At 41.9% G+C, this 144,179-nt stretch overlaps 1 long non-coding RNA gene across 3 annotated transcripts; it reads right to left on the bottom strand.

Moving 5' to 3' along the window:
- Positions 1 to 67,537: 67,537 nt before the first annotated feature.
- Positions 67,538 to 130,407, bottom strand: LOC142827582 (uncharacterized). Of its 3 annotated transcripts, none has more exons than XR_012902259.1 (3): positions 130,140 to 130,407; positions 77,633 to 77,724; positions 67,538 to 67,785 (listed from the first exon to the last, which is right to left on the bottom strand). It is a non-coding gene; the product is annotated as an uncharacterized LOC142827582 (long non-coding RNA). The 3 variants fall into 3 exon arrangements; XR_012902257.1 differs by lacking the exon at positions 130,140 to 130,407 and adding an exon at positions 88,074 to 88,287; XR_012902258.1 differs by lacking the exons at positions 67,538 to 67,785; positions 130,140 to 130,407 and adding exons at positions 72,259 to 72,465; positions 88,074 to 88,287.
- Positions 130,408 to 144,179: the final 13,772 nt, after the last annotated feature.

Raw genomic sequence — 144,179 nt, 5'->3', positions numbered from 1 at the left:
TAACTGAGGTTCATTTTTCCTCAAAAGTTTTGAGCACCTAACATCTATTATTATACTTGTAGAATATGCAAAGTGCTGAACACAGGGATAATCTTGTCATTTCTTTTAGATGCTCACCTGGGAGCTGTTAGATGTGTTGGGAACATTTGAAAACCTGCTCCTCCACGTGTGGTTCAGTCTTAGATTGAAAATAGAGGGTCAGGTTCACCATTTTGCAAAGGCCATTTTGCTCAGCTAGGTAGACCCACCTCCTATGACAGTTGACCCTCATCATCCTCTACATATGGGAGAGAAAGGGATCTTTGTGGGAAAGCTGAGGGCATGTTGAAGGAAGGAGGATGTTTGGCAGAGCTGAACTCTGCTATGTCCAATCTTCTATGAGCAGAAATGGCAGAATTAGGTTTTAAAAAAATTAACAGATAATGTTTATACTTATTTTAAGCATTCTTTTAAAAAAATCTATCAATTTAAATTAACACAGTCGTGGAAAGTTATGGAGGCATCATATCATAGCAAGGATCAGACAATAATTATTTGATGTTATTAGATTCTGAGGTTCAAAAAGTTAATCTTACAACACAAACATCCAGAATCACATGTCAAAAATATAAAGTCAATATCCTTAAACAAAGTTGTGAAGTGGATTTATTGATTGATTGATTTTATTCTGCCTCTCCATAAATTTAGATTATTATTGCTAATATATTGGTGTCAATTTGTGTGTGTATGGTAAAGTTAACATTTACGGACATGTATCAATAAAACTCTAACTCTTCCAAATTAACTGAATGTGTGTGTCTACACAGCAGGTCTTAACTCAAAATAAGCTACACAAATTGAGCTACATCAATTGCATAGTTTATTTCAAAATTGGGAGCGTCTACACAGCACTATTTTGAATTAAAGCACTCTCCGTCTGACTTCCCTTACGCCTCATGCAACAAGGGTTACAGGAGTCGGAGTAAGAAGTCTTTCAGTTTAATATTATTTCAGAATAACTGCTTGTAGTGTAGACAAGTTATTTTGAAATATAGTTGCTGTGTAGATGTACCCTATGGTAGTAGCATAGATTAGACCAGACCCTCTCCTGCTTTAATTTATCCCAAGTCTGAGCTGCCTTGCTTCAGAATGCACAGCAAGCTCCTTGTGGCCACCACTCTCGGAAACATCCAAATGCATCTTAAATATATTAGAGAATTTGGTGAGGAATTCAGATTAACCAATCTGATCATGCTCCCATGCCTATCAATATGAACACTTTGCCATATTGCTAGCAGGAAAACAGGAAATCACTGGGACAACAACAGAAGTTAAAAACAGCTGTTCAGATGTTTACTTCAGCCACCAGTTTGGGGGGCGGGGGGAGAGTATGTTATAGAAGCAAATCTGAGTGTTTGTTTTAGTGTTTAGGGTTTGTTGTTAGTAAAGACTTCTTTGCTGAGTTGGTCCTATTTGTGGTCAAAACTGTATTTATTTTTGTTTTGATTTTTTAACTTAGTCCTTACTTGGTGAAACTCTCAGTGTGACAGCTGAATAATGGACCTCAGGATCAGCCTATTATTGTTAATGTTTGTATACTGCTATAAAGAGAAGTAACACTGGACAGATTGTTGGATTTTTAACAACGAGGAAAATTAACCATTGGGAAATCATTAGCAATTTTTAAATCAAGATTGGACGTTTTCCTATAAAATATGCTCTGGTTCAAACAGGAATTAATTCAGGGAAGCGATATGAGGTCACACTAGAGGTTAGACCTCCCTGATACAACACCCTTGGGATCTGGGTGATCCTGAAGGAATGAATTTGCTGGACCAGAGGAAGTGAGGCCCTGGGATCTTATGGAGCTACCCTCCTGGCTACTGACCCTGCCAGTGCACTGCTCCCAGCCACTTTGGCTGGCAGGGCTCCCTGCCCCTGGTGTGTGGGGGCTCCATGGCTCTGGAAGCAGGGGCTTCCCTGCCCCAGGCCAGCAGGAGCTCTGTGTCCCTGGCTGTAGGAGGTTTCCTGCCCCTGGGCAGTGGTGGCTCTGCACCTTCAGACAGTAGCATCTCCACTGCCCCCAGCAGACAGGGATTTCACGCCTGGCCCTGCTCAGGCTGTTTGCTGGACTCCCTGCCCCCAGGCCACTGGCTCTCCAGACTGCCTGCTGTCTGAGCTCTCAGCCACTGGCAACCTCTGTGACTGGGGTGCCCTGCCAATGGTTATAGTATGTTTGTGTGCCCACAGTTGGTCTTTTGCAGCATCAACAACACAGTTCAAATGATTCAGCCATGAAGTACAATTCAAAAAGTTGGCATGTCTTCAGAAGTGATGAATCAGCTTTCCACTAGTCCGATCTCTCAGTAATTTGACAGTAAACATATTAATTTCCCTCTGTTATGAAGGACAAGCATATGGTTTGAAGACAGTTTTGTCAGATAATAAGCACACTGTAATTCACATAATGAATGTATGTCTTTGTGTTACTCTTCTTTACTCAACTGCATGCTTCAAAATTCCTCTCTTCCACTTTCACCAGAACAAGAAAATGTTTTGAGTGAAATCCTAACCTCATTGCAATCAATGGGATTTTACTTCAGTAAGACCAAAATGTCACTGTTAATTTATTAAAGGTATTCTCTGCAATAACAATACAACACAATACATGTATAATATAATATGAGATTAGTTACATGGTCCAAGCATAACTTCAGATTGATAGCCATATAAGACACTGTTCCCTAAAAGCATTAACAGATGACAAGAGTTATAGGTCATTAGAAAAACAAATAAGTGAATGAAGGCTGTGAGTGACAGTGATCCAATCTAAGTAGACATTATCTTGGAGAGACTTGCTAAATGTTCCATGCAGATTGATCATCCATGAAAACTGGCAGGCCAGAGAGCTTTGCTTATAACTTGCATAAGTCACACACTTTTCACATGCTAATTTCTATTAAATCTTTTACATTAAACTAAGAAGTTGAGGCAAGTTATGGCTATTGGATAGCATTTTCAAATGCCACCATGTAGATTTATGAACCTCAGTCCCATTGTTTTCCCGTCAGATATGAGAGTTATATGTGACTAACTAAAGTCTGAAAATGGCATTTAGGTTCCTAAGTCATCTATATGATTTTGAAAATTTCACACAATAGTTTGAGAATTTAATAAAACATATATTTAGAATTTGCTGTGTTTGCAATAATAATCATAGTGTTAATTAATAATTTATAGGAAACATTACAACAAATAACAAGTGAAGAATCTATTTTTCAAAATTTCATGGGTCTTGTGCTGAATGCATTTCCAGTACTTGTAGTCTTTTAATTTTGTAATAAATTGTATAACTATGTCTGAAATATTATGTATTTTAATTGCTGTACAGGCCCAGAGTCTGGGATGGGTGACGTAAAACCTTTATCCATCAAAACACTTAATTGTGTGCTTAAGTATAATACATGAATAGTTTTAATGAAGTCAATGTGTCTACTCATGAGCTTCAAATTAAGTATAAAAACTTTTTCTGGATTGGACCTAAATTTTGAATAAATAGTATAAAACAGACATTCCTTATTACATATTGTACAATATTTTTACAAACAGAAAGTATATAGGAAAATGAAGAGTGCATCCATCACAAAAAAACCTGTATATTTAATTAGTCAGATTTCATTTTCTTTAAGGATAGACTGTACATTTGTACATACTAGATTCTGCTGTGTTGGACACTTCACATCCTTGGTTGTGAAAGAATAGGTGTCACAATTCCTCGTATAGCAGGCACAAAGGAATTGCAATTTCAGATCACCATTGTTCTAGATGGGTATCTAGGCTCCAATAGTGAATGGCCAGGGCTAGCTACTGAAGACAGGGTTCGACGGAGACAGGTGAGCAAAGCCCACAGGTAAGTGCTGAATGTGCAGGACTGGGAGATGGGTTGGAAATGGGGGGGACTACAGCCTATAATGGCAAGGAGAAAGAAGGGTCAGTTAAAAGAGAACAAGTTAAAAATCACTTAGGAAAGTTAGATGTCAGCAAGTCACCAGGTCCTGATGAAATGCATCCCAGGATACTCAAGGAGCTGATAGAGGAGGTATCTGAGCCTTTAGCTATGATTTTTGAAAAATCATGGCAGACAGGGGAGATTCCAGAAGACTGGAAAAGGGCAAATATTGTGCCCATCTCTAAAAAGGGGAATAAGAACAACCCAGGAAACTACAGACCGGTCAGTTTAACGTCTGTCCCAGGGAAGATAATGGAGCAGGTAATTAAGGAAATCATATGCAAACACTTGGAAGGTAATAAAGTGATAGGGAATAGCCAGCATGGGTTTGTGAAGAACAAGTCATGCCAAACTAATCTGATAGCTTTCTTTGATAGGATAACGAGCCTTGTGGATAAGGGAGAAGCGGTGGATGTCACATACCTAGACTTTAGTAAGGCATTTGATACGGTCTCGCATGATATTCTTATTGATAAACTAGGCAAATATAACTTCGATAGGGCCACGATAAGGTGGGTGCATAATTGGCTGGATAACCGTAGTCAGAGAGTTGTTGTTAACGGTGCTAAATCCTGCTGGAAAGGGATAACAAGTGCAGTCTACTCAGAGGCAGGGCTAGAGAGGGACTGGCAGTGGGCCACTGAGGCCTGGAGGGTGCTGAGGAACAGGGTGATCCAGGAGGGAGCTGGGTGTTCCCGGGAAGAACTAGGGGTCCCAGGGAGTAGAGAGGACCCTGGAGGAGGACCAAAACAAGAACAATGACTCCTCCCCCCCCTCCGGAAGGGGACACGGACCAAGAACGGAGTGATTGCCGCTGGGGGCAGTGACCTTAAGAGAACATCTCACCCAAAGGGGGCACGTTGACATCAGAGCAGCTGGTGACTTCCCCACAAGCCACCCTGAGGGAAGAGCTGTGCAAAAAGTGAGTCCAACCTGATACACATAATATGAGATTCTTATGTAGTAAAGTGCAGGGCATGGCTCTCATGTTAATGTGATCCAAAAATCTTTTGCCAAGGCCATATCTCTTTGCAGGTCTTCAATAGATTAGATCACTCTAGGAGCAGACAGCAATTGAACCCCCAACAACTAGATACAGGTGATAGCTTTCATTGACAACGTGCATTACCATTTTCTCACAAACATCCTGCCATCAGAGCAATGAAGCGAATTATCTTTTTCCACAGACAGAAACATTGAAAACAATTGCCTGAATAAAATTTTCAGCTTGGAAGAAAAAGATGAAGATCAATAAAGAGGAAGAAAACATTTATTAACAAACTGGAGAAATTCAAAGGAGAATCTAATTTATAAAATACACAAAGTTTTTCTTAAACAGAACTGTTTCTTTCTTCAAAGGAGACCGACAGGCAGCCAGCAGAAAATGCCAAAAGCTGACCTGACTTTCATATTGGAAGGAAAATTACTTCCAGCTCTTTGAAAAAAAAGCCAATATGATACATTAGTTATGTATTTATTTATGTTCAGATTGTTTCTATTTATGGTCACATAATATACACCACAGTGTTTTAAAATAACCAAATTGGGTTCACAAGATGGCTCTGTGGATTGGTAATGCATACAAAGACATTCACTCACCACGCCAAAGATCGACATTCTAGCGTTTGATTTAGTGGGTCTAATTTAGAACTGTAAATCAAACACCGAGGGCAGCTCCAGCCAGCACCTGTACTCTTCATAGTCGCAGGGAATATGGGAAGCCAATAGGAGTGTTTGATACCATCAACCTCCCGCTATGTGGACACTGCCAATCTCAGCCTAAGGTAAGCCAATTCCAGCTATGTATTCAATGTAGCTCGAGTCATTCCTTAAGCTGATCTTTCAGGTCTAGTGTAGACCTGTCCTTAGTGTCTGGGTCACTGAAATTAGTTGGTACTGGAAGAATCTTAATGGCTTCTGAATACTGTCTGTGGGCCTTGGAGAAATGACCTGGTGGCCTTATTCTAATTCTTAGTGGATAGGTTTCTGCATTACTTATTCAAAGTTGACACTTGGCAATTTCACTGGGCATCTTAACTTAGATCCCAAAGACTGCATGAACTATGGAAGTAAATCCTTCTTTCTGCTTTACTGATGATCCCTCCATGTCAGGTTAAGGCACGAAGGTGGTATATATTGGATAGATTTCCACTATAATTACCTATGCTACACTGGTGCAGTGAGTGAGCTGAGGACATCATTCTTCAAGGATATCAGCTAAGCACCTTTCAAAAACACTAAATATGTGTATTTATATTTAAAAATATTACACATTTCTTTTTAATGGAAAATATTCTCAGAAAGAAAGTGAAGATAAAAAGCAAAATTATTCCTTAGGCTGTGCAAGTATAGAAGGCCAGAGTGTTTAACTGAGAGCAGAAATTGCCAGAAGTGTTTCCAAAGTCTTGTGTATACTAGCAAAATTAACCTTTGCTGAAACTCCTGGTAGTGGAAACTGTGACGAACACATTTTACTGCAGATGAGGACAATTTGGTGAAGAAGTCATTCATCACTGATTCAGCTGCATCTTTTTGCTGACATTTGTTATCAGCAATGACTAATTTTGCTAGTGTACACAAGGATTATGGGAATATACAAAATCAATCCCCACTGTTAGGGTATGTCTACACTACAAAGTTAATTTGAACTAACAGACGTTAGTTCGAATTAACTTTGATAGGCGCTACACACGCGAACTGCTAGTTCGAACTTAATTCGAACTAGCGGAGCGCTTAATTCGAACTAGGTAAACCTCATTCCACGAGGACTAACGCCTAGTTCGAATTAACTAGTTCGAATTAAGGGCTGTGTAGCCACTTAATTCGAATTAGTGGGAGGCTAGCCCTCCCCAGCTTTCCCTGGTGGCCACACTGGGCACCACCAGGGAAACTCTCCTGCCCTCCTCCCGGCCTCGGAGCCCTTAAAGGGGCACGGGCTGGCTACGGTGTCCGTGCCAGGTGCAAGCCTGCCAGCACCCAGCCAGCAGACCCTGCACCTGGCACGGCTCGAGCCAGCCACCCGATGCCCCCCAGCCCACCCCCTCTTCCCGGGACCAGGCTGGCGGCTCCCGGGAGCTTGCCCAGGACCGCAAGAGGCGGGCACCCACTTGGTCTAGTGCAGACATCGTGGACCTTGTCCACGACCTCCGCACTAGGCACAGGAAAGTGGCCAGCTAGGGCAGGAGAGCTGCCAGCCTGGCCACCCAGGAGCAGGTGTGCATGAAAATCAAGGTGGTCCACTGAGACCCCCGACCCTGAGCCCTGAGCTTACAATGGCCGTACTGGGTCAGACCAAAGGTCCATCTAGCCCTGTAGCCTGTCTGCCGACAGCAGCCAACCCTAGGGACCCTGGAGGGGATGGACCGACGAAAGTGACCAAGCCATTTGTCTCGTGCCATCCCTCTCCAGCCTTCCACAAACTTTGAGCAGGGACACCACTTCTACCCCCTGGCTAATACCACTCCATGGACCCAACCTTCATCACTTTATCTCACTTCCCTTTAAACTCTGTTCTAGTTGTAGCCGTCACAGCCTCCTGCAGCAAGGAGTTCCACAGGTTGACTCTTTGCTTTGTGAAGAACAACTTTCTGTTACTAGTTTGAAGCTTGCTACCCATTCCTTTCCTTTGGTGTCCTCTAGTCCTTCTTTATGGGAACTAATGAAGAACTTTTCTGTATTCACCCTCTCCACCCAACTCCTGCTTTTAGAGACCTCTATCCTGTCCCCCCTCCGTCTCCTCTTTTCTAAGCTGAGAAGTCCCAGTCACTTTAGCCTCTCTTCATATGGCATCTGTTCCCAACCCCTGATCATTTTAGTTGCCCTCCCCTCTCCCAGCCTCTCTCTTCCCCTCTCCCACCTCCTTTTCCCAGTCTCCCCCAGTTTTGTTCAATAAAGACAGATTCCATTTTTGAACACAATTGTCCTTTATTTTGTACATCAAGAAAAGGGGCTAGGGAAGGGTAAGTGGAAGGAGGTGAGGGAGGAATGGGGCACGCGCTCCCGATGGGGAGGACTGGGCTGGCTCTGCGGGCTTTTGGGGTGGAACCTCTCCTGCAGCCCCCCGATTGCAGATGGCAGCCTGCGGCAAGTGCAGCCGTGGTGATGGCTGAGTGCTGTGATGTGCCCAGTGTGGGTACTCCGGGCACTCCAAGCCAGGACTGCTTTTCAAACGGGGAACCCCTGAGAACTGTCTGTCCAGGGTGGGGGTCGGGTCCCTTTAAGCACAGCCCTCAGCTAGCCTGGGACAGCAGCTCCATGCTCTAAGTCCTAATCTGATGCCCTGCTGGCACTGCTTCCGGCCAGCCTTAACCTCGGTTCAGGGTCCACTCAGTGTGGACATGCTAGTTCGAATTAGCAAAATGCTAATTCGAACTAGTTTTTAAGTCTAGATGCGCTAATTCGAATTATCTTAGTTCGAATTAACTAATTCGAACTAAGTTAGTTCGAATTAGTGCTGTAGTGTCGACATACCCTTAGGGATTTCTACTATTCTTCAGACTTTTTTTGCAGATCTTAGAAAAATCAGCTCCTGTAACTTTAATACAAATATCACAGTTTCCAATTAAAAATACATATGCGTTCCCATTCTGGATTATAAAAGAGGCTAAGATTGTTGATTAACCTGTTTTCTGAATAATGGAACAAGCTGAAAACCCTGGGTATGTCTACACTGCAAGGTTTTTTCAGAAAAATAGCTGCTTTTCTGAAAACTTCATTTTCATCCACACTGCAATTGCATTCTTTTGAAAAAAAATCAAAAGAAGAGGGTTTTTTTCCCGAAATTGGTAAGCCTCTTTCTATGACAAAGAAGCCTTTTTCTGAAAGAGCTCTTTCGGAAAAAGGTATGTGTGGATGGGGCAGAGGGAGTTGTTTCAAATGAAGAAGTAAGAGGAAAAAGCACAAGTGCCCTGGTGGCCACTCCATCCATAGAAATCACAGCATAAATGAAAGATAGTATCCACTATGAGTGGATGCTATCTTTCGAAAAAGTAGATCGCTTTTTTGATGTGCTTTTGCTGTGTAGACGCTCTCTTTTGGAAGAAGTTTTTTCAGAAGATCTCTTTCAGAAAAGCTGCTTCCAAAAGAAGCCTGCATTCTAGACATAGCCTCTAAGAAGAGTCTTCCTCTTCTATTTTTCCCCAGAACCCATGGTGAAACTTCTGTTCAGTAGACTGTGGATGAGAGCTTTAGAAAGAACATTGAATAATAAGGAAGAAGGAATAATCAGAAGGACAATCCAGGGAACTACAGGCCAGTCAGACTTACCTCAGTCCCCAGAAAAATCATAGAGGGGATCCTTAAAGAATTAATTTTGATGCACTTGGAAGAGGGGAAAGTGATCAGGAATCATTGAATCAACATTGATTCACCAAGGGCAAGTCATGCCTGACCAATCTGATTAGCTTCTATGATGAGGTAACTGGCTCTGTGGATATTGGAAAGTTGGTGGATGTGATATACCTTGACTTTAGCAAAGCTTTTGATATGACCTCCCACAATATTCTTGCCAGCAAGTTAAAGGAGTATGGATTGGATAAACGGAATGTAAGATGGATAGAAAGCTGGGTAAACTGTCGGGACCAATGGGTAGTGATCAATGGCTTGATGTCAGGTTGTTGGTTGGTTTCTAGCAGTGTGCCCTAAGGATCTGTTCTAGGACCGGTTTTGTTCAACATCTTTATTAATGACCTGAATGAGGGGATGGATTGCACCCTCAGCAAGTTCGTTGACACTAAGCTAGGGGGAGAGATAGATATGTTGGCGGGCAGGGATAGTATCCAGAGTGACCTAGACAGATTAGAGGATTGGGCCAAAAGAAATCTGATGAGGTTCAACAAGGACAAATGTAGAGTCCCAAGTATTGTTATAAGCTGGGCACTGAATGGCTAAGTAGCAGTTCGGCAGAAAGGGATCTGGAGATTACATTGGATGAGAAGCTGGATATGAATCAACAACGTGCCCTTGTAGTCAAGAAGGCTAATGGTATATTAGGTTGCATTAGGAGGAGCATTGCCAGCAGGTCTAGAGAAGTGATTATTTCTTTGTCTCTGGTGAGGCCACATCTGGATTATTGCATCTAGTTCTGGGCCCCTCGCTATAGAAAGAATGTGGACGCACTGGAGAGGGTCCAGCGGAGGGCAACCAAAATGATTAGGGGGCTGGAGCCTGTGACCTATGAGGAGAGGTTGAGGGAGTTGGGTCTGTTTAGTGTGCAGAAGAGAAGAGTGAGGGGGGAATTGATAGCAGCCTTCAACTTCCTGAAGGGAGGTTCCAAAGAGGATGAAGAAAGGCTGTTCACAGTAGTGACCGATGGCAGAACAAGAGCAATGGCCTCAAATTACAGTGGTCTAGGTTGGATATTAAGAAAAACTATTTCACTAGGAGAGTGCTGAAGTACTGGAATGGGTTACCTAAGGAGGTGGTGGAATCTCCACCCCTAGAGGTTTTTAATCTTAGCTTGACAAAGCCAGGGCTGGGTTGATTTAGTTGGGATTAGTCCTGCTTTGGGCAGGGGACTGAACTCGATGACCTCCTGAGGTCTCTTCCAGCCCTATGGTTCTATGAGTCTATTATTCTAATACCTCAGATATTTTCAAGTGAGTATTGGAAGTATTTGTTTAATTCATGAAGCAACAACCATTTCAAATCCCCCACTGGATGAACTTTACATAAATAAGTGAAAAGTTATTCAGACATCAATAGAATAAACTTCATGACAAATTCCTCCCTGGGGTATTTTCACTGATGAATTTGTCCATCTATATCTAAATAGCTCACTCTTCAGAATATCTCCTTCATGTATGTAGCTCAACTATGTTCTTACTCCAATTTAGACAAATATATTGCTCATGGGTTAATTAGATCTGCTACTAGGTGAGATCACCTAAGAAACAAAGACAATGATTTCAGTTTTATTTTAAAAAACAAACCTTACACTTAAACTGAAGAAGATGTAATTCTCTTTGTGTTGCATGAGTCTTTGCTTTGCTCTCCCTGAGGAAAGTATGTACTCAAAAGGACGTCATTGGTACAGATGCTGAGCAGCCGCTTCCGGATTTAGTACGAATAGCTTGTGAGGCATTTATTTTATTTTATTGCATTTACACAGTGGAGTTTGGAGATAGAGACTGTGTTTTTACACAAGATTTTATTTTGGCTTGAAAAACTGTTTCAAATTTATTCTATTTTTGTTTTGTTTTCCTCATTTTTTTCATAACTTTTGTAGTTTTGACATTCACTTTCTGATCTCACTGCTATTGTGAATTTACACTGCCTTGCTTTGTAAAATATGTTCCTGCTTCAGAAAAAGGGAATTTTTACCTTCCAGACTTAATACACCATTTCCCTTAATCTTTCTGTTGAGATACCTCTTTTCCTCAGTATTTATTTAATGTATTTTCCCCCTTTTCTTTCTCTCACTATATATTTTTCTATAATGAAAAAAGCCTCTTGATTAACTAGTTTTAAAGCTGGTATTAAATATTGATTAGTCTCAGCCTTTGTATATGTTTGAGAATTATATATTATGACAAAATCAGGCCAGGTGGCTGCAATCAAGTGGAAAAAGAATGTCCTAGAAAGGTAAATGCACCCCACCCCATTAGCTAGAGGTGGGTTACTGCAAATCAATCAGGATCAGCTCAAAAGGGATTGTCTTAGGAAGATCCTACCAACTAGGATCAGCTGATTCTATTTCAGGGCTGTCTGAGACACTTCCTCTCTCTCTTTCTGCCTACCACTACTTTATGAGGAAAGGCTGGGTTCTCTACTATAGGGAAAAACAAGGAGCCTAAACCTCTGCTAAGGGGAAGGCTGACTGCTCAGAAGCAACAGATAGAGGGTGCTTTATCTGAATTCCATCTGAACAGGGGGAGAAATGTGGAAGCTATCAAGGGAACGAAGACCCCTCACCACTATATATATATATATATATATATATTTAAAAATGCCCAGGTAAGCAGGGAACTAAAATAAATAAAGGAAGACTTTCTTAAGCAGCAACATTCCATTCCATTCAAAAAATAGTCTCAGAGAGGTAGCTATGTTAGTCTGTATCTGCAAAAACAACAAAGAGTTCTATGGCACCTTAGAGACTAACAGATTTATTAGGGCATAAGCTTTTGTGGTAAAGCCTTCATCTTTTCTTTTGTTATTCTTATACTGCTGTCTCTGTAAATTCCACTCAAATACATCTGATGAAGTAGGTTTTACCCATGAAAGCTTATACCCTAATAAATCTGTTAGTCTCTAAGATACCACAGGACTCCTTGTTGTTTTTTAAAAATAAATAGTTCACATCCTGCCGGTTAAAAAAATGAGGATTTAAGGACAAGCCATTTCATTAGCATCATGGGAGCCATTAATTGTGCTTATACTCTAGCCAACTGTTATTTAAAAATGTGAAAATATCTGATGGAGAATCATTATTCTTTGGACATCTATCTTGTTCATCAATGAATGGAAATCTGACACTATGGAATTTGATAATTGGAAGAATCTAATTAGCAGAAAGCTAGTTAATGTATATGAGTTCACAGTGGACCAATTCCTGACTCCTTCAAGGTCAATAGGAGTTTCACAATAATAAGGCCAATGCAATGCACCAAAATCTGATTGGCTGATTTCCTGTGGTGAAATAAAAAATATAACACTAAGACCTATATTCAGCATTATAGAACAGAGAAAAGAAAAATGTACCATATTATTTCTGAATCATTACAGTTACTTTGTAAATCAGTCTATCAAACACAGAGCAATCTATCAGCAGTTTGGTTTGATCAAATGTTTGATTTGATTTCACTGTAGCTGAATCTAGCAAGTCTCTTTAATCCATCCATTGCTTGGTGAAGGGTAACAATAATAACTCAACTGCATTTTGAGTGCAAATCCCAGTATCTAGTTTAATTAACTATTATCATAGTACAATCAATTCCTGAATAACAATGAATATCAAAATCTTCCAAAGTCTCAGCAAACACAAGGCAGCAATATATTTTGTAAACAAGTAGCTAAGAGACAGACCAGTATAATAAAACAAACATTAAACCAGATTTGAAACTATGGATTAAATAATTTTAAAGGAAATTAAATAGGAAGTAACAAAACATTATTGCTTTAATTCACTTGGTACACAGACTGTAGACAGTCAGGCCATACCCAAATAAGGGTGCCATATCTAAGTGTCTCAGAGAACAGAGTACACTTGCTATATGTTGAAAATATTTTTGTGGGTATTTTAGTTTGGGATCAAAGGTTATTCTATGAGTATGTTCAAAAGCGATATAGAGGCTCTTTACATCACTCTGGCAGTATAAAGGGACCTTAAAGTGAGAATAAATGTATCTTGTACCTACTTTAAGGCCCTTTACACTACCAGAAAAGGATAAAGTGCCCTTATGGTAAATGAAAATCAGGCCCTGAATATTTTGCGTGTAGGTGTTTCAATTCAGAATCAACGGTATCTATTCTTTAGTTAATTTTGTATGTGTTATAGGTAGTAACTGAACCAATCCAAAAATTGTCTCATCTGGTCTGTGATTTGTCCTATATCTCCTATGTATTGTATTTTGCTTAGCCATGTCTTGACAGTAGGGTTTTATTTTGTGAGGCTAACATGGGGTATTTCTCATCACCTCATATTAATACTTTGCCAAAGTGCTATTCTTTATTATTTTTGAAAGCTAATTGATTATTTATGTCTGTCAATATTCATATGGGTATTTCCTAGAATAAATTATAAAGATGTTTACCACAATATAAAAAAATGTGTTTGTTTTTTTTATATCATGCAAAGCTTTCCTCCCTTCCCCCTGACTTTTCTATATCTGTGGCCAGAATTTCTGAAGCTGAAAGCAGGTTACAAAAATGGGTGAAGTGAACTGTGTCCCATCTGCCAGTCAATCCACCAGCAAATCTTGAAAGTAGGCTGAATTAATGTTGTTGCTGATAACTAGTGTGTAGAAAAACATGTGATTATGTGCTCTTTTCATGGAGGTGAGGAGATGATGGCGTGAGCCAGAGAGTATAAAAATGTATTAATTAAAATAAATAAATGTTAAATATTAGGTTTTTATTTAAAAGTTTAAAAGTTAAGTGTGTGTATTTTTAAAAACAACCCTATTTAAAATTAAAATTGAAGTTATGGCCTAAACTTATTATAATTTTTTAAAATATTAAAATTAAATTTTAAAAATAAGTAAACTATAAATGTTGCCAAGTTTTAAAGAAAGCCATACCACTGAATTGGTGGAAATCATGCAGAATTTATAGAATTGCTGAAAAAGTGTTTGACAACAGCAACCTCTTCCACAGGTGCAAAGAGAATATTTTCTTCATTTCAGCTTATTCAGTTTGTCCAATGAGAACCAGTTGAACCTCTGTAGTTCTGCAATCTTGGGACCTGACAGGTGCTAGACTAGAGAATTTGCTAGACCATGGGAGGTCACTATTGTCTAGTAGCATTACCAACACTTCTACTGCTTACTGGGCTCTTAAAAGACATGCGGGGGGAAATTAGAACTATATAACAATACAGAACACTGAGAGCCAGGACTGGTGGCTGTAAGCAAACTTAATGGGACTGCGGAAAATTTGACCATACCCAAGATAAGGGACATCTGGCTAATTAAAATTATGTTGGACCACAGATGTTGCCAGACCAGAGAGTGCTGGATTACACAGATTCAACCTGTAGTTGATTCAAAGTTAAGAAACTAGTTAGCAGTTTCAAAATCAGGAAAGCTTGTTTTCCTGTTCCACTCTATAATAAAAACTAAGTCTGAGAAGATGAGATCCTCTTGTTCTAAAATCTTGAAGGATGTGGAAGACAGAAACAATCAGTTCAATTCACTACAGATACTATTTCCTTAGTTTAATGAATCAGTTACATTTAAAATGTAAAACATGTTTTCATTAACTTTCTGATAATTTGTATGTATCTAGCACATTTAAGAGTTTAATTTAACTAACCAAACTTAAATGATGCTTTGTGCATTATTGATTTAGTTTGAATTTCAATCCAAGATGACACCATTTTCTAATATAACTAAACATGTAAAAATTAAGAATCTGAATAATGCATGTTAAGGTATATAATTACTTAAATAAATTTGTATAAATATATCCTCTTGGTTAGAAAAATATTAATTATAAAAACTGCATTAATGTTATGTAATAGCGCTATTTAGTTGAAAATCAGTATGTTTTATGGGTCTTAACTAATGCAAATAAACTTTTCTTTAGGTAAGAAACAAAGTACAAACACACAAGATTAAAATGGATCACTTATATAAAATATTTCTGTTTGTTGATTTAAATTATAGTGATTTTAAAATTGGTTATTTTCCTTGAATGGTTAGAATATGTTCTCGCTACTTTATGCTAAACTATTTATTCAACCTTATATTTAGCTGTGACACTCTAATTACCATTCCCAGACTGGAGGAAGAGCTGTGTAGCTCAAAAGTTTGTTTCTTTCAAAAACAGAAACTAGTTCAATAAAAGATATTACCTCACCCATCTTGACTCTCTAACATCCCGGGATGGACATAACCATAAAGCCTCATAGTATTTTTATGGCAGGTGTCACCAGATGGTGCTGGTACATACATTCTTCCAGGTTATTTTGCTTAACAGGCAAGCAAACGTTGAGTCTTTATAGAAGGACTGTATTGTTCTTAGTTTAGTAATGCAAGGTTTTGTATAGAGACCTAAGACAGTAGAGGTTGGGAAAATGTTAGGTTATAATTTTGGGCTGTGTGATTGGATGAACTGTGGTCACATTTAGTGGAGGTAAGGGAGTGCAGTTGCTTTGGACAACTTTTGCTTAGTGTCAATTTTGATTTTTTTTTCGTAAGGATAGAGTCGAGAATGCCCTGACCTTTTGTTTGGTGTCTTTTTAAAGTGAGTTTTCTTTCAGTCCAAATAAGAGGGTCTGCACTGGTATTCCCTAAGGTTTCTTCTTGGATATTCCATATTAGGTACTTCCACATTTCTAGGAGTTATTAAATAGTTTCCATCTTATAAAATTTGTTATGCTAAAAATTTTTTAGCCAATAAATTACTTCTTGGTGACTCAATGGTGGTACAGTCAGATATTATTTTTATGGATACTGCAAATCAGAAACTTGCATGGTGTTAGGCTCTCACCCCTGTGTTTTTAGACTTTCTCCTCTCTTCACTGATATTGTATAGACCCTTAAACTTTGTTTAAAAATTGAGTTGTTCTTGATTAGTTGTTCCTCATTAACTCCATGTTTTGACACTTTGCTCCAGTATGAGAGTACCCATACATGGTGTTAATCACAAACAGTTAATTAGAAACAACTGCATTTGTAGACAAGCCCTTAGTAAAATCACATGGCAGTGAAGAGGCATTTTTGGTAGTACCCAATGCCACCTGCTTTCCAGGAGTCATCATCCTGTCTTCTTTAAAGGCAGACAGGATGGCAGATACCTTAGTGGAAATCATCAGCATCTAGATTTCCCCCCACAAAGTTTTAACTGGTCAGGGAATAAAGTCTGTGTCTGTCATGTAAGAAGGTTTGTGGATAAATAGAGAGTCAAGCACTTCCAGTCACCCCCCCTGCCATCCTCAAACTAAGTGGCTGGTTGGGTTCAGACTAGATGGTCATAGTCCTCCTTTCTGTCCTAGAATCTATGAATCTATGGAGTGCAGGAAGGGCAAATAAAGGAAACAAGACTTGGACATAGGAGATCATTGGGGGTGCCTGGAGAAACAGGGGCATTGGATGGTGGGACATGTGTAAAATGGAAGCCATGTACACTATTGTTTTAGTTCCTTTTTCACCTATTGATAGATAAACCACACTCAGTTTTAAGATGCCTGTTTTATTGCCATACACAATTGGGGTCCAGCTCCCAAAGGGATGAAGTGTAGTTTTCTGAACTCAGTTAGACCTGTGGGATGAATGTTGTTGTTTTACATGCTGCTGTAGCCCAGGACGTTGTCTGAGTAGAAGAATTTCAGAATTCCACTCCTGAAATTGCAGAATTTCACTCCTGGAGAGATAAGAATTGCTGAATTCCACTCAGGGCCTGGCAGCTGAGGAGTATGAATTCAGGAAGGGACAGAGGTGCATCTAATTCTGTAATTACATCAGAACCATTAAATTATTTTGTAGTGATTCTGTCATGGCCCAGTATGATTTTTTCCCCCAGACATTGCTGGTCAGACACTCATGCTTTTTACACATAATTTTGGCATTTTTGCTATTTTTGGAAATCTATTTTCCACTTTCCTGAGTCTGGCTTCCATGATAATCAACAAAACGACTAGCCAATCAGACTTTCAGGTCAGGTTTGAAATATTTCTATTTATTTTCTTCAGCAAGATGGAAACAGTTGTTTCTGCCTAGACAGCTAGATCAAGGAAACGTTCTGGCATTTGATCTTCTGTATTTGACCTTCTGGATGAGTTTCATGATGGAAACAACTTATTCAATGGTATTTTCACTGCTTTCATTTAACTTTTGACCTCTTCCTTCCCAATTTGTTCTCAACAGTCTGGGAGAAAGGAAAGCAAAAGAAATAAATATAAACTTTCCCTAATTTGGAACCAAAAGATAGACTTTCTCAGAATTCATCAAGGACTCTGGTTTTCAGTGATGCTTGATTGTTTCCTGTTGTGGCTATTTAAATGTAATTGGTTGAAGACTGTGTTGAATAAGAACTAAATACTTGAGACTTGTAAGGCAAAGTAGAACTTCTTCTCTGTCAAATTAAAATGTGTGCATCAAGCTTTTCTTTTATAAGTGTTATTTATGTGGAAGATTCTGTACTTCGCAGACGTTACCAACCGGTTTATTGTAGTCGTAGAGTGCCCTACTCTCAGTGGCAGAATATGATAGAAAATGCGACTTTTAATAACCCATCCCATGTTACAGAAAATTAAAAACTACAATCACATTTTGACACTTCAGTTTAGCTTCAGAAATTCAAATCAAATTGAACGTAGATGCAAAATTGAGCAGGAAATGAAAGCAATGTCTGCCAGCACATCGAAAAGCTCATACTGTGAACGAGAACTGTCTGAATCACATAAGGAAATTCCAGCAAATCACCTATTTAATTGCATAACTGGGAGCCATTTGGCAACTAGTCACAGCCACTACCCTATTTCTGCTGTCACCAAACTGCTCATAGGAGAGCTGGCTGGAGATTTCCTCTACCATAGATTCAGCAGGACATCCTGCTTTATTGTCCCCCCCCATTCCTATATCCACATCAATAAAAAAAAATCCTATGGTGTGAGAATGCTACTCAGCACAGCTCCAATGGGCAGGTGTGTTCCCTCTGATAAGCAAAGCAAGGGTATAATGAAAAGTATTTTCTGTGCTTTGTACAAATGATCTGCTGATTTTAGTTCTCCCTCTCACACTACACAGAATTTTTTTTTTTTGTAAACTATTAAGAAACTATCAAGGAAAGAGGACATACTACCTGCACTGCCCACCCCACACAGGGTCCACTCCGACACCTATAGAATACAATGGCAAAAAACCCACTTCCACTCATTGACTTCAGTGGAGTAGGAGCAAAGCACGGAAGGATCAGAAAGCCAGTTAAAAAGGAATCTGGCAGCATGGGAAATCAGCAGGAGGAAATGGGAAGGAAACAGAAATCAAAGAGGGTAAAAGGGACAGAAGACTATGTCATAGGCAAGAAAGTGAAGGAAAGAAAGGCAAAGTATGGGGGAGAGCACAGGTGTCCACAGGTAAGGTAGAGCCAAGAGAAAAAGAATCAGAGCGTGAGAAGAAGGGGCAAGTTGAATTATAAAAAAAGGGGGAAATAGGAGCCACATTTCAGCGTTGCATGGTATAGCAGTAGCTCTGGGAGGCTTAGAGAGAAGTGCAAATCAGGAATGAGTGAAAAAAAAACCTCTTTTAAAAAAAAAAATAAGAACCAATACATGTATGTTCCCTGAACCATATCTGGTAGAAGCAGAAAGTACTGGAAAGTGAAAACATATCTTTAAAATATTTCCAATCAATGTTTGCAGTTGGACAGCGGAATAAGTGACAAATAATCATCTTCACTTTGAAATATTTACCTGAATGAAGTGAACCCTTAGACTTAAAGCAGAGTTAGAATGTACCTTCTGATTGATATAATCTTCTTGGTGAACCATGTTCTTTTCTAGAGCTCTATCTCTTTTTCAGACGTCTTTGCTGAATACTTTCAAACACACAATTGTCCAGTTTTGCATTGACTGTTCAGTATCAGTTATTTGTGTTGTGTGGTTGGCAAGGGCCACCAATAGGAGAGGGGAGCAGTTGCCTCAATGTCCGGCAATTCAGAAAGGCTTGGGGCTCCCAACCACCACTACTGCTGGGAGCAGTAGCAACTGGAGCCCTGGGCCCTTAAATCACGTCTAGAGCACTGAGCTCTGAGAGGCTCTCTGGGCTCGCTGGGGGTTGGGAGGGCTAGCATGGCATGCTCTGGGTAGTGCTGAGGATTAGCTACTCCAGCCCCGCCCCTTCTGGAAACAGAATGCCTTCACCCACCTGTTTTACCCAGGGGCCTAGCAAGACCATCAGTCCCCCTAGTGGCTGGTCAGTAAGGACTTGTCTACATGGTACTAAGAATTTATACCTTTCTGGGGCAGACTAAAACCCAGTAGTGTTACCCCAACATTTGGACCCAAGGCTCTCCAGTACTGGCCTGCCTATAAATATAAGTTGATTGTTAAGTCATTCTCTCCAAATGGAGAGAACGTTGATGACCTGCCCTACAGGAATTGCCAGGGTTTTGTCTCCAACCTAGAGAGAACTCCCCACAGCAGCTAATTCTGCTAACTCAGAAAGACATGATTGCAGCCCTTTACACTAAAGGAGACTGATACAAGCAGTAGTTGTTCATAAAGAAAGTCTTATTTATTAAAAGACAATTAAGTGGTTATAATATTAAGTAGGACAGATGATAAAATAGATTGTAAGGATCATTACACCTAAAGATTATAGCTTTAAGCGATACAAAAGACACCACCAACTTTAAGACAAATACAGTGTTGCAGTTTTGGTACACATTGACCTTTTTCATAAACATACACAGTACAATACAGTCGATGCATGTGTATAGACCAGCTTGACATTAAAGAAACTTTGAATAATTAACAATTACCACTTTCTGAGCAGCAAAAAGGTGTGTTCAGACAGGCAAGAGGGTTTTTTTGTGCAAAAAGAGGCAATTGAAAAAAGCCCAGGTGTCATGATGGCCATTCTGAAAATAGCAATCAGAGTTTCCTTTTGAGATAGTGTCCATGCAGTCTGGATGCTCTCTTGTGCAAAAGTGCATCACTTTTCTGATGCACTTTTGCAGTGTGGACACGTTCTTGTGCAAGACGTTTTTGTGGAAGATCTCTTCTGCAAAAAGCTTCTTGTGCAAGAAGCCTGTAGTGTAGACACGTTATTGTCCTTCTATCCCTATTACTTAGCTGCATTCTACCCTGTGCTCACTCTTTCTTCTAAAGCAGTGGTTCTCAAACTTTTTGTTCCATGGACCACATGACTCAATGCAAATCTTTCTGCAGACCACCGGTTGCTAATGGAAATAGTTAATTACATAATTACGCCTGATCCATTTTGCTAGTGCTGCAGCTATGGAGAATGGTTTAATTTAAATTATTAAACAGATTAAGCATATTAACTTTCTCATGTTAGTTTATCAAACTTCATTTTAAATAAAGTAAAATACTAGTTTGTGTCCAACACAAAAGGTTACAATGTTTTCTTTATTTATGGCAGGTATGGTGAACCTTTTTAGGTAGAGGACCACTGACCCACAGAAAAATCAGTTGGAGACCACACAAGTGAGAAGCAAAAAACCCCCTCAAAACTCCTCCAAAACCCCCAACCATCACTGATGTGATCCCCAACTGACACACCTCACTTCACTAGCACTCCAGCCTCACGGGTGAGGGAAAAGAAGTGGGGGAAGGGAGAGAAGAGACAGGGAGAACTGAGGTTCAGGGCTTCCCATAAGCCACATTTACTTTCCTGGGGTTCCAGTGTTAGTGGATTTTGTGGACTCCCTTAGGCTCTGGGGTGGGAACAAAAATGATATGTAGGAAACTGCTGGGGTTGCAGGATCTGGATGGAAGGTGGAACACAGGAGGTGGTAAGGGTGCAAGGTCTGGGTGGGAGGTAGGGTGCAGAAACAGGAAGGGAATAGAGTATATGGCCAGCGGGGAGAGAGCAAGAGCAAGGGAGGGTGCAGGAGCAATGGTAGATACAGGAGCAGGGTGAGGGTAGGTGTCTGGCAAGGGAGTGGTACAGGGGCAAGGGAGAGTGCAGGAGGGGGCTTGGGGCAGGGTGTCTGGCCTGAAGAGAGGGTGTCTGTCTAGGAAGAAAGATGCAGGAGCAGGCTGTGGAGCGAGTGTCTGGTGAGGAGGGAGGGTACAGGAGCAAGGGAGGATGAAGGAGTAAGCTGGGGGTGTGGGATTTTGTCAGGGGAAGGGGAGGTGAGTGAGGGGAATTGGGGTGCAGGGGTCTGGGAATGAGGGGGATACTTACCTGGCTTCATGCCCCCACTGCTCCCATTGGCTGGCCAATGGCAGCAGCAGGGAAAGCCTGTGGTCAGCACATCACTGCACTGCTGTTTCCCCAGCAGGTTGGGGTGGGAAGCTCAGCCTCCCCCCATGCAACAGGGAGCCCACGCAGCCACAAGGCTGGAGCACTAGCTCTGGCTTCCCACTCAGAGGGCTGGGGGAGAAAATTGGTGAAGAAAGCACTGACCTTCCCTGTCAGACTAGTCCACGGAGAGAGGCAGAGCAAGCGGCTCTATGGGGGAGAAGGGAAGGAACAGTGCATGGAGCCACTTGCTTTGCCTCTCTCTGCAAGCTGGGTGTGGAGGGAGGGACCCACATGTGTCTTTGGTGTCATTTGCCCCCACCCCACCCCTGGACTGTGGGCTGAGTGCTGGGAGGCGGGGTTGAACCAGTGATGGCATGGGGGTGGCGTCCCACGCCCTGGGATGAGTGCAGCTCTCAACCCCACTGACTAGTCAGCTCCAGGGAGGCAAGCACCCTCCCTCCTCTTCTGTGCTGAAGTTCCAAACAGACTGCCCCACACCTCCTCCCTCCCCTCAGTGCACAGTGAGTGCTGATGCAAGGGGAGCAGCCTGTAGCATGTGCAAGTTACACACTGAGCCACCGTAAACAAGTGCTGGTGACTGACTCTCATTGGCGGGAGAGGAGGAGGGAGGTGCGTAGTGCAGCATGAGCCTTCTCGGTATCTGTGCCTCCAGCTCCTGTGACGGGCCAGACACATTCAAACATCCCGAGCAGCTGTATGTTGTAAGGGCCTAGTGCACAGGAGCCAGAACTGGTGCTGCAACCTTGCGGCTGCACGGTGACCGCCAGGCTGAAGCAGCAGCACAAGCTCACTGCTGTGTGAAAGGGGGAGGGAGCTGAGCTTGAGCCATGGACTACCTGGAAGGCAGCTACAGTCCACGGATGGTCCACAGACCTTACTTCAAGAACCACTGTTCTACAGCCACACCTAGCCTCCATCTGGCCAGCCTTATATTCAGTTTCTGGCTTCTTCTGATTGGTTACCTTTCAAGCTATGTGCCTCCTGCATGGGCCACAACTATTCAGTCAATCAGCTCTGCCCTGACATCATTTCCTGACCCTTCTCTTCATGTCTTAGAGGCTATGTCTACACTGGCAGGTTCTTGCGCAAGAATAGTTGTTCTTGCGCAACAACCCGCAGAGCATCCACACTGCCCGCCTGCTGTTGCACAAGAAGAGTTACAGTAGAGCATTGGAAGACAGGGCTTCTTGTGCAAGAGCTATGCTGTTTTCTAACAGGTGTAAGCCCTCTTGCGCAGGAGCTCTTGCGCAAGAAGGCAATGTGGATGCATGGCAGGGGTTTCTTGCACAAGAAAGCCCTATGGCTAAAATGGCCATGAGAGCTTCCTTGCACAAGAGAGCATCCACACTGTTGTGCAAAAGCACATGGCAGTGTGTACATGTTCTTGTGCAAGAGTTCTTGCACACGAACCCTTGCGCAAGAGGTTCTTGAACAGGAACCCGCCAGTATAGACATAGCCTTAGAGTGAGTTGAGTTACACTTCCTGAACTCTGTCTGATCTTTGTTTCTTACTTGTGTGACAGGGTCAGACTGGAGGACTACAACAGACAGAGAGAAAGGCAACTCTAAGGCAGCAACAGCCCTGGTCAATCAGAAGAAAAGGAGATAGGGCTGCTGTAAGTCAATCTGAGTCAGCTGATCTCACCTGAGTCTGCTGTGGAGCCTTTTAAAATGAAGCCCTCCATGCACGGAGGGGAGAGAGAGAGGAAAAAAAAAGAAGAAAAAGAAAGAAAGAAAGAAAGAAAGAAAGAAAGAACAAACAAATGACAGAAAGAAAGGAGCCCAGACCAGACCAAGAAAGGTAACAGCAATGTTACCAGAGATAGCAAAGTGGGGGTGAGGAGCTCCCAAGAGGGGTTTTAGGCCCTCCTCCTGGCAGCCTGAGAGCCCGGCTGGGAGCTGGAAAGGACTGTTTTTGCAGCCCAGGCTGACCCGTGGGTTCTGGGTCTAATGCCTTTGTGGCTGAGGGACCCAAGCTTGAACCCTGGCAAGTGCAGGACTGAAACTGCCCAAGGAAGGACTGAGTAGGGTACTGGGACCTAGAAGTGGGATTTGAAAGTAGGAATAAAAGATCCTCTGAAAAAGGGTTTATTTTCTGGAGAATCACGTCTAGACTGGTGCTTTTCTCTGGCTTATCCTCAAGCCAGAAAAAAGCGGCAGCCATGTAAATGCAAATGCCGCGGGGGATATTTAAATCCCCCGCGGATTTGCAATTGCGATGTGTCTCATTAGCATCCCTTTTCCGGAAAGGGATGCCAATGTAGACACAGTCAGGCTGTGTCTAGGCTACAGAGTTCTATCGGAAAAAGATATGCAAATTGTCTATACTGGGCCAAATGTTGGGGAAAAAAGCATCTTTTGGAACATCCCTTCTTCCTCATAGAATGAGGCTTACAGGGATGCCAAAAAAAGCATCTGCTTTTCCAACATTTTTTTTTTTGGAAAAGCAGATGTGTTCCTTGGACACAGCAGAGCTTTTCCAGGATACCTCTGATATCCTGGAAAAATTCTGCAGTCTATACATACCTTAGCTTACTGCACTCTAGCATCCATGGTAGATAAGCCATGACGATAACATTTTTGCAAGTGCTAAGGGTTGATTTTCAAAAGTTTTTAGTTGTGGAGAGGTGCCCAGTGGGAATTTCAAAGGGCCTAAGCAAGTTAGGTGCCTAAGGTCCATTTTTATCTTGTTCTTTTATACATGTAAATATCCATGAATATCTAGCCCATCACTAAAGCAGATGATAATTTTTCCTAGGAAAAGAACTTTTCTACAGAAACATTTATCATGCTGGGGTGTCAGTCTATCCCACACTACTCTGCTGCAGAACATGCACGTGGATCCATTGATATGAGTTGTTAATTCATTAATGCACTTTGATTTAGTACTCTTTGAATTAGGTTTAGATCAAAGTTCTCTGATGAATGGACATCAGCAGGGTCCATGTGAACAGCTAGTGAATGCCAGGTTTATACAGAGTATATCTACATCCCATCTTGTTAGAAACTAATTGTTTTTATAGACAAGCACTCAGACTTTAATTCCCAGGTGGTTTTTCTTGTTTACTTGTGAAAATTGCAATTGTTATTTTATATAAAATAGAATGGCTCTGCTTTTTATATTGATAATGTTTACGAAAGGATGTATTTAGTACATGGGGTTATGAAGAAAATGTTTATAAAAGCTATAAAAATCTGTACTTTGCATTGTTTTCCTGATAACACTGTGGGATATAATGGTATCTGAGCTTTTCTTGATTATTTTCACTCTCAGTATAAATCCCCTATGGAGCATATCTTCATTTTGTATTGTATTAGTCCCCACTATTGAGGAGGAGGTATCCTGGCAAAAGGGAAGAGGAGCAAACCAGAATTAAAAGATCTTATTTTAGAACAGAAAACAAATGTATATTTTATATCTCAGTATAATACTTCAAAAGAAGAAAAACAAAACTTTTAAAATAAAAGTAATATGCATACATGTTCCATATTTTTGCAAATTTGAATTACTGTAAAATGATACCTGTATAAAACGGATACTAACATTTATTTACATCCACAATCCTGACCAAGATCATGTGACTGGATTGAAGCAATCAAATTTCAGTTTCTCACCTTTATTCCTTTGTGCTAGACCAAGGGTAGCCGAACTTACGGATAGCTCCGAGCCACATACCTTCAGAAATTCAAGAGCCGGAGTGCTCCTGCCAGGGCTCAAGACTTCAACTCCAAAGCAAGTTGCTGAGGCTAGGGGCTTCTGTCCTGTGGGGGGCGGGGTCTCTGGGCTTCAGTCCCACAGGAGGCACTTGCTGGAGGTTGGGACTTCAGACCTGTGGTTGGTACTTGCTGGGACTCAGGGTTTCAGCTTCAGTCCCACTGAAGCCCTAAACCTCAACAGCTGTGCCCCATGGGGATGAATTCCTCACTAGGCAGAAGAAGCCAATAGTCCTGCCACTCCAAAGGGTAGAAGCTTCCCCCCAGGTCTGGTAGGCAAAGAATGGAGGATATGCGGGGAAAAGTGCAGTTCTACAAGCTGCACTCTAACTACAAAAGAGATGTGTGTGTTGTGAGCCATAGTTTAATCACCACTGACCTAGACCATTAATATTGGAATAAATTGCCAAGGGAGGTGGTGGAATCTCCCTCTCTGGAGATATTTAAGAACAGGTTAGATAGACATCTGTCAGGAATGGTGTAGACAGAGCTTGGTCCTGCCTTGAGGGCGGGGTGCTGGACTTGATGACCTCTTGAGGTCCCTTCCAGTCCTATTATTCTATGATTCTATGAATAGAATGACTTAATAGTTTAATCCAGCCACAGTTGTAAATTGGTAACATTACACCTTGCAGACTTACTGTGAAAAGGACTTCAATATATATGATTTGATATAATATGTTTGCAATTTTACCAGCTTAATCATATAGCACAATTGTGAACTGTAACTGAGGCCTGGGGTGGGTTCAGACTTTAGGAATAAGGCAGTAGAGCAAGGTTCCTAGACAATCAGGTGGGCAGCTGGAGAAAGTGTGCTCTAAAGATACTTCTAGAGGAACAAGATGTTCTCTGAAAAAGCTGTATAAATAGCCCTGAATTTTGACTATGCTAAATAACCTCAAGCTCACATGAATATCGCCTCTTCTGTATGGATTCTTCCACATTATCATTATTAGGTAGTGTGGGGTGAGATTTCTTCTGTGAAACATACCAAATCTTCCTGGCTGCATTGATTCTGCTCCTCATTCAGAATTTGATGCCTTGTAGCCACTGAATTTAGAAAACCAGAAAGTACAAACAAACCAGCCCAAGTGATCCAAAACCCACCGGTTCATATACAAAGGAATTGTAATGGGATAGATAGGTTAATGAGAGTATGTGGCCCCAATTAACCATCCCTGCTACACTTGGAGCAGAAGTCAGGATTAGAGAAGTAAATGTGGAGACCTAGCCCTGTTCAGAGTTGACAAGGCCGGAGAGTATAACTGAGAAAAACATGGTTGCAGCCCAGAGACTGATGTGGCTTGTAGGTTGGATGGACTTCCCAATGGAGCCACAAAACTTCTCATTGTTTATGCAGATTCAGACTAATACAGTTACCCCTCTGATACTTATTTCTCACCTGATATTCAAGAATATATTCCAGTGGGACCCTGAGACTTAAGCGTTTTAAGAATATTTACTTTTAGGGTTTGTGATTTTTTTTCCCCTCCATCCTTCTCCATTGTGACATGATACTTTGATTTTCATCAGCTTGACTCACTTGTATTGTTTTGTTTATGGGGGAAAAAACCCTCCATATTTCCAAGAGCAAAATGTCATTTATTTGGCTTATTAATGTAGCTCAAAATTATCTACAGTAGTGACATTAGAAAACTTCTCTATTGACACCATCTGGGACCCAATTCTGTGGAGGGCTGAGCAGCTTCAACTCAATTGGCTATGACAGGAGTTGAAGGTAGGTGACCCCTCACTGGATTGGGCCCACTGCATTCAATAAACCATGGTAGATCACAGATTCCCAAGTTTTCAGACACCAATTACTGCAACTCAAAATAAATGCAAGTGAAGCTGACAGCTCTGTGATGATTGTAATGACATATTCAGCCCACGTTAGTTCACTTAAACTGAAAAGTTGTCACGTGTCACAGCAGATATCAAATTGAAATAACACCAGACCATAACAACAATGAAACTTGGAACAATGTGATCTCTCACCTGCCTTCCTGTCTTTAACTGCATAGTAGGAAACAGTTGTTGGCACTAGTGGAGGCAGAGGTGGTAGTCTCCAGTTGTATGCAATTTTGGAATGGAAAAAACAGAGTCAGTCCCAAGTAAGAAAAAGTTTTATGCTAAATGACAGATATGAGTCACTGACAATGCTTTAAAGCTTGACATGCAGTGTTCCTCTTCAATCTCCTGCTTGAGATTTCAGTAACAAGAATCATCCATTTGTTTCAAGGAATGGATCCACCTACCCATGAACTGCCTATACACATCACAATGAGAGTAAACAATGAAAGGGGAAGGAAGGGTCAGAAAGAGAACAGAAAGGTGAGATGGGACACATTACTATAAAGGGAAAAAAGAGAGGAGTGGGAGGATGAGAGGAAGAACTGGATGAGAAAGAAGGACACCTGCTGCACTCCCTTGTCACTCTATGTCCTCCTCCAGTTCTGCCCACTCATCTTTCTTCTACCAATATAAAGGAATGTGTGAAGTCAAACTTCTTAATGTTTAGGTTACTCCGGAAGCATTTCCAAGCTGTGAGGCATGATTTTCTATGAAGTTCTAATCTTACACAGATTTATGCAGAAGTTATTGCTCAACCTTTCGATGTTAGATACATGTGTGATGAGAACTCTAAGGGTACGTCTACACTACGTCGGCAGAGGCATGTAGATTAGTTTGTTCAGCAAAGGCAAATAAAGCCGTGATTTAAATGATCGCGGCTTCATTTACATTTACATGGCTGCCGCGCTGAGCTGACAAACAGCTGATCAGCTGTTTGTCGGCTCGCCGCTAGTCTGGACGTTCCCCCTGTCGACATCAAAGCCCTTTGTCGGCAGCCCCGTTATTCCTCGTGGAATGAGGTTTACCGGGGCTGCCGACAAAGGGCTTTGATGTCGACAGGGGGAACGTCCAGACTAGCGGCGAGCCGACAAACAGCTGATCAGCTGTTTGTTGGCTCAGCGCGGCAGCCATGTAAATGTAAATGAAGCCGCGATCATTTAAATCGCGGCTTCATTTGCCTTTGCCTACAACCCTAATCTACATGCCTCTGATGACAGAGGCATGTAGTCTAGACACAGCCTAAGAGGGGAGACAGAGGATTGGTGGCAAACAAAACAGAACAATGAAGAGTCCTGTGGTGAAATCTATGCAATAGCTTAAATAAACTCTTACTACTATCCATAAAATGTTAGCTGTTTTAATGCCTTGCATATGAATTGATTCCTCTTTCGCAAATACTTTTTCCTTGTTGTCTATTGTATTTGTTCTTACACTGTACTCATCACTGTAATATTAGAGTACAATCAAACACTGGGACTCAGCATAACACTTTGGATGTGAACTGTAATTTAAAAGGGCCTGATTTTCATTCCAGCTTGGCCTCATTTACAATTATTGATGAATGCAATTGATCCTATTTATATGCATAACTACCTGCTTTAACCTAAATAAGTGGTGTTGGTTATTGACATGGGATTAAAACACATATTTATTTAAATAACACAAATGTTAGTGTGTGGGAAAGGAAACAATATTAGCTGCAGTTAATATTCTTTAATCCTACTTCACAAAGATCTCACAGAACTAAGTGATTGGGCACCAAAATGGTAAATGAAATTTAATGTGGATAAATGTAAAGTAATGCAAATTAGGAAAAAAATAACCCAAACTATACATACAATATGATGGGGGCTAATTTAGCTACAACTAAATCAGGAAAGAGATCTTGGAGTCATCATGAATAGTTCTCTGAAGATGTCCACACAGTGGCAGTCAAAAAAGCAAACAGGATGTTAGGAATCATTAAAAAAGGGACAGAGAATAAGACAGAGAATATCTTATTGCCCTTACATAAATCCATGGTACACCCACATCTTGAATAGTGTGTACAGATGTGGTCTCCTCATCTTAAAGATATTCTGGCATTAGAAAAAGTTCAGAAAAGGGCATCTAAAATGATTAGGGGTTTGGAACCGGTCCCATATGAAGAGAGATTAAAGAGATTAGGACTTTTCATTTTAGAAAAGAGGAGATTAAGGGGGGTGGGAATATGATAGAGGTATATAAAATTAGGATGGGGGTGGAGAAAGTGAATAAGGAAAAGTTATTTACTTGGTCCTATCATATAAGAACCAGGGGCCACAAAATGAAATTAATGGGCAGCAGGTTTAAAACAAATAAAAGGAAGTTCTTCTTCACACAGTACCCAGTCAACCTGTAGAACTCCTTGCCTGAGGAGGTTGTGAAAGCTAGGACTATAACAGGGTTTTTAAAAGAACCTCCATAAATGTATCTAGCTAAGTCCATTAATGGCTATTAGCCAGGAAGGGTAAGGAATGCTATCCCCAGCCTCTGTTTGTCAGAGGCTGGAGATGGATGCCAGAGATCTCTTGATCATTACCTGGTCGGTTTGCTCCCTCTGAGGTACCTGGTATTGGCCACTGTCAGCAGACAGGATATTGGGCTGGATGGACTTTTTGTCTGACCCAGTATGGCCATTCTTATGTTCTTATCCTCACTTTAAGAATCGAGGAAAGATGAATGTGAAATCCCAGATCAGTTGCATACAGCCTCCAACAAAGGTGAAAATATCTTGCAACTAAGGCAACATTGACTGTTGACTAATTTCCAATGTATTTTCAAATAAAATCTCTCCGTTGCTATGTTGGGTGACGCTAAATAATTAAGTGTTTAACTAAGGAAATTACAATGCAGAAGAAACAATAAGCTCTTTTCCTCTTGACTTTTTTTTCCCATTTCTTTCTGTTCTACAATCTCATCACATAAACGTGTATGTCATGAGTCATCCCTGAGCTGCCTCTCAGGCTGTGTTGCCTCTGAGCGTGAGCCTACTTAAGTCTGATGAGTCACACTGTGCCAAAAAGTATGATCAATCATCAGAGGCAATTACCTGTAATTCTTGTGACAGCTCCCATGCTATTCAACCAGGGTTCAGCCACCTATAGTAAAGACCCACTCAGGTGACTCCAAGGCAGGCATATAGACTTCTAAGGGAAACAGTTTTTGTAGCATTATTACCTGACTGGGAATGTTTCTATTGCCTAGTAGTCTAGCAGACTGCCTCTGCTCCTGCTCTAGCAAGGCAATGCATGGGGTGGCATGCAGAGCCAAGTGCTCCCCGGTTGGTCTTCTGGGGATGGGAAAGTGGAGGAGCTCTTTCTTTCTCTCCTTATGCCTCTCCCCCAGCACACTTGGTCACTCTCCCTGGCAGGTGGGTGGGACTGGGATAAAGCCACTTCTGTCTGAGAGACTCTGGCTGGGAGGTAGGAGCAGCCTGCCTGTGTTCAGGGGTGCTGGAACAATTTGTGTAGTGCAGGTGCTGAAAGCCATGATCCAAACTGTAAATTCTGTATTTAATGGAAACCACTGCAATTCAGGGAGTGTGGCGCAGCCCTAGTTCCAGCACCTATGGGCTCAGCGGCCAGTGATGGGGGCCAAAGCAAGCCAGAAACATGTGGGTGGATGCGGGTTGGGAGGGATAGGCCACTGCTGCCTCTCAATCAGGCTCCCTCAGGAAGAAGCAGCTCCATCCCACTCCCCATCTGGCTGGCAGGGAGAGTGGCCGAAGGTGCAGGAGGAAGAGGAAGGCACAAGGGGACAGATCTTCCCATTTAACAGGTGACATGGGCTAGGGAGAGTGTGGCAGTCTTGGTCTGGGTGTAGGTGGGGTCACTGGACAGTGTAAACACATGGGGTGGTGAACAACGGTCATGTGTCTTCCCTTTTAAATTGTGCTCCCAAGTATAGGGAGGCACCAGTCATCTGTGGCCCTAACTCATATGTTTCCACATTAGCCAGTCTGCATCTGCTCCTACCTCAGATGGCCACCTAGTGAGTCTGATAGTGAATTAACTACAGACACACAGTGTCTGTTAACTATTTTGCTAGTGTTCAATATTCCAGGCATGTCATGCAAAACTTATTGCCGCAACACTCCATGAGGTAGGTATTAGTACATTATGTATTTCAAAATAATATTTGTTCAAATGTTGCAGCCCACAATATCTGATGGCGGAATCAAAAAGAAATATAAAATATAGTTTTCTATAAATATCAGGCATCCCCCATGTGTATACAACACTATTGCAGAAATTTTCAAAAGAACAAAATTAGGTAATTTTAAGGTAAATTTTCAATCTTGAGTAATCTCCTAGTTTAGCTATAGTATTTTCATATATATGTATATTATGCTGTTACCTTGCATACTTAACTATAAGCTTGATTTTCTGTAGCTTTGCAACTTATGTAGTCACATCAGTAGAAAGTAGGATGTAATATGCTACCAAAACATGATGGTAGCATCTGAAACTCACTTTCCACAAGTTTTAAATGAGTATACAAGGTTCTTGCCAATGGAGAAGAAGGGCTATATAATCATAGTACCTAGCTTTTATGTAGAGAAGAACCTCATTGTTGTGAACACCTCAGGAATGGAGGTAGTTTGTAACTATGAAATGCTCATAACTGCAAACAAAATATTATGGTGGTTGTTTTCTTTAAAGTTTAAAGCTGAATATTGGCATAATGCAACTTTGAAACTTCACTGTGCAGCAGAAAAATGCTGCTTGTAACCATCTTAATTTAAATGAAACAAGCACTCTTTCCTTATCTTGTAACATAATCTTTTAAAAAGCTTTCCCTTTATTTTTAGTAGTTTATGTTTAACATTGTATAGTTCTGTATTTGCTTTTTGGGTGTCTCTTTTGTCTCTTGCTGCCTCATTGGGTAATTCCTGTTCCAAATGCGGTGGGTAGTTAGCCAGTCAGTTCATAACTCTGGCATTCATAACTCTGAGGTTTTACTGTAAATAAGAGGACTGAGTTTTACATTTGCACTTTAATTTCCTTACATTTGATCATTAACATACTCAACCATAATATCACACTGACTCTCTTTTTTGCATTGATTTCCCATTTGTTGATGGTATTTTGGTTTAATATTGGGTTTAGGATTAATATTTTTTATATAAAGTATTATACATTGGTAAGTGGCTTGTGTGATGGCTTAGGTCACTGAGGCTCCATTGCACCAATCACCTGATGTGCTGAAAAACCACTGAGACCACCTTCCTGCCCTCTTGTGTGACCCTTAACTCTGTCCTGCTTAGCCAGGCTCTCAGGCCTCCTCCAGTAGTGACACAGAGTTGGGGTCACAGTCCTCTGCATCTGTATTTATACAGACAATGAGATCAGCTCAGCTCTAGAAAGGCTCTGCTAATGGGACTTGCCTCAGCTCCCAAATGCACAGCCCCAATGGAACCTGAACACCAGATAAATCCATCTTACTCTGTATAAAGTTTTATACACAGCAAGCTCATTCTGTTCACTTTCTTTCTCAGGTCTCAGAGGGGATGCTGTGTTAGCTTTTAACTTTAAAAACAACGAGCAGGCCTGTGGCACTTTAGAGACTAACAAAAAATATATATAGTATCATGAGCTTTCGTGGGCAAAACCCACTTCCTCAGATTAAAAAAAAAATGCACGGCTGCTTGCCTCACTCCCACAGAGTAACAATTATATACACTGGGTTTATTGATAATCATTTTGTTTAAGTATAAATTCAATGATTTAAGTGGTTATAGTAGATAGCAGACAGAATAAAGTGGGTTACTAAACAAAATTTTAGGTATCTAAAAGGTTTTCAGGTATCTAAAAGGGTGTCACAAGGAAGAGGGAGAAAACTTGTTCAGGGCAGAACAAGAAGCAATGGGCTTAAACTGCAGCAAGGGAGGTTTAGGTTGGACATTAGGAAAAGCTTCCTAACTGTCAGGGTGGTTAAACACTGGAATAAATTATGTAGGGAGGTTGTGGCATCTCTATCTCTGGAGATATTTAAGAGCAGGTTAGATAGACATCTATCAGGGATGGTCTATATGGTACTGAGTCCTGCCATGAGGGCAGGGGACTGGATTCGATGACCTCTTGAGGTCCCTTCCAGTTCTAGTGTTCTATGGTAGGCAGACATTTACATAGAATGTGGTTGAAGAATTTTATTGACTATTGCATTTATCTAGTTTTACTATTAAATAGATGAGCAAATGCACAATGTATGGTCCTGATTCAATGGCTCATTACTTTTGCGCTTGCCTTATTTTGCACAGAGGGTAATTAAATCTTTGTATCTAAATCACTGAAGGTTCTATTTGACCTTAATAATGGGAAAGAGCTGCTGTTTGCCTGTGCTAAGCAGATGCAGTATGAACCATTAACTATTTTTTATATATATTTCTTATGCCCTGAAGGTGCAGGTGAAATGTGGGAAACATAATGTATTTTTTTTAATGCAACCCATTGGGGTACTTGTAGACTGCGTTGCTATTTCAAGATACTGAAGTATCCTGAAATAGCAACATATGTCTCATAGACTCATAGGCTACGTCTACACTGGCCCCTTTTTCGAAAGGGGCATGCTAATTTTCAACTTCAGAATAGGGAAATCCGCGGGGGATTTAAATATCCCCCGCAGGATTTAAATAAAGATGGCCGCCGCTTTTTTTCCAGCTTGGGGAAAAGCCGGAAAAAAGCGTCTAGACTGGCCCGATCCTCCGGAATAAAGCCCTATTCCGGAGGATCTCTTATTCCTACTTCAAAGTACTTCAAAGTAGGAATAAGAGATCCTCCGGAATAGGGCTTTATTACGGAGGATCGGGCCAGTTTGGACGCTTTTTTCCGGCTTTTCCCCAAGCTGGAAAAAAAGCGGCGGCCATCTTTATTTAAATCCTGCGGGGGATATTTAAATCCCCCGCGGATTTCCCTATTCTGAAGTTGAAAATTAGCATGCCCCTTTCGAAAAAGGGGCCAGTGTAGACGTAGCCATAGACTTTAAGGTCAGAAGGGACCATTATGATCATCTAGTCTGACCCCCTGCACAATGCAGGCCACAGAATCTCACCCACCCACTCATGGAATAATCCTCTCACCTATATCTCAGATATTGAAGGCCCCAAATGGTTTAAAGACCCAAAGATGCAGAGAATCCTCCAGCAGTGATCCTTGCCCCATGTTACAGAGGAAGGCAAAAAACCTCCAGGGCCTCTGCCAATCTACCCTGGAGGAAAATTCCTTCCTGACCCCAAATATGGCGATCAGCTAAACCCTGAGCATGTGGGCAAGACTCACCAGCCAGATACCCAGGAAAAGTTCTCTATAGTAACTCTTATCATCCCTCCATTGACCTATTTACCACTGATAGTGAAAGGTCAATTAGTTATGAAGATCATGTTATCTCATCAAACCATCCCCTTCATAAACCCCTTCTAGCTTAATCTTGAAGCCAGATAAGTCTTTTGCCCCCACTACTTCCCTTGGAAGGCCGTTCCAGAACTTCACTCCTCTAATGGTTAGAAATCTTTGTCTAATTTCGAGACTAAACTTCCTGGTAGCCATCTTATATCCATTTGTTCTTGTGTCCACATTGGTATTGAGCTTAAATAATTCCTCTCCCTCCCTGGTATTTATCTATGTAATATATTTAAAGAAAGCAATCATGTCTCCCCTCAGCCTTCTTTTGGTTAAGGTAAACAAGCCAAGCTCCATAAGACAGGTTTTCCATTCTTTGGATCATCTTAGTGGCCCTTCTTTGTACCTGTTCTTTAAATGTCTTTAAAAGTGCCCACTATTTCCTGAAATAGCAGACGCACTATTCCGGCATCCCTGTAGCCCTCATTCCATGAGGCTTAAGGGATTTGTCAGAATAGTGCCTTATTTTGAAATTTGGCGCTGTGTGCAGAGAGTGCCAAATTTAAAAATAAGCTCTTTTTATTTTACTCGGAATTAGCTATTCAATTTGTGTAAAGCAGATTGAGTAGCTTATTCCAACAGAAGGGTGCTGTCTAGACGCACCCTTAGTGTGGGTCCGAAGTTCATGCTGAACCTGTTTTGTAACATTTAGTACATGGCACAAGACTCATCTGTTTCAGAATACTTACTTCTAAGTAAACTGTGAAATAATCGTGGCTATGTGACCTGAGAAACAGATGGTTTGGATTATTTTCTCTCAAGTAAACAGCTTTGTTATTCTGGACGAGTAGCTGAGAGTAGTTTCTATTTCATGAAAGACTGGATACACTTTTAAACAGAGTCAATAATATCTAGAAATGTGCTTAATGATCCTCATTAATATTTTATTTTTGGGTTTATTGCAAGTAGAACTGAACTGAACAAAATCAATTATTGTCTCAGCTTTAATTGTAAGTTCCTTTGTATCATTAATTTAATTAGTAGGACCTGAAGTGACACTGACTGTTCATTTGGAAATATGGCAGGAATGTCTGTCTCAACTTCTCTTCTGATTTTATAAACTCACTTCTTCACAACAAGAAAGTCTGGAATTTCTATGGAAGGTGGCACGGTGTGGTCTTCCTATTTAAATCACTTGTGGAGGCATGAAAGAACCAGAGATTGAATTTTCTGCTCCAGGAGAAAACCAGGCTTCAAGGCAATTGTCTTTACTGAATTATATTGTAACAAGATCTAAACATTTTCTGGAAAAAACAGTTTGGTTTCAATTATGGCTATGTCTAATGCTTCCATGATATAAGTAAGGTGGAATGAACTCTGCTCTCCCAGTCCACCACCGTCACATTAGCTCTTCTCTGAATGTGGATTCAGGATAGGAAGGACAGAAAAGTCTGTTAGCTCCATGAAAAAAAATATGGCTCTCCCTTACATCTTCTAACAATTGTAGCTGTCTGGCACATTGCTGGAAGTATGCTGTGCCTTAAAAATGGCTGTAGTAAAGTATTCTTCTCCTGGAGCAAGGAAGAAACAGTATACCTCTCAGAGAATTGTTCCTTCTGATGACATCTCTAGACTACATTCTGCTGTGTACCCAGCGTCAAGCCACAGGACTCCACCTATTCTTATTCCTTCATTTGTATTATTTTAGCACCTAGGAACCTCAGCTGTGGGACAGAATCCCATTGCATTAGAAGCTGTACAAACAATGAAAAAAAAACAATGCCCAAAAGCATTTACTGTCCATTGTAAGATAAGAGACAACTGGTGAATGCATGCAGGGAGTACAAGCAACAATGAAGACAGCACTGATAGGCAGTGGTCTCTGCAAACCAGCAGCCTAGCCATTTTCAGTTTTTTCATCAGCATCATGGCACAGGAGAGTTTTGATGTTGAATAATGAGAGAACTTTGCAGATGTTTATGGGAAGCTCCTCAAAGTTGGGGAAAGGAGGGCAGGTTTGGGGAAAGCATGAAGATGCTTGCTTGAAAAATTGACACAACCAACGGAGACTGGCATCATGCATCAATCAGAAGTGTGAGCTGAAATCTTGATAGTGAATGAAAGATGATAGGTAGGGTGGTGACAGATTGCAACGGGCCATGAAAGTGAAGCCAAACAGCTTATTAATGATGTGATAGAAAAGAGGAAGTCATTGGATGAATGCAAAGAGAGGGGGACATGACCAAAGTGATGGGCTAGGAACATGATCTTTGCAGCAGCATTCTGAATGGAATTAACAAAGTGAGATTGTGTTTGACAAGACCAGAGATACTGAGCTACAGGAGGATGAATGTTTTGGCTATGCAGGGCTAGAGATCTTTTCTTAGAGATGTTATGGAGGAATAATTGTAGAGATTTAGTGATAGTCTGGATCTGAAGACCTAGAGAAAGGACCTAGTGGAAAATTATACTCAGGGTATAGGACTGAGTGGCAGGCAGGATGATGGTGTTGCCCACAGTGATCAAGAACAGAAGTAGTGGGAAGAGTTTAGGGGTGGGAGAAGATTACAAGCTCTGTTTTAGCTATGTTGAATATGAGCTGATGCCTAGATAGCTAGGAAAAGGCATAAGACATGAAGCCTTCTGTGAATTTATATAGTGGGACAGAACTTCACTGGAGTAATTTGATTTCAGTGAGTTTCACTGATTTTAGTGGAACTGCATCTGTTTATATCAACGCAGGATCTGGCCTATTCTGAATAATGGACGGAATCAAAGCAATATCACCCCCCAGACTGCAGTAGCTATCGCCGAGCAGGGGGCTGAGGGGCGGCGCTGCGGGACCAACCCGGCAGCATCCCAGCTGCACTGCTCCGCCGCTTCTCCAAGTCCGCCGCTGCCACTACTGAAACTGACGAGCAGCAGACTTGGGAAAGCGGCGGAGCAGAGCAGCTGGGGTGCTGCCAGGTTGATCCCACAGCGCCACCCCTCACTCACCTGCTCGGCGATAAATTACTGTAGTCTGGGGGTGGGAAGCCCGCTCCCTTCCCGGAAACTCTTGGTGGCAGCGCGGGGCTGAGCGCAGCCGGAATGGGGCAAGTTTGGGGACTTAGCTCTTGTCCCCTCTCATCTGTTGCTGGTGGTTGCGCGGGGCTTGCCCCGCCTTCCTGCAAAATGGCGGAGGGTTCACCCCTCGCCGTGCCGTTCCCCGCTCACCCCCCGACTGGACACAGTGCGGGTCCCGGCAGACCCGTCACAAGGATATAATCTCCATCCCCTCTTCTCTCCTTCCCTTTCCCAGCTGCGAGTGCCCATGGGGCTCACAGCAGCTCCAATTGTCCGGCTGGCCGGAGTACTTCTGGGTTCTAGTTGGTGGCAGACTATCGGGACTGCCAGACCACTGGATGCTGGACAATTGGAGTTTTACTGTACTTCAGGTCGCCTTGCAAATCACACAGCAATACGTGCTTAAAATCTAACATTACACTTCATAGCTTTTTGACACTAGCCGTGCCCCTATTCCAGTCCAATGAAAAGGCTGCTGCCAAATAATCTCTTTTCTCTCATTTTGTCCATGTCACTAAATTCTCACATCCAAATCAGTTTTCTTCTTCTTGCTTTAACCATACCATCTCCTCCTCCTGTCTTTCAGTTTCTCTCCTGACCTACCATTGATGCAAGTCGCAAACAACTTTAATCTCTGCTTACCACAATAGCTTTATGCATTCTTAAAAGTTTCGAATATCCTATGTAGAATTACATTACAAAATATGATAGGATTATGGATACTGGAGGATTAAAATAACCCCCTCTTTTTACTTGCAGAAAGGATTTGCCCCTTTATTACACCTCTTAATATTTTTTTTAAACTTGCAAAAACATGCAATATGGTCTAATAAAGGACTTAGCCTATTGAAACTTTTTCTTTCTTAGCAGACATTCAGCTAAAGAACAAAGCATATTTTATCTGAATATTTCATGTTGCTATCTATAACGTAGAGTCCAAAACATTTCTGTACATCCATTTTATTAAATCTCTGAACATTAGACTATGCAATGTCTTGTAAGGTTAACAATAATTGAATTCTCAGAACAATTACTTTTGCATTCAAGTTTCAAATAAAATATAATCATCTTGTCCTCTCATTTTAATGACTTTTAATGATGATATTTCCTTATTCTGCAGTGTCCCAACATAATAAAATGGTGTATCATTGTGACTTAAGGCATTTCTTGTCATATCAAGTGACTTATTTCATGTTCAGAACAATTTTAGAATGGATATCAGTTTTATAAAAGATGATACTTCTCCAGAAAAAGGCAAGGAGATATTTTATTTATCACAGCAGGAACTTCTATTTCATGTCCATGAGTGGCTATGAAACAGAATTTTCAAATGTTCTGAATCCTCACAACTGTTTTGAATGACATAGATGCTGACTCTGTAGGTGTTCTGGGGCTGGAGGTGGAGGAGTGGAAAAGGAGCATGCTTAGAGAAAAAGGTAGAAAAGATATACAGGGGGTGGAAAGAGGGGATCAGGGGCTTTAGGAAAGGGATGGGGTGGGGCCTGGAGTGAAGGGAGGTTGAACACCTGACTAAGGCATAAATTGCCTTTGACTAAAGTATATCTTTCAAAACAGTATTCAGTCTTCATGAGATGACATCAAGTTGAGAAGATGGAGCTCTTACCTTCTAGGAGGAGTTCTAGAATGAACAAACTCACTCACACAAGTGAGTGGACACACAAAACAGATGCACAAATTCTCTCAAATATATAACATTTCCTCCTTGCTGCTGCACCAGGATGGGATATTAGCCAAAGCTGTCCTTTTCCTGATTGTGGAATTGTGGCTTTTTGATCATCTAATAAAACCTGCTTAAAGATCCCCCAATTTATCCTTCACATTTTTTAGTCTAATATTTTCCTTTGAATCAATTTCATTCATAATTTTATTCAGCTTTGGGAAATGGGCCTTTTTGAAGCACAAAGGCATAGATAGTACCACTTAGATCTGCCTTCTATTTGCCCATAATGATCATTGATCCTTAGTCAACCACCTACTTCTAAATCATTGATTAATTCACCTTAACCCATTATAGTGAGAACCACATAGAGATTGAACACACCATTAAATGTCCACTGACATTACCAGGCAAAGGGTTTCCTAGGATGTATCTATGGCTAGACTCCAATCTCAAGGGAGGTTTAGGTTGGACATTAGGAAAAACTTCCTAACTGCCAGGGTGGTTAAACACTGGAATAAATTGCCTACGGGAGTTGTGGAATCTTCATCACTGGAGATATTTGAGAGCAAGTTAGAAAGACACCTGTCAGGGATAATCTAGAGGGTGCTCGGTCATGCTATGAGGGCAGGGAACTGGACTCGATGATTTCTTGATTCTATGATTCTCATCTCAGCAACAGCAACCAAACTCAAATACTCTTTTTTCCTGTACAGCATTAACCCGATTCTCCCTTTAAGGCACCCTATTATGATGTAGCAGAAAGTTGATCCTCCAGTAAGCGGAGACGTGGCTTCACTTTGCTACATTATAATAGGGTGCCTTAAAGGGAGAATTGGCTTAATGCTGTACAGGAAAAAGAGTATTTGAGTTTAGTTGTTGTTGCTGAGAGAGACTGGAGTCCAGTCATCCATACAAAATATTATGATATTGAATTATCTATTTCTAATGGGATATTTGGCCATCTGAGAGCATGGCACCAGATTTTTAGAGAAAACTAATATTAGTTAGTTTGGGTACAGATAAATCAGAGTTGTGAGCCTACTAGAAGGAAGAAGCTTTTACCTTAGGCTACGTCTAGCCTGCAAACCTCTTTTAAAAGAGGCTTTTTTGAAAGATACTTTTGAAAAAGCCTCTTTCGAAACAGAGCATTTAGACTACAACCAGTACTTTTGAAAAACAAAGCCGCTTTTTTGAAAGAGAGCACCCAGTCAGTCTGGATGCTTTCTTTTGAAAAAGCACAGTTTGCATTATATAGCGCCTTTTTTCGAAAGAGCACTTTCGAAAAAAGGCATTATTCCTCGTAAAATGAGGTTTTCCGTGGTTGAAAAAACTGCCGCGTTCTTTCAATTTACTTTCAAAAGAATGCAGCAGCAGTCTAGATGCACGGGATGTTTTTTTAAAAAAAGGCCACTTTTTTCTAAAAAAAACAAACAACCCTGTAGTCTAGACACACCCTTAGGGTATGTCTACACTAGCCCCTAGTTTGAACTAGGGAGGCTAATGTAGGCATTCGAACTTGCAAATGAAGCCCGGGATTTAACTATCCTGGGCTTTATTTGCATGTTCCTGTCCGGTCGCCTTTTTAAATGCCACTAGTCTGGACTAACTGCCCGCAGCTACACATGGAAGTTAAACGGTAATTTGAACTAAGGACTTAGTTCGAACTAGGGGGCTAGTGTAGACATACCCTTAGAGTCTTTCTTCCTTCACAGTCAGTTCTTTAGGTGCATATTTTGTTAAGAAAATGAAACTAAAATATAGCTTTTTGTTCTTGGCTGAAATGCTAATAAAAAGTTTTAAAGCAGTAAAATGCTGTACTCAGCATAGGACTTAAGTGGCAGGCAAATGTAGCTTTACGTTGCTTTTGTATTGCCACAATTCAGGGGATGATTCAGGCCCTGCTAGAGTTCAGAATAGCCTTAATGTGCTGTGTCCACTTCCCCAACTTTTTGGAAGAACTGCAAGACTCAGGATGTGTCTACACAGCACCCTAAACTCAAAATAAGATGGGCAATTTGCACTACACAAATTATGTATCTTATTTCAAAACTCTTTTGAAATTTGGCACATCTACACAGTGCCAAATTTTAAAATACCGCGATAGTTCGAGCCATCCCTTATCCCTTGTGCAATGAGGTTTACTGGGATGGTGAAATAGCACACCCATTATTTTGAAAAATATTTCAAAATAATGAGTGGCATGTGTAGACACCAGTATACTATTTATTCCTACCCTTTGTTTCCTGTCTTTTAACCAGTTCTCAGTACGTGAAAGGATCTTCCCTCTTATCCTATGTCAACTTAATTTATATAAGAGCCTTTGGTGAGGGACCTTGTCAAAGGCTTTCTGGAAATCTAAGTATATTATGTCTACTGGATCCCCCTTGTCCACATGTTTGTTGACCCCTTCAAAGAACTCTAAAGCTGTGTCTACACTGGCATGAATTTCCGGAACTGCTTAAAACGGAATACTATTCCGTTTTCAGTTTTTCCGGAAAAGGAGTGTCTACATTAGCAGGCTGCTTTTCCGGAAAAGCCCTTTTTCCGGAAAAGCGTCTGTGGCCAATGTAGACGCGCTTTTCCGGAAAAGACTACTGGGCTGTCTACACTGGCCCTTTTCCAAAACAGTGTTCCGAAATAAGGACTTATGCCCGAGTGGGAGCAGAATAGTTTTTCCGGAATAGCGGCTGATTTTGTACAGTAGAGCGTCGTTGCTTTTCCGGAAATTCAAGGGCCAGTGTAGACAGCTCGCAGCTTATTCCGGAAAAGCGGCTGATTTTCCGGAATAAGTGGCCCAGTGTAGACACAGCCTAATAGATTAGTAAGACATGATTTCCCTTCACAGAAACCATGTTGACTTTTGCCCAACAAATTATGTTCTTCTATGTGTCTGACAATTTTATTCTTTACTATTGTTTCAACTAATTTGCCCGGTACTGACGTTAGACTTACCGGTCTGTAATTGCTGGGATTGCCTAGAGCCTTTTTTAAATATTGGCGTTACATTAGCTATCTTCCAGTCATTGGGTACAGAAGCTGATTTAAAGAATGGGTTACAAACCATAGTTAATAATTCCGTAATTTCCCATTTGAGTTCTTCTAGAACTCTTGGGAGAATGCTGTCTGGTCCCAGTGACTTGTTACTGTTAAGTTTATCAATTAATTCCAAAATCTCCTCTAATAACACTTCAGTCTGTGACAATTCCTCAGATTTGTCACCTACAAAGGATGGGTCAAGTTTGGGAATCTCCCTAACATCCTCAGCCGTGAAACAAAGAATTTATTTAGTTTCTCTGCAATGACTTTATTGTCTTTAAGAGCTCCTTTTGTGTATCGATTTTCCAGGGGCCTCACTGGTTGTTTAGCAGGCTTCCTGCTTCTGATGTACTTAAACATTTTATTATTATCTTTTGAGTTTTTGGGTAGCTGTTCTTCAAATTCCTTTTTGGCTTTTCTTATTACATTTTTACACTTAATTTGGCAGTGTTTATGATCCTTTCTATTTACCTCACTAGGATTGGACTTCCACTTTTTAAAAGATGCCTTTTTATCTCTCACTGCTTCTTTCACATGGTTGTTAAGCCACGGTGGCTCTTTTTTAGTTCTTCTATGTTTTTTAATTTGTGGTATACATTTAAGTTGGGCCTCTGTTATGGTGTCTTTGAAAAGTTTCCATGCAGCTTGCAGGGATTTACTTTAGTCACTGTACCTTTTAATTTCTGTTTAACTAACCTCCTCATTTTTGCATAGTTCCCCTTTTTTAAATTAAATGCCACAGGGTATGTCTAGACTACATGCCTCTGCTGATAGAGGCATGTATAATAGGCTATCCGACATAGTCAATGAAGCGGGGATTTAAATATCCCTGGCTTCATTAAAATAAAAATGGCAGCCTCGCTGTGTCGGCTCAGCTGATCGTCGGCACAGCGCACGAGTCAAGATGAGGATCTGTCAACAGGGGAAGCCTTTGTTGTCCGCTCTGTTATGCCTCATAGAACGAGGTTTACAGGAGCGGTTGACAAAGGCTTCCCCTGTTGACCGATCTGTGCCTTAACTCGTGTGCTGTGCCGATGATCAGCTGAATCGGCACAGCACGGTGGCCATTTTTATTTTAACGAAGCCGGGGATATTTAAATCCCCGCTTCATTGACTATGTCGGGTATACTATTTTACATGCCTCTGTCGGCAGAGGCATGTAGTCTAGACATACCCACAGTGTTGGGCTGCCCAGGTATTCTTCCCACCACAGGAATGTTAAATGTTATTATATTACGGTTGCTATTTCCAAGCAGTCCTATTACAGTTACCTCTTGGACCTGATTCTGTGCACCACTCAGGCCTAAATTGAGAATTGCTTCTTCCATCGTGGGGTGTCTGTACCAACTGTTCCAAGAAACCGTCATTTTAGGTATCAAGAAATTTTGTCTCTGCATCTTGTCCTGAGGTGACATGTATCCAGTCAATATGGGGATAATTGAAATCCCCCACTATTATTGAGTTTTTTTATTTTGATAGCCTCTCTATTCTCCCTTAGCATTTCATAGTCACTATTACTATCCTGGTCAGGTGGTCGATAATAGATTCCCTACTGTTATATTATTAGAGCAGGGAATTACTATCCATAGCGATTCTATGGAACATGTTGATTCATTTAAGATTTTTACTTCATTTGATTATACATTTTCTTTCACATATAGTGCCACTCCTCAACCTGCAGGACCTGTTCTGTCCTTCTGATATATTTTGTACCCAGGAATGATTGTGTCCCACTGATTGTCCTCACTCCACCAGGTTTCTGAGATGCCGATTATATCAGTATCCTCCTTTAACACCAGGCACTCTAGTTCATCCATCTTATTTTTCAGACTTCTAACATTTGTGTACAAGCACTTAAAAAACTTGTCACTGTTTATTTGTCTGCACTTTTCTAATGTCAGATTCTTTTTTATGTTAATGTTTTTCATCTGATCTGACTCATACTTTATCCTCTTCCATCTTCTCCTCCTGACTAAAACCTAGAGAATCTCTATCAATAGACTCTCCTCTAAGAGATGTCTCTGTCCGATCCATGTGCTTCTCTGTACCAATCGGCTTTCCCCTATCTCTTAACATTAGAAAGGTTGCAGAGCAGTTTTTAAACTAAGTGCCAGAAGTTTGGATCCACTTTGGTTTAGGTGGAGCCCATCCTTCTTGTATAGGCTTCCCCTATCCCAAAAGTTTCCCCAGTTCCTTATAAATCTAAACCCCTCCTCCCTACACCACTGTCTCATCCACGCATTGAGACGCTGAAGCTCTGCCTGCCTGCCTGGCCCTGCATGTGGAACTGGAAGCATTTCTGAGAATGCCACCATAGAGGTCCTGGATTTCAGTCTATTTCCTAGCAGCGTAAATTTGGCCTCCAGGATATCTATCATTTACTTGCTTACAGAAAAAATGAAAAGTCAAGATAATCTCATTATTCTGCTTTTTGTTCATTGCAAAGGTAAAAACAGAGTTCTAACTTTTTAATTTCCTATTTTCAAGGTGCATACACATCCTCTGCACAGAATTTGCTGTGTAACACATGCCCCAAAAATGCCTGGCAATAGGGAAAACATCAGACAGAAGAAATTGAAATGTTCTTTATCAATCACTATACTTAGAAATGCAATTATGTGTGCATTCATGCAGTGACATTTGAAGGAAGAAAGCATCATTAAAGACTTAAAGGGTATAATATCAGAGCTTGGAGGGGTTCTCCTAGTTTTATTCTTAAGAATCTCAACTAAAAGTAATTAACATTTGTGATTGGACAGTCGCAGAGGGTATATCTACACTACAGCATTAATTCGAGTTATCTTAATTTGAAATAGTTAATTCGAATTAAGCTAATTCGAATTAACTCATCTATACACAAAATGCAGTTTGAATTAGCGTTTTGCTATTTAAAAATAACGTGTCCACACTGAGTGGACTCTGAATTGGAGTTAAGGCTGGCCAGAACCAGTTCCAGCAGAGCACCAGGTCAGGACGTAATGTGTGCGGCTGCTGCCTGAGGCTATCTGAGGTCTGTGCTTAAAGGGACCCTACCCCCACCCTGGACAGACAGTTCTCAGGTTTCCCTGCTTGCTTGTCTACTTCAATAAGGGACAGCAAAGCGTTTGTGTCTCTGAGTGCTCTGCTTGCCCTTACTCAGGACACCACAGCACTCTGCCACAGGGAGCCAGAGCTGTCCCTGGGCACTCTGGTGTGTCTTGTGGACACATTGCCACCAGCCTGGCTGCACTTGCTGCAGGCTACCATCCGGAAGGTCCATCGAGAGGCTGTCAGTATCCAGGGGACCCTGTGGGAGAGCTTCTACCCCGAGGAGAATTAACAGTCTCCCTGGTCTGCTCCACTGGGGGCTTGTGCCCCATTCCTCCCTCACGTCCTTCCACTTACCCCTCCCTAGCCCCCCGTTCCTGATGTCAAATAAAATACACTTTTTTCCAAAATAGAAACTCTGTTTATTTAACAAAACAGCAGGGGAGAGGGAATGAACCACTGGGGAAAGGAGGTGGGAGACAGGAGCAGAGAGGGTGGGAGAGGGGAGAGGGAAAACTTGGAGGAGGGAGCTGGAAGGGGGAAACAAGGGGAAGAAGGCAGAGGGGAAGCTCAGCGCTCAGGGGTGGGGGCCTCGGTGGGACACGTCTCCCAGCACGGTGGGTGCGGGGGCCTCGGCATACCCGGGGAGATGAGGAGGGTGTGGAGGTTGAGGTGGGGTATGTGTAGGAGGTGTATAGGAGATTGAGGTGGAGATTGAGGAGGAGTGTGAGGAGGTTGAGGAGGGAGAGGTAGGAGGGGGAGAACAAGTGGGAGGAGGAACGGTAGCTGGGGGGGCAGGAGGTGCTGGAGTGGCACGAGGCAGCACGCTCTGCACCAGGGTCTTCAGATGGGTACAGATGGCATGACCCTGGGCAAGCAGCTCCCTCCTGAACTCCTGTTCTTCCTGTGCCTGCTGCTCCATGATGCGGATCAGGGCTCTCAGGGCCCCCAAGTGCTGCTCTCGGTACTCCTTCCGTGTTGCAGTTGTCCTGCGGAGCCCTCGGGTGCGGGAGCATGTCCCGGGAGGGGTGGTGCACCCTGCACATGCAACTGGTGCAGCTGTGGTGAAAAAAGAGAAGTGGTCAGTTCTCCCTGGGGACACAGTGGGTGAAGCCCAGCCCCCCTCTGTGAGGTGAGGATGATCATGCCCTGCACCATCAGAGCCACTGTGCTTGCACAAAGGCCATGGTTGGAATGTCCGGCTATCCCGGGGAGTGGGAACTGCCTCAAGACCGCACCCATGCCCCTGTGCTGTGTATAATGTGGCTGAGGTGGGGGGGGGGAGATGTTAGAGGGCGCTTGTGAAGGGAGGGCATCCTGCTGTGTCCCACCCCGGTCAGGAGCATGTCAGATCTTTTCACACACGCGTGTGGCTATCAGGCCACAGCCCCTGTGTGGCACGCAGCTGGAGCCACCTGCCCAGGGGTGGCATGGCACGTGCTTTCACGTGCACAGGTTGCTGCATGATCCATGATAAGCAAGGCCCACGCATGCGGTCCCTGGTTTCCCTCCCTTCCCCCCTGGGAAGGGGACGGTGATGGCACTTACATGGTGTGGCCTCCCCGGATGACTCTGCTGACTCTGCAGGTGGGACTGCTCAGGGGTCCTGGTAGTGTAGCATCTCCTGCTCCGTGGCCTGGTCAGGGCCCTCTGGTCCTGGCTTGCTGTCCCCCCGGGTAGCACGGACCATCCCACCCCCCAGGTTGTGTTTCAGTGCATCAAGGTAGGAGCAGACGTCTGCCCCTGCTGAGGGGCTGCCCCAGGTGGCCCTGGGGTACCCCTGCCACAGCTCTTTAATTTTCAGGCGCACCTGCTCCTGGGTGTGCCTGTGGCCTTTCTGGGCTATGATGGCAGCTATGCGGCAGTAGACAGCCGCGTTCCTCCATCTAGTGCAGAGATCATGGACATTGGGGGCCTGCCCCCAAACCTTGATAAGATCCTTGATCTCCTCACTAGTCCAGGAGAGAGTGCAGCGTCTATGACCCCTGGCTGGCTCCTGGGTGCTAGAGGACTGGGGGAGTATGGCTGCCCGGCACTGGCTGCCCGGCTCATCATGGGGCTACTAGGTCAGGTGCAGAGACTGCTGGCAGGCCTGGATCTGGCACGTTCAGTCTGTCCAGAGTCTACCCCTTTAAGGGCTCTGAGGCTGGGGGAGAAGAGAGGAGAGGAGTTTTCCTGGTTTGACCCAGAGTGGCCACCAGGGAAAACTGGGAAGGGTTGAAGGCCACCTAATTCGAAAGAAGTGTCTACACAGCGCTTATTTCGAATTAGCTATTTCAAATTTGGTGTTACTCCTTGTAGAATGAGGTTTACCAAATTCAAATTAAGTGCCCCGCTATTTCGATATTATTTCAAAATAGCGGTTTGCCTGTATAGAAGCTATTAAAGTTAATTTGAAATAATGGCTGCTATTTTGAATTAACTTTGCAGTGTAGACAGATGCAAGTGAAGAAAATCTTAAAGTTGAACTCCTTTTGCAAGTACAGTAAACTTCCGATAATCCGGCACCTTTAGGACCCAGGGGGTGCTGGATTATCAGATATACCAGCTATCGGAAGGGGGGACTATGAGGGGTCTGGGGTGAGGTGGAGGGGGATGTCACCCCAGACCCTCATAGGCCCCCCTTCCGTTAGTCTGGCTCTGTCCCTGGCGTCCCCAAATAAAAATAAGATTAAAAGAAAATGTTATATGCGTTTGGACAGCATCTATTATACTTTGTATTAAAAGCAGGGCAGAGTTCACATGCAACATTTATTTAAATATAGTTGGCAATAAAAACAAAGCCTTAAGGCCCTTTTATTTTGTGGCCAAATCCTGCTCACCTTATTCACATAAACTGTTCCAAGGAGGTCAGCTGGAGCTGAGTGGCTGCAATCCAATCCTTAGATCCTCTTAAACCATGATTAAAATGTGAAAGCTTTTTTTTTTTCTTTTTAAAGAAACACTTTGAAATATGTTTGGTTAGGATGCTCTGCCTACACAGAGGCTAGGTCATCCTCATTACAGATAATTTCTATTCTAATGCAGAAAATAAAACCAGAAGTCTTCTTTCTCAAATGAGCACATTTTAAAAATACCACTACGAAGTCACCTTTCTTGTACTTGCAGTGATTTTTTTTCCAGTTCAAGTGATGTAGGATCATAGCAGCTTTGGAACCTTCCCTTTACTTCCCCAAGTTAGCTCTAATACTATAAACCCTCCTATGTCAACTCAATGATTTCTTAAATGATAAGTTTAATTTAGCCCTCTTCTAGAGCTGTAATTGCCATTAAAAGCAGAGGTCCAGGCTATGTGCACTACAGAGCTGTACCATCCCTAGGAGCAATTTGTGTAGGAACTGGCACCTCGCTCTCAGGTTGGATCTATGTGTAACCCCAGGAATACATGGAGGAACCATCCTTCATCAGGAGAGATGAATTCAAACTGGAATAGTAGAGAGAAAGGCTCCTGGGATAATCAGCGTCCTGGAGATCTCCAGGGGACGTTTACACAGCAGCAGGCAGGGCGCTTCCAAGAATGGGCAACAGGCTAACTCTGCTTTAGCTGGAGTGCTAAAAATAGCAGTATTGTGGTGGCAGCTTGGGGAAACCTCCCAAGAACACCTGCCTGAGCTCACTGCTCTTTTGAGCACACTCCATACACAGAGTTAGTTCAATTATGTCTACTCACACTGGGAACACCCTCCCAGCTCCCACACAGACATACCTTAAATGAGCTTGGGTTATACAGCCAGGCAAAATGAAGGCAGAGAGGAGCTATCAAAGTCTATAACTATATTGTGGGAGAGAAAGGAGAAGCACCAAAAGGAAAATAGCTTTTTAAGCTAAAGGACAACGTTGGCTTAAGAGCAATCAGGTATTAACCTGCCAGGAAAAAAAAAGTTTGGAAAAGACTTCCAGTGGGAATGCTGGAAGCAAACAACCCAACCAGTTTTAAGATGGAGCTTGATAGTAAGAGGATTATACAATGCTGTGTCTGTGATAGCAGAGGATCTGAACTCAAGGTTTCTTCCAATTCTATGTCCCTCCTTGCACCTAGTTGTACTGATTCTGATTTTGACAGGTCCTTGTGTGAGATGCTCAGGATGAAAGAGCATTCTTCACCTCCCCTTGAAAATAAGTTCACCAATGAAGGGGGGCAAATTGGGCAGTTGCTCTAGGCCCAGCGATTCAAAAAGGGCCTGGGGCTCCCAGCTGCTACTATAGGAGTGGTGGCAGCAGGAGCTCCCGGCCCTTTAAATCCCCTCCAGAGCACCATGCAGTGAGCTCCAGGTGGCTCTGAGGACAGACTAGAGGTAGCGAGGAAGTGCTCTCTGGGCAATGCTGAGCTCAGATTCCCGCCAGCCATGCAAACCTTTTTATTTAGCTCAAGTGGCTTTCGTTAGATGTGAACAACAAGGAAATAAAGCAACAATATAATTGCTAGCAAATTACATGCAGCCCCATTTTATTGTTGGGTTCAGTCTCTAGCCAACTCCAAAGAACACTATTTCTGCAGCTGAATCAAGCTGAACTCTGTATCAGTTGTTCTAGATCTAATAAAGATATCACAGTCACCAGAGCTCTTAAAGCTCCACCACCACAGTATAAATCTGGAGTAAATCCAAGGAGGCCAAAATGGGTTAATTGAGATTTATACTGGTGTGAAACTGGAATCAGATCTAGTAAGTTTATGTATTTTTCAATTATATATTTTGTTTCTTATAAAATTAAGGTGATAATGATGGCTTTAAAACTCCAGCATATCTGAATAGTTAACACCTCATGTAAGGACACCTAAGTTTTGTATGTGAGTGTGTGTGTGTGAGTGAGAGAGAGATGTAAGTAGAATAAAATGAAGGAAAATATTGTCTGAGAAGTTTTGCTTTGACCATTGAAATATTGGCAGAGGAAGTGGGCAGGGCAGAGCAGAATGAGGACTTTTTGTTTTTCTTGTTTTTGTTTCATGCATTAATTTTAATTTTCTTGTGCAGAATGTGCTGTTTTGGATAATTTTTCATGTTCTGTAAAAGAAAAACTGTTTTGCAAGCTTGCAAGAAGAAAATTACTAGAAAAATCAATTAATACATAAAAATCCATAGTAAAATAGACATAAAAGGGCAAAATAAAACTGTTCTATGGTCATCTCTTTGTTTTTTCAAGTGCTTTATTTGTGGAAAATGTAAAATATTCCAAGTCTATGCTCTTCCCTATGAGTTCTTCTGATTGGTCATGACATTTTCCTGCTTTTTAACCATTGAGCCCCAAGTAATCTAGATATTGGAATTCCTGGTATCTACATCAGGGAAGAAATACAAAAACAAAATAATGTTTTGAAGTGGTCAAAAATCTGGCTGGAAGCTAAGCCACAGTCTCTCAAAAGAAAGGAAGCCACCATGAGAAATCCCCCAAATTCTCACAGGACTGTAAGGCACATCTACACAGCAGGGCTTAAGCCAAAATTAGCTGTGCAACTTAAGCTACGTCAATTTTTTGACACTGTCCACACAGCAGGGAGTCAAAGAAGAACACTCTTCCTCTGACTTTCCTTACTCCTTGGAAAATGGGGGGTGTAGGAGTCTGAGTAAGAAGTTCTCCAGCTTGACATTATTTTATTTTGAAATTAGGTTGAAATAACTGCTTGCTGTGCAGATGCAGACAATGTGATTTTGGAATAAAATTCATTATTCTAAAATAACGTTGCTGTGTAGACATAGCCTAAGCATACTTAAAACATCTTTTCACTCCTCCTTTAGGACCAAATCCAAAAGTACTTACTAAGGGAAAGTCTACACTGCAACATAATTTCAAAATAACTAGTGCTATTCCAAAATAACTTAGTCCACATCTACCCAGGAGGCAGTTATTTCAAAAGAGTGTCAAAATACTATCAAGCTGGAGGACTTCTTACACAGACTTTTGTAAGCCTCATTGTATGAGGAATAAGGGAAGTCGAAGGAAGAGTGTTCTTTCTTCGACTTCCTGCTGTGTAGATAGTGCCAAAATCTGAAATAAGCTATTTCAAAATAAGATATGAAGTTGACGTAGCTCAATTTGCAAAGGTTATTTTGAGTTATGCCCTGAAGTGTAGACTCACTCTAAATTCCTACTGAAGTCCAAGGAATTGAACTTTACATGAGTAACACCTAAATAGAGGGCTTATATAGACTACATGGAATAGTCGAAACAGGATATGCAAATTCCCGTGCAAATTCCCGTGGAATCTTCTTCCGATTGCACTTTCGAAAGTGAAAGTAGTTTAGACGTGGCTTTTTTGGCGAGCCCCCTCCCCTTTGTCAAAATGCTGCTCTTCCTCAAAAAATGAGGTTTACGTGGCCTTTCGACAAAGGGGAAGGGTTCACTGAAAAAAGCCGCGTCTAAACTACTTTCACTTTCGAAAGCTTTCAAAAGTGCAATTGGAAGAAGATATGCAAATTCCCGTGGAATTTGCACATCCTCTTTTGACTGTTCCGCATAGTCTAGATAAGCCGAGACAGGAGGGGAACCCTTGCGAAGCCCAGATAATTATGCCAGAATTATTTTACTTACAGCATGACTAGGTCAATAAAATAATACTTATGAGTGTTCTGAAAAGCATTAGCAATAGGAAGGCAAACTAAACCAACCCTGTACGATATTCTATGTGGTGGCAGATGACAGACGCAGTAATGGTCTCAAGTAGCACTGAGGAAGATCTAGATTGGATATTAGTAAAAAACTATTTCATGAGGAGGGGGCTATCTAGGGAGGTGGTGGAGTCTCCATCCATAGAGGTTTTTAGGGCCTGGCTTGAAAAAGTCCTGGCTGGAATGATTAGTTGGGGGTTGGTCCTATATGGCGGTTGGACTAGATGACATCTTGAGGTCTCTTCTAACTTTAAATTTCTATAATGAGAATTGTCATTCTTATGGAGATTAGCCATAATTTCTAGGAAGGCAAACAAGGCTGATCTAATATTGCTGTATATAATTCTATTGATCTGATATAGAACCTGTTGAAGACAATGAAAGATTCCCATTGATCTGAAAGGTACTAGATTAGGACCATTATTTCTATGAAATGGAAAATATAAATTGATGTGGGAAGGGCATAAAAGTCCATAACAACTGATGGAACATTTTAAATCATGGCTCTTCTGAGTGAGAGCTACATTCCTGTATCCCCTCATGTAGTGATGGTGATCACAAAGACAAATTAGGCCACTGAAGCCAAAATTAAAAGGCACCGAGGGTGGGAAATATGGGTCCTTATCAGACTCTTGTATCTAACTTTAATATAGTTTGATATTCAGATGTCAGTTATACTGTATTCACAAGCTAAACCCTATTTTATTTATGTTTTAAACAGCAGCATTTGAAAGTCATTCTATAACTTTAGTCACAGAAACAATAGTTGAGAAAACTGAAGGGCTATTGGCAATTCCCATTATTTATGCCCCCCTGCAGAGACATGTTAAATCATTTGCATGTGTTCCCTATAGAAATGAGTCATTGTCTTTGTTTGCTACTGTTGACAGATAGTATCAGTGTCCATTTCAGTATCATATATCAATGTCATTAAGTAAATTCTATTATTATGTTAGCTACAGCATTGTTAAATTTGCCTCCACATGCTCATGCCTCATCATTTGACAAGTTACAAGCTGCTAATAACAGTCTTGCACCATGTTCCATAAAGCTTACCCTTCAGCTGCCAAAACCCCAGGACTGGCCCCAGCACCTTATACATTGTCAAGCAAAATCCTGAAACGAGGCACAATCCTACCATCCTGGGGGAAATATTTCTTGCGGTGAACAAGATGATCAGAATGGTCTCCTTTGGTCCAAAAATCTATGAAATCTGCCATTTTTGTAGCTGAAGCTTCTGGCCTCATCAATTACTCTTATTTCTGATAAATCTGGTTTAGTTTTCAAGGTCTGGTGTCACCTCTGTGCAAGTCTAATTATGGTGCAATAAGGAGTGCACAGTTCTTCTGTTTCAGTAGAGTCAGAAATAAATAATGTTGCTGCATTTTTAATGATTTTTTATTTTTGTAGTTTGCTTGAACTGTTCCTTCCTTTCCCTTGTCCTCCATGTTTTTCTTTTATGTGAACAACCATTTTGGGTTTTTTAACATTTTTTTTTCAGATTCAGAGCTCTTTGTCTCCTCTATTACTCAACAAAATTAAAACTTTTAATAGGAATTACATACTACAGCACTGCTGCTCTTTAATCTCAGTCTTCAGTGATTCCCATAGCTCTGTCCTCCTGAGTGAAACCAGCCAAATCTTGAAGTAGCTTTTTATTTTGAGATTCAGTTTTCGTGTACACTTTTTTTAATGCTTAGGAGTGATTCTTCCCTCCTATTGCTTTTGCTTTGGTAACACAAGAGGCTATGCTCTGCACTATGAAAACTAAATCCATTTAAACAAGGGGAAAAAAACAGATTAAAAATATAAAATACTGAGATTAATGAAATAACTCAAACATTCCATCTGTGTGATCTGAGCTGATCTAATTGGCGAGACACTAAATAAATTATAACAGCACCTACTGGAAAGGACTTTAACATTTTGTCATTGATTTATTACCTGCAGCTCATATATACTTCCCAGTAAGTATTGTAAATCTTCAGCATCACCTATAATTATACAGATAGCTAGGTAACTCAGCTACAACACATACTCACTCTTCAGTTATTATCTATCCCTCCTTACCTAATAGTTTTCATTTCAACAGAAAATTATAAAATGAATGGGGGAGGAGCAGAAGCATATTATTTAAAACATATGGCCCAGGTCATCTCCTCCCTGTGGAAAATAGGATAAGAAGCAGGGAATTCTGTCAGGTTCCAGTCATGATGTTTCTATCAAATTTGTTCCCTTGAGATTGGGACATGAGCTGGTGGTTCAACAGGACTTCCGAGGCCTCAGTAAATTGGACTCAGACAGACCTGAGGAGCCTTTGAGTCTAGTCTCTTGCTATCGCAGGCAACCCTGTTATATGATCCCACTCATAAATAGGGAGGTTAAACAGTTAACTAGCTCTGGGTATGTCTACACTACAAAGTTAGTTCAAACTAACGTCCGTTAGTTCCAACTAACTTTCATAGGCGCTACACTAGTGCTCCGTTAGTTCGAATTTAAATCGAAGTAACGGAGCGCTTTCTTCGAACTAGGTAAACCTCATTCCACGAGGATTAAGCCTAGTTCGAACTTACTAGTTCGAATTAAGGGGTGTGTAGACCCTTAATGCGAACTAGTGGGAGGCTAGCCCTTCCCAGCTTGCCCTGGTGGCCACTCTGGCCAACACCAGGGAAACTCTACTGCTCCCCTCCCAGCCCCGGAGCCCTTAAAGGGCCACGGGCTGGCTACACAGTTTGTGCCAGTTGCAAGGCTGCCAGCACCCGTGCCAGCACACCTAGCAGCTGACATCCATGAGCCAGCCACCCGATGACACCCAGCCGTCCCCCTCTTCCCGGGACCAGCCCACGTGGTCTAGTGCGGAGATTGTGGACCTCATCGAGGTTTGGGGGGAAGCCTCCAATGTCCACGATCTCCGCACTAGCCACAGGAACGTGGCAGTCTATGGCCGCATGGCTGCCAGCCTGGCTGCTAGGGGCCACCAGCGCAGCCGGGAGCAGGTGCGCTGCAAAATCAAGGACCTGCGGCAGTCCTACTCCCGGGCCTGCCTGCCAGGGGCTGACCCGGAGGCCTGCCCCCACTTCCAGGCTCTGGACCACCTCCTGGGGGCTAATGCCGTCCCTGCCCCCTGGGACATGATAGACCCCGGGGCAGAGGGACCGCTGCAAGAGACCGAGGAGGAGGAGGAGGAGGAGGAGGAGGAGGAAGAGGAGGGCTCCGAGAGCCAGGAGCCTGCCGGCAGCCTGCCCAAGACCTGGGACCCGCGAGGCACGCCACAGAGCCGCTCGCCTGTGTCATCCGAGGCCAGGGAGGCATCCGCCTGTGAGTACCATCGTGCTCCCCTTATGTGTACAGGGGGCTGGGGTGAGAGGGAGCCCCAGGACCATGTGCCTGGGCCTTGCCCACCACGGAGCAGCAGCTGGGGATCCTGCAGGGGCCCTGGCCTTGCAGAGGGGAGCTGGGTTTCACACACCTGGGCCCCTGGGGTAATTGACCGCTGTTCTGGTTTCACCACAGCTGCAGCACCTGGGCCTGCAGGGCGTACCACCCCGCCTGCAGCAGCCGCGCCTGGGCAAGCAGGAGATCCAGGAACCAGGAGGACTACCAGAGGCGGCACCTCCAGTTCCTGGAGCAACAGCTCCGTCTCCAGGACCACTGGGTCCAGGAGGACCTGAGGCTGCGCCGGAGGAGCTTGGAGACACTGGAGGAGCAGGGCCGTGCCCTGCGAGGCCACCTCCAGAGCCTGCTCGACCGCTTCCCAATTCCTACTGCTCCCCCTCCTGCTCCCCCTGCTCCTCCTCCTCCCCCTGCTCCCCCTGCTCCCCTTCCTGCTCCCCCTGCTCCTCCTCCTCCCCCTGCTCCCCCTGCTCCCCCTCCTGCTCCTGCTTCCTCCACACCCCCGTCCTTCCTGCCCCACCCTCCACAACCATTCCCCACCAACGCCCCCGGACCCGCAGCGTTGCGAGACAGGAGAGGCAGCCGGACCCCCACCCCTGAGCTTTCCTTTCCCTTCCTCCCTTTCCTCCCCTTCCAGCTCCCTCGTCCCAGGTTTCTCCCTCCCCTCTCCCACCCTTCTTCCTCCCTCCCTCCCCCCACCCCAGTTATGTAAAATAAAAAGACGTTTTTGTTTGAAAAACAGGTGTCTTTATTTGACAGTAGGTAGGGAGGGGAAAGGGGAAGGGAGTAGGGTGGAAGAAGGCCCCAGTGGGGCATGCAGGGAGAGGTCAGTCCTCCTCCTCCACCAGGAAGTTCTCCCGCAGGGCTTTCTGGATCCAGACGGCCCCCCGCTGGACTTCCCGGACGGCGGCGGTGTGGGGCTGACCATAGTGGCCAGCCATGCGGTCAGCCTCAGCCATCCAGGCTGGCAGGAAAGCCTCCCCCTTTCGCTCACATAAATTGTGGAGCACACAACATGCTGCCACCACGAGAGGGATGTTGTGGTCGGCCAGGTCCAGACGGGTGAGGAGGCATCGAAAGCGGGCTTTCAGTCGCCCGAAGGCCCCCTCCACCATGATGCGGGCCCTGGTCAGCCTGGCATTGAAGGCCTGGTGGGAGGGATTGAGGTGCCCCGTGTAGGGCTTCATCAGCCACGGCTTCAGTGGGTAGGCGGCATCCCCCACCAGGCACATGGGCATATCCACATCCCCGACCCTGATGTGGCGGTCGGGGAAAAAGGTCCCGTCCTGCAGCCACTGGCACACGGAGGAGTTGCGGTATACCCGGGCATCGTGTGCTTTGCCGGACCAGCCCACATTAATGTCCGTGAACTGTCCCCGGTGGTCACACATGGCCTGCAGGAGGATGGAGAAGTACCCCTTGCGGTTGACGTACCGGGACGCCTGGTGTTCCGGGGCACGGATGGGGATGTGCATCCCGTCGATGGCCCCCCCGCAGTTGGGGAAGCCGAGGGCGCCGAATCCCCGGATGACGGCGTCCGGGTCGGCGAGGCGGACCACCCTGCGGAGCAGCACCCGGTTGATGGCCCTGACCACCTGTGGAGAGAGACACAGTAAAGTGCCGATCAGTGGGGCGCCCAGGTGGCTGGGAGCATTCGTGCCCTAGCAGTGCCCCGCGCCCCACTCCCATTAGCAACCCCCCTGGTGGCGTGTAGTACGGCCGGGACAGACCGACCCCTCCGGTGCGGGGCGCTTTCGCCTCCTCCCACCCCCGCTTTGTCCTTGGAGCGGCCCATCCCCTCCTTGCAACCCCCCTCCCCCCCCCGGCGCAGTGGCCGACGAGTGCCATACCTGCATGAGCACCGTTCCGACGGTGGATCTCCCCATGCTGAACTGGTTCCCGATGGATCGGTAGCTGTCTGGTGTGGAGAGCTTCCAGAGGGCGATGGCCACCCGCTTCTGGAGGGGGATGGCGGGCCTCATGCAAGTGTCCCTTCTGCGCAGGGCAGGGGCGAGCCACTCACAGAGCTCCAGGAAGGTGTCCCTCCTCATCCGGAAGTTCTGGGTCCACTGTCGGTCTTCCCAGCGCTCCAGGACGATGCGGTCCCACCAGTCGGTGCTGGTGTCCAGACGCCAGATGCGGCGGGGCACGCCGGTGCCGGGGCGCCGCCGCGGCTCCTCCATGGCCCCCAGGGCGGCCAGACGGAGAGGCAGGGGGCTGACGTGCACCAGGTGGTGCCAGGCAGCCTCGAGCCATTGCTGGCAGGCTTGCAGCAGCAAGTCCAGAAAGTGCACCAGAAGGTGCAGGGTGAGCTCTGGCTCCATGTTGCCACCTGCGGCGGCGTTTCCGAAGGGAAGCATCGACACAGACGGGCACAGAGACCAACGCTTTGCTGTCCCTCAGCGAGGTTGGCAAGCAAGCAGGAAAAGCAGAGAACCGGCTGTCCAGGGGGGTCCCTTTAAGCATGAGCCTCAGATAGCCTCAGACAGCAGCCACACAAAGCAACTACTGACCTGATGCCCTGCCAGAACCGGTTTCAGCTGCCCTTAAATGTGGCCCTGCGTCCAATCAGTGTGGACACGCTAGTTCGAATTAGCAAAACGCTAATTCGAACTAGTTTTTAGTTCTAGATGCGTTAGTTCGAATTAGCTTAGTTCAAATTAACTAATTCGAACTAAGTTAGTTCGAATTAGCGCTGTAGTGTAGACGTACCCTCTTACTGCTGAACTTCAGCAGCAACCAGTCACACCAGGCCAAAGCAGCCCTGGTTGTGGAGGAGCTGGTGGGGCAGGCTGTGGGACCCAATGGCCATAGAAAGGCTGGCACACCAGGTGATGGGATCCCATGGCCATAGAGGAGCCTGTATAGCTGCAACAGGACACCACAGCTATGGCCATGGCAGGGCCAGGTGGCGGGCCAAGTGACATTCCCTATGTTAAAACAGTTAATCAGTTATGTGCTAGTGTTTACTATGTTTTAAATGCTAGTGTTCACTACTATGGGGTCTTGGGAAGCAGAAATGGCAATACTTCCTGCTAATGCACTACCTAGTCACGCGCCTTTCGTGATTACAGAAGGAAGAGTTTGGTCCTTTTTCATTCATGAAATAAGTCTCTTACTCCAGTCTACACTAGGGGATAAGTTCAAATTAAGATATGCAACTTCAGCTACATTAATTGCGAAGCTTAAGTCGAAGTGTCTTAACTCTAATTTTGGCACCATCCACACTGTGGGAAGTCAATGGGAGCACACTCTCCCTTTGACTTCCCTTATTCCTCAGAGAAGCAGGACTACCAGCATTGGCAGGAGCACTCCTCTCAGTGCCCTAGAAGATTGACTGTGGCTGCTTCAATCTGATCTGTAGTGTAGACATGGCTTTAGTATTGTCAGGTATTTGTCTAACAGGACTCTGGATATATTGTAAAGCCCAAGAAATCATAGACTCATAGAAATCATAGAGCTGGAAGGGACCTCAAGAGTGACTATCCTCCTGTGCTGAGGCAGGAACAACCTGGATCATCCAGGACAGGTTTTTGTCTAAACTGCTCTTAAACCCTCCAGTAAGGGGAATTCCACAACCTCTCTAGGTAACTTATTCTAGTGCTTAAGACAGTTTTTCTAATATCTAAACTAAATCTCCCTTGTTGCAAACCAAGCCAATTACTTATTACCTATATATCCCTATGCAAGTGACTAATGAAAGACAGGGGCATCAGCATAACATTAGTCTATTTTAAAATCCTTGCTCGTGGTGAGTATTGCTTTCTTGCATGGATAAAGTCCCCTTGACAGCCAGCTTTGGCTCATACAAGCTATTTTAAACTAATGAAACTTGCTGTGAAAATCAGCTTACAAATGTTTCAAGTTACTGGGTTTTTTGTTTGTTTTTAAAATGTGTTACATCAAGAGAGGGAAATGAGTTACTTTTTAAAAATAGCAATTGTATGTTCTGCTCTGGTTCCTATCTTTAAGGTCCTTATTATGCAAAAATTGTCTCCATAACTACATGTCTATAATTTAGGAGATAAAGTTTAAAAAATAGACCCACTTTGGCAGCCAGATAATTTATTAAAAGTTGTGTGATCTACCTCCTTGACAGCATGGAGTCCACGTTCTGCTTTTCCTGATTACCACATGCTGCAGTATGATTATTTTTTATTCTGTTTATTAGTGTCTTCTGAGCATGCTCACAAAATAGCACTGAGTGTCTACATAAGTAGCTGAATTTCTTGGGTTGATCAACATAAGTAATTTTTGCACTTAAAGAAAAAGAATTAACTTATGTCACCAACTCCTATTGTCTTGTTTTCCCTCTCTGTTACCAATCTTTCCATTTCATTTTCTGCTCTAACCTACCTTAGAGTTTCATGCTCTCAAAATAATCTTCAGACATTCTGCATTCCAGAATGCATCTGCTTCTCAAAAAAAAATCCTTTTAAAAATAGATGTTTTTTTCACTGAATTGGTTTGGTGTGGTTCTGAGTTCAAATTTGAACTAATCTGTGAACCTACAGTGGTTCATGCCAGTTTGATTTGTGTCCATGGATAACTACAACATTTAGAAGGCTTGTGTTCATAGTATATTTTTGTTTGGTTTGTTGAAATATGATACTGGCTGGAGTCATATGGTATCTCTCCCATGGCCTTTATTGGTTCAATCTATCAGGAGAATGAACCTGGTTTATTAGAAGCCATTTTCACTTGGTATCTCAGAGAGGGAGACTGCCTTCCTCCTGATCCATCTGGAAAAATAAGTTTCTTCCAAATCCTGAGTTTACCTGTCTGACTTAGAACAGGCTAAGTAGCTTAGGGTATGTCTACACTACAAAGTTAATTCGAACTAACAGCCGTTAGTTCAAATTAACTTTGATAGGCGCTACACATACAAACCGCTAGTTCGAACTTAATTCGAACTAGCGGAGTGCTTAATTCGAACTAGGTAAACCTCTTTCTACGAGGACTAACGCCTAGTTCGAATTAAGCAGTTCGAATTAAGGGCTGTGTAGCCACTTAATTCGAACTAGTGGGACGCTAGCCCTCCCCAGCTTGCCCTGGTGGCCACTCTGGGCACCACCAGGGAAACTCGTCTGCCCCCCTCCCGGCCCCGGAACTCTTAAAGGGGCACGGTCTGGCTACGGTGTCCGTGCCAGGTGCAAGCCTGCCAGCACCCAGCCAGCAGACCCTGCACCTGGCATGGCACAAACCAGCTACCTGCTGCCACCCAGCCCTCCGCCTTTTCCCGGGACCAGGCTGGCGGCACCCGGGAGCTTGCCTGGGACCTCAAGAGGCAGGCACCCGCCTGGTCTAGTGTGGACATCGTGGACCTCATCCACGACCTCCGCACTAGGCACAGGAAAGTGGCCGTCTAGGGCAGGAGAGCTGCCAGCCTGGCCACCCGGGAGCAGGTGTGCATGAAAATCAAGGGGGTCCACTGAGACCCCCGACCCTGAGCCCTGAGCTTAGAATGGCCGTACTGGGTCAGACCAAAGGTCCATCTAGCCCAGTAGCCTGTCTGCCGACAGTGGCCAACACTAGGGACCCTGGAGGGGATGGATCGAAACAATGACCAAGCCATTTGTTTCGTGCCATCCATCTCCAGCCTTCCACAAACAGACGCCAGGGACACCATTTCTACCCCCTGGCTAATACCACTCCATGGACCCAACCTCCATGACTTTACCTAACTTCTCTTTAAACTCTGTTCTATTTCTAGCCTTCACAGCCTCCTGCAGCAAGGAGTTCCACAGGTTGACTCTTTGCTTTGTGAAGAAGAACTTTCTGTTATTAGTTTGAAGCCTGCTACCCATTCATTTCCTTTGGTGTCCTCTAGTCCTTCTATTATGGGAACTAATTAAGAACTTTTCTTTATGCACCCTCTCCACACCACTCATGCTTTTATAGACCTCTATCATATCCCCCCTCAGTCTCCTCTTTTCTAAGCTGAGAAGTCCCAGTCTCTTTAGCCTCTCTTCATATGGGACCTGTTCCAAACCCCTGATCATTTTAGTTGCCCTCCCCTCTCCCACCCTCTCTCTTCTCCTCTCCCACCTCCTTTTCCCAGTTTCCCCGAGTTTTGTTCAATAAAGAGAGTTTCTATTTTTGAACACAGGTGTCCTTTATTTTGTACATCAGGAAGGGGAGCTAGGGAGGGGTAAATGGAAGGAGGTGAGGGAGGAATAGGGTATGAGCCCCCGATGGGGAGGACTGGGGTGGCACTGTGGGCTTCTGGGGGTGGAAGCTCTCCTGAAGCCCCTTGATTGACCCCCCCCTCCGGATGGCAGCCTGTGGCAAGTGCAGCCGGGCTGATGGCCGAGTGCTGTGATGTGCCCAGTGTGGGCACTCAGGGCACTCCAAGCCAGGACTGCTTTGCAAGCGGGGCACCCCTGAGAACTGTCTGTCCGGGGTGGGGGTCAGGTTCCTTTAAGCGCAGCCATCAGCTAGCCTGAGACAGCACCTCCATGCTCTAAGTCCTAACCTGATGCCCTGCCGGCACTGCTTCCGGCCATCCTTAACCTCGGTTCAGGGTCCACTCAATGTGGACATGCTAGTTAGAATTAGCAAAATGCGAATTCGAACTAGTTTTTAGGTCTAGATGCACTAATTCGAATTAGCTTAGTTCAAATTAGTGCTGTAGTGTAGACATACCCTTAGTCTTTGTGTCACATTTTGTTACTTTTTATGCATCCCATACTTACTAGGAATTGTCTCTGAATATAACCGGTATTGAACCATACATGCCTGTAGTTCTCCAACATTATTTGTGTCCATCTTGTTATTTTACATTTGCACTCTCATAACAATAATTAGATAAATATTATTTATCTCATTCTCCCATCTCTCTCTAATCATTTGTACTTTACCATACTCATCTCTGTGTTATCACAATACCAAACAAAATAGTATACATTCCATCTAATAAAAGCCATTGTAGTCCAGATGCTTTCTTATTTTCCCTAATGCAAGTTCTTTCCTCCTCCTTTTCAACTCCTTGGTGTCATTACTGTGGGAAGCTAGATTAAAGAAAGCTTTGTTATTCAGAAAGTGTTGAGATTTGTGGTCCTTTACAGATCTATTTTGGATTTGAGTAGCTGCTAAGAAAGCTCTCCGTGAAGAGTATCCAAGCTTAGAAGTGGACAACAATTTGGAGCTGCAATGTCTTTTCAGTGTAACATGCAGATGGGATGATTTCAGTATGTTTCTAAATTCAGAATGGTTTCAATGATTTGTTCATGGGAGCGGGGGGACATTTCATGTTTTTAGTTTTGAAGTTACTTTTTCTTTCATTATTTCATTTCATTATATTTTAAACGTGCAAAAAAGTTGACAAATAACATGATTCATTTAATCCAAAATAATTATATTTATTATTATTTTATTTTAACTTTTCAATTTTCAGAAACTTTTGATATTTGTTCAGATCCAGAATGATTCCTCTCCCCCCAACTTTTCAAATTTGTCAACAAAATCTGTTGTTCACACAACTCCAGCTAAGTGAACAAGTGTCGCTGGAAGCAATAGTTGGCAAGCACTTGTCTTATCTTATATAAGAAATGGGGAGCTAGAGACTCGGCTATAGTTGTCCTGGTCCATTGGATAAAGTAATGGTTTCTTGCAGTATCGGTAAGATAACACTGTGCTTTATGAGGAGTGCCAGATTGCCTTCCTCAAGATATTATTAGCAATCTCTGAGGGTACGTCTACACTACAACATTAATTCGAACTAAGCTAATTCGAACTAACGGATCTAGACTAAAAAACTAGTTCGAATTAGTGTTTTGCTAATTCGAACTAGCATGTCCACATTAAGTGGACCCTGAACCAGGCTTAAGGATGGCCGGAAGCAGTGCCGGCCGGGCATCAGAGGAGGACTTAGAGCGTGGAGATGCTGTCTCAGGCTAGCCGAGGGCTGCGCTTAAAGGGTCCCGACCCCCACCCCGGACAGACAGTTCTCAGGGGTGCCCCGCATGCAAAGCAGTCCTGGCTTGGAGTGCCCGGAGTACCCACACTGGGCACATCACAGCACTCGGCCATCAGCCCGGCTGCACTTGCCGCAGGCTGCCATCTGCAATCGGGGGGCTGAAGGAGAGGTTCCACCCCAAAAGCCCGCAGAGCCAGCCCAGTCCTCCCCATCGGGGGTGCGTGCCCCATTCCTCCCTCACCTCCTTCCACTTACCCTTCCCTAGCCCCTTTTCTTGATGTACAAAATAAAGGACAATTGTGTTCAAAAATGGAATCTGTCTTTATTGAACAAAACTGGGGGAGACTGGGAAAAGGAGGTGGGACAGGGGAAGAGAGAGGCTGGGAGAGGAGAGGGCAACTAAAATGAACAGGGGTTGGGAACAGGTGCCATATGAAGAGAGGCTAAAGAGACTGGGACGTCTCAGCTTAGAAAAGAGGAGACGGAGGGGGGACAGGATAGAGGTCTCTAAAAGCAGGAGTTGGGTGGAGAGGGTGCATACAGAAAAGTTCTTCATTAGTTCCCATAAAGAAGGACTAGAGGACACCAAAGGAAAGGAATGGGTAGCAGGCTTCAAACTAGTAACAGAAAGTTGTTCTTCACAAAGCAAAGAGTCAACCTGTGGAACTCCTTGCTGCAGGAGGCTGTGAAGGCTAGAACTAGAACAGAGTTGAAAGGGAAGTGAGATCAAGTCATGGAGGTTGGGTCCATGGAGTGCTATTAGCCAGGGGGTAGGAGTGGTGTCCCTGCCCAAGGTTTGTGAAAGGCTGGAGAGGGATGGCACGAGACAAATGGCTTGGTCACTGTCTTCGGTCCATCCCCTCCAGGGTCCCTAGGGTTGGCCGCTGTCGGCAGACAGGCTACTGGGCTAGATGGACCTTTGGTCTGACCCAGGACGGCCATTGTAAGCTCAGGGCTCAGGGTCGGGGGTCTCAGTGGACCCCCTTGATTTTCATGCACACCTGCTCCTGGGTGGCCAGGCTGGCAGCTCTCCTGCCCTAGACAGCCACTTTCCTGTGCCTAGTGCGGAGATCGTGGACGAGGTCCACGATGTCCGCACTAGCCCAGGCGGGTGCCCGCCTCTTGCGGTCCCAGGCAAGCTCCCGGGAGCCGCCAGCCTGGTCCTGGGAAGAGGGGGAGGGCTGGGGGGCATCGGGTGGGTGGCTCGATCCGTGCCAGGTGCAGGGTCTGCTGGCTGGGTGCTGGCAGGCTTGCACCTGGCACGGGCACCGTAGCCAGCCCATGCCCCTTTAAGGGGTCCGGGGCCGGAAGGGGGGCAGACGAGTTTCCCTGGTGTTGGCCAGAGTGGCCACCAGGGAAACCTGGGGAGGGCTAGCCTCCCACTAGTTCGAATTAAGGGTCTACACAGCCCTTAATTCGAACTAGTAAGTTCGAACTAGGCTTAATCCTCGTGAAATGAGGATTACCTAGTTCGAACTAAGCGCTCCGTTAGTTCGAATTAAATTCGAACTAACGGAGCGCTAGTGTAGCGCCTATGAAAGTTAGTTCGAACTAACGTCCGTTAGTTCGAACTAACTTTGTAGTGTAGACATACCCTGAGGTATACTGCTACTTTAGGTTCAGCCCTGAGTTTGGGGGTGGTGCAGCAAGTTGTAGTTCCACACACACTCTTGTCCTCCGGAAGAATTAAATTGCAATGCCTCTTTGCAGCTTATGCCTTGAGGAATGTGTAAGTTGAGCCAAAACTCGATCCTCTTCTCCTCCTACTTATTCACTCAGGGTGTGTCTAGACTACATGCCTCCTTCGATGGAGGCATGTAGATTAGCCAGATCGGAAGAGGGAAATGAAGCCGCGATTAAAATAATCGCGGCTTCATTTAAATTTAAATGGCTGCCCCGATCTGCCGATCAGCTGTTTGTCGGCAGATCGGGGCAGTCTGGACGCGATGCGCCGACAAAGAAGCCTTTCTTCATCGGCACAGGTAAGCCTCGTGAAACCAGGTTTACCTGTGCCGATGAAGAAAGGCTTCTTTGTCGGCGCATCGCGTCCAGACTGCCCCGATCTGCCGACAAACAGCTGATCGGCAGATCGGGGCAGCCATTTAAATTTAAATGAAGCCGCGATTATTTTAATCGCGGCTTCATTTCCCTCTTCCGATCTGGCTAATCTACATGCCTCCGTCGAAGGAGGCATGTAGTCTAGACACACCCTCAGAGGGTGTTTTAGGACAGGATCCAGACCAAAACTCTGGACACGTTTGATATAACTGTGCAAGGAGTTAGGGGAGTGGAGCTCACTTCTCCTTGCTCTTCTCAATAGTGGTATAAGACAAGGATACAAGTGCTCATTATTTTCACCAGACAGAAAAGGCACATGTCTGAGTAATTTGAGGGGGCTTGGATTTACTTCAGTGCATGGAAGGACCAAATTCCCATGAAAAGCATTGCTCTTGGGGCAGGCATGTAACAGGGCAGAATGGGGTATTTTATTGCTCCAATCTGCTAGAAAATGTTAGAATTTGGTAGAAACATTTCTATGTCTACAATAGGGCTACGTCTACATTGGCCCCTTCTCCGGAAGAGGCATGTTAATTTCCAACTTCAGAATAGGGAAATCCGCGGGGGATTTAAATATCCTACTTGAAAGTAGGAATAAGAGATCCTCCGGAAAAGGTCTTTATTCTGGAGGATCACGCCAGTCTAGACGCTTTTTTCCGGCTTTTCCCCAAGCCGGAAAAAAAGCGGCGGCCATGATTATTTAAATCCCGCGGGGGATATTTAAATCCCCCGTGGATTTCCCTATTCTGAAGTTGGAAATTAACATGCCTCTTCCGGAGAAGGGGCCAATGTAGACGTAGCCCAGGTGTTTATAGATTCCCTGGGTGGCAACTGCCTCCATGCTGCTACCTAACGGCTTTGATAGAAGATACAGGAAGTCATGAGCTCTGTGGCCTGCACACCAGATAAGATGTGGCTGTCTTGAAGGGCCCAACTGGCAGTACATTTCCCATCCCTGATTGATCAAGACATCCTTCTTAAACCTGTAGAGGGTACTGGAAGTCTATCTGTGCAACTAAGCAGAATCCGAGCTATATGCTGCTACAGACCTTGCTTCCTTGTGCTATTCATGGTTTCTGGACCCAGGTTTTCTTCTTGCTCCAATATTTGGTTTCTGATTTGGGCTTGTTTTCTACTTTTGGTTGCTGACCCAAGATTGACAAATGACTCCAATGCCTGATGCCTAGCCCTGGCTCTAACCACCAGGTTGGCCACCCATGTCCTAGCCCTGAGAAAATGCAAAATCACTTCTGTCATCTCACTGCTTTAGATGGCGTACTAACTCCTTGCCTAATGTAATGGAAAGAGGGAGGGGTTCTTTGGTCAGACAGAACCGCCAACCTTGGAAGAAAAGCTTTTATACTTTTATTGCTGTTTCCATTAGCATTAAATCCAAACCCAAGGAAGGAGATACATTTTGGACTAAAGACAGCAGGTAAAGTCTGTTGGAGCAGGGCAAGAGCGCCACCTGCTTACATTAATTTATCCTCTATTCATAATAGTATTGTGTGCAAATTACACAAAGTGATGAATCATAAGAATGACTCATTCAGTCTTGGCTTTGTCTACTTTCAGCTTTGTCTGAAAATGTAGGTAGCATGCATTTTTGCATCAATAACAGTTTGGATAAAACTTGATAAAAAATTAGTATAAAACTTTTGGGAAGAAAATACTGCTTCAATGGCAACACAATACAAAACTTTTTATAAAAAATACCATAATAGTGCTAGTCAATGGCTGATGAGACTTGCTTACTTTTATAATAGTATTGGGTTGATTGCTTTATGTATAGAAGCGGCATCTCTCTGGGTATGTCTACACTACCCTCCTAGTTCGAACTAGGAGGGTAATGTAGGCATACCGCACTTGCAAATGAAGCCCAGGATTTGAATTTCCCGGGCTTCATTTGCATAAGCGGGGAGCCGCCATTTTTAAAACCCCGCTGGTTCGAACCCCGTGCAGCGCGGCTACACGGGGCAGGAACTAGGTAGTTCGAACTAGGCTTCCTAGTTCGAACTACCGTTACTCCTCGTGGAATGAGGAGTAACGGTAGTTCGAACTAGGAAGCCTAGTTCGAACTACCTAGTTCGTGCCCCGTGTAGCCGCGCTGCACAGGGTTCGAACCAGCGGGGTTTTAAAAATGGCGGCTCCCCGCTTATGCAAATGAAGCCCGGGAAATTCAAATCCCGGGCTTCATTTGCAAGTGCGGTATGCCTACATTCCCCCGCTAGTTCGAACTAGCGGGGTAGTGTAGACATACCCTCTCTTTACAGAAAGTATTCTTATAAGTTTTCAATATATAATAAAGATAAATAATTTTACTTCGCCAGTAAAGAGGCGATAATATAGTCCTTTCCCTTAATGAAACAATCTGTGTGTGAAGATTTTGAAGGCCAGGACTAGGTAGCAGTTTAAGTTGTTTGGAATACACTGATCAGTTCTCAGTCCTCCAACAGCTCACCAACAACTGTAAGCCTGCAAGAGAAAAAACACACTGAATGGTTCTATTTGGAACACAAGATGCAATATGCAAACAGTGTGCTCCTTGTCATCGCATTGCTTCCTCATGTGATCCCCAAATAGGACAAAATGGTGTGGATTCTGTAATCCAGATTAATTAGTATATACAGTTGTGAATTTTGTAGTTGCCATGGCAGAAGAAAAGAAGTGTTTTCTGCAGTGTTGTAATCCTGGATTTTTTTTTTTGTCCTGCTGGAATCTGAGTTGACTTTTTAGTTTTGGCAACCTAGCCACCTAGCCTACACGTTACATCTGCCGTCATTTGAACAATGATCTTCTTGGTCAGTTCAGAGAGGTGGTAGCTGTGTCAACACATGTTGACTTGGCATGGACAAATGAGGTCCATGTCAAAGATGAGGATGACAAGGTAGGTGAGTTAATATTTTTTACTGATCCATCTTCTGTTGATGCAAAACACAAATTTTTGAGGACAGGCCCTCCAACAGGGGACCGGGGGGAAGGGGAAGGGGGAGAGGAGGGAGGCAAAGGAAGCAATTGCTCTGGGGCCCAGCAATTCTAAAGTGTCCAGGGCTCCCAGCCTCCATCACTGCTACTGTGGCAGTGGTGGCAGCTGGAGACCTGGGTCCTTTAGAATTGCTACACGAGCACCATGTGCCATACTGCAGAACCCCGTGCTACACGCTCCAGCTGGTTCTGAGGACCAGTGGCAGGGAGGGGCACTGGAGGCTGGCTGCCTCAGCCCGACCCCTTCTGCCCAAGGCTCTGCCCCTTCCAGGAGTGCGGAGACACCCTCCCCATTGCCTAAGGGCCTGGCAATCCTGTCGACTCCCTTGTTTGAGGTACAAAGAACTCTCCTTCAGGACTGGGGAAGGAAGCAAAGTACAGTATCTGAGCTAAATTGGGACAGATTATTAAGCAGTAGAGGTATCAGAATGAACAGAAAACAGTGGCAGCAACTGGAAGGTAGTGATCAGCATCAGCAAGGTATACAGTAGCAGTTACGAGACACTTGCTGAGGCAGCAGCAAAGCAGTGGTGGTGTTTGGTGTTATCCATCAGAGGTGGAAATGAACCCTTATAAATTCACCTTGGAATTCTGGGTCTTTGCAAACCTAGATCAGCCAACGATGAGTAGGGTGCAGGAGCGGAGTACTAAAGGAGCACTCATTCACTGGACTTTTCCCTGCAAAATGGGAAATCAAGACAAAGTCTGCTGTCCAACATACTGTGGGGTTGGTGTTTGCTTACGGTGCGCTTTTGAATTGCGGTTGTGGTGTTTTCCCAATTAATATTGGATTCTTTTTTCCCTTTGATTTAAAGTTTTATTTTGCTATAAAAATATTCAGTGCTTGAAAGAATGGAAATATTGCCTCTTAGAAGCACCCAGGTGTAGTGTTCTGTTTTCCCAGATTACTGGGTGGTGACCTTTTCTATATTCAACCCAGACTTTGTTGCTGCTGACTTCACCTAGCAGAAAGGCTACGCTTGCATCATCAGTAGGAGTTTGATGCTTGTGTCTGTTTTAGGGGAGGAGCATGTTGATGGCAATAGTTCTTGTTCTAGTTATATGGCTATGCTATGGCATTAGATCAGTTAATCATCCCTGTTATAACTGGGAATTTGGAGCATAAGGAAGGTTCGGGTGCTACGTTCTCCAAATTCCAAAGGACTTGCCATGTTGCCTCATCCTTTTGTTAAGGGAGTGTGATTAGCTGCCATTGTAGGTCAACAAAGGATTAAATATACATACAAATATTCATATGTATTAATATGAATATAAATATTTGGCTTCAATCAGCTGAGAGTTATGAAAATCTTTTTATTTTGCCTGGGGTGTTTTGCAGTTCTGGGTAAGCCAAATATCTTAAATTAACATACTAACATTCATGCTTTATACACTTAGATCTTCAATGTTACATAATTTAGTTGTTGCAGACCTCCTGATGTTAAAGATGAATAATTTTTCTTGCAGCAGTTATAGGGGAAAATCATGTCACTTTACTAGTGACCTGTCTAGATAGATAATTCTTTGTCTTCTCACGCTAAATCAATGGAGGATTTGAACTGTAGTTCTTAAGTTATTATTTAGTGCAAACTTTGGGATTATCTACTAAACATAGGGTTACTGCTCTATAGGCTGGTAGCAAAGTGAGAAACCAAGCACACTGAATTTTTGTGTGCCAGAATACATTTCCCCACCAGCAGGGATGGATTACCCAATAGGCAGACTAAGCACGTGCTTAGGGCACCAGCAAAGCAGGGGCAACAAAAAGAGAGAGATTTTACGGCATAGTATCGTTTTTATTTTGAATTAATATGAAGGGACACCATAATCTTTTCAGTGCTTAGGGCCTCTATAGGTCTTAATCCAGCCCTGCCCACCAGCCAGGTAGTAGCATTTGGGACAGGATAATGACAGGTCAATTTGGTGAGCAGCGAGGAAGTGGAATGTCAAGGGGACAAAGAGGTATTATGATGTTACTCTGTGAAGCTAAGAAGGCTAGTGAACATTTGTGCTAGAAACATTTATTAGTAGATCTCACCTGTAAGCTCATTATCTTGAGCTAAATGGTTGTAGATGTGAGGGAGGAGGCAGGAACAAGATATTGATGTTAATACAAATTAATCAGCCTCAGGTCAATCCATTTCCTTTTCAGTTGCAAAACCTTTATATATTCAGGGTCTCCTCCACTTCTTTTGAGTGGGAGAAGAAAGTTCTACTTTTATCTGTAACTTTCCCTTTTGGCCTTTTACCATACAAGCCATTTAATCCTAACTTTTTCTGCATAGTAATTAATGTTACACAGATATATTATCTTTGATTTTTTCCATTGTATTGGCTCACTTGTCAGGACAACAGCAGGACCTGAGAAAATATATAAAAGTTATCTGCTCTAGGCTGCAACCCACATGAAGGCTTAGGTATATGTGCTAGAAAGAGCTAATGTGAATTTGGTCAATATATAAAAATCTGAACATGGAAATACAACCACAGAGTAGGCTACTGCCAAGCATTTTTATTGGTCTCTAACATTTCTTCCGACATTATAGTAAGAATATTGCATTTAGCTAGGTACTTCAGTACTTGATATATCATGTTTTGGAGCAGGGAAGTGATAGCACCCCAACAATAAAATTCTCCGCTTGGTTTAATGAGCTTTTCAACTTCTCAACGCTTCATCTCCCAGTTTTTAAACTTTCTCCTTTTCTGGGATATATAGGTATAGATGAATGGTGTTCTTTAGTAATTGGCCTTTAAGTTGTACGTTCCCTCTATTTTTTAACTTAGATATGGAGACAGAAGCAGGCAGCCTACTGTTCTCTTTGCATTAGACACATAAAAGAGAGAACACATGAACACTGGCTGCCTCAGCCTATTCCTAAGTTCAGGCAAGGAAAAACATAACATCTAACCCCGCACTGGGCTATAACTCATAGAAAGGTCAGAAATTATAGTCATTTTTAGTACTCTGGCATTGATATAGTCATAAATATATACAGTACTGAGATTCCTAACTCTATAAAGGAATTGCACAAGGAGCTCACAGCAAAACATTCTGAATTCCTGTCCTACACATGAATATTAGAACTTTCATGGAACTGTAAATCAACAAGAGTTACTTAGAAGGATATTGGAGTATACCAGAGTTTTTCTTTGAAGCATGAAGTTCGAATTCTCTGCAGAACTAGATGACTACTGGGCCAAATATAATTGTGTTAATGGAAATAACCTCTCCACTATTAAAATAAGTACAAATTTCTTGATTGTATTCTGCAATATTAAGCCAGTCGAGTCAAAGAAGAAATTCCTGTTCAGTTTGTCATGGACATTAGAGTCTGAGATGCTGTATCCCAGATCTGCTTGTGATTCAGACTGTGAGAACACAGCAAACTATCCGTGTGATGGGTATCGCATACTGAGAATCAAGTCTGTCAGAGAGACAGTCTCCAGAAAGAAGAAATCCCATATCAACAAACCTCGGGAGAATAAAAACTAAAAGAAAAAAAGTTAATTTGTAAGTCTGAAGGATTTGAGTTCTTCTTGCCTTGTATATTACATCTCACATGACAGAAATTTTGGATACATTCTTCAAACATGGAGATAAATCAGGTCTCCTCTCACTGCACCAGATTGGTCAAACTAACTGAGGTGCAAACTCAAACCTTCTAATATACTTGGAAGATAATTCTGTTATTGTTTTGTTGGCTATATTTGCAACTAATGAAATAGCTGGATAGCACGGCAAAACTGCATTGAGATATTGGTGCCAAAGAAAGCAACTAACTTTGCAAATATAAAGAGAGGAAGATGGTGTCTACATCATGTTAACTGAAGCCATGTGTGCATGAATGTGATATGTGCATTGTCTTATGATAGATATTGCATGAGTTGGTCTCATTGGACAATGATTCTGAGAACTGCAACAACTGTTTCAGGTGTTATTTATTTTTATTAATGCTTCTTACAGTTGTTACAATGTCAGACATGGACCTTCATGAAATTCCTTCATGGGCAATTTGTATACATTTTATGATTAAGGTACAGGATTGGAACTCAGATGCAGGATCTGCTCTGATCTCCGCCACATTTGGTGTCTGGTTGGTTTGTCACATTGGTTATTTCTCTTCATCTTTGGGTTGGCCTCCTCTTCTGTAGAATATAGATAATTCATACCTTACAGGGATGATGTGAGACCAAATTAGTTAATATTTGCAAAGTATGTTGATTTTTTTGGATGGATGGCAATATTCAAGTGCAAAATATTACTATTTGTTCTCACGTCCTATATCTATGTCTTGTGAAATAACTTCTCACATTTCATCATAAGTTGCAACAATGTCTTCAGGGATTTGATGATGTGTTCATTGTCAAGAAGGCATCTGCTTTCCCCAATAAGTAGTGAAAACTTAATAAAGACTATGGAATAAGCCTTCAGTCACTCACCACATTCATAAACTGTGGAAAGTTATTCCTCCAGGTAGGCAGATTATAAATAGTATGCAACAAATTGAATGCTGGTCCTGCCCAAAATATTAGTAGTAGTAGTCTGTGCCTAAAATGTGCAAGAGATTTTCCAAATACAGACGAAGACACTATCTTTGCCCTAAAAAGAACATGGTACAGTCTGAGCCTTATCCTGTTATCTAATTTTATCTCTCTGGTTAAGAAAGTGGCTGCTCAAAAACAAGTTGGATTGAGTAAGCCTGAAATCCCAGCCCAAAGATATTAAGAATGACTGTACAGGAGCCTGGATAACCCCAGTCTTGACCAGAATAATAATGTCTACATTATCCGGCCTGCCTTAACCGTACTAGCGATGGCTGCCTTGACCAAAGGGTGGCTTCTAACAAAGCAAACCTAGGCATGTACACAGGTAGGCCAGGCTGAGGGGGAGGGAGAAGGGTGAGCTTTGAGCGTCAGGAGTGCCTTAAACAATAGTGCATAGGGAGTAATGGAATAGTAAATCCATGCCAAGAACATTGGGAGAAACCTAGTACTTGTACATAACATTTCTAATAAATGAAAATCACCGATGCAGCCACAGAACTATTCACAGTTTGAATAGCAGGATGTATCCCAAATATGGGCACATACAATACGTAATCAATTGGTAGATTTTACTAGAACGACCAAGTCTCGCTTTACTATAAAAGATAATTGGTGGGAAGGATTGGGGAAGGGGTCCCTATTACTTTACTCGCTGCAACTAGAAGCTGTTCCTGTTCCTACCAACCAACATGCCTCTGCGTGTGGGTAAACAATGAGACCATGACCTCCTCCAGTCTGACAATCATCTGACAATGGTAAGGTCTTAGCGGTGGAACTGTGTGTCACTTATAGAAATAAGTATATGCATACTTAAATATATAAAGTACTTGTATATACTTAAATATAAAGTATACGTATACTTTAATATTCTTAAAATTAAGTATCTTGTATATTGTCCTAGGTGTAGGTGTTATTATATTGTCTGTGCTACATATCCCATTCATTGAAATAGATCTATGTAACTTTGCATTGCTTTCCTTTACTATTCTGTGCATAATAAATTTAACAAGAGTCTAGCTGAGGTGTTTTTACTAGCTCCTCTTGTATTCAAAAGCCGAACCACACGACAATGACAGACTGATTCAAGACAGAAGGTGGGTGAGATAATATCTTTTATTGGATCAACTTCTGTTGGTGAAAGAGACAAGCTTCTGGGTTACACATAGCTCTTCATTGGAACAAGAGTTCTGTGTACCTCAAAAGATCATATTTTTCATCAATAGAAGTTGATTCATTAAAAGATTGTATCTCACCCACACAGTCTCTCTAATATCTGGGACCAACACAGCTACAATACCGCAAAGAATGATTCAACTAAGATTAATGTCTGTGTGATAGAAATTATGCATAGGTGCTGTAAAACCACAAACCAACAGTAAACTAGAATAAACAGGGGACAGTTCTTCTGATGGGAATAAGAATAACATATCTATGCAACCCTTATCAGAGGCCAGAACCCGACCTCTTCATCAATCTTGCCAACTCTCTTTAAATGGTCTGCACAGAATAGTATAGAGTCTAGTTCCAGCACACACAAATGAAATGGAGTGTCACTCTACTTTCTTCATGAACACCCATCCCTCACACACAGCAGAATTGCAGTCTCTCTGTTGTATTATTACCATCTGCAGCTATTACCTTGGGTTAATTTGCCCATTATGAAACTATAAGCTATTTGACCACCAGGTGGCATAAAAACAATGTAAAATAGTACAAATAGGTTGCAAATATTATGATGCCAATACCCCCTTTTTAAAGAATATGGGTATTAAGATGTTTAGTGGTCATAAATATGAATTTGGATGATGATGATTACATTTTAAAACAGGCACTAGACTTGTAAAACTCTAGTAATTTGCAGTATTATCCCCAGGAGGGATGCTCAAAGTAATTCATATATTGTATGAAATTAATCTGGTGATTCATATAAACGTGTTATATTTAATGCTTCTAACAAAAAAGTGAATAACTCCCCAAGTAGAAAAAAAATAAGATACTGTAAACATTTGCATATATTAGTTGCAACCACTGTAGAGCATTTTTAAAGGACATTCAAGCCTAAATAAAGTATTTTCATTATTAATCAAATAATGAAACATTTTATTCAAAGATCTAAATTTTGACCATATACTGCTAGAGCATGACCCTTGAATAGTAGAAAGGACCAGTCCAGACACTTCTATCCCAAAACTTAATCAAATCACATACAGCATAGTAGCATCTAGTCTAACACTGTGAAATTCACTCTTGATTTATATTACAGACAAGATCACAGAATTACTTTAGTACATAGAGGTAACTAGGATAAAAGATGACTGCTGGAATTAAAAGGTCAAAGGGGTGTTAGAAATGGCAGAGAGAAATTCTAAACTAATATGTAGAATGAAAGCTATCTAGAAGAAATCTTATGTAGGTTTTCCTCACTTCATTCTCCTTATCTCTCCCTCAAACTGCCGATGCACATACTAGTATTCCATGACCTTATCTATCCCTCCAGCTACTCCTCTTTTTATTCTTGTCCTTGGCTGCACATTCCTTAAATTTGTCATTTCTGTTACCTGCTTTTCCTTTCCTTAACTCTGGTCCTCTGCTTTCTGACTGCCTCATTCTCCACCCCACAGACAGAAATAGATCACTTGAGCCCTCACAGGTAAATCTTTCTATATTTTTAAATGATGCACATCAAAAATAAAAAGGTTATTTTCTTTGTAATGATCTTCAGCCATTCTGCTTCTTTTGAGCTCATTGATCTATTCCTCCTTCACTCACTATAACTTCTGCATTTCCAGGACCCTCTTTATTGGTTCTTGTCCTCCCATACTGAGCCCACCTTCAGCATCTCATTTGATATTTGTTTTTCTTCTTTTCCTCCTCTTTGTTGTCATCTTCAATTCCTATCCTATATTTTATCCTCTTCTTCATCAATATTCATTCTTACATATTTCTGTTCCCACAATTTCTGTTCCCACTTCTATGATGATAATTGTTAAATCTACCACCTACCTCTTGTCTTAGTTTCACAACTCTGTTCACCGACAATGGAACTTCCCACCTTCCCTCCAAAATTCTTTCCTCTGCCACCCTTCTCTATCACAGTTAAGAATTTGTCAGATTAATCTAATCCATCCATGATTCATATCTGATTGAATCAAATTAATGTTAACAATATATTATCAGAATTCCATAATACCTGCAACTTTAAAAACAGAGTGAACTGGTCTGAGGTTGACACATTTAGCTAAGACCAATAGCTAAAGAAAAGCAAGATATCTAAAGATAACCAAGGGAAGACATCACTTGAAGAGTGAAGTTAATCTGGGTGATTAGATGGGAAGAAGGATCGAGACACACAAAATGTGTCCACCTTCAAATGCACACTTGTGCTAGAAGAAAAAGGAACCAAAATAATTATTCAAAGTAATGAAAGAATTTGGAACATAGACATATAGTATGAGAGGAGAGGGTTGGGCATGCTAAGACAGGAACTTTCAAAGATCCTGAAAAGCATAATGAGGAATGCTGGCAATTGGGGAAAGGAAAAAGATACCTGAAACCAAAGCGGGTTGTCTATCAGGCCCCCTGCCAATAGGATATGGGGGCAGGGGCAGGGAGAGAGGACAAGCTGGGGGAAGAGACTGGATTCTCTAGAAATGTAAGACTGCATTTCTTTAGTGTAACAGAATTCAGATGTACCTCTGTTCAGAATTTAGATGTACCTTTGGCTTTGGCCGAATAGAAGATTAGACTTGTTATGCAGACTGTTTAATTCATTTACATCTTATTTTATTTCTCTTAATAAAATTTCTGAGAAAAGGCATTGAAGTAGAGGTGGCTGGAGCTTACTTCCACTGGGATTCTTGGTCAAACAGACAAGGGATTCCTATTCTATAAATTCTGTTACCTATAGAACTATGATCCAGTGGACACCAGGGAAACAGCTAGTAACTATTGGCGAGAAAGTTTCAGAGAGGTAGCTGTGTTAGTCTGTAAGGCTACATCTACACTACAAGGTTTTTGCACAAAACCAACTGTTTTTGCACAAAACCCTGTGGAGCATCCATACCTCAAGTGAGCTCTTGCGCAATTAAATGGGCAGTTAAACGGCAGAACAGAGGGCTTTTTCCGCCATAGGTAAACTTCCTTTTCTGAGGCATAATAATAATAATGAATAGTCTTGCAGCACCTTAGAGACTAACAATAATGGTGAGAAAAAAGTTTAAGAAACTTAAGGTAACACAACTTTATCATTCTCTGAGTCTCTGAAGAGCACACATTTGAGGTTGTCTTGAATTCCTCTCTGTCATTCTCACCTCAAATTGAGGGTCTCATTAAATCCTGTTGCTTCTTCCTCTATATTATAACTTCACTTGCTCCATGAAACATGTTCCTTCACTGCCTTTATTCCAAGTCATTCCAGTATTATTCTTAAGGAGGGCGAATATTTCAGTAAAATGCTTATATTTAATTATTACATTATCAACATAATGGGTGGTGGAGGAAGGAATGAATAGATTCAACATCTGGAATCAGAGAACCACTGGAAACACTCTATTTCTGTGTGTCTTTCTAGCCTATGTCCTATGAGATCTCTGTATGGTTCATAGGATGGCACTGCACCAGAACCTTTACGCATGGATTATCCTCTCAATCTTTGTTTGCCAAGCCAATGCATTCTTCTTTTTCAAATCTCTCCTAAAGCTCCACTTCCATTATCATTCCAAAAAGTAACTTTATTTACCAGCCCAACAAATAAACACAAAACTTATTTGGACACATTATGATGTTTTCTTACCATGGTTGAATAGCCATTAGCTTATTTCTGCAACCCTTTCTTTTTCCTCCTCTCCTCCAATTGCTTTGTTTGTTGCTACCTCTCCTGGAATCCTGTATAAAATCAGATTATATGTTTTTAGTAGCAGAAAACTAGTTATTTTCTGAAGTTTAGCAGATCTGATTTCCTCACTAATAATGGTGGTAATCATGGGCGGTTGGTATAAGAGATAAGGGGAGGCAATGCTTTCCCTGGGTCTTAGAACTCAACATCTCCCCTCTTTCTATCCCTATTCCTGAAAGCTCCCACAGCAGACTGTTTCAGCTTGCAGGCTGGTGACTCTTCCCTCAAAGTGATCTATTAATTTAGGAGTGAAAACCCCTCCAGATTGCCAGACCTATTAGCATAAAATTGAACCTATGAGAGAGCCATTAAATGGTAATTAAACCATTTAACAGGCATGCCAACTCCGAATTTGCTAACAAAAACGGTTGTGCATTACTATGTCTAGAGGACCTTAGTTTAAAATTTGCTTGAAATATTTCATTAGTTTGTTGCTGAATATTATAAAATCACATCTTTAAAAAATCCTTGCATAGATTTTTAGATGCACAATATGAGTATTTAGCTTTAGTCTGGAATGCTTGGATCTTTAGATACATTGTTTTAAAATATATTCTTCAAAAGACCATCCTTATCTAAAATACTCATTTTAATTACTATAGTACAAAAACTTGCTTCCAAAGTCTCCCTTACTTTCGAGCTTTCCCTCTCCTTTCACACCCTTGTTGGAGAGTCTTTAGAGGGACAACATTCCTTTCCTTCCAGATAGCTGGACAAATGAGTTTCCCTTTTACTTCTCACTTGATTAACTAGGTTTAAGAGAATCCTCCACCAAAATCAGAACCTTACGAAGATATACAATCCTTTGTTATGTCTAAAATCTTTGGAAACAAATTTTAACATAAATATATAGTGAAATTTCAGATAGTGTCTTCTTATGAAGATCACACAAAATAAATTAATGTTTCCTTTTTCTAATAGCAACAAACTTTGTTATGAACACACTAACCTCTCTGACTGATTAATTGAAATAATGTCATTGTTTCAGTGAGTTTAGATATTTAGTAATCTGGAATTATTACTTCATAAATGTTTAAAAGTATTTTTAATATATAAAATCACTTAGAAATACTGATTAAGAAAATGTAAGAGAAGGGCTGCATCATGTATTCCATAATATATAACGGTATATTCAGGAGGATAACTAACTTGTCCTTGCTACACATTTGTTGCAAATAAATCTGACAAACTTTAGGGTTTATCAAAAAAAAAAACTTTGACATTTTGTATTCCCAAATTTAGTGTTTTTTAAAGGTACCTTCCACATGTCCAGTCTTCACAATCTGGCATGCAAACATGCTCCATTTTCTTTAGAAAGAAAGTTTAGAAGAATGGGTTTTTTCCCCCTAAATGTCATTTGCTACATTTGGATTCAGGGATTTGGCTGGAAGGCATGAGCAGAGAAAAGAGGGGGAGGGGAAAGGGCCAAGGGCTGGGTGGAGCAAGGCTGGAGTTTGGGCAGAGCCACAGTCTGGGGAATTTGCCTCCCCAGCAGCTTCAGCCACTGCCCATGTGTACACTCACCAGTGGTCATATTGTTTCCTGGTGTTGTTAGATTGTAACGTCTCATATGAAGGTGGGTTGCATAGGTTTTAAGTAAGGCAAGATTTTGGCATGTTTTCTTTTATGTATGTGTACATTTTGGCATTCTACAAATAATAATGTTAATTTATCTAATGCCCGGAAATACACTTCCAGATTATCCTTCTTTTTATTTTTGAGGAAATTTCCTTCTGTTTGTGTATGCTTAGTGCTGAGTAGGCTCAGTATAAGAAAATATTCAGAGCTAAGCATACACAAAAATGGCATTCATTTGTTTTATGTTATAGATTATTAGAATTCAGCAATAAGTAATTAGGTTTCACCAAAGGAATTGTCACATGAGTAAACTAGAACATGGAAATAATCAATGAGACACAGGACCACTTTCCATTCCTAATAATTCACAATTCTATTGGAATAACAATGTATACAAATATTGCCAAAGCATCAGAGTCCACAAATGATAGTGAACTTGTTTTTTTGCATTCACAACAATTAAAAACATAAACTATACAGAAATAGAAAGTAACATACATAATTCTAATGTCTGCTTAAGATATGCAATATTCCCTGTGTTCAAGTTATATTTCCTGGACTTATATATTCTGTAAACTAGTATAAAGAATGTGAAAACTGCCTGCAATATTTTATGAATGTTATGTTTTATTTTCTATATGTTCCGCAAGGGTTAATTCAGCAGGAGCTGAGAGGCAGGTAAGCAGACAACCAGACAAATATTTCTAATAGCCAGCCATTGTACTTAACAGGATAATACAATCAGCATTCTCTTCAAAGTTTACCTCTAGCTGTTTGAAAGTTAACTGTCTGACTAGTCCCACCAGTGAAAAATCTCAGCTTCTAACCTTAGGGTATGTCTACACTACCACCCTAGTTCGAACTAAGGTGGTTAATGTAGGCAATCGAAGTTGCAAATGAAGCCCGGGATTTAAATATCCCGGGCTTCATTTGCATCTTGCTGGGCGCCGCCATTTTATGTGATCAGCACTCTTTCCAGTGCTTCTTATCAGAGCTCATCTGGTTTGAGGATCCCACCAGGAGTTAACTGAGTATTTACCTGAGGGAGCAGGACACAGGCTCAGCAGCCAAAAATTAGGGTAATAGAGAACTTTCACAGCAAAAAAAAAAAAAAGGGGGGGGGGAGTACTTAGGGAATCTTGGCATGTCCAAAGTTAGGTGGCAGTTGAATGGAGGGTTTGTAAGTGCCAATGACAACTAACTGCTGGACTTAGGTGCCTAAAGTGGGCATTAGGTATCTAAGTCCCTTTGTAAATCTGGCCTCTTATATCTTTGTTCTCAGTGTTTCCTGATCTATTTTACCTCTTTAGCTATCTTTTTCTCTAAATACAACAGAGACATGGTTACCAGACTGTCAGTGATGGAGAATCCACCACATCTCTGGGAGAATTGTTCCAATGGTTAGGTAATCACATTGTTAACAATTATGCCTGATTTCTTGTCTGAAATTGTCTGGCTTCAGCTTCCAACCATTACATATCATTTTGCTTGTTTCTGTTAATGGAGCTATTGAAAATTTTTTAACCATGTAGGTATTTGTAGATGAAGATTAAATCATTTCTTAACCTTCTCTTTGATTAATAAAATGGATTGATTTTTTTGTGTCTTAGTAAAAGCTAAGTTTTGCAGACCTCAGATCAACTAACTAATTTTCCATTTGTTTTATACTGTTTTTATGATTACGGCATTATTTTAATTGTCCAATTTAAACCAGATTTTGTTTTTTATTTGCTGACATTTCTTTGGGTATTTCCCAAATAGATTTTATTTTATTTAATTATCTGAAGTATTCCTTGCATTTTATCATTTTCAATCTAATCTTCATGCCTAAAGCACCTTTAGTTTTCACTTTCACTTGCATTTTGAAATTCATTGGGGAAAAAACAGTACAGGGGGAAAAAAAGTAATGTACCTCACTAACACAACAATGCCCTCCACAAAGAAGACAGGCTACAGAATTTTCTCTGATCGGTTCTCTGATCAGCACATATGCAGAACAAAACTGCCATTTGCTTTTCTAGAAAATGTATATTCAAAGTGTCAGGGCTGCCTCACAGATTAAAAACCCATTTTACTTAGAGTTGTTTTCACTTTTACATAGAAAGCGTTGATTGAAAGAAGACAATTTTCAGGTCTTCTGGAGTTTCTCAGCTATAACTCAGTTATACTTGAAGATCTCCCAACTGCTTACTTAATAGTAGACTAACAGGTCTAGCATCAGGCAATTGCCTCATTCTTGGCATTTTCCAAAGGCTATACATATATTATAAAGTGCAATAAAAGTGGGATTTTTAACAGTTATAAAAGCAGGCATCTTACACAAACTCTTTTACCAGCCCAATCATCACATAAATAAAAAATGTTAAGTACTTAGCAGTACAATAAGGAGGAGTGAAATATCCTGACTTCTGACTCCAGTAACTGATGAGGTGGGTCAGTGATATTTCACAGAGATGTGATCAGATTGGCCCCTTGAGTATAAGAAACATATAAACCTTTCCTGTCAGTTCTTTGGGAGGATAATATTGGCAATTCTAATTTAATATTTATAAATGAATGTGTTGCAGGCTGTGTAAAAATACAGCCCTTGCTATCTTCTTTGTTTGGTGTTCTTTCCTGCAACCATTATTCAATCAATGAAAATCAGAGACCACATATGTCAAAATAATACATTTAAAGGGGAGATAGGTTCTGGGGGGCAGGAAGAGCAGTCTGAAGGACCTTTGTCTTTACATTGCTTTTTTGTATATGACATGCCAGTAAAAGTACTGACTTTTAACAAAAAGGCCTGTGCTAAGCACACCAGGGAAATACTTACGTTTTAAAACTCAAGATTATAAGAACAACAATACTGAGTCAGACCAAAAATCCATCTAGCCCAGTATTCTTTTCTCTGATAAGGCACATCTACACAGCAGGGCTTAACTCGAAATAAGCTACGCAAATTGAGCTACACTAATTGCATAGCTTAACTTGAAACAGCCTATTTCGACTTTTGGCGCTGTCTACTCAGCAGTTATTTTGAAATAGAGCACTCTTCCCCCGATTTCCCTTATTCCTCATCCAATGAGAGTTACAGGAGTCAGAGTAAGAAGCCTGTTATTTTGAACTTATTTCAAAATAATGGGCTTTCTGTGTAAACGCTCACTATGTTATTTCGGAATAATGCTGCTGTGTAGACATAGCCATAATAGCCAATGCCAGGTGCCCCAGAGGGAAAGAATGAAACAGACAGTCATCAAGTGATCCATCCCCTGTCACCCATTCCCAGCTTCTGATAGAGACTAGGCAAACCATTCCTGCTCATCTTGGTTTATAGCCTTTGATGGACTTAGCCTCCATGAATTTCTCTTGCTGTTTTTTGAACCCTGTTTGAAGACTTCACAACATCCTCTAGCAAGGAGTTCCACAGATTAATTGTGCATTGTGTGATGAGGTACTTCCTTTTGTTTGATTTACACCTGCTATCTATTAATTTTATTTGGTGACCCCCTAAGTCTTGTGCTATGGGAACTAGACTAGACTAGATCATTCGGCGGGTGCACATAAATGGGCAGATCATTCGGCCATGGTGCCCGCGGTCACCACGTTGGGGATCACTGCCCTATTGCTTTGCCTGAACACAATCTACAGCATTTAATTGATTGCTGCCCCACCCTGACTGGCGGGCCCCTAATGGATATACAAGTTGCCTGTTGCTCTGCCTGCCTGCCAGGCCGAACCATTTATTGATTACACTCCCCTTTCCCCCGATTGAGGGTACCATGTCTTTAGACTTATTGCTTCCCCCACCCAACTGTGGGCCAGAAACATTAATTGTGTGCTGCCCTCCTTTGGTTGAGAGCCAGGCCTCAGAAATCCAATGACTCCTGTCCTAGAACTATTAATTTTTTAACTGTAAGCTAAATCCCTCCCTGAATGGAGTTAATCTAAGAGCATTGAAGTGAGAGTGCATAGTCTCCCTCCTACCTGAATGGACCGGGAGAGAACTGCAGCCACCTTATAACCACATGTAATTATCTTTTAACTTGTACTGAAAGATAAAGGAGGTTACATTGAAATGATCATAAATGTGTACAAATAAAATGAGATCTACATAAACAGTTTCATCAGTGTGTTAAACAACATTAGGACTTCATTAACATATGTATAGACATGCTATTTTAAGAGTTAAAGCTCGGCTATTTAAATGTCCTATTCTAGAAACATAATGCCCAGGAGTTAGAAGTTTAAATATCTTTAAGGATCTGCATGTAAGGCTGTCACGTTATTGGATTTTAATGTGAACAGGCAGATCTTTGTTGTAACCACCGCTGTATGTTTGCCCCAAATTCTGTGCAAAGTGGGCCATGTGAGGTGTCTAACAAAAGCTTATGCTATGCTGATTCCGTTTGTGCTGCTCCTATGCATGTAGGTTTCTGTGTGTAAAGTTATGAGTATGGGCTCTGTGCTTGTATTTTCAATGTTTTCTGTCTAGGAGACAGCAGCAGGCTGGACTATCTATTGTGGGGGGCCGCAGGCCAGCGAATGCTGCATGGACAATGGTCTCTTACCTAAGAAGGACATACCTGAGTGCTCCATGGCTCCTTGCCTAAAAAGGGCATGGTGATCATGTGATCAGCTTCATTTTGGGAAGTACCATCAATCAAGAGAAAAATGGATTTCCCTCTGCATGGACAATATTATAAAAGTATCCTGGGAATGCCTCCATCTTTGTCTTCACTCTTGCTCTCCACTCCGGAAGCACCTTTGTTAAGGACAGAGAGCCAGGAAGGAGTGTTGACCCATCCCAACATAGGATGTACTCCAGAGACTTTTAAGCCAGCAGTTTGTTACACCTCTACTAAGAGCTTGATCAAGAACTTGGTGATTGATGTATGTAATGTGCTTTCTTTAACAGTCCTACTCTCAACCTTTTCTTTCTTTTTATTAATAAACCTTTAGATTTTAGCTTTTAAAAGATTGGCACAACGTGCTCTTTTGGGTAAGATCTGAGGTATAAATTTAGCTGGGACTGTGGCCGATCCTTTGGGGCTGGGAGAATCTGTTTGGAGTTGGTGAGATTGGTTTTATAACCTCTCATCTGTGTAAGTAATGGTGCTGGATTTGGCACAGGTAAAGCTGGGGTGTCTAATGGGATTGGTTATGAGATTTTTTTGCTGGCCAGCATGGTGGCTGAACTGCTCTGTGTGACTGGTTTGGTGCCCTATAGAGGAAGACCCCAACCTTAGGCTGTAAGTAGCCCTGGTTCTGAGCAATTTGTCCTGATTTGACCGTCTCAGCAGTGCTCCAGACCACCTTTTATATTACAAAGGCTCTGATCCTATATCCAAAAAGTGACCCTTGTGCTGGTGAGTGGTGCTATTTAAGCCAATAGGACTTTGCAGGGAACAGGGATCTGTGGAAGCCAATGGTTCAGGGCCCGTGGTTGGATTTAAAAAAATATCATGAAGTTTAATGTGAAGCAGTAGCCTCCTACGGACAAGTCCCACAACTCTAATTCAGACAAAACATTCTGAATTCAATTAAAGTTGTTAGGGTACCAAGAATGCTTGCTCTTCCTCTTCCTGTCTCTGTCAGGGAGTGAGAGCAAAGTGCACAGCTTGTTTGACCCCTGTGCTTACCTGCCAGCATGAGAAATGCACCAAAGTGTGCATTTCACCCTCACTCTCTGATGAAGGGAGACAGCAACCCTATATGAATTTGGGGAGTGGCAGCTTCATCCCACCTTTCCCCTCTCTAAAGGTCGTCTATGGAGTGGGAGGCTCGAGACTGGGACACTCCAGCCATCCCTTTGAACATGCCTGGTGATTTTGTCTTTTCTGTATGATTTTATCTGACACAATCCTACTCCAGGCAAATCCTATTTTCCTGACACAGCCAAACCCTTGTTTAAGTTATGAAGCTGTATATCGAATTTGGCAGTCCTAGTTCTTACCATTTAGGAGGAATTCTTGAACAGCCCAACTCTCCCAAACATATAGTAGAATTCTCAGACAGAATTATTGCCACTTTTAGTTTCTCAACGTATATTTATGCCAGAGAATAAACAGAGAATAAAAAGATGGAACAAGGAGGAGGGTCAAGTTACCACATCCAAGAGTAATGGGAGGTTCTACTGAGCATAAGAACAGCCATACTGGGTCAGATCAAAGGTCCATCTAACCCAGTATCCTGTCTTCCGACAGTGGCCACTGCTAGATGCCCCAGAGGGAAGGGTCTGATGATTACAACTAACGGACGTTAGTTCGAATTAACTTTGATAGGCGCTACACTAGCGCTCCGCTAGTTCGAACTTAATTCGAACTAGCGGAGCGCTTAGTTCGAACTAGGAAAACCTCATTCTACGAGGACTAAGCCTAGTTCGAACTTACTAGTTCGAATTAAGGGGTGTGTAGCCCCCTAATTCGAACTAGTGGGAGGCTAGCCCTCCCCAGCTTTCAATGGTGGCCACTCTGGCCAACACCAGGGAAACTCTATTGCCCCCCTCCCGGCCCTGAACCCCTTAAAGGGGCACGGGCTGGCTACGGTGCCCGTGCCAGGTGCAAGCCTGCCGGCACCCAGCTAGCAGACCCTGCACCTGGCACGGCTTGAGCCAGCCACCCGATGCCCCCCAGCCCTCCCCCTCTTCCCGGGACCAGGCTGGTGGCTCCCGGGAGCAGGAGAGCTGCCAGCCTGGCCACCCAGGAGCAGGTGTGCATGAAAATCAAGATAGTCCACTGAGACCCCCGACCCTGAGCCCTGAGCTTACAATGGCCGTACTGGGTCACACCAAAGGTCCATCTAGCGCAGTAGCATGTCTGCTGACAGCGGCCAACCCTAGGGACCCTGGAGGGGATGGACCGAAGACAGTGACCAAGCCATTTGTCTTGTGCCATCCCTCTCCAGCCTTCCACAAACTTTGGGCAGGGACACCACTCCGACCCCCTGGCTAATACCATTCCATGGACCCAACCTCCATCAATTTATCTCACTTCTCTTTAAGCTCTGTTCTAGTTGTAGCCTTCACAGCCTCCTGCAGCAAGGAGTTCCACAGGTTGACTCTTTGCTTTGTGAAGAACAACTTTCTGTTACTAGTTTGAAGCCTGCTACCCATTCCTTTCCTTTGGTGTCCTCTAGTCCTTCTATTATGGCAACTAATGAAGAACTTTTCTTGATGCACCCTCTCTACCCCACTCATGCTTTTATAGACCTCTATCCTATCCCCCCTCAGTCTCCTCTTTTCTAAACTGAAAAGTCCCAGTGTCTTTAGCCTCTCTTCATATGGGACCTCTTCCAAACCTCTGATTATTTTAGTTGCCCTCCCCTCTCCCACCCTCTCTCGTCCCCTCTCCCACCTCCTTTTCCCAGTCTCCCTCAGTTTTGTTCAATAAAGAGAGATTCTATTTTTGACCACACGTTTTCTTTATTTTGTACATCAGGAAGGAGGGCTAGGGAAGGGTAAGTGGAAGGAGGTGAGGGAGGAATGAGGTACAAGCCCCCGATGGGGAGGACTGGGCTGGCTCTGCGGGCTTCTGGGGGTGGAAGCTCTCCTGCAGCCCCCCAATTGCTCCCTCACCCCAGATGGCAGCCTGTGGCAAGTGTAGCCGGGCTGATGGCCAAGTGCTGCGATGTGCCCAGTGTGGGCACTTAGGGCACTCCAAGCCAGGACTGCTTTGCAAGCAGGGCACCCCTGAGAACTGTCTGTCCGGGGTGGGGGTTGGGTCCCTTTAAGCACAGCCCTCGGCTAGCCTGAGGCAGCAGCTCCACGCTCTATGTCCTCATCTGATGCCCTGCCGGCACTGCTTCCGGCCATCCTTAACCCCGGTTCAGGGTCCACTCAATGTGGACATGCTAGTTTGAATTAGCAAAATGCTAATTCGAACTAGTTTTTTAGTCTGGATGCGTTAGTTCGAATTAGCTTAGTTCGAATTAACTAATTCGAACTAAGTTAGTTCGAATTAGCGCTGTAGTGTAGACATACCCCAAGTGATCCCTCTCCTATCATCCATTTCCAGAGAGCATTATGATGGTAGTCTCAGTCACTGGTATCTGATCTGTTCTTCAGTCCCATTGCTTCAGCTTTAGATCCAGTGGTTCTCTGAAATGGGCCCTCACTCACTTGGTTTCTTACATCTTTTAGTATTACATATTCATTAGCTTTCCTAAGTGTCCCATCTTACAATATGCAGTCACAGCCTTCAACTTTCATAATTTTGTCTCTATTTAAACATCAATGGGGCCTTTAGAAGTTAATTTATCCGATGCTAAAGCAAAATATCATTTTTATTCTATCAGCAGAATTATTTCAAAAAAATCTGTGTAGAGAAAAGGATTGGCAAGATAACACTCATATCAGGCAAAATCTAGTTAGTCTAAGATCTTGGCACAAGTATTATCCTAGTCAAATTCCTTTACTAGCCATAACTATAAACTGTTAAAGTTAAGTAACAAAACCCTTTCTTTTGCCATTCAACAATTCTTCATCTTTATATTTAAGTATAATGATTCAGCATATATTACAGACTGTCTAACCAGTATTGTAATGGGAAATGTTGCTTGCCAGACAGATTGAGGAAAGGAGCAAACTGTGTACTTTCCCCTCACTCCCTGAGGAAGGGGAACAGCCAACAATGTTCCCATACAAATCGGAAGTGGGGGGGGGGAGGGACTGCAGCTTCCTCCCCTACCCTCCCTCAAGGGAGCCTGGAGGATGGGAGGCTTGGGCCTGGGGCAAGCTTGGATGGGGGAGGCACACCCACAGCCAGCCTCTTTCACTTACCTGGTGATTCTATCCCTTTTCTGCATGGTTTTATGCATCTCTGTATGAATTGGGAGGAGAGAGGCAGGGATGAGCTTCAGGTTCCCCCATGTGCACAGCCAAACCTTGCTTGAAGGTATAAGAGGAAGCTGCATATCAAATTTGGTGATCCTAGCTCTTACCGTTTAGGAGGAGTTCTTGAACAACAGACTCACAGACAGACACAGACATAAACTCGTTCTCTCAAATATATAATAGATTGACTGTCATGTCAGGGTGGGATGCAGAGATAAAATTTGCAATACCATTAAGGACTGCTTCTTGGAGCAGCTGAAACTTGCAAGGGAAAAGGCAATTTTTAATTTGAATGCTAATTAAGAGCAGACACAATCTGCTCCAAGAGGTGAATATAGCTGAACCACTCAGTAATAGCAATCATAATTAAATGTAACATGCTTGCAGGGGTGAGGGAGGAGGGGCACTAAAGAAAATTGCTCACAGTAGCAGTTAATTTCCAAAAGAAGGAGGAGGGTAGTTAAAAGGAACCACTGGAAAAATAAAATGCCTGCAAGCTGCATAGAAATTTTTAAAAAATACCATAGTAGAGACTTAAACTAGATATAAATATAAAACAACAATCATTAAAAGCCTACATAAAAAATCCAGCATGTGTAAACAAAACAGTAAATGATGAAGTTAGAAGAAAAAAACCCCCACCACAACAACAAACTTTAAAACTCAGAAGTGAGAATGTGCAGAAAAAGTAGAAAGTTGGGTGCACTAAAGGAAGACAAGGCAATTGCAGAGAAGCTAAATGAATTTCTTGATATTGGTCTTCACTGCAGTGAGTGCAAATGCACAGTAATCCACTTAGGAAGATGACTAACTAGGAAGAAGGACTTCAGAAAGGACAAAGATGTTGAAGGGACCACTAATGAAATCTGAAAAACAATGTGACACTGTTGCAAGAAAAGCAAATATCTTTCTGGTATTTATAAACTGGGATGTTGTAAGCATGACATAAGAAGTCATTCTTCCACTCTACTACATACTGATTAGGCCTCAACTAGAGTATTGTGTCCAGTTTGGGGTGCCACATTTCAGGAAAGATGTGGACAAACTGAAAAAAGTTCAAAGAAGAGTAATAAAAATTATTAAAGATCTAGAAAACATGACCTACAAGGGAAGATTAAAAGAACTGAGAGTGGGCATACCAGCTTTCAAGTATGTAAAAAGTTGTTACAAGGAAGAGAAATAAAATATTCTCCTTAACTCCTGTTGATATGATAAGAAGCAGTGGGCTTAAATTGCAGCAAGGGAAGTTTAGCTGGACATTAGGAAAACTTCCTAATTGTCAGGGTGGTTAAACAGATTGTTTTTTTTGATGCGCTTTTGCTGTGAGGAAACTCTCTTTCAGATTTTTTTTTCAGAAGATCTCTTCTGGAAAAGCTTCTTCTAAAAGAAGCCTACAGTCTAGACATAGCCCCAGTTTGGCTTCAGGAGCCTTGGGAGATCAAATATGATTCTGAGAGAGTCCTGGCAAAACCAGGATGGTTGGCACTCCTACTGTTAATACTGGAGGTTCATGTGTCCTGTGCTTAATGCTTCCCTCAGTAGCATAGAGCTGTGTGCCTGTAAGAGATGTAAGTGAGCGACGGCTGCAGGGATCTGCAGGATTTTATTATTAAAAAGTATGAATATTATGGGCTATAGATGACTTTTTGGAATAGAAATTGTTCCATATTGGGAACCCCATGCTAAGAACCCCTTGCTCCCACTCATCCCTGTGTGACTCATTTCTGCCTCGCCATGCTTTGCCCAAACTTCATGCGCAGTCATGCGCTGGATGACGTGGGGTTGCACAGTAGGATGCCAGCCAAGGGTGCACTGCACTGTGTATCAACATAAGCACTTCTGAGGAATATGCACAGTACTGATGCAAGGTGCCAAATATGCACATGCACAAGCAATATACCAACTGTGGCATCATTATGCCAACATAACTTTGTGATAGCAAAAGTTTGTAGTGAAAAAATAGTTCTAGAAAAAGGACATAGAGCAAAATCCTACCTATATTATATACTAGTGCAACCCCACTGAAGTTAAGGTTGTAAGTCAGTGTGTTATTGGCCTCTGATTCTCAGGACCTATTTTTCTGAGACCAAAATACAGATTTTCATTATTTACTGATTTTATCTGACTTCCAGTATGGTAGATTACCTTTCAAGTAACTTAATGCATTTTGTAGGCTTGCCAATTCCAAGCAGCTTCGATTGTCTCTTGCAAGAGCATTATAAAAACAGCAAAGCAGGTGCATTGAGCTGTTTGGAAAACTGAGAGAGATTTTTTTGCTTGTTTTTTGGTTTGTTTTTTCCCTTATGGAAAATTGCAATAAAACTGAAGAGCCTTTCAGGAAAAAAAAATCTTTATGCTGAAAATCCAAAAAATGTGTGTGGAGCGAGGGAAGAGTGAGAGATTTTAGTAATAACCATGTCAAATGTTTCTACTGAAAAATGATAGAAAAAATTAACATTCTTTACCGAAACCATTTGTTTTAGTTTAAAAAATGTAATGATGGAAAAAATGATGGTTTTTAAATAGCCCTGGAACAGTTGTCAAATGCATATACAATTATCCCTGACTTGCTCAATATTCACTAAAAACCTCGTATTTATATATACATGTATACTTGGGAAGAGGAATACAAAATATGAATTTTATACCAGGGAATAAAGATGACACTAGATTAAATTAACAAATACATTTCTTGGATATAACCGACATGCATAATATATAAAACATATGTAAAAACACAGAGGCAAAAATATAACAGGTTGCAGTGTAGAGGCAAACATGCTGGTCCCAGGCTATGAGAGACAAAATGGATGTGGTAACAAGAATATCAGAATGGCCATACGGTGTCTTCCATAGAGCCTAGTATGCTCTCTTCAAACAGTTGGCAATGCGAGGTGCCCCAGAGAAAATGAACAGAACAGGTAATCATCAAATAATCCACTCCCTGTTGCCCATTTCCAGCCCTGACAAACAGAGGCTAGGGACACCATCACTGACCCTCTTGGCTACTAGCCAATGAGGGTATGTCTACTCTACAGCACTAATTCGAACTAATTTAATTTGAATTAGTTAATTCGAACTAAGCTAATTCAAACTAGTGCATCTAGACCTAAAAACTAATTCGAATTAGCGTTTTGCTAATTCGAACTAGCATGTCCACATTGAGTGGACCCTGAAGCGAAGTTAAGGCTGGCCGGAAGCAGTGCCGGCAGGGCATCAGGTTAGGACTTAGAGCGTGGAGCTGCTGTCTCAGGCTAGCCAAGGGCTGTGCTTAAAGGGACCCAATCCCCCCTGGACAGACAGTTCTCAGGGTTCCCCGCTTGCTTGTCTACCTCAGTGAGGGACAACAAAGCAGTCCTGTCTTGGGAGTGCCATGAGTGCTTGCACTCGGCACATCACAACACTCGGCCATCAGCCCGGCTGCACTTGCCACAGGCTGCCATCCGGGGGGGAGTCAATCGGGGGGCTGTCAGGATCCAGGAGACCCTGCAGGAGAGCTTCTACCCCGAGGAGCCCACAGAGCCACCCCAGTCCTCCCCATCGGGGGCTCGTACCCCATTCCTCCCTCACCTCCTTCCACTTACCCCTCCCTAACCTCCTTCCTGATGTAAAAAATAAAGGACACGTGTGTTCAAAATAGAAACTCCCTTTATTTAACAAAACTGGGGGGGGGGGGATTAACCTCTGGGGAGACTGGAAAAAGGAGGTGGGAGAGAGGAAGAGAGAGGTTGGGAGAGGGGAGGGGAAAACCTGGGAGGAGGAGCTGGAAGGGGGAAGCCAGGGGAAGAAGGAGGAGGGGAAGTATAAAACTATGATACGCCATACCTTCAGTATTGTGTACAGATGTGGTCTCCTCACCTCAAAAAAGATATTTCGGCCTTGGAAAGGGTTCAAAAAAGGGCAACTAAAATGATTAGGGGTTTGGAACAGGTTGCATATGAAGAGAGGCTAAAGAGACTGGGACTTTTCAGCTTAGAAAAGAGGAGACTGAGGGGGGATATGATAGAGGTATATAAAATCATGAGTGATGTGGAGAAGGTGAATAAAGAAAAGTTCTTCATTAGTTCCCATAATAGAAGGACTAGAGGACACCAAATGAAATGAATGGGTAGCAGGCTTAAAACTAGTAAAAGAAAGTTGTTCTTCACACAGCGCATAGTCAACCTGTGGAACTCCTTGCCACAGGAGGCTGTGAAGGCTAGACCTATAACATAGTTTAAAGAGATGTTAGATAAATTCATGGAGGTTGGGTCCATGGAGTGCTATTAGTCAGAGTGTAGGAATGGTGTCCCTGGCCTCTGTTTGTGGAAGGCTGGAGATGGATGGCACAAGACAAATTGCTTGGTCATTGTCTTTGGTCCATCCCCTCCGGGGTACCTGGAGCTGGCTGCTGTTGACAGACATGCTTCTGGGCTAAATGGACCTTTGGTCTGACCCAGTACGGCCGTTCTTATGTTCTAAGCTCAGGGCTCAGGATCTGGGGTCTCACTGGACCAACTTGATTTTCATGCAAACCTGCTCCTGGGTTCGCATGTGGCCTTTGGTGACCAGGCTGGCAGCTATCCTGCCCTAGAGGGCCACTTTCCTGTGTCTAGTGCGGAGATTGTGGACATTGGAGGCCTTCCTCCAAACCTAGATGAGGTCCATGATCTCTGCACTAGACCAGGGAGGCGCCCGCCTCTTGCAGCCCTGGGCAGGCTCCTGGGAGCTGCCAGTCTGGTCTTGGGAAGAGGCGAAGGGCTGTGTGGCAGCGGGTGGTTGGCTCATGCTGTGCTAGGTGCAGGGTCTGCTGGCTGGGTGCTGGCAGGCTTGCAACTGGCACAAGCACTTTAGCCAGACCGTGGCCTTTTAAGGGCTCTGGGGCCAGGAGCGGGGCAGAAGAGTTTCCCTGGTTTGTCCCAGAGTGGCCACCAGGGCAACCTGGGAAGGGCTAGCCTACAACAAGTTTGAATTAAGTGGCTACACAGCCCTTAATTTGAACTAGGCGTTACTCCTCGTAGAATGAGGTTTACCTAGTTCGAATTAAGCGCTCCGCTAGTTCGATTTAAATTCGAACTAGCGATTTTTGTGTGTAGCCCCTATTAAAGTTAATTCGAACTAACAGCTGTTAGTTCGAATTAACTTTGTATTGTAGACATACCCTGATGGACTTATCGTCCATCAATATATCTATGTCTATTTTGAACCCTGTTAAAGGCTTGGCCTTCACAATACCCTTTTTGCAAGGAGTTCTACAGAGTGACTGTACATTATGTGAAGAAATGCTTCCTTTTTGCTTTGTTTTGTTTTGTTTTAAACCTGAGGCCTATTAATTTCATTTGGTAACCCCTCGTTCTTGTGTTATGGGAAGAAGTAAATAACTTTTCCTTACTTTTTCCATGTCAATTATGATTTTATAGATTTCTGTCATATTCCGCTTAGTTATCTCTTTTCCAAACTGAAGAGTCCCAGTCTTATTAATCTCTCCTCATATGGCAGCCGTTCTATATCTCCTAATGATGATTTTTGTTGTTCTTTTCTGAAACCTTTCCAATTCTAATATATCTCTTTCGAGATGAGGTGATCATATCTGCACACTGTATTCAAGTTGTGGGCGTATTATGGATTTATAAAGAGGCAATAAGTTGTTTTCTGTCTTATTATGAATCCTTTTCTTAATGATTCCCAACATTTTATTTGCTTGAGTGCTGCTGCACATGGAATGGTGTTTTCAGAGAACTATACAGAATGACTCCAAGATCCCTTTGATGGTAACAGCTACTTTAGTCTGCATCACTTTGTATGTTTAGTTGGGATTATGTTTTCTAATATGCATTACTTTGCTTTTATCAATACTGAATTTCATCTGCTATTTTGTTGCACTGTCATCCTGCTTTGTGAGATCCTTTTGAAGCTTGTCACAGCCTGTTTTGGACTTCACTATCTTAAGCAACTTTGTATCATCTGCACATTTTGCCACCTCATTGATCACTCCTTTATCCAGATCATTTATTGACAATAGGATTGGTACCAGTGCTGATGTTTGGGGGACACCACTAGTTACCTCTGAAAATAGTCTGAAAATGTGATTTATTCCTGCCCATTTTTTCCTATCTTTTAACCAGTTACCAACCTATGAGAGGACCTTCACTCTCATCTCATAACAGCTTACTTTACATAAAAGCCATTGCTAAGTGACCAAAAACTTTCTGGAAAGCTAAGTACACTATATCTACTAGATCCCCATTGTTCATATGCTTGTTTATACCCTCAAAAAATTCTAGAAGATTGGTGATGCATGATTTCCCTTTACAAAAACCATGTTGGCTCCCCCCTCCCTCCCAAATTATGTTTACCTATGTGTTTGACAATTCTGTTCTTTATTATAGTTGCAACCAGTTGCTCAATATTGAAGTTAGACTTACTGGCTGGTAATTGCCAGGATCATGTCTGGGGCTCTTTTTAAAAAATTGCCATCACATTAGCTATCCTCCAATCATTTGTCACAGAAGCTGATTTAAAGACGGGTTACAAATCACAGTTAGTAGTTCTGCAATTTCACATGTGAGTTATATTAGTTAAATGCCATCTGGTCCTGATGACTTGTTACTGATTAGTTTATTGATTTATTCCAAAGCCTTCTCTAATGACACCTCAAATTGGGGCAGTTCTTCAGATTTGTCATCTAAGAAGAATGGTTCAGGTTTAAAAACCTACTTCAAATCCTCAGCGATGAAGACCAATGTAAAAAGCTTCATTCATTTTCTCTGCAATAACTTTATCGTTCTTGAGTACTCCTTTAACATCTCAATCATCCAGTGGCCCCACCATTGTTTAATAGGATTCCTGCTTGTGATTTACTTTAAAAATTGCTTTTGCTATTTGAATTTTTGGCTACCTGTTCTTCAATTTCTTTTTTGCCCTTTCTAATCATATTTTTACAGTTCATTTGCCAGAGTTTATGTATCTATTTTCCACACTAGGATTTAATTTTCACTTTTTAAACAATGGCACTTTGCGGGGAGGGTTTATGTTTGAGGTATGAACCTCTATTACAGTGACTTTACAAAGTTTCCATACAATATCTTTTATTGGACCAACTTCTATTAGTGAAAGGGGCAAGCTCTTTTTCAACTTTGTGAGGCTTGAAAGAGTTATCGGATACATTTACTCTTTAAGAGTTTTGTGCTATTGCATCAGTAAACTCTATTAGAGGTATGAATGACTGGTATTAGTATTTATATAGCATTTGTCATCCAATAAGGAGCTTGACTCAATTTATAAACACTTCAGAGGAAAATCAATCCTCAATTACTTAAGTACAGCAACCACCTCTTGGGTGAATTGTGGCAGCTATTTTGTGTAGAGCACACTATGCAGCAGTTTCTGTAGGTTGTAGGGCTGTCAAGCAATTAAAATATTAATCATGCTATTAAACAATAATAGAAAACCATTTGTTTAAATATTTGTGGATGTTTCCCACATTTTCAAACATTGATTTCAATTATAATGAAGAGAAGGCAATGAAGAAACATAATACAGGTTGGACCTCCCTGGTCTGGTACCCTTGGGACCTGACTGATCCTGAACAAGGGAGTTTGCTGGACTAGGGGAGGTCAATGCTAGCCCCCTGTCTCTAGCCTGGCTGGACTCCCAGTTCAGCAGGGCCCATGGACACTGCTCCCCCTACTGCTGGCCCAGTTAAGCACCTGGCCATTGGCCCTCCTGATGCCAACACAGCAGGGATCCCAGCCCTAGGAGGGCTGCCAGCCCCACTGCTGACAGCCCAGCAGGGCTCCCAGAACCTGATTCCCCTACCATCTTGGCTTTGCTGGGCTTCCAGCCCTTCTGTCACTGCCTCTGCTGTTGCCACTCCAGAAAAGCTCCTGGCCTAGCTGCCCCTGGCCTGGTAAGGCTCCCAGCTCCGGCAGGGTTCCTGGCCCTGCTGCTTCTGGCCCAACAGGTCTCCCAACCTCAGCAAGGCTGCCAGTCCTGCTGCCATCAGCCTGACTGGTCCCCCAAACCCCAGCCCTCCTGCCTCCAGACTCCCCGCCATGAGGGTGCTCTGATCCAGGAACATCTGTAGTCCTGCCAGATTACAGATGTTGCTGGACAAGAGAATCCAGGTTTAGAGAGGTTCAAACTATAAGAAAATGTGGAAATGGCCGAGGTGCCTAATGACTTCTTGTTTCATTTTTCACCAAGAAGTTTGGTGGCAATTGAATGTGTAACATAGTGAATGCTCATGAAAATTGGGTAGGTTCAGGAGCTATAAAAGGGAAAGAACCAGTCTCTCCACTTCTCTGGTAAGGACACAACTATCCTAAGCTCTGCTGAGCAGCTCCTTATGTTATTCCTGGTGTGACCAGCAAGCCGCCCTTTGATTGGCTCCCTATGAGCGTCTCTCTCTTTGGAAGTGTTTGAGCAGGTTTCCTCTGGCCTGCTTTTAAGCCCTCCCTTGCTGGACTGGTGCAGCCACCCCACTACTAAAAAGTACAAAGTAAACAAGGAATAAATGGTCACACTCCTTCTCACACTTCTTCCAATGGCAGTGGATCCCTGTACCATTCCTTACAAAGGGGTATACCTAAAGTCATGGTCTAGCTCTTTCAGAAGTTCCAGTCAATCATGACAGAGAGAACTAGCATGGAGAAGCTTTGTGAAAGTGATACCAGTGCAACAAATGCCTACAGAGAATTGCTTGCAGACTTATTCTTGCAGACACTCTGACTCCAAAATGATACCAGTTGTGATGACTGCCCTGATTTGAGATGGAAAGCAACTTTAAAGTAGGTTCCATTTGCTTAAAGGCTGAGGACAGGTTTTCAAAATGAGAAGCCCAAACTTAGGCTCCTAAAACCATATTTTGGCAGCTAAAATTATAGCCTGATATTCAAAAGAGGTGAGCACTGAGAAGCTCTGAATGCTCATGAGAGGAATATATACAGCTTGTATTTTGTAAACGGAATGTCCTTCAGAAACTTTGCTGTGAGATCCTAGAGAGTGAAATTAACCAAAATTCCATTAGCAGATATTTTAATTTTCTCTTCTCCAGACAGTTTTCCCCTAGGGAAAGAGCCAAGCATGCCCAGATACGGCTGGTTTTAATCTGCAAATGAGGCAAAAAAGGTCCTAACAGCATGAGAAATCAGGCAGAAACAATCTGGAGTCATCAACTGAGTTTCACCATTTAGGAGAATGAAACAGAATTCTATGCATGGATTTACAGCTTATGTAACAACAAAAAAATTCTGGCTGTCAGCAGGACGTGTTGAACCTAGGAACATCTAGACCTAAAGGTATGACCCACTACTGCATGAGCTAAACACCCCGCAGCTCTTAGCTAAGGCTGTATCTGATTTGTTAATTTCTAAGTGGTCTTAATGTCACTACGGGGGTCAGAACACCATCGCCAGGAGGTGTTTGGGTTATACTTATATATCTAAAAAAATACAGACTAACCCGGGGAAATAAAAAACAATAAAAGTCATACTATACCTATTGTATATAAGGTTATCAAATAGTTCAGAATATTGTATTCAATATCCATGGCTCATAGTTAGTAGTAGTTAGTCGTAGATCCTTCAGATCATCAATATGAATACAGATAACATTGATAATGGCTGAAAAATATGGCTCTTTGATGATCTGTATAAAATTAGTTAGTAGCCTCTGTCATCTTCCTAATAGACACATGCTCATGTCTTAAAAAAACAGCCATCAAATTTGGTAGTAATGATTATGTTTCTCATTGTGTATTTCAGGAAAGAATAGTAATTGAAACTGAACTATCCTCTCACTTTTTAAGGTCTTTTCTCTAAAACAGGGTTGAGGCAAATAGAGTTGAAGACAAAGGAATGCTAGTCTAGTTAAACTGAGGACTTTATTCTGGAAGAATGTCAAATTTCACCGCTTCTAAAATGAGTTTTTAAAAGAAAAAAATAAGCATCAAAGAAAATATATATGCAGACTGTCTGTATAAATGATACAGTGGATGCAAAGACATTCAATGGTATCAAGTAATATATTTAATATATTTAAAGATTATTCCAACACACAGAAAGCAGAAACTGCTATGTCTAAATGATCCATACATTTTAGTCAATATACAAGAGTAAAAACAAGATTTTTTTTTAATTTCCAAAACTCAAAGGTTGCCATTTAGGAGTCCATATATTTTTGAAGTTTATCATAGAATTTGCAACATCTACCATATGCTACAGAGGCCATCATGAGCCCTTCGAACAATGAAAGTAGGTTTCTTTCACTAGGTGATGAGCATAGTGATTTATTTGCTCTGTGCCTCTCAGCTGTATTAGAAAGTTTAATTTATTAAAAGAAAACAAAAGGCAGTCAAACAACAAAGTACTATAAATGTTTAAGTGCCTGAAGCCAGATTTACTAAGAAAATAATCTGGCAGAGAAAATGTTGAAAGGTATTATTATTCATTAAAACAAAAAGTTTGCAAACAGAAATCACTTTTCTTTGGCTAAACATGTAGCCACGAGAATTAATCATATACCACGATAACATTTGTTACGTATTAATGCAGTCACCTAATTGCTACTATAAAAAACAGAAATTGTTCTGATTTATCAGAAATGTTGTCTCTAATCTTAATTAATTTTGACTAATGTTTCGTAATCTGTTTATCTTCAGTATATCTGAACTGAAAATTGGTTTTGTTTTCATGGAAGTTTCCACAGCATGTCATCTGAGTCTAATATATTGGACTTTAGCTGGAGGAAGTGAAAATAGCGGAGTTGTATCTCATCAGTTCCCAGGGCAAGAGCAGCAAAGTTTGATTTATTAACAACCAATCCTGTGAATCACTCACGCACCCAGAGCAGCACAGATTAGATGTTTGCTACTCCAAGACCTAGTTCTGAATGCAATGAAACAAGATTTTGGAAGATGTGACCTCTTTAAAAATATTTGTTTCTTTTAAAATTAAAACTGATGGTTGAATTTATAAAAACAAGGGGGTTTCCTTCCAATTCTGACCCTTGCTATTTTTCTTTCTAATGTTTTAGATGTTAAAACACTGGAAGAGATTGAAAGTAAAGAGATAAAACAATATGGCAATGCTGATATGTGAAAAATAAATATATAAAGAGTGTTTTGAAACAGATGTGACCAAGTTCTACAGAAATGAATCATAAACTGGGTCTGTTTCCATTTGTTCAGTTTTCATGGAAACTATATTGCTATACACTGAAAACAGAAGTCTAATATATTTTTACCTTGTTATGAGTTTAGTTGTTTTTCCTAATATGTTTTTTTTCACATTCAACAACATGCCACATATCATAATGATATGATAACATTTGCCACATTGTTTGTGGCATTTCAGTATTTCTATATTTGTAACATAATCACTCCTTGAAAACTGCAGTGTTGGACCTTTATCCAAAGCCCTTTGAAGTCAATGGAAAGACTGCATTACTGCATACACTTCCTAAGCTTTCATTTGACCAGCAGTCTTCAGTTCCAGTGTTCTCTATGTTAAAAGTAAAGAAAGAGAAAGACATTCAACATACCTCTGTTATTTATGAGCTAGCTGTATATTTCCACTCTATGGCTCCTAAACTTTGAAAATATGCAGGTGGATTTCAGGTAGTTTGCTTCAAATTTAGTATTAGATGCTTTACTATGAGCTGGGTGAAACCTTGTTATGGATTGAGTTAAAGTTTAGTTCAAACTGATGTGTTAACAACTCTTAGTTGTAAAAGACAGGTAAAGAGGTCTCACCTCCAGCAATGGCAAATAAAATCTGCACAGAAACTAGCACCATTTAGGCAATGGTATGACTGCATATTGTGACCAGATGTCTCTGTGTGTGGTAACAGAGAGAACACACAGAAACAGAGGACAGACCAAAACATAAAGGGAGATGCACATGGAAAACGCAAAAAGGGCTATCAGGAATGTGTGAGCAGAATGTGACCTTGAAAAATTAAAGAGAGGGTGTGTTTTTTTTTCTTTTGGCTAAAGAAGCCAGAGATGTACACTAAGAAATGGTTCATTTTGTTCTTGGTTCCTTTTGCATTCAGAGACACAGGACTTAGTACACTTTTTGTAAATCAACAAAGTTTCATTAAAGACATATCTGAGGATCATTAACAATTTCTACTTCCAACTAGAACAACCTTCTAGGTTCTAAATTTATAGCTAGTCCAAAATAGGTAACACTAGTGTCAGGGTGGGTTACAGTCTACAAGAAGAGAGGCTATAATCTGGTATTTGTGCTGAACCAAGATGACACAGATCATGGAAGTGCTTCCAGAAATAAAAAATGGCCACCAGGATGTAAAACAAAACCTTGCAGATAAGTGAAAGGAGGACAAAAGAACACTGCAAGAAGCTATAGAATTTGATTTTTTTATTGCAGCTGTGAACCAGATAGTGAGAAACATGGAAGCTGATAACCATGGGTCCAGTAAGTACAGCTCTGTGTCTAAGGTGTATGAAGATAGGAAGATTCTTATCTGGTTAACCATCATATTGCTCTATTGGGACAAATGATCAATTTGGTTATAAAATAAGGGAAAATGGCAATAATGAAAAAAAAGAGAGACAAAAACAATTCAATTGAATGCTGATACTGAGACAAAATTGGCCACATAAAGGATTGCTACAAATTTAAGGTGGGACAAGACAGACTGTCACAAGTGTCTAGTATAAGCCTCTCCCTGAGCCTCTTAAGGGGAGGGGGAACACAAAGTTGAAAGCATAAAGGATAAGACCTACAGTTTTTATTTTTGTCTGGGCAGTAAAACAACTCTATTGAGTGTTTGGTACTTGCATGTGTAATGGTTTTGGTGATGAGTATAGGGATAGATGACAAAGGGTCCGAAATACGCTATTAGAGCAGACACGATAAAAAAGACTGGGGAAGAGAGGATTCAAAACCAAGCCACTTAATTGGACTCAAATGGAGACAGTGACTGTCGCAACAGCACGTATCCAAATATTGCGTTTGAAGATAATACCTCTGGAATTCAAGCAAGTAGTCCAGGTGGTGGACATAGTGGATGCTACATAATGTGGTTGCTTTCCAGGAAGAGAAAGATGGGAAGTGGTGGAAGTAGAATGGTTTTGCTCTTGTGGATGTGAACCAAGAACTGATCCTTGTTCATTTGCTGAATGTTCCTGTGCCAACACTGAGCCTTGATCCACCCTGGCTTTCTCTAATGTTTCAGAAGACAGAGACCAAATAAAATTCCACAAAAACCCACAACAACCAGAATACATGGAGGTTGGAGGAAGAAAGAGGAAAGAAATCCCTTCCTGACCCCAGCATGTGACCAGTTGAAACCCTGAAGGATGAACTTTAGGAATGTAAGAGGTGAACGAGAAAGGACCCTCAAGGCTGCTAAGCTGTGTCTCCCACTAGGAGCAACCCAGCCATACAATCCCATTCATAAATGTGTCTCGACTAGATCTTTCTTAAAACTAATTAAATTGCTTGCATCCACAAGTCTTATTGGGAGCAAGAGCACCAGAACCTTTGTAGAAGTGGAGCGGCCACCACAGGCAAACATGGAGGGGCACCAAAGGGCCAGGCCCACCACTTTTTAACAGGAGCATAGTTTGGGAAGCAGGGGTGATGCTGCCCCTCCAACCTGCAAGCCTTAGGCACTGATAGAAGGTGTGACTCATGGCAGGGGAGCTTATAATGGTGAGCAGCTCCCCCACTAGAATGTGCAGCTCCTGCCTAGTCCTGCTCCAATCCTGCCTGAAGCTTCTTGTTTGGGGGAAGGAATGCAGTTTGGGGGTAGTTTGGCCTCCCAGACTACATCCATGTTAAAAGTGGAGGTGGCTTCTAGAACCTCCAGTGCCAGTGCTGTTGATTGGCAGGCTTCTCCAGATCCTCACTCTATAGTTAGAAACCTTCTTTTAATTCCCAGACTGGATTTGTTCAGAGTTGATATATTTCCGTTTGTTCTTGTGCCAGCAATGGCTTTCAGTTTACATAGCTCTTCAACCTCTGGTGTTTACCCTCTTGATGTATTTATAGAGAGCAACCATATCCCCTCCCAACCTTCTTTTTTGATAAACTAAACAAGCCAAGCTTTTCCAGTCTGCCCTCATAAAATTGGTCCTCCATTTTCCTGATCATCTTGGTAGCTCTTTTCTGCATCTGTTCCAGTTCAAATGTATCTTGTTTGAACACAAGTGACTAGAATTGTACACAGTATTCCAAAAGAGGTATTACTAGTGCTGCATTAACACTTCTCTATTTCTACTGGAAATGACTCAGCTGTTATGTCATATGATCACAACTGCCTTTTTTTCCACATGTGTAACATTAGTGAATCTTTGTCTCACCCAGGTCTCATTCTTGTTCTGTTACTTTCAAACTGTTAGACCGCAGTTTGCAGCAAAAATTCTTATTGTTAGACCCTAAATGCATGACCCTATAGATTCACAGATTCCAGGGCCAGAAGGGACCACTGTGATCATCTTAAACTGATCTCCTGTCTCCCACAGAACTTCCTCAAAATAATTCCTAGAGCAGATTATTTTAGAAAAACATCCAATCTTGCTTTAAAAATTTCCAGTGATGGAGACTGCACCATGGCTCTTGGTAAATTGTTCCAATGCTCGATTACTCTGACTATTAAAAATGTACACCTTATTTCCAGTCTGAAAAAGGGAATCTTATACGTTGTATTTCTGAATATCATCCCATTGCTGTTATTCCAGTCTTCAAGGTCATCTAGATTTTCTTGCAGCAAATGTCATTAGTACACTTCATTCTACTTTGCTAGCTGACCAAATATATAATCTGGGAGTTGTTAGCCACCAATGTCCCGAGGCAGAAGAGAAAGTAGAGATCACAGTATATAGAAGTTACACCTACCATATGGATTTAGTGTTGAGTCAGACATATTCAACCCTTATTCTGTTTAAGGTTGAGTCTAGTCCAATACCTACAGTGTGAGCCAGACTCTCAAATGCTGTAAATTGCTGTAGCTCCTATGACATTGAGTTATGCTGATTGACACTTATTAAGGATCTGACCCTAGGAATATTATTGTGCAATATTCATGACAATGTGTCAAGTTTTCTTCTAACTAAAATATAATAAATTTAGTAAGTACAAGTGTTATATATTTAAGATGAAAAATGTTTGTAATAGACACAGAAATGTTTAAAATTTTACAGCATTGTACAATTATAAGAATTGAGTAGAAAATCCTGAAAATTTGTTGGTCTTAATTTAACTGGATCACAATAAAGGTTCAAGAGAGATATAAATTTCAGTGAATAGTTACACTAAATCTGTGTTTACTCTGATGATTTGTATGGGATACATATCTATTTAGCCAAAAGGCATTAAAAATAGAACACATAAGACTGCATGTAAGTAACACTTCCTGAAGGCAAGATTTGAAGGGTAATATTTAACAGGAGGAATGCCCAGTGCCTTTCTACTCTATTTAATTAGGATGTGTCTACACTGCACCCTTACCTCAAAATAAGCTATGTGATTTATGCTATGCAAATTGCACAGCTCATTTTGAGAGAATTTTAAAATAGCTTATTTTGAGATAATTTTGAAATAGCTTATTTAGAAATTTGGCATTGTCTACACAACGTCAGATTTCGAAATAAAGTGCTATTCCAACAAGTCCCTTAACCCTCGTTCCACAAGGGTTACAAGGACACAGAAACAGCGTGCCCATTGTTTCTAAATATGTTTCTAAATAACAGGCACGTTTAAAGATGTGGAATTGCTATTTCAGGATACTTCCAATATCCTGAAATAGCCCTGCTCTCTAGATGTAGCCTTAGACATGATTGTCTACATAACCACATAGTATCTGAGCATTTTCCAGTCTTCTCCCTCTATTATGCTATATTATTTTATCAATTTAACAATAAGCCATCCTGGTTAGAAATTGTGTAAATTACATGAATACATATGTCATTCAATGATCTGCTGACATTGGTGAAGTTATGCCTGACACCAGAGCAAGATCAGTTTGTCTTTCATAATAATAAGAACTTCAGAGGGGGAAGCTGAGTTAGTCTGTAACTGGCAAAACTTATAAAAACAACAACGAATAATCTCGCAACACCTTAAAAACTAACAAAATATGTACAGGCTACGTCTACACTGGCAGCATCTTATGCAAGAACAGCCATTCTTGTGCAAAAACTTGTCTGCTATCTACACTGCACGACTGTTCCTGCGCAAGTACATTTACAGTCTAGCGTTGTAAAACAAGGCTTCTTCCGGAAGAGTTATTCCTCTCCCTACAAGGAATAAGCCCTCTTGCACAAGAGCTCTTCCACAAGAGAGCAGTGTAGACAGGCAACATGAATTTCTTGTGCAAGAAGCCCCTATGGTTAAAATGGCCATCAGATCTTTCTTGCGCAAGAAAGAGTCCACACTGACATGGATGCTTTTGCACAAAAGCACATCTCTTATGCAAAAGCACATGGCAGTGTGGACGCACTCTTGTGGAAGATTTTTTGCACAAGAACTCTTCCACAAAAGAGTTCTTGCGCAAGAAGCTGTCAGTGTAGACGTAGCCGTAGATGGTGGTATGAGCTTTCGTGGGCACAACCTACTTCTTCAGATGAATGGAGTATAAAAAGTCCAGATCCAAGAATAAATAGGGGATGAGGGGGGACAAGCAAGGAAAAAAATTGTGAATTAGAGAAGATGCAAATTGTTCTTAAGTACCCATTGTTAGTTGATTAATTCATTAGGCTGTGGAAGCTAGTGTATTAACCAGGTAATGTCTTTATTCATACCTTTTTGATGGCTCCCAAACTTGTAAATGAACCTAAGTTCCCACACTTCCCTATGTATTTGGTTTATGGAATTGGCCTGGAACAATACTGTGACTTGGAGGTCCATTAAAGGTTAAAGCATTCTCCAACAGGCTTTTTGTGTGTTGCCTTTTCAGATATCTGATTTGTGTACATTAATTTTTTCCTGTAGACACTGTCCAGCTTGACCAATATACATGGCAGTGGGGCATTGCTGGCATTTGATGGCATAGATCACATTAGTGGATGTGCAGTTAAATGAGTCTTTGATTTGGTGGCTGGTTCAGTTGGGTTCAGTGATGAAATCACTTGGGTAGATGTGTGGACAGAGTTGACACCAGGATTGATCGCAGGGGTGGGTTCCTGGATGATTATGATGGAGGTGTGCTACATGGTTACTGGAAAGAATTTGTTTGAGGTTAGGGGGTTGTCTGAAGGCGGGGATTGGCTTTTCCCGCAAGGCCTGTAAAGGAACATTCTATATCCTCTAAGTACTTTATACATTTTACTATATTCTTGTGAGATTGGTAAATATAAGTTCAGTATTATTTACAATCATTGTGTAAACTATGGGAAAACTGTGGGGAAACTAATTTATAGTGAGCTTAATGAATTGTCAGAAGTCATACAGCAAGTCCATTTCACAGCTGTCTTTAATACTCAGAAGCTTCAGGGGGTAGCCGAGTTAGTCTGTACAGAAAAAAACAACAAATGGCCTGGTTGCACTTTATAGACTAACATGATACCATCTACATGTTTTGTTAGTCTATAAAGTGCTACCAGACCATTTGCTATTTTTTTTAAACTCGGGTTACTGACTCCCAGTCACTTTTTTGTATCAAGAGAATATGGCTATTTTATTCTAATAAGTGGGTGCAAATAAATTTTTCCAATCCAAGGTATACAAAAATAGGAAGAGTTACCTGGAGTCTCATTTGGTAATCATGAAATGACATATTGCCAAAATGTCAGTAGTCATGACAGGCCATTGGGCATTTCCTAACATTGGATGAAAGAAGCAAGCATTGTTATGCACATCCATCTCTAACCATTTTCCTTTGTAATAAAGTTGGGTAAATTAGATATATTCATTTTTGATTAAAAGTTTAAGAATTCTCAGTTCACTTTTATTAAAAATAGTCTCAGTGATCGTCTTTATAATAAAGTTTTTAATCCTTCTAAATATGCATTTAGCTTACTGCTGTTTATTCATATAGAACCAGCAGATCTAGAGGCTTTGTCAAAACACTTGAGCATATATCTATAGTTTATATATAATATTAGAATATATAAAGAGAGTTCATCTATAGTTTATAATTTTATGATATATTACTGTTTTTAAATAGAGCTCACATGTCTACATTTTGATGTCTGCACAGAGTATTACACCGTCTTATAATTCCTACATTTCCCCCACACAGCAGGATATTCCACTGTTCTAACATTTTGTTCAATAGCCACAGAATTATTTTATGTTTACAGACTCAACCTTTGATATGTGAAGAAGCAGGATTGCTCTGATTTTGAAGAAAAGTATCCTGACCTATCATCTGATGTGTTCTTATTCCTACCAGAACAAATTCTGTTATGTTAGAAGCCTAAAAAAATAAGGAAAAATATTTTTTCAGCTAGAAAGTGGTATTAGTTTGACAGCAGATAGCTGACACTATGAAATCCACCATGAGATACTCCATTGAAATGTAAAGATTAGTTTCAGCTCATTAAAATTACTTTCCTGACTTGAACAGTCTCACTCCATTTAATTTCAATCATGATCTGTTATTTCTCAGAACAGAGACAGAAAATAGGTACAGAATTCAACCCCCACTGATTCTGATCAGTTCTTACCTGTTGCCAATAAACATAGCTCCAATGAAGCATATGGCTCATAGTTGCTCATAATTTTTAAAAATATGATGAGGAATACTAGAGCAAGCTATAATATTCAAGCTGCAATTGGACTTTGATTAGTTTCAGTATTTGTGGCACATGAGGCCCTCCAACGTTGTTCATACCTACTTCCTCCATCCCCATGTGTGTTTGCTCTTCTGTCCACGTGTCCCTCCACCTCCAGTCAGAATGACAATCCTCCCAACACCATGTAGTTCTTCATCCTCCAACTCAGTGTGTCTCTGTGCTCCCTGCTCCTAATGACCCTGCACCTCCACTCCCATTCAGCTACTGCCCCAGTCTGTCCTTCCCCATTAGCCCTTATGAGCCCCATCTGTCTCTGTGATGGACTGGGCCAGGTCTGGGCACAGCTGAGGGTGTCTGCTCAGGGCGAATTGCTCAAAACTCGGAGCTCCTTATAGCTCCAGACTGGAGACCTTCCCAAATAGGCCACAAACCAGTCACACCGAGTGCTCCAGCTGCCTATCTGGCCAGCCTGAAGTCTTACAAGCAAAACCCCTCTGACAACCCAGCTCTTCCTGTGCTCCAATCAGCCCTGGGCCTGCACACAGGTGAGGGGTTTTAGAACCCAATCTCACCTATCCCAAACGGGTTCTTCCGGTCCCAAGAAACCAGCCACAATTCCCAATCAATTTACACTTTGGATCTTACCCACAAGATCACGCTGGTCCAATCCTTTAGAATCTAAAATCCAAAGGTTTATTAATAAAATAAAGAAAAGCATGAGAATAAGGTTGTTAAGGAGAATACATTACATGCATCGAATCACCAAATTCTCAATGCAGGCTCTCAGGAGAGATGTTACATCTGCTATCTTAAAAGTCTCTGATGTACATCCTGTGTCAGGATGGGTCCACAGTTCTTTCCGGATCATTGTTCCCTGCAAGGCTGTATCTGGCATCAGAAGTTGAACTCAAGACAAAATGGAGGGTGCCGCATGGCACTTATATACCTCTCCTGGCATCCTCCTGCCTAGAGCAGGTCACGTGGTCAAGTGACCTCTCTCTTTCACATGCTGGCAGCCATTATGTCCTGGCTGGTTTGCAGGTATCAGTCACATTCCTCAGCTGTGTATTGGCACCTAGAGATTCATTGTCTACTTGCTAATTAGCATAGCCACTGGCTGAACATTCTTCGCCCATTGCTGTGTCTCAGACAGAGAATTTTCCAGTATCAACACAGAGTACATATTTATAACTCCACATACAGATATTGTACAAGTACATGAATAGCATATACTGAATCAATAGAACATAAGCTTTCATGTGACATCTCACACGGACGCCTTTGTATAGACTTTTGGGGCAACTACCCTCTATAGGTGTAGCAATGATCTTTAAAATTAAATAATGTGACAGTCTCCCATAGCCCCTGTATGCTGACTTGGCCCAACAGGCACCATGAAGAAGGAAGGCTCTTTCTCTTCCTTAGCTGGCTGGGAACAGCTGCTACCTTCTATTGCCACAGAATACTCTGGTGGGCAAATGACACAGCAGCTTTTCAACAGAGGCTTTTTTATGTTCAAAAAATAAAAATATTCATGGTTCATTAAGTATGCATGCAAGACATAGTGCACACAGTAGCCAGGAGTAGAGGTTTTGGTCCAAGAAGATAAGCTCTCTGTATGCAGTAATGTATTCAGTTGCTCACTATGCCTACCAATGGCTTAGAAATATTATCAGGAATACTTTTCAAATACTGCAATATGTTTTATTTATTTATACACATTCTCCATTTGGACATAATGTGTTTCATTGCAATGTTTTGAAATTAACTTAGGCATCATCATCATCAACCTTTTTCACACGCTTTTGCTCCTGCTGACTCTCTCCCTTTTTTCTCAGTAATTAAACATGAATGAAGTAAATGTTAGAAAAAAAGGGAAATAGCAAGATGTACGCTCATCACTACCTCACTCACATTGCTTGCGTGTGCTACAAATCCTTCCATATTTGTCTTTTTTGTTGTTGTTTTTGTTTTTTATTTGTAATCCTTAATAAAAATCCCACAGTGCTGAGTCTCAGGACCCTAGTTCAGTTGACTCAGAGGACTTGTGAGGCTCAGGCTGTGGCACTGAAGATAGCAAGGTACATGGCAGAGAGAGGTGCATCCTGGAGGTGAATGCCTGGCTGTGAGGATGGTGTCGCCAGGAGGGCTTCGGCTTCCTTGACCACGGGGTGCTCTTCCAGGAAGGACTGCTTGGCAGAGATGGAGTTCACCTTTCCAGGAGCGGGAAGGCCTTGTTTGGACACAGACTGGCTAACTTTGTGAGGAGGGCTTTAAACTAGGTTCGACGGGAACAGATGAGCAAAGCCCACAGGTAAGTGCTGAATGTGCGGGACTGGGAGATGGGTTGGAAATGGGGGGGAACTACGGACTATAATGGCAAGGAGAAAGGAGAGTCAGGGCACAACAGGGAGGCAAGATCAAATCAGTATCTTAGATGCCTATATACAAATGTGAGAAGTATGGGTAATAAGCAGGAAGAACTGGAATTCCTAACAAATAAATACAACTATGACATCATTGGTATTACAGAAACCTGGTGGAATGGGATGCACGATTGGAATGTTGGTATGGAAGGGTACGGCTTGCTCAGGAAGGATAGACAGGGAAAAAAGGGAGGAGGGGTTGCCTTGTATATTAAAAATGTACACACTTGGACTGAAGTGGAGATGAACGTAGGAGAGAGTCTCTGGGTTAAGCTAAAAGGGGTAAAAAACGAGGGTGATGTCATGCTAGGAGTCTACTACAGGCCACCTAGCCAGGTGGAAGAGGTGGATGAGGCCTTTTTTAAACAATTAACAATACTATCCAAAGCCCAAGATTTGGTGGTGATGGGGGACTTCAACTATCCAGACATACGTTGGGAAACTAACACGGCGGGGCACAGGCTATCCAATAAGTTTCTGGACTGCGTTGGAGACAACTTTCTGTTTCAGAAGGTTGAAAAAGCTACCAGAGGAGAAGCTGTTCTGGATTTGGTTTTAACAAATAGGGAGGAACTAGTTGAGAACTTGAAAGTGGAAGACAGTATAGGGGACAGTGATCATGAAATAATAGAGTTCATAATCTTAAGGAAAGGTAGAAGGGAGACCAGCACAATTGAGGTAATGGATTTCAGGAAGGCAGATTTTGATAAGCTCAGAGAACTTGTAGGTAAGGTCCCATGGGAAGCAAGACTGAAGGGAAAAACAACTGAGGAGAGTTGGAAGTATTTCAAAGGGACGTTGTTAAGGGCCCAAAAGCAAACAATTCCGCTGTGTAGGAAAGATAGAAAATACGGCAAAAGACCAGCTTGGCTTAACAAGGAGATCTTGCATGATCTCAAAATAAAAAAGGAGTCCTATAAAAAATGGAAACTAGGACAAATAACAAAGGATGAATATAGGCAAGCAACACGGGAATGCAGGGGCAAGATTAGAAAGGCAAAGGCACAAAATGAGATCAAACTAGCTACAGGCATAAAGGGAAACAAGAAGACCTTTTATAAATACATTAGAAGCAAGAGGAAGACCAAGTACAGGGTAGGCCCACTGCTCAGTGAGGAGGGAGAAGCAGTAACAGGAAACTTGGAAATGGCGGAGATGCTCAATGACTTCTTTGTTTCGGTCTTCACTGAGAAGTCTGGAGGTGTGCCTAACGTAGTGAATACAAGCAGAGAGAGGGTAAGTTTAGAAGATAGGATACACAAAGAACAAGTTAAAAATCACTTAGGAAAGTTAGATGTCAGCAAGTCACCAGGTCCTGATGAAATGCATCCCAGGATACTCAAGGAGCTGATAGAGGAGGTATCTGAGCCTTTAGCTATGATCTTTGAAAAATCATGGCAGACAGGGGAGATTCCAGAAGACTGGAAAAGGGCAAATATTGTGCCCATCTATAAAAAGGGGAATAAGAACAACCCAGGAAACTACAGACCGGTCAGTTTAACGTCTGTCCCAGGGAAGATAATGGAGCAGGTAATTAAGGAAATCATATGCAAACACTTGGAAGGTAATAAAGTGATAGGGAATAGCCAGCATGGGTGTGTGAAGAACAAGTCATGCCAAACTAATCTGATAGCTTTCTTTGATAGGATAACGAGCCTTGTGGATAAGGGAGAAGCGGTGGATGTCATATACCTAGACTTTAGTAAGGCATTTGATACGATCTCGCATGATATTCTTATTGATAAACTAGGCAAATATAACTTAGATAGGGCCACGATAAGGTGGGTGCATAATTGGCTGGATAACCATAGTCAGAGAGTTGTTGTTAACGGTGTTAAATCCTGCTGGAAAGGGATAACAAGTGGAGTTCCACAAGGGTCTTTTTTGGGACCCATACTGTTCAATATCTTCATCAATGATGTAGATATTGGGATAGAGAGTAGGCTTATTAAGTTTGCAGATGATACCAAACTGGGTGGGGTTGCAACTTCTTTGGAGGATAGGGACATAATTCAAAATGACCTTAGCAAGTTAGAGAAATGGTCAGAGGTAAACTGGATGAAGTTTAATAAAGAGAAATGCAAAGTGCTCCACTTAGGAAGGAACAATCAGTTCCATACATACAAGATGGGAAGCGACTGTCTAGGAAGGAGCATGGCGGAAAGGGATCTAGGGGTCATAGTGGACCACAAGTTGAATATGAGTCAACTGTGTGATGCTGCTGCAAAAAAAGCAAATATGATTCTAGGTTGTATCAACAGGTGTGTTGTAAGCAAAACTCGTGAAGTCATTCTGCCGCTCTACTCTGCACTAGTTAGGCCTCAGCTGGAGTACTGTGTCCAGTTCTGGGCGCCACATTTCAAGAAAGATGTGGAGAAATTGGAAAGGGTACAGAGAAGAGCGACAAGAATGATTAAAGGTTTAGAGAACATGACCTATGAAGCCAGGCTTCATGAACTGGGCTTGTTTAGTTTGGAAAAAAGAAGATTAAGGGGGGACATGATAGCGGTTTTCAAATATCTAAAAGGGTGTCACAAGGAGGAAGGAGAAAATTTGTTCCTCTTGGTTTCTGAGGACAGGACAAGGAGTAATGGGCTTAAAGTGCAGCAAGGGAGGTTTAGATTGGACATTAGGAAAAAATTCCTAACTGTCAGGGTGGTCAAATACTGGAATAAATTGCCAAGGGAGGTGGTGGAATCTCCCTCTCTGGAGATATTTAAGAACAGGTTAGATAGACATCTGTCAGGGATGGTGTAGACGGAGCTTGGTCCTGCCTTGAGGGCGGGGGACTGGACTCGATGACCTCTTGAAGTCCCTTCCAGTCCTATGATTCTATGATTCTATGTTCAAGCTGAGACTGGAGCCCAGGTTCCAAAACCTAGCATCAGAGCCCAGGTTCCAACCCATATGGGAATGTCTACACTGCTATTTTTAGCCCTGCAACCTTAGCCCTGTGACCGCAATCCATTGACCCAGATTCAGAGGGTTGTTGCTGCAGGTTTTCTCTGCAGTGGAGACATCCCTTAGCGTGTAAGCACTTTGGGTTATATTTTGTTTCTTAGGCTATGTCTACACTGCAGAGCTTGTCCAGGATACTGGCGGTATCCCAGAAAAGCTCTGCCACATCCAAGGAATGCATCTACTTTTTCGGAATAGTTCCTGAAAAAGTGGATGCGTTCTTTCAGCATCCTTGTATTCCTCATTGTATGAGGAATAAGGGATATTCTGAAAGAGGAAGTTTATCTGAAATTTGGCTCCTTGTAGATGGATGAAATGTCAGAAAAAACTCTTTCAGGAAAAAAGCAGAAAAAGATACACAAATTGTGGTATACATTTTGCAATTAAATAGTGTTTAGCATAGTGCACAAATATATAAAATATATTAGCAATGGAAGCTTATAAATGTGGAATTAGTTTTTTGCTATATATTATTGTTTAATAGTTTTGTGTTAGCTTATGATGTTAGCTTTCAGAAAATACAGAATAAAATAAACCCCACAATACCCTTTCCCCAATTTTTCTTGCTATATATGTTTTGAACTATGCAGAATTTTATTTTAATAAGATAGTGATACTTGGCCTAGACTGGATCCTGCAGTTACTAAAATTATAACAGTATCCTGGCAAAACTCCTATGAACTTCAGTAGTGCTAGAAAAGACAAACATAGAGAGACAAAGTTCTCTTCTCAGACCTGCATGGCAAAGCTCACCTCTAAATATCTGCTTCACGTATATATGTGACATTTATATTGGTTGCAAAAAGTTATCTATGTATGTAAGGCTTGACCATGAACCTATAGAAATCAACGGGAATTGTTCCATTGTAGATAAGATAAGTTCTTAGGTGGAGCCAAATATCAAAGCCAAGATTCTCTGTGCAGTCCTGAAAAGATGTTTTTGCATTATTAAATATGGCTACATTGTTTTATATCTAGATATGTTCAAAACTTTAGAGGGATAGCCGTGTTAGTCTGTAAAGGTGTGTCTAAACTACACCCCTCTGCCGACAGAGGGATGTAGATTAGGCACATTGCTATTGCAAATGAAGCAGGGATTTAAATATCCCGTGCTTCATTTGAATAGAAATGGCCGCCGCTTTCTGCCGCCGCAGCACTTTGCCGACAAAAAGCAGCAGTCTAGATGGGGATTGGTCAACAAGGAAAGCCTTTTCCGACCGATCCTTTATGCCTCATGAAACAAGGTTTACAGGATCGGTTGGAAAAGGCTTTCCTTGTCGACCGATCCCAGTCTAGACTGCCGCTTTTTGCCTGCAAAGTGCCGCATTGGCAAAAAGCGGTGGCCATTTCTATTCAAATGAAGCATGGGATATTTAAATCCCCGCTTCATTTGCAATAGTGATGTGCCTAATCTACATCCCTCTGTCAGCAGAGGGGTGTAGTTTAGACACACTCTAACTGGAAAAACTTAAACAACAATGAATAGTTTAGCAGACTAACAAAATATGTAGATGCTATCATGAACTTTTGTGGGCACAACCCACTTCTTCATCTGAAAGCTGAAAACATCTACATTTTTGTTAGTCCCCAAGGTGCTGCAAGACTATTTGTGGCTTTTTAAGTTATTTCTAAATAAACTCTTTTGGAGATTTACAAACAATATATTTACATAAATGGGTGGATCGCTGTTTGGATAGAAAGAAAGACTGCAACAAAAAGACCTCTGGGAGTATCTTTTAAATTATATACTTTTGTTTCTTGTATTTTTGTGAGAGGACAAAATATAAAGAGGCTTTAATCAGAACCATCAAGACAAAATGCAGATGTTAGGTCAAATTCTGATCTTATTTACATCTGAGAAAACCTAAAACAACTTTAGTGAATACCATGAAGTTACTCCAGAGAGACATAAATATAAGTGAGAGCAGAAAAATAATAGAAGAGTATATTCATATTTATCTAATAAGTTAAAAGCCCTGGCATTATTCTCTTAGGCCATGTCTACATTAGGAGATTATTTTCAATGTACTAAGTTCGACTTCTGGGCACTTGATTTTACAAATCTGAAGTACCGTGTCCTCTCTACAGAGAAGAATTGAATGTAGTCCGAGGCAGATTCTGTTATTGTATATGTGCTACCTCGGACTCAGAACCCCAGAAAGTAATCTGTGGAGCTGCAGGAGGCCTCCCAGAGACAATTAGCAGCAATGGAGAATCCATACTAATGTTATTTTGGACTTACAAGTTTGGGAATAGTGTTATTCCTCATGAAAAGCAGAACTTCACAGTTTGAATTCCACAGCCCCTTATTCTAGAATAATGGACTTGGTAGTGTGGACAGTATTACTATGGAGTATATTTCAACTCCCCCCTCCATTTTATCTTTTGAGACCAAATAACCAAATTTACCCAAGTTTATTGTCTTGTTTATTGTCTAAAATAAAGCAGTACAATATGAAAAGCAGAAACCCTCCTTTTGGGAAGCAATTTTTGTCTTGCAGCAGGTTCATCTTACACACAAGCTGTGCTTCAAAATTTAAAGTAGTTATTTATCATATGGTTTTACAGGTTACAAAACACTCAGTAGATCACTAAAATCCAATCCATCAGTTCAAAACAGTCCCTTAACTAGTTTTATTCTGTACTTTTTCTTGTCCGTTTTGGATTTTAGCCTTGGACTACACTAGGGCTTTATTTCAAAATTACACCCCCTTGGGTCAAATTTATAAGTGAAGCGACTACACTAACAAGCCTATTAATTTGAAATAATGGCCACTTATTTAAAAATCTGTACTCCTGCTTTTCTCAGGGAATAACACTAATTTCAAAATAGTTATTTCAAAATAGTGTTAGTGTGGATGCTCTGGTGCCGCTATATCAAAAAAATTTCTCCCCAGAGTAATTTGAACTAATTACTCCCCAGTGTTTCCTGAGGCTCTCAGTCAAGGTAGTGCATCCTCATTAACAGAGCTTGCCTCAGACTAATTCGATGCATCCTCATAGTGGGGGCATGCTATTTTGATTTTATAAAAACAGGAGTTATTAAGTTGTTATATCAAAACACTTTTCTAGTGTAGACATGTCCCTATATTCCAAACCAGTTCCCTGTGAAGGCACCTGCACTTGATTTTGACTCATTTTGTATTTACTTGTGACAAAGCTGACTTCAGCTTTGCAAAGTGTTACGGAATACTTGGTATCAGAGGTGCTGTAACAATGATTATAGTGGAAGGTGCTGAAAGAAGAAACTATGTATTTGGAATAGTGATAGAAATGTAGTATTTGGACATCATTACTACTTCAAGCCAGCAGGTGCTGCTGCACTCCTAATTGTAGCACCTCTGGTTAGTATTAGTGAAAAAGAGTAAGCATAAATCCATTTAAATATACAGCTTTTGCATAATATGCATATAAAAACTAATAGCCAACTGGCCACCATCAACCCAGATCACATTATCTGAAAGAGCTAGGGATATGGAAGAAAAGCAGTTGGTTCGAAATTAAGACAGGATTTAGATGATGCTGGTGAAAGGAAGAAGATGCTTTGAAGTCCTTGCCAGGATATTTTCTTCTTCAGTTATACCAAATCAATAAGCATGTCAAATATGAATCCATCATTACTTTTCATCCAGCAAATAAACACACTCTTAGATAGCAATAGAGGCAACATAAAAAGATAGAAAGGTAAAGTAATGTTTTTCTTTAAAGGAAAACTTTGTGTTCTGCCAGAAGAACTTCCTTTTCTGGTTATATTCATATAATCATAAAAAATACAACACCCAAAATGGAGCAAGTATTAGCTGTTTTGGGAAGTGAGTCAACCTTGCTTCACTTTGATCATTTGGCAAATAGATGCCCCTATGCTGCTATGTACATTTTATTGTCTATATCCATCAATGGAACATGAATATGATCGTGTCTGGCACAGCAGGTTTATTTCTTTTAGAACTATAACAGTACTTCATTTGAACATTTATTAGGGCTGCAGAGCAGTAACTATTATTGCTAAATGGAATAATATAAAATGAATGAAGTGAAAGAACCCTTGGAGGGTTCTTGATGTTTATTCTATCAAGCTAGTCACAACAGACAATAATACAGGGAACTGTATGAACAATATTGCTTTACACTTCTTGCAGTCACCCAGAATATAAAGTGTATGTTATACAATCCAAGTAATTAACATAGCTTTTTCGATTTTCTGTGAAGTGTTCCCATTACAATGGTTTATAATGTAACCGAGGAATCAAAGTAGTAGCATGTTTGTAATATAGTAAAACAAAACTATGTAGGTAGGCTGATTATCAGTTAGTTATTTCAGTTTTCTTCTGAAAATAAACATTTGCAGTAATATGTCTCTTAAAGTTGCCATTGATATTGCTGCAAACTGTGATAACTCATAAATAATTCATAGCATTGTGTCACATGCATTATAAACCAGATTCTTATCTGAGTAATATTTACTCATGTAAGCAAACCCATTGAAGCCAATTAGACTACATGCAAAAATATGACAAACTCTGACGGGAAACACGGGAGGGAAATTAGCCACTGAACAATTTACCACGGATGTATAGTTCACCATCACAGGCAACTTTGACTTTTTTCTGTATTTTAAGCAGCAATTATTTCAGGAAGAAGCTTAGACTAAATGATCACAGTGGTTCCTTGAGACCTTATAATCTACGAAGTTTAAGATGAGCTAATTAAGACTTGCTCCTGTGAACATGAGTTACTATATTGTGATGGAGCTTTTATCTTTTAAATAATATTTGTATATGCTTATTTATAAATAGCATAAATAGAAATAAAATATAAAATATATTATTAAATAGCAACTGACAAAATCCTCATTGACTCGCTTAGCCAGGGACCCCACTGAGGTCCATGAAGCCTGGCCAATACACAGGACAGAGGAACATTGCAGGCAATTGCTGGCACATATCATATTAGAGAATGTGCAGATATATGAGCCTCTGATATTGGGGTTTATGTGATTAGGTCCTGTGATGGTGTCGGTTGTATAGATGTGTGGACAGAGTAATTTATTGCAGGGGTAGGTTCCTCAGTGAGTGTATCTGAGTTGTGATGTGTAGCTGCTGCAAAATATTTGCTTCAAGTTAGAGGATTGTCTTTTTCAAAATATTTTCCACACTTTAATTGTCAATCCTATAAAGCAGTAATCAAAATCTGCTCAGATTGACTCATTTTTTGGAATAATGTCTACATCAGAACTCCAAACTTCTTAAAAAATAAGTAGATACCCTGAAAGCCAATTGCAGTGTGCCCTACAGGAAACGAGGTTAATAAATTCATTCCCATTTCCCATTCACCTAAAAATGTTTTTGAAAATGTATCTAGTGCAATCCAGCAGCTATAGGGTTATTCTAATTGACACTGAGCTGCCCATGGACTAAAGGGAATGGTCAAGGAGCTGGGAAACACTAGTGCATAGGGATGACCCTGCAGCTCACTTGCCATATCACTTACACTAGGAATCAGGCAGAAGGGTAATATGCAGAGGCTGATACAAAATCACCTCAACAAGCTAGATCTGTGACACATATACAACCTTCTGCTCAAGGGATTGACACCTAGCCAGTACTTTTCCAAAATACAGCATTATCTTTATTTACTGTAACTGATCTAATACCATTAATCTAAACCTAAATAAAAACATAAACATGAATCCCTTAAGACAGGAATCCAAGCCAAACTACCTAATTCTGTAAGGTTATACAGTTGAAATGGCTTCAGTGATTATGAATTGCATATGGTGATCAGTTATATGGAGGACACTGATAGCAATCTTAATAAACCCTAAACTTTTTACATAGTAACTTACATATGCACTACAGACACACCTCTTCCTTATCCTCCCCCCATACATTAAAGTTGCCATTGAATATATAGAATACCTATATTATAGTTAGCATGCTTATTCTCTGTATTCTTCTTTGCATCTTCTTAGAATCACAGAAATCTAAGGTTGACCTCAGGAGGTCATCTAGTCCAACTCTGTGCGAAAAGGAGGATCAACCCCAACGTAATCACCCCAGCCAAGGACTTATCAAGCCTGGCCTTAAAAACCTCTAAGGATGGAGATTCCTCCAACTTCCTAGATACCCAGTCCAACGCTTCACCACTGCCCTACAGAATTAGTTTTTCCTAATATGCAACTTAGGCTTTCCCCATTGCAACTTAAGAACATTGATTCTTGTTCTGTCATTTGCCACCATTGAGAATAGCCTGGCTCCACCCTCTTTGTCAACCCTCCAGCCTCTTTTGGAAACTCTTTAGTAGTTGAAGGCTGCTATCAAATCCTCCCTCACTCTTCTCTTCTGTAGACTAAATAAGATGAGTTCCCTCAGCTCTCCTCATAGGCCATGTGCACCAGCCCCCTAATCATTTTGTTTGCCCTTTGCTGGACTCACTCCAATTTGTCCACATAATTTCTTAAGTGTGGGGACCAAAAAATGGAGCAATACTCCACATGTGGCCTCACTAGTGCTAAATAGAGGGAAACAATCAATTCCCTCTGTATTCTAGCAATATTCCTACTAATGCAGCCCAATATGCCATTAGCCTTTTGGGCAACAAGGGCACACTGACTCATATCCAGCTTCTTGTCATCTGTAATCCCCAGGTCCTTTTCTGAAGAACTCTTGCTTAGCTAGTTGGTCATGAGCTGGTAGCAGTGTTTGGGATTCTTTCATCCTAGGTGCAGGACTCTGCACTTCCCTTTGTTGAATGTGATCAAATTTCTCTTGGCCCAATCCTGCAATTTTTTAGGTCACTCTGGACCCCATCCCTACCCTCCAGTGTATATACTTCTCCTCCTCCAGCTTAGTGTGACCAATGAATATACTGAGAGGCTGTGTCTACATTGGCACCCTTTTCCGGAAAAGGGTTACTAATGAGACAAGTCAGAATTGCAAATGCTGTGGGGGATTTAAATATCCCCCACGGCATTTGCATGAACATGGCTGCCGCTTTTTTCCGGCTCGGGGCTTTGCCGGAGAAAAGCGCCAGTCTAGACGGGATTTTTCGGAAAATAAAGCCTTTTCCAGAAGATCCCTTATTCCTCTTAAAATCAGGAATAAGGGATCTTCTGGAAAAGGCTTTATTTTCCGAAAGATCCCATCTAGACTGGCGCTTTTCTCCGGCAAAGCCCCGAGCCGGAAAAAAGCGGCAGCCATGTTCATGCAAATGCCGCGGGGGATATTTAAATCCCCCGTGGTATTTGCAATTCCGACTTGTCTCATTAGCATCCCTTTTCTGGAAAAGGGTGCCAATGTAGACACAGCCAGAGTGTAATCCGTCCTATCATCCAGATCATCAATGAAGATGTTGAAGAAAACAGTCCACAGGACTCACTCCTGAGGTAGAACACTATGGCTATGTCTAGACTGCAAGCCTCTTTCGAAAGAGGCTCTTTCGAAAGTATCTTTCGAAAGAGCTTCTTTCGAAAGAGCGCGTCTAGACTACACGTGGAACTTTCGAAAAAGCGGCTTGCTTTTTCGAAAGAAAGAACCCAGCGAGTCTGGATGCTCTCTTTCGAGGAAGCCCTATTTACATTCAAGAACGCCTTCTTTCGAAAGAGGAACTTTCGAAAGAAGGCGTTCTTCCTTGTAGAATTAGGTTTACCGCCATCGAAAGAAAAGCCACGTTCTTTCGATTTAATTTCGAAAGAACGCGGCTTGAGTCTGGATGCAGGTGAAGTTTTTTTGAAAAAAGGCTACTTTTTTCGAAAAAACCCCTGAGTCTGGACACAGCCTATGTGAGTAAAAAACTGGTATTTTCATCTCCATCTGCAAATGATCCACAGATATTCACAGTCCACAGATATGGGTACCTGCAAATATAATGTGGATATATGCAAATTTTGGTTCTATATCTAAAATTTGTATCCACATCTGTATCCACAAAAATGAGTCACAGAAATATGCATCCACACCTGTGGATGCAAATACCAGTGGTAATAAAATGGATATTCACAAAGTTGCAAGGTTCTAGATCCAAAATTTGTACCCACATCTGCATCTGTAGCCGCAAAAATGAGCTGCGGATATCCACATCCGAAGAAGTGGATACTTGCAGATATTCAGCAGGGCTCTACCATGGGGCACTTGGCTTGCTACCAGTTTCTCACCAGACATTGAGTCATTGGTCAATATGTTGAGTAGAGCCTGACAATTGTGTCAGCTTTCTATCCACCTGATAGTCCATTCATTCAATCATATTTCTTTAACTTGCTGGCAACAATACTGTTGGAGACTTGTTATCAAAAGGTTTGGTAAAATCAATATATATCATGTCCACCACTTTCCCCATATACGCAGAGCCAGTTATCTCATCACAGAAGGCAATTTAGTTGATCAAGCATGACTCCACTGTCCAAAGATCCTTTTTCTGCTCTGTCTCAGCAACTTGCTGCTGCTCTTGCTGCTATTCTAAATTTGATTCTACTGATTACATCTTCTAATTTCTCCTTAATTTCCTGCTCCTACCTTGACTGACTTTTGCCTGCTTAGTCTCTGTCTTTTATTTAACTTTTGGCCTGTTCTGATTTGCTTGTTTCCCAATCCTAGCATTAGCATACCTATCTTCCAATCATTTTAAACTCCCAGCTTGGTTTATTAAAATGGGTCAATCACAACAGCCAAATGTAACTGTCAATCAAAGTTGTTATATAATAAATGTTAGTACTATAGGAAGTTTACTATTATGGGATGATGACCTAGTTTTGTACTGAGCATGAATGAATGAATGACTCCTCCCTACTGTACTGGAGTGGCTTTTACCTGACCTCAGTCAGTCTCTGCCTACCAATACACACGTCATTGGCCAAATTGCTTAAAATTGCCTACTCACAGTCCTTGACTGTGTGCCAACATTGTACACACACTTAAATTGCCAAACTTTTAAACAATTACCTTGTTTCTTTAATATATGCTTGTTTGTTAATGTATGCATCTTAATGTTAAAATCTTCTGTTTTCAGACCATTTCTCACTGATTTAATTAATTTTACTTCAGTTCTTCCTCTTCTGACACCAGGAAAGAAAAGGTTACACAAATAGCAGGCTAATTAACGCAGATTAGAGACATACAATGACTGAGGGGGGTTTTTTTGTGTGTACATATCTATATATCTATATATCTATAGTTAGAGGTTAACAACATAACCAAAGATTTCCTGTCTGTCACTGTATTCTGTTAATTCAGAGATGAAAAGATGTTAAGATTTAGATAAACTGTAAATGTAGTAATATCATTGTCTTTATTTATTTTTGAAATACGTAGCAAACTACTTGTAAATGGTAGGAGATTGGCAATTACCTTATGTTAATCGATGCAGTTAATTACTGATGGTGCTTTGGAAAGAGGAGGTTTTATTTCAAAGCCACAATATTTCACCAGAGGAATGCTTGCTGTCAAGAGCCCTAAGAGCCACCCAGAGTGTACAGTGTGGTGCTCCAGTGGCAATTTAAAGGTCCCAGGGCTCTGGCCACCACTGCTGCCACAGTAGCTCCAGGTCCCTTTTATTTCCCAAGCCATAGGGCAACTGTCTCTTTCTCCTGCTCCCTTCCTGTCGGTGGGCCTGCTGGTGGGTAATGTGTCAGACCCCTTAAGACAGATAGAATTTTTTTATATGATGAATAAGATTTTCAGTAATCCTCCTCATATTTGATTTGGCTGTTTGGGCGAGAGACTAAATTGTGTAGCTTATTTTGAGGTAATTTTGAAATAAAGTGCTATTCTGACAAATCCCTTAACCCTCATGGAACGAGGGATACAGAGATGCCAGAATAGCGCGCCCTTTATTTTGAAATATATTTCAAAATAACAGGCACATCAAAAGATGCAGAATTGCTATTTCGGGGTACTTCTGGTATCCCAAAATAGTGTTACTGTCTAGACGTAGCCCAAGTGTGTATTGTTTAAGGGCACTATATTTTTGGCTTCTGGATAAATCAGCAAGGTACTGTCAAAGCTGTTTTGTTGCCATCTTGGTGAATCTAAATGTTAGAAATAATCACCGGTTTCAGGGATCATCTCCCCCATTCTTTTCAGTTTGCTATCAGGGTCAATCTCAGTTTGACCCTCTTGGGACCGAGTCACAACTTTATTTTCAGTTAATGGTGGCAAAGCCAAGTTTTTAGTGCTATGCTTAAAAACTAAACAGAGTAGCTCAAAATCCTTTTGTGTCACAGAGGCTATGATTTCAATTGCACTACAGCTCATGATTTCAATTGCACTACAGCTCATGAGTGTGTCTACACTACAAGCCTTTATTTTGAAATAATGTCATACTGGAGGACTTCTTACTTCAGCTCATGGTAACCGCCATTTCACAAGGAGTAAGGGAAGTTGGAGGAAGTGTTTTTCCTTAGACTCCCTGATATGTAGACAGCACCAAAAGCCAAATTAAGCTACTTCAACGTATGCTACACAATTGACGTAGCTGAAGTTGTATAGATTAATTCGACTTTAGCCCTGCTGGGTAGATGTACCCCATTTGGATAACTGTTTCGTAAGTCCTGCTCAGGTACTGTTATAGTTCTTTCATATCACTTAGACCCTGTCCCACTGTTGTGTCATTGGATACTTACATGCTTTAGTAGAACAGGCAGCAAAGCTCTATTGTGGAATGCTCAGCTTACTAAATTATGTGAAGCAATGCATGGTAATTTATTATTTATTGCCCTCTTATCAGAATATTACAGGCAACAAGTGAATAAGGGTATGAAGAATGTGTCCCACACCCGTCCCCATAGAAAACTCAGTTAAATGGATATCCTATCAAGTCTAATCAAATGTTGAAATATTAAACAAATATGCAACAGGCATGGACTGTAAATGCTACCCCTCCCCCCCCCCCCCATCTTCATTCCTTGAACTAATAGAAAGAATATATCTCAAGATACAAAACCTCTTAGTATTTATCTTTATCTAATTGACAAAAAAAGGGCTTTGGTTTTACCCCGAGTTGAGTTTTTTACTCCCTTGAAATATTAGGCTTGAAAGAAGATAATCCAAGCACTTTACTTTCCACATTATCTCAAAAGGGAAAATTTAAAAAGCATGTATTAATAATACTTAACATATTGGGCCTGTTTTCCCAGAAACAGAAGTTAAATATATGTGTTTCCTGCATCTCTTTCTGATCCCCTCTTTGGATCTTTTTTTCTTTGATGAGAGGACTAGGGGGGCTGACAGCCATTGTGGGCCCTGGGCAAGGTGTAGAGGGGCCACATCAGCACCCCCAGAAGAGATGGGGCCTTAGGTGGAAGCGTTGGGGTTGAGAGAAGTCAGTTCTTAGCACCTCCCAGACCACAGTGCGTCCTGCGCCCCAGCCCTTGAGTCACGCAGAGCAGTGCTCCAGCGCTCTAGCAGTAATTCACAGGTGCTTGAGAAATTGCTGGGTTCAGGCCCCTCCCTTCCCATTCGTGGGTCTGGAAATGACTCTCCTCTTTCCTTCCCCTTCTCATTCTTTCTGTACTTCACCTTTCCCAGTTCTCTGATATTCCACCTCACCTCCTGGCTCCTTCTATGGATGGTACTTTGATTGTATTTCTTAAGTATCTGGTCACCTCACAATCTTTAATATATTTATCCTTGCAACATGCCTGTGAGGGAGAGAAGTACAATTAGCCCCATGTTATGGATGGATAATTGAGATAACCACCACTAAGTGAGTTGTCCGAGTCTGTGGGAGAGGAGAGCTGGACTGAGGTCTCTCAGTTAACAGACTAATACCTTAATTACTGCACCATCCTTCTAATCTAAAAAGCTATAGGTATAGCACTACCAGCAGCATTTGCTAGGGTTTGTGTACCCCTTCTTCCCCTGGTTTCTCTCTTTCCTTCTTCCTTTTTCAGTCCAGCTATCTCATTGCTTTTTCTCCTCCCTCTCCAAGCCCTTAGTCATCAGCTCAGGGATATCTATTCATCTTTCGGTCCTCAAAGGATCCCATGTCACATGTTGTGCCTATCTCCTCCTCAGACAAGGGACCCCTATCTCTTTTCTCAAAACTTTTTCTTCTTATTTCTCCTTTTTGTTTCCCCACCTCCAAATTTTCTAGCCTCACCTCAACTACTAAGGACTTTGAGGCCCGCTGTTTCTGCCTCACCCTAGTGTTGAAGTGATTTCTTCCTCCCTTCCCTCTTACTGCTAAGTGTCTCTATTGTCAGGCTCCAGTGTTGTCTCAATGTTTCTTTGTGTTCCACATGTCTATTTGTGGTGTCCACAAATTTTTATATTCTTTTTCTTTAGATGGTAACTTTTTGGAGCAGACACTGGCTTTTTGTTGGGTAATTGTACAGTGTCTAGCACAATGGGTCTGCTCCATGATTGGGTCCATACACAGAATATAAAGATATACTTTTGTCAGCTGTTTCTGTATTGGCTCTGAACACCCTTTTTATTCTACCTTAGCTCTCACCTGCTGATTATGGAGTGTAGATATCTCTACTAGGTAGCATAAATTCAAGAAGAGTAGGCCAGCCCTCAAAGATAGCATTGCCTATGCAAATTTAGAAGCATCAATTCCAAGGCCAGAAAGAATCATGGTGATCATTTAACTTAACCTCCTGTGTAGCACAGGCCATAGAACATTTGAAAATAATTCTTAATCATAGCTTGTGGAAAAAACATCCAATCTAGTTTTTAAAATTGCCAGTCTAACTTTGTCTAGCTTTAGCTACCAGTCAGTGGAATAAATTATACTTTTTTTTCTACTAGACTGATGAGTCCATTATCAAATATTTGTTCCTGGTGCAGGTATATAAGACTTCATAGGAAACACTGTGATAATTCCGTATTCATGATTACATGTTGAGATCCTTCAGTAAAAAAGACTGCATTCTTTAATACCCAAACTATAAGTAAAATGTGGTATTAAGGAAAGGGTTGTCTTTTTCATAATTTAATAGGACAAATACCAATGGTCTTTGGTGATAGTTATAATAGAATCCCTTACATAGCACTTACTAAAAGACATTTATTTCAATTGCTAGCTAGCAAAGGTTTAGATTAAAGGACCAAATGCACTTTTTCCAGTACTTCAAAAAAAACTGTGGCACATTCTTCTTTTCCATTTGAAAATAAGCTATGCTACCCACATAACCAGCTTAACTAATGGAAAATGGCATTATTCTTTTGTGCAGACTGGATTTGTGATTTACATATCTATTCAAAAGAGAAACTGAAAATATAAATGTATGAAAACAAGTGAAGCATAATTTTATGTAGTTAAAGCCACACCTATTCATAAGCAAGCAAATGAATGGAAATATGTTTAACACTTCCTATAAAAGAATTCAAGTATTGGGTTTTATAACTATTTTTTAAAAAATAAAAGAAAAACATAATACCCAAGAAGTTATTTGGCTGTTAGAACTGTGTGGGAATTCAATCACTTTCTCCTAGGATTTGTTTTTCAGTGGAAATGAAAGCAACAAAATATAGTGGAAATCACACAAGGTTATGTGAAAATCAGGATTAACCCAGAATCTTACCTTCTGGTACTGAGAATTGATCACATTTTCACAGCTGGATTTTGAATAGGGCCTCATTAAACTGATATAAATATACACCATATTGTTGTTTTCCAACATCAGCAACAAGACTGTAGCCTCATTATGCATACTCCAGCTGTGTTCTGCATCTACACTCCTATCATTTGCCAAACACAAAACTTAACACTTGTCTCTTGACAATGGTAAATTTGGTAAATTTACATGTATAAGAAAAGAAAAAAAACCTGGAAAAGAATGGGGGAAATAAAGGAAAGTTGTTCAAAAGAACTAATGGGGAAAATTGTGGTTACAAATATTTCTTCTTGCTAATAGTGGTTACTCATGATTGTAAAGTATTATGATATCTTTACATTAAGGTGGTTATTATTAATCTTTATTAAAAAGACCAAAGAGACAACAGAATACAACACAGAGTAGAACCTACTTCCACTGAAGTTAATAGTAAAAATGTCTTTGATTTGAACAGCAGCAGTATCTGTTCCATAACATGGGTTTGCATATATTTATGAGTACAGAGATAGCAATGATAAGAATGTTGGTGTAGTAGTGAAGATCTTGCAAAAAATATAAGTCAGTTAACAATCTCTTGAAATCCTCGGTAAGTCCCTGATTCTGGAAGTCACTTAAGCATATGCTAACATATGAGTTTGTGAAATCCGGGCTGAAGTCAAAGGCAGAAATTCCATTGACTTCAGTAGATTCAGGATTTCATCCATTGACTTCAGAGGACTTAAGCATGTGCTTAATTGCTTTCCCAAGTTAAAGCATACCTGAATGAGTGTAATTTGAAGTGGATGTTTACTTTTTTACTATACCTTATCCAAAATGCTCTGCTTTTCCATGACTTCCTATAGTTTACAACTTAGAGGTTAAGTATCTGAGGGGTAGCCGTGTTAGTCTGAATCTGCAAAAGCGGCGAGGAGTCCTGTGGCACTTTATAGACTAACCGAAGTGCTGGAGCATAAGCTTTCCTGGGCAAAGACCCACTTTGTCAGTTGCAACTCCAACTTAGAGGTTGGAGTTCTGCCCCATCTGTCACTAGCTCCTCTCTAGTTACTTGGTCTACTGATCTTACATATAATCTACAAAATTACTATAACTGAAAAAGATTGGAGGGAAATGTTCTATTTTTACTTTGTGCTCTATGTACATTTGATATTGCCTAATAATAATAATAATAATAATAATAAGCAACAAAATGACTGTATATACTTGCATTTCTTCACACTATTTTATAAGCGTATACATGCTTTATTGATACTTTATTGACAGTAACTTCTTGATTAAACAATTTCTGCTGCTTAATTTCTCTGATGGCTGCATCAACGTAGAGAGATTGATTCTACATCATTGCATTTCTTTAATATTTTCTTTTACATGAGACAATTATATACTCAATTATTACATTTTGAAGCACATGTGCAATTATTAGAATAGAGATTACTATATTATCATTGAAATAAACCTATTCCCCTAGAAATGGTAATGACTCACTGTTTACAAATGGGTTTTGATGTCAGTACTAATCCTTCAACCAGATGAAAGCTAGCCTTCTATTTTCTTGATTCCTAGTACAGAAATCCAGCAAACAATACACTAGCTGGCAGGGGATTCTGACAAGTACCAATATGGGTTAATTTCTGTGTGCCAGATTGTGGTGCAGGCCCCCAAAGCCACAAAGGGGCATAAGGGTTTGTCAGCACCTGAGCTGGAAGATATAATTTCCAGCTCGGGAAGACACCTCTGCTAGCCCTGACTGAGCTAGTGCACTAAAAACAGGCATATAGTTGCTGCTGCACAAGTAGCAAGAGGGACTAGCTGCCTCATGTACGAACACATCTAAAACTCTAGGTATGTTTTTGATACGAGCTTGGATGGGTATGTCTGTCTCACTTGGAAATTATACCCCCTGCTCCCATGTAGACTTATCCTGGCCAAGGGGAGTCCTAACCCAGTGATGCAGCATTTGTCTTTGTCTCTGTTCACAGCAGGTCATCCCCTGTAAGGGCCAGACATGCTCTCCTGTACAACCTCCTCTGCAGGCATGGTGGAGGTAGAGCAGGGGTTCTTCACCCTATGACTCTAGCCCTATAATATAATGGTGGCACAGCTAGGTTCAAAAACGTATCATCTTCTCCCATAGCAAATGGGGAACAGGAAAGGAACTGAGTTCCTTCACTGGGCTCCTTCTGGGGCCATTTTTATTTACTCAATGGCCGTGTCCAGACTCAGGGTTTTTTTCGGGAAAAATAGCCTTTTCCCGAAAAAACTTCCCCTGCGTCCAGACTCAAGCCGCGTTCTTTCGAAATTATTTTGAAAGAACGCGGCTTTTCTTTCGATGGCGGTAAACCTCGTTTCACGAGGAAGAACGCCTTCTTTCGAAAGTTCCTCTTTCGAAAGAAGGCGTTCTTCAATGTAAAGAGGCCGTCTTCGAAAGAGAGCATCCAGACTCGCTGGGTGCTCTCGAAAAAGCGGATTTCTCTTTCGAAAGATCCGCCTGCAGTCTAGACGCGATCTTTTGAAAGAGGCTCTTTCGAAAGATGCTTTCGAAAGAGCCTCTTTCGAAAGAAGCCTGCAGTCTAGACATAGCCAATGTGAGATGCACAAGGACAATCTACCCATGTGGATGCATCTCCCATGCCTGAGAGGGGAGGGGAGGCAGAGTGAAGGCAGTCAATTTCAGCAGTGCTACTGAGCGTGCTCAATACAAACAAAACAGCACATCTACAGGAGGCACGCTACCCCTCCAAAGGGCCCCCTGCCTTTCTCTTTATCTCACGTCTATTAACAGGACAGGGTGTGAATCGCTTATAGCTGATCCACCATTTTGTGCACTTGGTAAGCATTCCCACCTGACGCAAATGGACAAGACAATTGACTAGGTATCAGGTGATTAACCACTCAACAATGAGATTCAGATAATCTGCTGCTAATGATTAAAAGAGTGACTGGAAGAAACAGGAGGATGAGGGGGAAGGCTAGAAAGAAAGGCCAGAAAAAGTACAAGACCTCAGAGTGATGAGAGAGCACTCGCCCCCTCTACACTACTCTTTGACTTGCTAGAAGGTAAAAGCTTTGAGGAAACCCTTATGTTGTGGAGACGAAACATTTATGAAGCACTTGATGTTGAACTTGCCACTAATTACCGATGAAAGAACCCATTTGCAGCAGTAACTGATGGTGAGAGACCCTGACCAGTCACAACCAACAAATTAAAGATTACACTTCTGTCTGAAGTTACTTTGTCTACTGATCTTACATAAAATCTATAAAATTACTATAATTGAAGAAGATTGGAGGGAAAATGTTCAATTTTTAGTTTGTGCTCTATGTACATTTGATATTGCCTAATAATAATAATAAATTGCCCAGGAAGGTTGGGGGATCTCCATCCTTGGAGAGATTTAGGAGCAACTTAGATAAACATCTGTCAGGGATGATTTAGATGGTGGTTTGTCCTGCCATGAATGAAAGGGACAGGACTTGATGTCCTTTTGAGGTCCCTTCCAGTTCTAGTATTCTATGATTCTATAATATCACTTTCTATATTGCCAGTGTCACAATTTCTCAGCAAGTAGATGACAGGGGAGGGTTCACGTGATGATAACCTGTTGTAATCCCTCCCTCTGGAGCATCTGGTATTGGCCACTGTTGGCAGACAGGATACTGGGCTAGATGGACCTTTGATCTGACCCAGTATGGTCATTCTTATGTTCCCCTATATAATGAATGAGTACGTTTCCCTACTATGTGGTGCAGAAATTACTTTTAAGATCAATTTTATACAGCCTAGATTTCAGGTATTTTATCCTTAAAATAAAGACAGGGCTAACGTATTAGAATCAAGAGTAGGGAAAATGAACAATTTTATAACTTCTGCGCTATACTGAGACATAGATCCTGATCTCATTTCAATGTAGTGTATTATAAATTAGTATTTCATGTCAGATGTAACTGTATTTTACAAGTGCTGAAGTCAGTGGAGTTATTCCAGATCTACACCAATGTAAATGAAATCAGAATCAGAGATTGCTTATATAACAGTTTCCTCCAGTGCAACAATCAAAATTTTGAAATATGTTAGGTATGCTACCTGTGAGATGGACCCATGATTTTTATTGCCTGGGTTCATGGAAAGGTCCATTATTGAAGGGGTATATTAAAGCTTTTTTTTTCTGGGGAAGGGGTTAGAGGCGAGCAGCCTTTAAACTTGCACACATTTTTGTTCAACAATCCATCCCTAGTATTAATTGTTGTGTTAGTTACAAACCTGCCTCACATCTTCTATTGTTTGGGAAAGTTATTGAGAAGGCCATGGTGAAACATCTCCATCTGAAATGGGTTTCCTTTAATTTCTGCATCTACTTTTAAATCTTACTACAGTAAGAAAATGCACTTACCTTGTTGCCTGACTATCTGCTCTGGGAAAAGAGTAGAGTAAGGTGTCCATGTTGTTTTCATTAGATTTCTCAGAAAACTTGGATATCATCAACACCACATGTTGTCTGTTAGCCCTGCAACAGGGTAAGACAGAAGTGATCAGAAAACACTGAGAGGGCTGCATTTGTTTCTTTCAGAAACAATATACCAAAGGATCATGTTGGCAACTCTTCTGTTTTTCCAAGAGCCCTCATATACAGTCCACTGCATTTGATGCTGCCACCATTCCTTTTCAGATATACTCGGTCTTCTGCATGTCTTCATAGCATTTTTAGACTTGGAAGTCTAAGCTTCTGGTATGATCTACCAACAAAAATTACAAGTCTGACAAGTTTAACTGACATGTTTGAAAAACAAATAAATCCGAAGATTATAAGTCATCACATTCTGTGGAAATAATGAGTCATGTTCAGACAGTGAAATGGAATTTTAGTCATAATTTCTGAGTGGTCCATCCCACAAACTTCAAGGCACTGACTCATTGCTTGCTTATACATGTCACATATCAGTAACAACTAATAGGACAAGGCAGTATTCCAGGATAGATTGTAAGGCTGTCATTATCCAAGCCCTTTAATAAATCTCTGTAAGATATTTTGCTGCTATCTGACAATTCTTATGATCAATTCTACCTGACTTCCATTGGATGATACATTGTTATTACTTCAGCTTCCAAAAAAGTGTATAGACTGTAGATGCGTTAATAAGAGAACCTTGAACAAAGTACTGATTGGCTGTGTCTACATTGGCACCCTTTTCCGTAAAAGGGATGCTAATAAGACACTTTGGAATTGCAAATGCCATGGGGGATTTAAAAATCCCCCGCGGCATTTGCATGAACATGGCTGCAGCTTTTTTCCGGCTCGGGGTTTTGCCGGAGAAAAGCTCCAGTCTAGACGGGATCTTGCGGAAAATAAACCCTTTTCCGGAAGATCCCTTATTCCTTGAAATATCCCCCGCGGCATTTGCAATTCCGAAGTGTCTCATTAGCATCCCTTTTCCGGAAAAGGGTGCCAATGTAGGCACAGCCATTGTGTTTAGGTTTGCAGGATTGCAATTTTTAGACAGGATGAATATATTAGACATGTCACTGAATCTCAAATACATTCTCATGAACGTAAGTCACCAAATATAAGCAGATGAGACATTTATGCCAGGTATTTCTGACCAAAGGCAAAACATAAGTAACACAAGTCTGAATCTCAATAATATACTGTAAAAAATCAGAAGTCAATAAGATTTCAAAGTCAGATGGAGTTTTTAATCTAGAGTTCTGAAATTCTAATAAATTGTAATTCAGATTCTCCACATTAAACAGACAATGCACTTAAGCAGTGTAGTTGTATGGCAGTCATGCCGCCATCTATCCCATCTTACTACATTGTCAGGATCACCGCCTGGTGTCTGGGGCAATGAGAAAACAAACATTAGTGTTTTAACCAATCTAATAAGACTGAATCCAAAACAGTCAAGAGGATCCAGTTATTATGCAGGAAAATAGCCTCCCAGGAGTCCATATGCTCTGGCTCCTAAACTGGGGCAGAGCAGCCAACAGCCTATAGTATGTGGGTCCTTTAAGCAGGGTCCAAGCAAACACAGTAATCCATAGTCTCTGGTCCCTTTAAGCGTAAGACAAGTAAACACATGAGCCTATCAATCCTTGGCCCTTAGGCAGGGACAATTGGTAGGCTCTGGTTCTTCTAGGCAGGAACAGAGCAAACCTAGTTGCATCCTAGTTGCAGCAGACAGCCAACAAACACAGACCTTTGGATCTGGACAGGGAAGGCTGTGGTGGAATGATGGGGGAGGCAAAGCCCACCCAACTCCACCAGGCCACAACCCAGTGTCCTAAAAGTGGCAGAATCATCTGCTACTAGGTCAGTAGAGAATCTAGCTGCAACACACTGAGGACATGTCTACACAGCAGCATTATTCCAGAATAACAGACATTATTCCAAAATAACTATGCAAACGTCTATACAGCAAGCTCGTTATTTCAAAATAATATCGAACCTCCCATTCAGATACCCAAAGACATCCTCAACAACAATAAGGGCCCTGTTAAGCCTGCTATTGAGGCGTCCCTTGCTTTGGTCCAGGTGTCCAGGGTAGGGCTTCACTAGCTGGAAGAGTAGAGGGTAGGCTGCATCTCCTACAATACAGATCGGCATGTCCATATCCTCAACCCTGATGGTGCAATAGGGAAAAATGTGGCAGCGTGCATCTATTGGAAGAGTCTGGAGTTTTGAAAGAGACATGCGTCATGCACTTTCCCTGACCACGCAATGTAGATGTCTGTGAACTGGCTGCGGTGGTCGATGAGGGAACTGCAGGACCATCAAAATGTACCCCTAGCGGTTAATGTATTCAGATGCCTGGATGGGGATGAGGGTGCCATCAATAGCCCCCCTGAAGTTGGGGAAGCCCGTGGCAGCAAAACTGGTGATAATGGGGTCCATGCTGCCCAGGTTAATGACTCTGCGCAGCAGGACAGTGTTGATGGCCCTCACCACCTGCAAGTGCAAGAGTGGTGGTGCAAGAGACAAACAAAACAGAGAATCGCAGGATTGCCAGGGCACTTGGGAGGCCCCCAAGCCCACCCCTCCCCTTCCACCCACACACCAGAAGCAACCCTGACTTGCCCATCCCCCGTCAGGTCTTTGTGAAGGTGGGACTGAAAAACCTGCTGGGGAGGGGGCTTCCATCACCCCCACCTCACCACCACAACCCCTTGATAGGGAGCCACATTCCAACAGTTCAGTTCAGTTCAGCACCCTCCTGGGATAATAGCATGAGAGCACCATACTTGCAGGACCACAACCCCACCGGTCGATCTCCCAGCACCGAACTAGTTCCCGATGGATTGGTAGCTGTCCAGCGTAGTGAGCTTCCAGATGGCAATGGCGGGTCTCATATGGGTGTCTTGTCACCGGAGGATTGGGACAAGCCACTCACACAGCTGCAGAAAGGTGTCCTCTGCATAGGAAAATTCTGGAGTCACTGTTAGGGTGTGTCTAGACTACATGCCTCCTTCGACGGAGGCATGTAGATTAGCGAGATCGGAAGAGGGAAATGAAGCCGCGATTAAAATAATCGCGGCTTCATTTAAATTTAAATGGCTGCCCCGATCTGCCGATCAGCTGTTTGTCGGCAGATCGGGGGAGTCTGGACGCGATGCCCCGACAAAGAAGCCTTTCTTCATCGACACAGGTAAGCCTCGTGAAACCAGGCTTACCTGTGTCGATGAAGAAAGGCTTCTTTGTCGGGGCATCGCGTCCAGACTCCCCCGATCTGCCGACAAACAGCTGATCGGCAGATCGGGGCAGCCATTTAAATTTAAATGAAGCCGCGATTATTTTAATCGCGGCTTCATTTCCCTCTTCCGATCTCGCTAATCTACATGCCTCCGTCGAAGGAGGCATGTAGTCTAGACACACCCTTGGTCATTCCACCGCTCCAGGACGATCCGGTCCTACCAGTCAGAGCTGGTGTCCAGCCACCAGTAGTGGTGGTGCACAATGTGCAGAGCAGGGCAGGTGGGGTTGAACTGGATAAGCAGCACCCAGAGAGAGATGAGGAATTGCCCCAGAATGAGTTGGGGGTCCTGTTCCTGTGGGGCCAGGAAGGCAGCCCGCAGAAACTGCAGCAGAAAGTGCACCAAGACGTAGAAGAGCCGTTGACTGCTTGGAGTCAGGTCTGGCTCCATGGCAGGAGTGCTGAGGCAAGTACTGCAGGCAAAGAAAAGGCTTTGCTGTCCCTTGAGGAGGTAGGCAAAGGAGAAAAGCCTGAGGTCCCTTTAAGCTTGAGCCTCAGATAGCCCCAGGCAACAGTTCCAGGAAGAGAGTGCCATCCAGATGTCCTTCCTGAAATGCTTCTGGGTGGCCTAAATGCGATTCAGTGCCAATGAGTGCAGACACTCTATTTCGCAATTGCTCAGCACTATTTCAATTGGCATTTGCTGTGTAGACATGATGTTTTGAAATAAGCCTTTTCAGAATATTTCCTCTGAAATAGCTTATTCCGAAAAATGAGTGCAGTGTAAATGTGCCCTGACTGTGCTTCAGGCAAGATTACAGCCATACTGAATAAACCTAAAAAACAACAAATAGTCTTGCAGCACTTTCGAGACTAACAGAAACTCTAGGTGGTATTGTGAGCTTTTGTGGGCACAACCCACTTCTTCAGATGAATGGAGTTAAGAGGTACAGGAGACAAATAAATAGCAGAGAAAACCAGGGGATGAGGAGGGAAACAGAAGGAAAAAATATCTTGTCAATTAGAGTGTTCATGGTAAGTGAGGCTGATAGAACCTACTCTAAGGATATGTCTACACTACCCCGCTAGTTCGAACTAGCGGGGGTAATGTAGTCATCCGCAGTTGCAAATGAAGCCCGGGATTTGAATTTCCTGGGCTTCATTTGCATGAAGCTGGCCGGCGCCATTTTTAAATGCCGGCTAGTTCGGACCCCGTGCCGCGCGGCTACACGCGACATGGACTAGCTAGTTCGGATTAGGCTTCTAATCTGAACTAGCTGTATGCCTCATGGAACGAGGTGTACAGCTAGTTCGGATTAGAAGCCTAATCCAAACTAGCTAGTCCGTGCCGCGTGTAGCCGCGCGGCATGGCGTCCGTACTAGCCGGCATTTAAAAATGGCACCGGCTGGCTTCATGCAAATTAAGCCAGGGAAATTCAAATCCCGGGCTTCATTTGCAACTGCGGATGACTGCATTACCCCTGCTAGTTCGAACTAGCGGGGTAGTGTAGACATACCCTAAGTATTCTAAGCACCCCAGTGCTTAGCTTTTGTCATTGGGGTGTGGAATGTAGTGGGCCATCCAGTTAAGGTCTTTGTTTAAACCTCTATTGCAGGTGTCAAACTTGTAAATGAAATCCAGTTCTGCAGCTTCTCTCTCTAGCTGGTGTTTGAAATTGCCTTGTAATAATATTGTCACTTATAATATTGCATACTGAAGTTAGCTATTCTATGGTCAGTGTGTACCAGAAACAATGGGGCATCCTCATTCTCTTTGGGGTAAGTGACCTGTGGCAGTCTCAGTAGGTCTGCTGCAGACACAACCCCCTGGTGATCACGATATATCTGGGATTGGTAGCAGGGTCAGCAGCATGGAGCAAGCATCTCAGGGCCAGCTGAATTCGAGACTCTGCCCTTTATACTTCTGTTCCACTTAGCCACTTCTGGTAGAAGAGATGAGGCAGATCTGGCTCTTGGTCACAGAGAGTAGTTCCTCCCCTTTGGGTCAAAGGAGATAATAATGTTACGAGACACAAGAAAGTTTAGTGAAACAAATAAAGTCCAAAATCCTCCCAGAACTGACAAGACATGTCTATCCAATGTATTTGACCTAAAAAGCTCAAAGTACTCAGGATATTATTTTATCTCAGAAACTAAAATACGGAGGCATCTGAACCAACTTCTATAAGCAGCAATCAGAAGACCAAACTATTGCTGCTGATAGCCAACATGTCCCAACCCATTGGCATCACTTCCAAAAAAGGGAAAACCCTATCAAATATTTCATTATACAATAAAATACACGATAGAAAATATAAGGTAAAAGGTAGGGCATGGACCTATTGAAGCTATTAGATCATGCCAGTCATCAGGAAATGCATTTGAAATTCATGGACTAGCTGTTTCTCATTATTTTAGCTGTAATTGTTTTGAACTGTCCAGTATACTAAGTATATTTCTGGGTACTTCAAAATTATTAAGACAAATTTGTCCTGGTCCTAGGACAGTTCACCAAATAATGATACTTGGGGATAGAGAGGAGAATTAGATGTTCTTAATCTTATAAAAATTTGATATAATAAATTTGAATTTTTCAAATGATGTAATCAATAAGTGTTTATAAGGAGAGATCAAAAGGTTTGAATCAATTATTCCAGGAAGTATATACAATCATTTGGTGACTATACCTACTGTAAATAGTGTGTAATATAATGGAGTGCTAACAAGAGAAGCCTTTTTTTTCCTGGCCCTAATCTTAGATTAGGTAGATTAGGATTGCAAAATGTTAATATGTTGGTCACGTAGCAGTTGTTAGGGCACATCTAGACTTGCTTTCACTTTCGAAAGAAGATAGACAAATTTGGCACAAATTTGCATATCTTCTTCCGATCACTTTTTCAAAAGAGGTTCTTTTGAAAAAGAAAGTAGTCTAGACACAGTTCTTTGAAGAAAAAACCCTTTTTCGAAAGAATCATGTAAACCTCATTTTTTTTTAGGAAGAAGTATTTCAAGTATTTGACTCTAGTGCCCATAGCTAAGTGTTCTTATAGTGTTTTTTGTTGTTTTTGAAAATTACATGGAAACATAATGCCAACTAAAAGTAATAGTGACAAGTTGATGCAGCTAATTAAAGAAAACACCAAATAGAGACATATTAGTTGAGGACGGTCAGAATACCTGACTTGAAGTGCCTAAAAACTGAGATTATTTTGTTTCTTGCTGGAAAACTCTGAACAACTTCTATTTCTGAACTCAGAGACTCTCTGATGACATAACATGGCAACTTCTTGGATTCAAAGCAATACATTGCCACTGAGTTGAAATCACCACCTGCAGTTTTTCATTGTCAGCAAACTGGGTATGTGTGAATTGTTATGAGCAGAGTGTTTAAAATAAATCAGAATTGTAGTGTTCTTGATTTTGTCTAGATGTGTTGAGTTCCTTCTGTAGTATTGACTCTTACTGACATATAACCAAAATAAGTGATGCATTACCACCAGCCCTCCTATTGACAAGTTGTTCCTAAGTGTGTTGTACATTGGTCCGTTTTGTTAAAATAGGGCATGTCTACACTGGGGAATTATTTTGAAATAAGTTATTTCAAAATAATAACTCCTGAAATAACTATTTTCAAATAGTGAGTCTACAGTACAAATCACCATCAAAATAGTGCAAAGTTATATCAGAATAGTGTGTCCACACTCATTGGAGGCTGTATCGCATTTACAGCCCCCAGGAGCACTCCAGGGAGGGCAGGACAGTAGTCACTTCCTGTAGCTGTTTCCTGAGGCTAGCTGAGACTTGTGCTTAAAGGGGCTGTTCTGTACAGCTGCACATCACATGCCACTTCTTCATTGCTTACCCCCTTGCAAGACACCAAACTCAAACCACGTGCTGTGGATGCCATAGCACTTCCAACATGGAGCCAGAGCTGCTGCAAAGCAGGGCCAGGCTCTTTGGCCTCGTGCTGCACCTCATGGTGCAGTTTATCCATACTGCCCACATGATGCTTCAAGACCACGATGAACAGACTGAACTGGGGGACTTCTTCACTCCTGATACACCAAATTCCCATCCAACTCCCTTGCACGCCATGGAATGCCACTTCTGGCGGAGGGAGACCAGTTCCCACTGGTGGGATTGCATCATCTTGCAGTGATGGGACAACCAGCAGTGGCTCCAGAACTTCTGCATGTGGAATGCCACCTTCCTAGAACTCTGCAAATGGATCGTCCCTGCCCACAGGTGACAGGACACCTGACTGCGACCCGCCATACCCCTGCAGAAATGCTTCACTATCACCTTCTGGAAACTCACCACGCTGGACAGCTGCCGCTCAGAGAGGAACCAGTTGGGTGTGAGGAAATCCATGGTTGGAGCCATGCTCGTGCAGGTTTGACTAGTTCACTAGGACGGTGGTAAAGTACTGGAATGGGTTATCTAGGGAGGTGGTGGAACCTCCATCCCTAGAGGTTTTTCAGTCCCTGCTTGACAAATCCCTGGCTGGGATGATTTAGTTAGGGTTAATCCTGCTTTGGGCAGGAGGTTGGACTTGGTGACCTTGCAAGCTCCCTTCAAACTCTATGTTTCTGTAGGTAGCCAATAACATATCTTTCTGCGGAGGGCCATGACACTGGGGAACATCAACACCATCGTTGATGGCTTTGCTGCCATAGGCTTTCCCAATTGTGGGGGGACCACTGATGGCACCCACACCTCCATCCTGGTGTCCTTCCACTGTGCCTCTGACTAAATCAATAGAAAAGGGTACTTTTCAATGGTGCTGCAGGCCCTCATGGATCATAAGGGCTGGTTCACGGACATTTACATCAGGTGGTTGGGGAAGGTGCATGACACCCGCATATTCCAGAACTGAAGCCTGTTCCACAGGATGCATGCTGGCACTTTTTTCCCTGACCGCTTCATCAGGGTCAGGGATGTTGACATACCCATGTGCATCCTGGGTGATGCAGCCTACCCCATGCTCCCCTGGCTGATAAATCCCTACACGGGCAGCCTGGACCCCACCAAAAATAACTTCAATGCCAGGCTCAGCAGGTGCCGCATGGTGGTCGAGTGTGCCTTCAGCTGCTTAAAGGGGAATATGATGGGGTGGGGTCACAGAAGACCCCTTGGAGTGCTGACAAGAACACTGACATTCACCTTCCTGATCTCTGGGGCTTCTCACCACTCTGTCCTGCTAGGCCAGCTCCCTGGTCTTCCCCAGCCAAAACACAGAGCTGAGATCACTGACCCCCACCCTCCCAAAAAGCAGTACAGAGACTGAAACCCTTCAGGTCCAAGGAAAATGCAGTTTTGGGCCCAGCTTCCCAGGATACCACTCCTCAAATGGGATCAGAACCCCAAATGAATTATTTAGGTAGGCCCCCTTTAACAATGAAAGGGGGAATGTGCACACTGGTTGCTCCCCCGATAACAATTATTTACACTGGGCTTAATAGTAAATAAAAGTGATTTTAAGTACAAGCAGTGGGATTTCAGTGGTAATAAATGAGACCAGGCAGAGCAAAGTAGATTAAAAATTTAAAATAACAGAAAATGCTTAGCTAATTCTAACACTAAAACCTCAGTACAAAATTATTACAAACTCATTACAAACTCACTCTAAAACTTTCCCTTTCCAGCTAATCCTTCAGGCCAGGGCAGCTCCTCACCCTGGGGTCTTTGGATTCCTTTCTTAGAAGTACCCCAGCCACAAACAAAGACCTGCTAGTTTCCTATTGTTTTAAAGATTCCCACTTTTGCATGAGAAGTTACCTGGCCAGTCCCTTCTAGCTAAGGAGGTTATGTGACTTTCATAGAATCATAGAATACTAGGACTGGAAGGGACCTCAAGAGGTCATCGAGTCCAGTCCCCTGCCCTCATGGCAGGACCAAATACTGTCTAGACCATCCCTGATAGACAGACCATTGCTAAGACCAACCATTGCTAAGACTTAAAGACAAAAGTCAATCTACATATAACTGCCCAGACATTAAGGCATTCCACCATTGGAAACACCCTTGATGGTTTTCTTTTGCACATTTAAAACCATAAAACATTCCATACGTCTAATTTTACACATAAGAATGATACATACACCAAAATAAGATAAACAGATCAAGTGGATTATGACATGAACAGTCATGAACAGCACGGGAGTGCTGCATGGGGACCGTGGTGCCCAAACGGCCGCTTGCTCTCCTGCAGTGGCCCGGCTGAGCGGCGCAGAACTCAGCCAAGTGCCACGGCATGAGGCAACAGCACCACCTAGAGGTGACTTGCAATGCTACAGCATTACAGAGACACAGACATTGGGCTACTTTATTTCAAAATAAGGGGAGTTATTTTGAAATAACTCAATAATGTAGACTAGGGCACAGGGAATAGCTGTTCATTAATGAGTAACAGCCCTTCTATTTTAAATGAAGTTGAACTGCACGAACCTTCAGCCAAAGCCAATGGCACCTGGCTCAGTCATTCCTTTGGTTCTATTTACTGTTTTAATTGCAGATTTCACATTTGGATAGCTTATCTTCAGTCTTTGTTATTGATGTGCCTACCGGCACACTTTACACAGATATAATTAAATACATAGCCCAAGGCCATAGAGAATCAGACCCAGTAAGTTTTCAGCTACATAGCTACTAAATTTTAAATCATATGCATTGAAAAAATTTTCCCTTGTTGGCTTTTAATTTAGAAATGGCTCAAACAATAACTCCTATCTATTCTTGTAATGTGTTCAGAGCAAGAAGATAAAGAAAACATTCTTATTTTCAAGTCTTGCCTGCATAATCATCATTGCAAGACGATAGTGTGTTTTCTGGGAATGGCTCATTCTAAGAATCTCTTGTAATTAATTTAGATCAAATTTAGGAGAAATATCAATTCCAGAAAATGAAACTTTGGAGTGCTGGGTCTGTAACATAAAAACTTCTGAGCTGCCTCCTATTTCAGCATGAAGGCAATAGCCAGTGAGAAACAAGCCAAAGTCAGAAAAGCCTTATAAACAAAAATCATCTTGAGCATATTTTATCTGGAGTTTTTTTCCCACTAGGTAGGAAGGATAATCTCTAAATAAATGCTGAGAGTGCCATTTCAATTTCAGTAAGACAAGTATAGTTTTCATATTATTTATATAAAGTATTTAGCATAAGAATGGCCATACTGGGTCAAAACAATGATCCATCTAGCCTAGTATCCTGTCTGCCAACAGTGGCCAATACCAGATGCCCCAGAGGGAGGGAACACAACAGGTAATCCTCATGTGATCGCTCTCCTGTAACCCATATCCAGACAAACAGAGGCTAGGGACACCATTCCTACCCATCCTGGCTAATAGCCATTGATGAATCTATCTAGCTCTTTTTTGAACCCTGTTAAAGTTCTAGCCTTCACCGCATCCTCTGGCAAGGAGTTCCATAGGTTGACTAAGCGCTGAGTGAAGAAAAACTTCCTTCTGTTAGTTTTAAACCTGCGGCCTATGACTTTAATTTGGTTACCACTAGTTCTTACATTGTGGGAATAAGTAAATAACTTTCCCTTATTCACTTTTTCCATACCTGTCATGATTTTATAGACCTCTATCATATCCCCCCTTAGTCTCCTCTTTTCTAAGCTGAAAAGTCCAAGTCTTTTTAATCTCTCTTCATATGGGACCCATTCTAAACCCCTAATCATTTTTGTTGCCCTTTTCTGAACCTTTTCAGAAACCACCTATCATATTCCTTCAGGTGCTGCAAATGCTAGCTGTATTCTCAAATCCTACTTGCTACCTGACCTTGATAGCAACGAGGAATGCTCAATCAGCATAGGTCCTTGACAGACCTCTCAGGACAGCCATTCTTTTCTTCCAAGCCCCTGGACTCCACTGAGCTTTGCTGTAGTATTTAATATGGTTTTCAAGCATTCAGGAAGTTGTCCCCATATGATATTTATTTAAAGCACTCTGCACACTTACGGGCTCTATATAAATACAAAAAGTGAAAACTTGGCACTATCAAAATCAACAGTTTTGCCGTTGCCTTCAGTGAGGCCGGGATCCCACCCTGGTAATTAATTATTACAAATTAATAATTTCATCCTAGAGATTACAAAAAAATCACAGAATTAACAAAATTTTCCCTTCTTTCATGTGACCTGTGATAATCTTGTAAAAGGAGCTGCCATTTCATGATTAGCAAATCATTGAGCCATTCAGTGAAGAAGAGACCAGCTATCCAAAGAAAGGGCAATCCCTTTGTTTGCTTTTCATAAGTGAGACTTGGTGGAATCATAGAATCATAGAATACTAGGACTGGAAGGCACCTCGAAAGGTCATCGAGTCCAGTCTCCTGCCCTCATGGCAGGACCCAGTACTGTGCAGACCATCCCTGACAGACATTTATCTAACCTACTCTTAAATATCTCCACAGATGGAGATTCCACAACCTTCCTGGGCAATTATTCCAGTGTTCAACCACCCTGACAGTTAGGAACTTTTTCCTAATGTCCAACCTAAACCTCCCTTGCTGCAGTTTAAGCCCGTTGCTTCTTTTTCTATGCCTAGAGGCCAAGATGAACAAGTTTTCTCCTTCCTCCTTATGACACCCTTTTAGATATCTGAAAACTGCTATCACGTCCCCCCTCAATCTTCTCTTTTCTAAACTAAACAAACACAATTCTTTCAGCCTTCCTTCATAGGTCATGTTCTCTAGACCTTTAATCATTCTTGTTGCTCTTCTCTGGACCTTCTCCAATTTCTCCACATCTTTCTTGAAATGTGGTGCCCAGAACTGGACATAATACTCCAACTGAGGCCTAACCAGTGCAGAATAGAGTTGAGAATGACTTCTCGTGTCTTGCTCACAACACACCTGTTAATGCATCCCAGAATCATGTTTGCTTTTTTTGGAACAGCGTTGCACTGTTGACTCATATTCAACTTGTGGTCCACTATAACCCCTAGATCTGTTTCTGCCATACTCCTTCCTGGACAGTTGCTTCCTTCCTAGACAGTCGCTGGTAGATGTAGGAAGGGAACAAAATACTTTTGCCAGGGTAGTAAATGAGTAGGGGATGGTGTGGGATATATATACAAAATTGCAAGTGCCATTCTAAAACCAAATGTCAGAGCTGTGGAGTTTGGCTTTATACCATGTAAATACGTGGTTCAATGTCCATGAAGAAATAAGCACATGGTCGTAAGAAAATATAAATTAATTTTGGTATAAGCAGAATGTCGTTACATTTATTTATATTGAAGATTATGATGTCGCAATTTCATTCAACGGGTAAGCTACAGTAATTTATGTGGTTCCCGAGATAAAACCAAAGACCAATTTTGGACATGCAGCCCTGTCTGCAAGTACCATTAGTAAAGACAATGTTAAACAAATGTGTGCTGCTTTTAGTTTTATGTCTCACACATCTCTCCTTGATTGCAGCAATCTGCAGGTTCCTGAAATCTTTCCATCTAAGTTTCCAGAGCTAATGCCTCTGATATTGTCATGGGCTAAATTGTTCTCAGGTACTGAAGTCCATATTGCAAGATTGGAGCTGCACTTGAAAGTGTCCTTAGTAGCATTTTTTGTCTGTCACTAAAGCGAATGTCCCTGAGTTTATGGGCCAATAAAGCACAATCATTGAACAGTAATTTGCAAAGAATTGTCTTCATAAATCTGTCTTTTCAAGCAGGTGAGATAGAGGTCTGACTAACAAAGCTGACTCCACAGTGATGCCTCTCTTCTGAGGACTATCTATTTAGGAGAACATGTATCTAGCATCAACCTCGTCAAGATGGGTCTTGCTTGAGAGACATGTTTCATTCAATGCAAGTATATCAGTGTATTTGGCAAGTCTGAGTCTGATGAGTGCACACACCTAGCATCTTCAGGAAATGTGACATTCCAGGATGTAGAGTTCACTGTTCTTTCTGGGGGATGTTGATTTTTAACCACACAATTCAATTCCCAGGTAGTTGCAGGACACTAGCAAATCAATCATGGCATGAACAATGTTAAGAAAACATTTTCTTATCCTTCTGTGGACTGGGGAGAGCAGTGCTTACCCTGAAGAACATTGCTCTGTGGCACAAGAAGGTTATGAATGTTGATATCACTCTAACTCAATTCTGAGGCCACTATTCTCACACCACTTGTGTGCAAATATGTGAATAGGGACTCCCAGCATTATTCTCTGCCTGTCCACATCACCACCTGCCCATCACCATAACATTTTTAAAAAAATAGAACAAGTGAAGAACAAGGAAAAAGGACAATGCATCAGAATGGTCAAAAACGTAGGTATATAGAAGACAGAGTCATGAGACTACATCACAAGATTTTTATTTTGAATTTATTCTGAGGTTAGTGAGCAATTTTTGCTTTCTTACAAGATCACTGTAGCTGCAGCTCTCAACTATATATGCTTCCTGATTAGAATACTATATATGAGAAGTAATAATATGCTGGTTATAATTATGGTACAGTAATAGCTTCTTTAAAAGGTCAGGAGAGGAAGATTACTGGAATAGCAGGCAATGCTTGACAGGGAAATAGAAACAGAATCATAACCTTTTAGTAGACACAATCAGGAGTTGACTGATCAAATTACATGGATAGGAAACATAACAAAAGGAGTGAACATCTTTAACTGAATGCACAGAATGCATTATAATTAGCAAGTGGTATTACCAATGCAATGCAAAACTAAGGTTTCATTAAAAGAAGACAGAAGTAAGTAGGTAAAGTCTAGTTTTGAT

This window comes from Pelodiscus sinensis, chromosome 3 (assembly GCF_049634645.1).
Source record: "Pelodiscus sinensis isolate JC-2024 chromosome 3, ASM4963464v1, whole genome shotgun sequence".
Taxonomy (NCBI): domain Eukaryota; kingdom Metazoa; phylum Chordata; order Testudines; family Trionychidae; genus Pelodiscus; species Pelodiscus sinensis.
The sequence above is the reverse complement of the archived record's forward strand: the minus strand, read 5'-3'. Positions and strand labels throughout refer to the sequence as shown.